Genomic DNA, 144,179 nt, shown 5'->3' with positions numbered 1-144,179 from the left:
TCTTCTTCCTCAACAGACTTCTTTCACTTAGATGCATCAATCAGTTTTCAGTATCCTTTCTGACACGAAATTCTGCAAGAATGATAAATCTACATTTCTGAATAGAAGAATGAGGTATTTGTAGCAATGATTAACCATTAGAGCATTGCCTACATCAGAAACATTAGAAACAATTAGAAATTAAAAGCAGCTGGAAGATCAGCCACAGCTAGAACAAGAACTGACATCCAGATAGATGAGATTTGGTAAACCTCAAGTTGTTCCTGCTGCTCTACTTGTAGAAAACAATGGAAAACTACAAACAGAAACAAATTTCCCAGAATTTCCTACTCTTACTGGGTAATTTCACAGTAACTATAAAGTCACCATCTGCCATGCTTACTCAGAGTTGGTTCAGATGGTGGAATAAAGGGTTTTGTTTAAAATTATTTCTAAGTAAAAGCTTGTTAAAACTGTCAGCTGTTTGTCTCCTTTTTCTTCCTATGTGACATTTTCCTCTTGAGGAACACCAGCTCCAACCTGGGTTAAAAAGCACGACTGACCTTGGCTTTTTTTGCACAAAAAAACGTGCAGACAAAGTCATATCCTAGCTCAGAGCATCACACAGTTCATCTCCTTATGGCTGAGATGTTTTCTCCCCTCAAAAGGCGGCCACATGCACACTGGGGATAGTCCTAGGTCCATCCCAGTCCCAGAGTAGTCCAAGGCATTGCTTTGGAGAACATTAGGTCCTGGGACAGCTCATGGGTCAGGACATGGATCAGTGGGGTCCATGGACAGGCAGAGCCATGGCTGTGACTGGGCAGTAGAGAAGAGCCATCATGGCATATGACATAGGCTCAGGACAAGGACTGATGGCCCCATTTTTGCATGGACACCTATAGCTATTTCTGTGGATTCTCACACCAGGACCAGGATTCAGTGATGAACCCTACTTGTACCTGAAGGGTAAAAAACACAGATATGTCATTAAGAGGGCAAGTCCGGTATTCTACAAGTTGACTCTATAGCCTTCATTGCTGTCTTTTCAGTAGCTGCTACAGGAGGTGCAGTTTACTGCTTCTAGATGGCAGGCATCCCTACAAAATCGGAATTATTTATGCCTTTTCTATCTTTTAGTCACTGCTAGAAGGCACATACAAAGAAGCCACATACAAACCCTATCGCTGTTCAAGGTTTTTATCAGGATGGTGAGAGAATTAATGCTTTGCTGGTAACCTATGAAACCCTATCTCTCTTTCGCATGTGTTAGCCAAGCCTTACACCTTCAAGCTACATAGACACCTTGCTTGCAGATTCTTCTTGCACACAGCTAAAGCTATTTGAGAAAAGTGACCCAAGGAAGGAAGGCTTAAACATACTCCTATATTTTCTACTGTGAACACAAAGCAGAAGTCTTCAGAACAAATGGACTCAAATCTTTTAAGGTTGAATGAAAGGTATTTCAAATGAGATTAAGAGAGTCACACAAGATGAAACCACAGATGTGGATAATGGATAATATATGTTGGATGCTTATCATACAGTTTGTCAGGAACTTAAGACCAAAATAGTAAACCCACCATCTCTCAGGATAGGTCTTTCAGCTGGAGAATCAGGGGAGAAATGTTTTTCCGACTAGTGTTCAGAGCTTTAAATACTAGCATTTGCACGACTTCTCTTTTCTATAGCTAAAAAAGATATTATCAGTCAGGCTTTCTTTCTACATTGCATCCATAAACTTTAAATATACAGCTACACAAAAGACTTAAGTCTTTCATCTCAACTGATTCCATCCCAATTTTTTATATATGAGCTCTTAGCTATTTCTAACTTCCATGGTTTTGGTAACTCGCATTGTGTTTCTCAGCAGTTTGCCAATTTTGCTAGTTTGACCCTTACTCTTACCACAAAAAACTTTCTTTAGAATGTCCTGATCAAGTTGGATTTTTTCTGGAAGGAAGTGCCCCACTTTTATTGTTTATTTCTAATATCATCGTAATCAACACTGAGCAGAAGTTTCCAGGCATTATGAAGAACAAGGTTCAAAACAGAAGGAGGGGGTGAAGTATTTTTGTCAAAATTACATCTTTTTACCATAGACCTCATTACCTCTAGGTGTTCTGAATACCAGTTGTCCAAAATGCTTTAATAATTAGCCAAATTCATTTAAAAAAGGTTCAGGAAAACTTTTGAATCAGATGATGTGCATGCAGTCCCACCAGCCCAAGTGCCCATCTTCTGGAAATCTGTAAATGGCAAACCGCCAGATGCTGGGAGAGACCATATAACAGAAGTGGCAAAACATACCTCTCTCTGTTTTGTTTTGTCCAGTCTTTCCTAAGCACTTGCTAGGACAGATGCACCATTGATCTGGCTTCTTGGTACAGCCACTTGCATGGTCTTGTATAGCAGGTTCTCTGTTTTATTTTGTGGATACAATGACCACAAAACTGTATTGAATGTTCTTACTGACACAACTGTGTTGCCATGCCTTAAGGCAAGCCTGTAGCTTGCATCTATGCCACTTTATTAAAAAATAATTGTGCCTCTTCCTTCTGCAGTAAATTCTGCCTGTGTTACAGCAGCGCTGAACCACATATTTTGAAGCCTTCTCTTCAATGCCTATGACATGCCAAGTGGCTGTGGTTATAAGTATTAGGAAATATGATCGGAAATAAATAATTATGTCTCTGAAAAGTCATGTCTTGTTTGATGCCTATTAGTTGAAGTCATGTTTTGCCGCTTCACTTCCTCCTAGGTTCCTCACTGTCTCATGTTTCAGACTCTCCTTAAAAAGCAGTATTTTTTACTATTGTTGGTTGGAACCAGTAGAAACTCTCTCATGTTTCAGATTCTCATAAAATGTAGCATTTTTATTTCTATTAGTTGAAACAGCCAGCATTTCTTTGAGGTTTGTACTCCTTCTAGGTTCCCTTGTGGTATTCCTCTTTTTGAAAAGCTCACGGCTCCTGCTGTCTTAGAAAAATTGGCACATTTCCTCAATGTGGTCTCTGTTCCCCTTTCAGGAAAAGTAATGAAGTCACCGAGTAAGATCGTACCTTTTGCCAATGACTGGTCTCCCACAGCTTGCCTATCAGCAGAAGTTACTGTGCTGTAAACACAGGTGTGAAATAACTTAATGGTAATTGTTTTACGTCTTTCCCTAGATGGGTGCTCTTAATGCACAATAAGAACATACTACGCTGATTTTTAAGCCAGGGTTTGGGTGTTATTCTGAATAGTTATCCTCCCCTAGCTACACCATAGCTTGTAGCTAACCTCAATGCCTGCAGATTGCTTTTTACAAGACATTTTCAGAATCAAAAATAGAGAACTGTAGGATTGCTTCAACATCTTAGGCTTGATACCTACAGCTTTTAGCATGCATGAGACATAATGGAGAGAAAATCAGGTAAGTATCTCAGAATAAGCAGAGTTACCCTCCTGCCTGACATTCTCTGGTATTTATGCATCAGGTTGAACTGGTGGAGGGAGCCAACATTAAAAGTAGGATATTACTGGTAGGTTTCAAGCATAATTTGTCAGAAAACTAAAATCTAAGTATGAGACAGTTCCTTCTACATTCTAATTGATACAGGTCTTTGTAAAAGTAACAAAAACAAGTAGTGAGATGAGTAAGCAAAGCTAAGATGGGTGGAGATGAGAAGACAAATTAGAAAAAATGGGCAGAAAAAAAAACATACGGCAGACTGTGATTTTTAAAGGGGACATGTAAGACTTGCAGAATTCACAGGATATACTGATCACATTTCCATTACACCAGCCAATGTTAAGATTTCAGTCTATGTTGGTTTCTTGGACCCTAACAGCTAATGCAGTAAACAGCATGAGAAGACACAAGGACACAGGAGGGAGAATAGGAGAAGAAAGGAAAAAGCAGTTCCAAGGCAAGGGATGAATGATAGCATCTAGGCCTCAATTGTGCAAAACCATTCTTCTACTGCTAAGGGAAGCTTCACTGAGTGGCTTCACTATTTTCTGTTAAAATGAAGCCAAATGATTCAGACAGGAGTTATATATGCAAAGACAATCAACAGGACAGTCACTAAAACGTATGCACCAATTACTTCCCTGACTAGTCATGGGAATGGAGGAATATTCCCCCTATTTTTTATGGGCAGCTGAACCAGATAATTAGCTGAAAAAAACCAAGATCAATTGATTGTCATCTGTATCGAGAGCAGATTGTAAATTTGAAATTGTGTGGGGTTTTTTTCCTTTCCACTCACCACTGCATTGCATCACAGTGAGTCATATGGTGTCTTTTTACCATGCTAATGCCAAGACATGCTGCAGCAAATCAGATGTGGTATGACAAACACAATGAAAAATGGTGCTCACACTTTTATATCTACCAAATCCCTAGCACAATTTTTAAGCCATGGGATGGCCTGCTCTGTCAAAGGTATTCAGCACTGAGTAAAACACGGCCCTGGATTTTATGTGTTTTTAAACAATGTCTCTAAGGGTCAGCTTTTGCAGACCATGACGCTGTTATGATTGCTGGCAGCACACCCCAGTAGTCACATTCAATGAACAGAGCGAGACAATGCTGAAACCTGAGCTCGGCACCCTGGAAGCCCTGTAAAATCAAAGCAGGAGACTACTCAGGCCAGGCAATGGAGTCCGCTGCCCAGGGATCTCGGGCTGGTTGGTTCTGTCGGATGAGTCCAGAAGCACAAGGCATTGATCTTTTTTAATTCTCTGCTTGATGCCCTGACCCACCTGAACGACCTTCCAAGGGACCTCCCTGCGTCTTTTCAGCCTACCACAGATATTTCTGAAGACTCTGTCCTCTGCTCCAGGTCTACAGCAACCTATGGAAAGGACTATGAAGAAATTAAGATAAAAAGATGTCGTAGTTTAACCCCAGACAGCAACTAAGTACCTGCAAGCTGCTTGCTCAATCCACCACCAGCGGGATGGGGAGGAGAATTTGAAAGAGGTAAAACCCATGGGCTGAGATGAGAACAGTTTAATAACTGAAATAAAATAAAGTACTATCATAGTAATAGTAATGGTAATGGTAATAGTAACAGTAATAGTATTGAAAAGGTAGATAACAAAAAGAAAAAGAATTAAAACCCAAGAAAGACAAGTCCTGCACATTACGGTTGCTGACCACCCACTGACTGATACCCAGCCAGTCCCCTGCATTGACTGGCCAGCCCTGGCGAGCCCCCCCAGTTTCTATACCGACCGGGACATTCTATGGTATGGAATGTCCCTTTGGTCATTTGGGGTCACCTGTCCTGGCTGTGTCCCCTCCCAGCTCGCAGAGCACGGGAAACTGAGAAAGTCCCTGACTCAGAGTGAGCACAGCTTAGCAACAGCTCCATCAGTGTGTTATCAGCACTGTTCTCATGCTGAATCCAAAGCGCAGCACTGCACCAGCTACTAGGAAGAAAAAATAACTCTGTCTGAGCTGCAACTGGGACACGTGAATCTAAGTGAGTCACAGTTGAAGCTTTATGAACATTTTGTTGTGGTATTTATAATTTTCTGTTGAAAATATCCTGCCAGGGTAACACGAACAGCCTCTTCAACGTCAGTAGTCCCCCACGTAAACCTATATGACCAAATATGAACTTTTGGCAAGTGCATGTTGTTGTCATGGAGAAGTGGTTTCATCCGGAATAAGCTGGGCTAAGACCAGGATCTGCTGATCTGTGAGGACAGGCTGATCTGACCTGTGGTCTCAACAGGGCCTCTGAATTCATGGTTTAGAAGCAGGCTTCTCACTCTCCTTCAGCGTCTTCAGCCTGTCCTGCTAGATCAATTTCAGTAAGCAGCATCTGGGTGGTCAAGCCCAGGTCAGTGGAGAGGGTCAAAGACAGCTGCTCGAAAGGAATGGCCAGCTTTAAATGGAAGTAACAAGGATACATCAGAACAGAGCCCTCATCTACAGCAGTGAAAAAGGTGTTATCTCTGAGAGAAGAACTGTTTTTGTGGAGTCAAAGAAACACAATTCCAGAGCCAACATGCTCCACACGGACAGTTCCACTCACCAGGCAGAGCTTTAGTTAAAAACTCTCTGGAGGAAAGAGCTCGGGAGTGAGATAAGCAGGTAAGAAAAGCTGTGGACACATCCTTCACTTGAGCAGACAAACAAAAATAATCACTGAATCATGAAAAAGTGACAGATTCCCAGCAGATACTTCTTGTACAAGATCCTTTCTTTCATATGTGGGACACACAGACAAGTCCACACAGGACTAGATCTGGGAAAGTATTCCAGCCAAGGTCTGAGCAAGTCTAAAATTGAGTGGGTTCAGGGGATACTACAGCTAACGGAAGAGAGAGGGTGGGAGATCACATTTTGGAGCAGCAGGGAAAACATATTTTTAAAAATCTGGTTTCAGCCTCATCTATTTTCTGACAGCAAATTTTGGCAGTCTTAAATGTGTTAGTTTGCATGGGTTTTATTTGCTCACTTGCATGTTATTTCATAATAAATTTTAGATATATATACATACATATATATATACAAGCAGGCTTTATTCTATAACTTAATAAACATATAGAGACACTTCCAAGTGATGTTAATCTACATTTATCTTATATTAAAATATTTTAACATACACACAACAGTGTCTGTCTTTTTCTCCCAGAAAACCCATAACAACCAATATACAAATTGCTTCTTATCAAAACATTTTTGGCACTAATGAGTTTAAAAGCTCTACCTATCCTTTGACTCTTCAACCACAAGATTTCTCAAAGTAAGAACTGTTTGCATAAAATAGTGAAAGGCACATCTGTTATTTATTTTCTTAAGAGTAAGCAGTCTTCAGAAAGAGGATATATATTATTCTGAACAGCTGTTGAAATGTTAAGGCTGCTTCAGCTTCTATGTATGAGCCAACTGCAACTTTAGATACACTGAAAATGTATTATAAAACTAGTTATTTTGTGATTGTATAGCAAAATAGGAAATCTGAACATATATTTAAAGACATTTATGCAGCTCTAGATTGACTAAATTGGCACTCCCTTTGACCTAGAACAAGTTCGTTTCTGTAAAAGGCTCCTTTATCATAAATTAAGTGAACTTTGAGTCAAAAGGTAAAAGAACTCTATTTTTGTGTATAAGATTTTCCAACATGGCCTTGAATGTTTCCAGGGATGGGGCATCTACCACCTCTCTGGGCAACCTGTGCCAGTGTTTCACCACCCTCGTAAAAGATTTCTTCCTTACATCTACCTGGTCCTACCTTCTTCTAGTTTAAAACCGCTATTAGTACCACCACAGCAAAGATATTTGGTGGCGTATTTTGTTTAGCTTAAACTGAAAGAAATCCACTTTCTGCACTCCAAGATTGCTCTTTAAGATGAGCCAAAGTGCAGCAATGGGGATGGCTAATTTAAATGAGGAAAGTGATTGATTCAGATTATAGCACCACTATTTCTTATATCCTGCCTGCTAACCTTAAGTCAAGTTGATACCAGGTACGACTTGGTACTTACTGTACAGACCAGTAAGTCAGAGGATTACATTCTAAGAGAAATTATTCATTCACATTTTAAGAATTGCTCCTTTCAACTTGTTCAGGTTACCTGTCAAACTATTAAGCATCTTCCCCAACTACATGCAATAACTATTTCTTTCTTCCCAAAGAATACCGGCCATAACCACACCTCATCCAAGTTTGTTAGATGATATCCCTGGAGTTAGCATCCTCACCCTTGGCATTCAGTCCACAAACCTGCTTCCCTACCCCAGTTTTACTGTATCTTTCATGGCCTTCTTTATTTTCTGGCAGACAACTGTCATCCTAAGAGAATTCTGTCCAGAATTATTTTTTTTTTTTCAAATGTAGGCAATTATATAGAATCCAAAAATTGTCTTCTTCTGCTTCCAAAAAGGCATCTTTGACAAGAGCAGATCTGTATAGCAGGCCTTGTAATTCACAATGCTGTCCTCATGAGCTTTGCTGGAAGTTACTGCGCATAAATTTAACTCAGATTTTGCCAGTGTCAGTTTTGACATCCATCCATCTATCCAAATTACTCCTTCTGGACAAATCTGTAAGTCTAACAAACAGACCCTGAACAACCTCAGTCCTAATCCTAACCTTAGCCCTACCAACCCATTTCTTGGACAGACTGGATCTGTTGGGTAAAGCCACACTTAAAACACTTTTACACTTGGTGTCCTGCTCATTCACTGGATTTTACTGCTCCCAGAACAGCAACAATGGAGAAAAAACTTTTCTGAACTACAGCCATCCTACTTTACAGATCTGCTTAAAGTACCAAAAAGTGTTATTGCCAGAAGTTAATAGACTGGACTAAACAGAAGTGGGGACACACCTCATTTTGCCCCTTCAGTTATGAAAGTTCTAACACCCAGCAAAGGACTGGAGAGGCAGATGTGGTAACATCCAAAACTGCTTCTGCTAAACAAGACAGTCCTTGAGCAAAGGCTGAGATTGGGTCTAGATCTGCAACTTAAGAGTAGTTGTAGCCATAATTAAAAAAAATTAAAAAATACAATGACATAAAAAAAAAATAGTACACTTATTTGATGTCTTCACTAGACAGGGGTAGGTCAGGCTACTCTATGGGCCCACATTCAAACTGGAAATATTACATTAGTGTTTAATAATCAGAATTAAAGTTGGGTTGCCAAGGATTGAGTTGACTTCCCAGCCGACTGGGGTTACTGTTTTGCCTAGACAGGATGGCCAGGCGGAGGTTTTGACAGGCAGTGCTCCTAGGGAACTGGCAAGGGTGGTGGCAAAACTGGCAGGCATCACTAGCTTAAAAGTGACAACTAAGCTTCAGGGTTCAAGGTGGCAATTTTTGGTAAGTCAGCAGACCACCTAGGGCTGGCAAATTTTAAGGCCGTGGTTGGTTTTGGGGTTGCCGGCAGGTGTCAGTGAGCTAAGAACAGCTTTTGTGTCAGAAGATGTTTGAGAGTGTATTTAGGATGCGGGCTGCCAGGGATGACACAGCACAGGTATCAGTGTCTGAGAAACCCACTTCAAACTATTAGCTGCAAAACAGCTACCACAGGTTTTTTTACTTACTTACCACATCTCCAAAACTGTGAGCTTCAAAATGGGGCAGATCCATACATTCCCTGCCATACAACTAATGGTAGCAGCATTAACAGCTAAGCGAGGTATATGACGAGTCTCTGGAGTTCAGTGAATGGAGAGAAGTTGGCTTTAAATATTCATAAAGATACTGAAGAAACACATTTTTAAAACTCTAGACTGGAATCTTTCCAGTCTGTCTGAACGTATCTTGTATTAAAACTGATGCAAAAGGTAAAAATGTGACTTGATAATAAAAATGAGGTAGCCTGAATGGGGCTGCGAATGTCAGGTCACAGCAGATTCCTGAAACACCCTTGTTGTGCTGCCTTGGCCGCTCACCTTGCTGTGCAGGTAATGGTCCTATCATAACTTCCTAGTCCTAACCAGCATGAACAGGCTGTGCTGAGAAATTAGAAATTTTCTACTATTAAAGCTGAACTCCAAATGGCTGGGAGTTACTCCAGTCCTTCCCCAGTTAACACTTGTTGACAACAGTGGAAGGGTTGCTCAGTTTCAGCTGTGGATGATCAGGTTTTGGTGCCTTGAGGTCAGACCCACTTGCAGTCACTGCGTCGATGGAGATTCTGGCTCGCAGCAGAATTTTCCATTAGCTAACACTGGTCTCAGCACTGGTCTTTGTTAATTCATCTGCTTCCAGGATAGGATCTTCCAGAAAGACAAAACAATCAGAATCAGGCCATCAGAATAAGCTTCAGGCTGTGGGAGAAGGATGCTGTAAGACTCTTCCCAACTGACAGTCTCTTACTTATTCTGTTGTTGTCACCTGTTACACACTTAAGGTATTTATTGTATCTTCCTGCTATTAAAAGTATCTTAAAATAATTGGATTGTTCATTTATTGTCTATTAAAAGGCATATGTCTCTTTGGGGGCAATGCCAGCTCAGAGATGTTGTTCACAGTAAGTGTGGCATTATGAGTGGGGCTTCAAAATAAGAACTGACTCCTCATACAGGAAAGCAGCACTTCTAACCTCAAGTGAAACTCATATTTCAATATTTTTTAGTCTCAGAGTGGCTCACTCAACTTGTGACTAGTATTGAATCATTCTCTGGTTTAAGGTTTGGGGGAACCTTTAACATAGGAAATGTGATCAAAGTTACACAGCAAATTTGATCCAAATTTATAAATATTTTCTATCAACCTGAACTAGAAAACCGTACTGAGTACTGAAAAAGCAGCAGTGAGAAATAAAAAAATTACTAACAAAGTCCTCTACATAATTGTCTTGCCAAGCAACAGCTCTTCTGAACCAAGAAGACAAGCATCACATGCTAGTACATGACAGTATTATTACTCCAACATATTAGGCTGAGAGTAACCAAGGCCTGAGAGTAGATTAAATTAAAAGTTCAGTAATGAGAGCCCTTGTAGATTATACACCAGGAAAGATCATGACACAATACAATGCACACTTCCACAGTGCAGTAACACAGAACCTTTCCCCTAGAAATATACTTCGACAGGAAACATAGGATTTTTTTAGTGGGCTCTGTATAGCAATTTCACATCAGTAGCTTGGAGCATATCAAACAATTGCCTGTATTACTTCCTTTTTAATGGAAATCTATCAAACCTAATGCATAATCTGGATACTTGCAAGACTGCTAACCTTTTGTCACTCTGAAGATTGTTTTTCCACTTGAAAAAGAGGTAAAACATCAGCAGTAGCTGCTGAAGCAACCACAGCAAGCTTGTATAAAAGTATTCTTAAAACCAAATATCAAGTCTTCCGTGGGGGTGGTTCACCACTTCCTTTGGCTGCCACACAGGAACTCATTTAGCAAAGAAGATAAAAACAAGAGCTAAGTGCAGAATAATTAGACACTAGAGATGGCTCTGGATCAGGATTTCTTGACATTGTGTATGGGAAACGACATTGTCAGTTGTTTGTGATGCCTATGTAAGATGCCCCACATTTTTTATTGTTAATTGTGGATATTTTTTTTCTCTGCAGTATGATTTTTGTTTTCTGATGTGCAATGACTATTTAGTTTCCACTGAAGTCTTGTACAAATTTCAGCAGAAAGATAGTATTTTAATAGAAGATCCCATGAATGGGAGCAAATCCCATAAATCTTTGCCTTATCTGCAAGAGACACATTTACAATTATTAATTCTCCAAAAAGCCCTTCATATTTGCATCACACCCAAGAAAATCATCAGAATTTAGAATACCAAGCATTAATAACTTCAGTATCTTTTCTTTTCTTTTCATATTAGTGAATTTCTACTTTGTGCTAGAAGTATACTTGAGGACCGTGGTTGAAGAGCCATTGAAACAGCATTTCATTTTAGGCAAGAACCAAAACATGTTTATCTTGAAGGAGCCTATGGTGGTTGTAGACTTCTTGATCCAGACACTCAGCCAAAATGAAAATTGGCTGGCTCTCTTAAAAAGAATACACAAATTAAAAAGAAAACAAAATTAATCCTCGCCCTTGAGATATAGAGGGTTGGAGAAATTGGTGGGCTAACGTAAGGGCCCGAATTCCTTTAAAATGACAAACCAAAACCCCAAGCTCAGCAAACAGTTTGTGCTCCACTGTTTTTCCGACTCCACTGGAGGTAAGGTAGAGCAAAGATGAGAGAAAATTTACAAAGAGTCCCCTGCAGCTGGAGAAAGTGAATTACTAGCTGCTTTGTTTAGGTCACAGTTCCACTGTAAAGTTAAAAGAATGACAGAGTTTGAACTAACCATGAACTCGTTCCAGCTCAGAGTGATCTGCGTGCTGCACAAGGATGTGTGGCAGCAGTAGGTACTGTCCATGCTAGGTGTGAGTGGCTGGGGAAGGAGCTGGAGTGAATTAATGACTGTCCTTGACTTGACTGCACTTGACTTTGCCAAGCAGCGGCTCAAAGACAGGAAAAGATCTGTGACTGCACCATTACCGTATACATGTGGCCCAGGATACTGCATTAAATGCAACAACACTTCCACAGGGAAACCACGGGGAAGAAGTGGGAAGTTCTTTTCAAGCCAGTTTATTTTGAAGACGTATTGAAAAGTCACCTGTAATGGTAGAAACCAGACCCCCAGGACAGAAAGGGAAGCCTGCTGCCCTTATTTCTATAGACAATGTTAAAAGTAAATGGAATGTGGATAGCAGTAGGTATGAAGCTGAAAGAACTTTGTTTCTGGGAGGTTTAGGGCAGTACCTAACCAAGAACAGTACTTAGTGTAATTCTCACCATACACATTGAGAAGATAATTTCAAAGGCTTAGAAACAATTTCCAATTCAGGAATTTTAAGAGATTTTTTTCTGAAATGAATTCTATGACCTGAAGGACAGGTATAAAGCTTTGGTTGGTAATGCAGGTAACCCTTCAACCCCATGCAGCTTTCATGCAAAATTGCTGCCCATTCAAACTTACAAACCGTTTTTATTTTAAATGTTATAATTTATCATTCTGCCAACTTCTGTTGCCTTCATGTATGCCCAAATCCAGTTTAGATACACATTCTTTGAAAAAAGAAAGGCACAAAGAAGTTATTATTTCAGGCACATTTCCAATGACCACAGCCTGCAAATAAACATTTAAAGGCACCCCAAGCCTCCACCACAACCATCCTAACAAGTGATATGCCCACATCAAAGTGGGTAGCTATGAACCAAAACCACACTAAATTTAACAGCTTTTGCATCTTAATGCAAGGGCAGTTGTGCTAACTCCTTACATCATTCCAAGACCATCTGCCTACTCAAATGAAAGTCTGCAAATCGTTATTGCCATCTGATGTCTGTATACTAGATGTCCTTCTCAAATATCATGTGTACAGCAGGTGCATTACAGTCAGGGGTGGAATGCACCATGCCAGGAACATCAGGTTCATATTCTTCTAAATCTGAACACTGCGAACACAGAAATTCCCAAAGCAACCTCCAACAATCTGTTTTGAAATGTAGGCAACTGAGCCATAAATTCCACAGTGTCCCACTAGAGATTATGTGATCTTTAATAGAATTAAACAGAGAACAACATTGACTTTTAGCATCAATGCCACATAAGAGGCCACCCTGTAATCATTGCATTTCCACCTTTAAATAAGTCACCAGAAAAGAAGGAAGATGGCTACAGGCCACCTTTAACACTGCTCCACTCTACAGGTTATGAAGGATCACAGAATAGCCGGGGTTGGAGGGGACCTCCAAGGATCACCTGGTCCCTTTTGTGGGAAAGGGAGCCTAAATGAGATTATCTAGCATGCTGTCCAAACACGTCTTGGAGACCTTGAGTGAAGGGGATTCTTCCACCTTTCCTCATTGGACAGGTTCTCTAGCCCTTTGACACATCGTAGCTTAGCTGTACAAATCTTTGAGAATTAAATGTAAGTAAACTGCCATCCTTCATTGCCTGCAAAATTACTGAGACAAGCTGGATGTACAACTTTGAAATTTTTGCTTTTCTCCTCAAAACATGTTTCCAGAATTGCTACCACATGGCCCTAGGGATTCTGTTCAGTGTACGGATGTTCACAGGCTCCAAATCTTCAGTGCAAATCCGTTGAGCAGTAATTTCTAACATAGGCACATCCTACCTACCAACTGGTAGTTTCAGAACAGCACAAGGGAAAATGAAGGAATGCATTTCAAAGCTGCGTGCAGAAAATAAAACATTCATGTCCCATTTAAAAAAAAAACAAAACAACAAAAACTAAGCAGATATTTGTGCATCCCTTGCAGATTACTTTGTTAATCCAGCTCATCACATGGGGGGTATCAATACTTACGTTAGCACGGCTGAGTCCACGTAAGTCTGAAAGTAAGTCCTACTACACAGATGAATTATAGCACTCAATCTAACATCAAAAACCACATCATTTCCAGCTTCTTTGTAAAGACTTTAACAGAACAACTTTTTCTTTTTCTTTTTCTTTTTCTTTTTCTTTTTTTTTTTTTTTTGTAGGGAGGCATCTTGTGAGGGAATTTGAATTCAAATATTTCCAAAAAAACCCTCAGAGCTGTCTATACTGAATTCAGATTTCAATTCTTAATCCCTTTTAAAGAATGCTTTGTAAATTGTGACAAGATAAGCTCTTTTCACCCACAAATTAAAAAGAAAAAAAAACCCAAAACTTTCTCAATGATTGCAATTTGTTGTAAGGGCAAGAAGTGAGGTTATGAATGTTTACATATACTTGTGAATGTATGTAACTTGAAAATTTCATTTTATTTGTAATTTACTGACAGAGCAAACAGCTATGCTTTTATTGGAGTAAGAAACATGGATATACAATGCTGCAATAATCTTTCATAGGTGATAGCTTTGTTAGTTCTCAGAGCAAATAAAAAGCATTTATAACTTTCCTTCTCTAAAGGCCATATTGACTTCACCCTCAGTATCAGCAAAAAGGACATAAAAAACAGGATAACAGAAAAATCTCTGGTTTTTTCCTAAGGCTTTCACAGGGCTCCAGACAGGGGACAAAAAAAAAAAAAAAAAAAAAAGATGAAAATACTACAAATCTAACATGTCCAGCTCCTTCAAGCAAGCGAAACTGCAGGTTCAGATTTGAAAATCTACAGGTTGCGTTAACAATAATTAACAGTATTTGCTGTTTGAGCAGCACTGTTCTGTGGTAGTTTGTTGAGATTATTCCACCTTACTATTTCTTGTTCCTGACTTGAAAATATGCTCAACATCAGCTCTTGTATTCACATGGATTTTTCCAATTAATATCCTGTATGCTTATTTTTCCTCCAACATTTCTGCCAATGGGAAAAGCAAACCCATTTTTGAAAACAGATATTTTCAGCATTTTTGTATGAGAACCATCTATAATAAACTAGTGCTGGTGTATGAAACCCTCACATTGTACATAGGGGGGTTGAAGTGGCTTTCAGGCCTTAGACTTATGTTTTTCTTCATTTTATAATGCCTTGAACACAAATTCTTCAAATTTCTTACATTCAACACTCAAACGTTCTTACCTTCCACTGAGCGGCCACAATACTGCTAGCTGAAATAAATTTAAGTATATAAAACATTCATAATGCCAAATCAGATGGGTTTTAACAGAAGCTTAAGATCTTTAGTTGTAAACCATCCCTAGGTCAGCAATCAGGATATTGTTATTATAACATCCTCCAACTCTGTCTTCAGCCACATGCTTACCCGGCACAAAATTTAAATTTGATTACATCATAAAGCTGTGATTTAACATGACGCTGAGTAAATTAGACCTTAACCTAAACTTTTCCCCTCTATGCTATTTGTATAGTGCTTGGGATGCATTTTTGTTTAGAGCTGTTCTGTTTAAGAGAGCACATTGCTTCTGGCTCAGCTTGAACCTCTCTAAGACAAGTAATTTCACAAGTATCCTCTTATAAAATTAATGAACTTGCAATTATTTCCACTCAAACAATAATAAGATAATTACTTCATATTTGAAGAAATACAGATTTGCTGAGAACGTCTTCCATAAAGAAATATTGCTGGCGGCTGCCCAACACAAACTCAATCGAAATGTTTTGGTTTAAAAAAAAAAAAAAATAAATCACAGTGCTAAAACTAAACATTGTATGGCTCTACATAGGCTTTCCTATTCTCCCCTCATGCGATCAGTTATTACTGGTTGGACTGGGTCTGGCAGGGATGGAGATCATGATCCTCACAGCTGCCCAGAAAGTGCCATGAGTTGGGTTTGTGGTTAGAACGGCACTGACCGCAGACCAGCGTCCTGCACAGCACTGCACAGCGCTGCACAGAAGGAAGGTAGCTAAAGAAAGACAGAGCTGTTACACTGCAAAGCATTAAGATGTGGGTGATAATGCCCATCCGTCAGCATCGTAGGTCTCCTGTTAAGAAGAATAACACCATGTTGGCTGCAGGGATTAATTTTTAGCTGGTGGCTGTTTGACTGAGCCAGGAATGTTTTCAGTGGCATCCCTAGAGGAGAAGTGTCACTCAGAGGAACCACTATAAAACCCAGATAATACCTGAGGTTAATAAATACACAGCTGAAGCCAAAGCCTGAAAGAAGATGATAGCTGAAATACTGAGGAAGGCAAAGAGAGCCTAAAGAAAGAACACTTCATTTTTGTGACTGCCTAATAACACTTAACAGTGAAGAAAATGCCCAAAAGGTCAGCCACCACCTGATGATCTTGCAGAATCTTTTTTTCCTAGCTGATTATGGCAGATAATCCCAAATGTCTTTCAAAGCAAAAAATACAATATGATAAATGTGCGGCTTGTTTTGGCATAGCTGCACTCAGTCAGGGAATTTAAATGCCAAGGTGTTACTTGCTGCCAGTCCCCGAAAACCAATGCTGTTGTAAATCTGTGCCAGGGTCTTGCCCCTGCTCTCTGCCTCTTCCTCTCACAGCTATTGAGGAAGGTGGGAAAACGACGACTTGCTGCCCAGCTGACAGGAACTAAAGAATATGCAGCCACATGAGTGTCCATTACATTCCATCCCAAGCCTTCATATGCTGTTTTGAAGACAGAACCCAAACCACAGAGAAGGGAGGAGCAGCGAGAGCTGCTGACTCCGGGCGCACTGCCGTTGTAAGCCTGGTGGGCGACCTTTGCGGGGAAACAGCTGATCAAGTGCCACAGAAACAAAGATCAGGATCTAAACCAAATACCCCACAGTCCTCATCCAGATAAACCTCTTGTAACATTGGTTCGGTTGAGAAGTAGGTGGTAAGTGACTGATAAACCAATTTTACAAAGAGCAGCATCACAGAGGAGAGAGAAGTTGGGTGTTTTTCATTACCACTCTTCTAATAGAGCCACTCTAGAAAATATTCCTGACACTTCTACGGAAAACAAAAATAGCACAGGGTTTACAGGACCAGCAGGTAATTATGAATCAGGAGACTTAAAAATAACAGATGTATTAGGCTAGTATCTGGTTCACCCAGGCTGAAGAAGCAAAGGGGAAATGAGTTCAAGGCAGTGTGTATGTACAAGGAAACAAAGTCAGACTACCAGTAAGTGTAAAATTAAAATACATTGAAAGGAGCAGATTACAATTCTACATTGTAGAAGACACCTGAACATGAGAGATGGAAACTAACAGTTTTACAAAATTATACCTAAGGCTGCATGTCATTCTTGGAGCAAACGAAGACAACTTAAGTTTAGAAGAAGATGAAGCAAATGAAGAAAATTGACTGCATTCCTGTGGGGATGTTAGCATCTGCTTCTTGTCTTTGATTCTTAAAATGTAGTATTTTCTGCTATCTTTACAAAATCAATGGGGGAAGGATGACCCGCTTTACATTTATTACTGGTTTCTTTGCTAAATGCAAAGAGCTGACTGTAATGCACCCAAGTCAGCTCCCCGGTGACTAACAGAGACACATGAGTTGATTCACCCTCACCCACAGGAATATTTTCTTGTTTGCTGGAAAATGACTTCTTAATGTTCAGGCAAGCTCACAATCCCCAAAACATGAAGTGTAAAAGACAAATTACCTTATGAAATGAAGCTTTTGCCAATCTTGTATAGTGAGTCCTAGTACCTGACATTGGCAATGAATCTATCTAGGTGGTAAACTGTGTCTCGCTGAAATCTGAAGGCAAGATCCAAAGCCTACTGAAGTCAATGAGCAGCTTTTCAGTAATTTCAGTAAGGTCTGCATCAGATTCTGGAAGGCTACAGTTGATGTATGGAGATGACCTATACTGCTTCAACAAATGTTATTTACAAGTTGTGTCAAAACCAGATTTAAATTCAGTCATTCATCTTGGATTACTGCAGAAAGTACATACCTTGAAACAAAATCTGAAACCCAGACCATTAATGGGAAGGCAAATGTAATACTGATGCTACTTTCTGTGCAGGCTAAGCACTTTGCTGGCTAACTTTCATTCACAGTTGTATTGCTTAGGTCTCTGCATTTTCTTGCAGCTAGAAAATGCTAATTCATACTTTTTTGGAAAAAAAAAAAAAAAAAAAAAAAAGTTGCTTTCTTTTTTTTCCTGTCATCAAAACATCATGCCTATAGGCAGTTCAGTGCCCCTGGAAGAAAATAAATAAAGTTCACATTAGATCAAAAGACAGATTTTATTTTTAACATCACTTCCATGTGGTCTTCAGGGAATGAGATAAAACACATTTGTCACTACATCGGTGAAAGGTCAGCTCCAACATGTAGCTCTACCAACTGGCAATCTGATTTGTACCAGCATGGTGAGTCTGAATGTGTCAAAAATAACTACAAACTCTCCTATGAGATTTTGTAAAGCTGGCATAAATGGCATGTCCATTCCAATGGACCTCACTATTAGCTATAGGCCCAAACCATTATCATTAAAATGCATCACAACCTGAGGATAAACTAGGTATTTTTTAAAGTTACTAAGAAATAGCTAGCACCTCTTGCCTCAAAACCTATGCCGCATCACCCAGCTGAAACCTGCTCTCAAGTTTTGGATGAACTTCTTTTTCCTTTTAACTGGATTTTGTTTCTTTACTGTGAACTCTGTCCCATATGGGACAATATTCAGGAGTGGGGATTCTCTGTGGCAATCACTGCAGCCGTATCCTGGTGGTCAGGCAACTTCTTCCTTCCAACACAGAAACAGCCCACTTCCACCCCCCCGTGAATGTGGGCAAGCACCCATGCGTGCTTCCCGGGACTTTCAGCAAAAGCCAAACACATCTTCCCGTATTTCCCAGAGTGCTGGGTTGTTGCCAGATATCTGTGTGGATGGCAAATTAGGCTACCAGCTGTCACCCTCCTGACCCGACTGCCACATTTTACTGCTTCGGGCAGCTGCTGTGGGAGCCGCCATCCCCAGCCTTCAGCAGCCAGACTCTCTGCCCGCGACAGAGAAATAATCCGAAGAGGGCTTTCCAGGATGTTGCTATAAAATGAAAAATGTGTTGTGATTCCCGGGAGTTTAAACAAGAATATATTAACTAGGAAGCTTATGGTAACATTGTAGGTGGTGGTAGTGGCACTGGTATAGTGTGTGGTATGAAAAAAAGCAAGAGACCTCAAAGAAAAGTCATGTGGTTAATTACAGGGCTACAATCCACTTAATTTATCCAAGTGAGACTTTCACCGTAATCTGTTCATCTGAGCAAATATGAGGTAGGAGAGAAATCTTCCACACAGCACACAATGGTATAACAAGACTCCATGGATGGAAATAGAAGGCAGAACCACAGTAAAAAAAAAACCAAAAAACAGTGAAGCCAGCCTAGCTGGAATTCTAGGCAACAGTAGGTGACACTTGGTTCACCTTGTTTTGGCTAGCCAGAAGCTGAATGTTTAGTTTAAATTAGGCTGGGTGCCCTGTATCAACAACAGATAACCTCCAAAGGGTGATTCACCTCTCTTCAGCATCTGTCTCCTGACACACTGGAAGTCCTTATGTACTTCCATGGATTATAGAATGCATTCAGCCGCAGTGGACGGCACACCTGTGATAAACGGCTACAGCTAAGTGAGGTGCATCCTACTCTATGTGTGTGCGTGTATATACATTATATATGCATACATAAAAGATACAGAATCATAGAACCATAGAATGGTTTGGGTTCAAGGGACCTTAAACAGCGCCTAGCTCCCACCCCCTGCCCCGGCTGGGGGCACCCCCCCCAGCCCAGGCTGCTCCCAGCCCCGTCCAGCCTGGCCTTGAGCCCTGCCAGGGATGGGGCACCCACAGCTGCTCTGGGCAGCCTGGGCCAGCGCCTCGCCACGGTAAAGAATTCCTTCCTAGTACCTAAATCTCCCCTCTTTCAGTTTATGCATGTATACATACAAGCATATGTACGTATATCATGATATATCATCAAGCCCAACCATATCTAATAGACCTCAAAGGGAGAGAGATTTGTTGAATCTAGGAATCTATTTCAGCAGCTTTCAGCAATGCAGTTCTTCCTGTGACAGAGCTCGTGTTTGAGTTTCTTGTAGATACGTGCAACCTTCACGCTAGTATCTGTTACTCTTCTCACTTCCTGTACATCAGCCATTCCAGACATTCCTAATGGAAAGCTGCTCTCTGTCCTCACCTGGCTTCAAAGGCAACCCGTTATAAGCATGACCCTGATTAGATCTGAAATGAGCTTGTTATGATCCACCTGTCTATCACTTATAAATCAAGAAGAAGAAATTCTGAGTCAATCAGGTGACATACCAATGCAAGAAAACAGGATCAGATTATTTTGGGAATATCTGAAGACTGAAGCAATATGTGCGTGTTGTTACTTCCATTTATTATGAAAATGAGGCAACTTTTCTAGACTATTCATATTTTCTTCTCTTTGAAACCAAGATCATCCTCTTTTAGTTCCCAACTGAACAAACCTCAGTGGAAAGGTGTCATGTGCAGGAGTGCTATGGGACTTTTACTTATAAGCCACTACTTAATTCATGACTTTGCTATTACTCTTTGTCTGCTTGAGTTTGTTCAAAGAAATCCATTTCATTAATAATAGAAAAATCTGTGTTGTTAGTATACTTCATTTTTATGCGGCAAAGTTCTTATGGTTGATGTCTCTCTGATGCCCTTTATGCAGCTGTTTCTATTTAAATACTTTACGTCATCGGAGCCCAAATGTACAGTGAATGCTGAAAGACTCATCAGCTTAAAACTTGCAAGAAGTTATTTGCTTCAGAGTGGCCAAAGTAACATTCCCATAAACTACCTGTGGGCAGCATCCAGGTTTTGTTCATCCCATATGCTACAACAGAATACCCACCTTTCATGCATATCTTACTTTATAATTTTTGTACAGAAGTATGCTCTCTGAGGCAAAGACCAAATATCATCATATATGTCTAGCAAACATAAGACTATAGATACTAATGTAATTGGATGAGAGATAAAAGAAGACTGTTGCAAAGAAAAGGATCAACAACAATAAACAGAGTTTGATTGCAGTTGCCATACCCATGCCAAACAATGAAGGACGCTTGCGCAGCAAACAATTCTCTACAAGGATAAATCACCTTCAAATGGAGAAAATGGCGCTATTTTAGTCTTGCAGTGTGACAGAACTGAGGTCAATCTGCTTGGTATGAGATATTGCACAAGGACAGCAAGAGGGGCAGTCCCACCTGGAAGAAATTCAGTACAAACAATCAGGACATGGACAGAGAATCAGAGATTTGAAGAGTCCAAAGTATCCTGGCAGATGAAGTGACTGAATGAAGGCCACAAAGCAGATAAACAAGGACACACTCACGTCTCCTTCCCATACACAGAGTTAATACTTTTTGTTGAGCTCATTTCATTTCAAATAGTAGTGCTGTATCATAGTCCTTTTACATTGGTTTCTGCATAAAAGACAGCAAGAGGGGAAGGAGACATCAAGAGTAGTACACATATGGGTATAATGCAATGCAGATGCTATAAGAGCTGTGAAAAAGCAAGCAAACAAAATAAAACAGTGCAGCAGCTCTGATATTCCAGGGTGGGGAAAATCTTCTGGGTCCTTTTCTTAGTGGAATCTCTTCAAGTAAAACAATATCTTTTAAAGCACAGGACCGTCCCAATCTTTATCCTCTTCCAGCCAATATCCTTAGTTATAAACATCCATTTCTCTGAGATCTACCTTGATCCTTATTTAGCAATTAAATGCTGCATATTATTGAGCCATGTATCGAATGGTCTGTGACAGGGTTAATTTATTACCTTGATTGTTAGGCTTAGATAAGAAAGCACAATTTTTTTTTTCCACCTGGGTGCACTTATTTTTTTTCCTCATTCTGAGTAGCTTTTTGAAGACCTAAAAATGAAACGGGCAAGTAATATTAATAAGAGCTAGGTTCTATGTCCTCAGTACATTTTTAAATAATAACCTGTTCTACCAGCCTTTTAATGCATATCAGCCCTTCCAGAGCACCGGTATATTTGAATACACTACAGATGCAAAATACTGTGTTTGTAAAAAAAAGAATACTAAAAGCACTGGTTACTGCACTTTTTTCATGTAGCCTGGGGACATATCTAATTGCTTTACGGTTTTCAGCTGTGGACTCAGAACACATGAAATATTGGCCAGGAGATGCTAACGATTACTGATGCCATGCATTCTAAAAGCTTGAAGTTTTATGTTAGTAAAGTATCTTTGTTCCATATCTCAAATCTGAACCAAAGCTCCAACTTTGCTGAGAGTAGTTTGTAAAAAACTGAAGGCATCTGATAGAATCTCAGGTGGCTGCCCAGCTCACTAGGATTTGAATAACAGCAGTAAAAGTTCCTTTCATCTGGGACAAAGAGAGAGATACCATCACTGAAGTTCATGAGAAAAAAAGGGGGGTCTCGTTAAGCTGCATGAGGCTACATACAGCCCTAGAATAACTAAACACAAAACCAGCAAAACTTCCAGGTTATTTAATACAAAGAAAAAGGGGAAACAGTATCTTCATTTCAGCATGGCACAAAGAACTTTATTTTCTTTGTTCTCCATGTAACTTTTCTCAGTTTCAGAAGCAATAATTAAACTGAGATACGACTCTCCAGGCTTTAAACGCTAACCCATTAGCTACAACAAAAAAATCTCAGATCAGTGGATAATTTTTTAAAAAGGACTAAATACAACCAGGTGCATGCTACTACTACAAATCTTGACCTGACAGTGGCAAGAAGGGGAACAATTCAACAAACTTAAAGACAAAAGGCTACATGAGAATTATTTTTGTTTATGTGGTATATTTGGTCCAATTAATAAAGCAGCTTTGTAGGGAAGGTTAAATATGGATGTCCAGTCTTCTAAACCTAAGACTTCACATTGCACCAATCGCTAATTTTGTATTTACTAAAATGTAAAACTAATGTTCCTTTGGCTTAAAAAAAACCCCAACAAAACAAAACAAAAAAACAAAAACAAGCCAACAACCAAAAAACAGCACTCAGCTAATTTCAGGGAGTTACTGCAAAGATTAGTTTTACCCAATATAATTAAATTCTATGCACGCTTTTTTTTTTTTTTTCTTCTCCCTGAATGCCATGCATAGAGATTCAAATATGCTTTCATTATGCAGCAGCTGTTATCAGCTCTTTGTCTGTGCTTTCATGACTGCTTTTGGTCTACTGTTTCTACATTTGAGGCTTGTGAGTAAAAGCATAAATGAAGAAATAAACAAGAGTTCAATGTTCATAAATGAGGCTCACTCACAAAGACAGGCGCTGGTCTATTTAACTCTTCTGGATTGTTCCTAGAAACTGTTTTGGGGGACATACACCTCTGAAAATTGCTTCCACTGCTTTTCAGCAAAGGGACCGCGTTTAAGCGGTTTAATGACCCCTTCAGTGATCCAAACAGTCTTCAGTTGCAAGAAAACAGCAGTGAGATTAACAATGAAATAAACAGCATACAAACAAAACCCCCAGAGTTACTAGGACATACATCCAGTCCTTCCTTCCCGCAATTCTGCAAATTTTTAAGAATGTAAAAACACACAGACAAGCTTAACTCCTTGAATTAAGGGATATGGTACTGTCGGTAGAGAAAGTGAGATGAGAAGCAGTGAATGCACCTTCGTGTATGGATAAACCTTTCCCCTGAATGAAGATCTAATACCTTGTGTGTTTCAAAATGAAATCATAATTTCACTGTTTAATGCAGTATACCACAGGATCTTTTGCTTTCAGGAGTCTTTTAAAATACAGGTACTTTGGAAAACTGAGCCTGCCTCCGCTTTCCTTCTCCCTCCTTTCAGTTCGGTTATTAAGGAGCAGACACGTGGCCAGGTAGAATATCGCTTTCCATCTGCCAGAAAAAGCTTTTTTATGCATAAAACAAACGCTACAAGATTATACAACTATTCCCAAGTAAGAACTATGGACTTGAAAACTCCAGAAACCTGGAAAATCATTCTCATATCTGAAATCTATCACTCCACCTTCCAGATCCTGACTCAAATTTCTCAATTTAGCTGCAGAATACCTGTCCCAAATCTGTAAACTGCATGCATGCTCACAGGGTATGCACCTCAGTGATGGCTGTCTCTAGTCACACTTCTTACACCTGTAGGCTACAACATTTTGTAACTACCTGCCCTTTTATGCTCTCAAAATTCTCCTCTTGTAATGTTACCTTGCACAGAAATTATGGCAATGTAATTACATTTACAGGAACTCTGTAATAACAAAGGGAAAGGAAACTTTTGACACCTCTTGACTGAAAGACCAGCAAATGTTTAAGTAAAAGGCAAGATAAGGATCAGATGTCAAGCAGTTAAGGTAGGTAAGAAAATGTAAGACACTTTCCTAGAAGAGGAAATTACATATCTAAATGCAAGGTTGGGCAGGAGGTTGTAGAGAGAGGGGATTCAAAGACTGCACTACTTGTTTTTTAATTGTGCGGGGCCTTTGGTATAAAAAGATAGCAAAGGCACTAAAAATGTAAGAGAAGGGAGAGAAGGGACACTGCAAGAAATTAAAAGAAGTTTGGTACTACTATCACTCCTGCCACTTTCAGGTTCTTTTTTTAAATTATTATTATTAGTAGTAGTAACAGTATTAGTTGTAAAGAAGTTTAACTAGTAGTGCCAGTTAAATCTATTTAACCTGAAATTATCCTCCTTGCTTTACTCAACAGATTTTTTTGCTTATTCAAGATTACTTTTGCTATTGCTATAGGCAACAGCCTCCCTCTGTCAAACTGTTGGACAAAAAACGTCAATTCCGCCACTGACATAAATCCAGTAAGTCAGATAAGAATACTGGGGAAAAAATATCGAGAACAAAAATCTACAATAAATCATTAAATACCACATTCTGCTTGAAAATTTTCTTCTTTCTTTTCCCCCACCCCCCTCAGTGACAGCAAGGGCAGAAAAAAATAAGAAGGCTGGTGTAGATAACTCACGTGGTAAGCAAACCACAAAAACAGCAACATGATGGAAATCACATTCTGAGACAGACCCTTAATGACTCAGATATTCTGAATTACTTTTCAAAAGGAAGTGGTTATTTCTGTGTGGGGGGAAAGGATATCAGCTGTCACATGACGCCACTATATTTGCACTCGGGGCTCTACTGAAGTCACCTATTATAGCCAAAAAAACACACGAGCTATTTACGCATTTCTCAAAATTGCCGTTGCAGCAGTGGGAGGACAGACCCTATACTTGTGTCACGCAGGCAGAACCTGGTTTTCAGTGTTTCCTTTCCACAGTGGGACTGCCAGAGTATAGATGGACAACAGACAGATCTTCCCATGGATGAGTAAGGAAGTGAGGTGCACGCCACCGACAGACGTGAGCTGTTGTACTCAACGTCAGTCAAGACACACTGCTAGCCAGTTTGGCTGTCCAGCATTCTATGTCTTTCTAAAGCCTCAGCAGTTGCATCAACCAGGAATTTGACACAACTGAGGATGTATCTTTCTCGTCCCTACCTAAATCCTCCTAAATCCTAAAATTAATCCTAATCTTAGTTCTCCTGCAAGAAAAAGTTATATTGAGAAAGTTCTACATTTAAAGGGGAAGTACTAAATTCCTATGATGAGAGAGGATTCTTCCCTCTAACTATTCATTGATTTAAATGAAAACAAGATCAATGGAAATAGCAATGGGACAGAGTTTACCTTCTTTAGTTGAACCTCCAGCCTTGTGGGCTTCAAGTGTTAGAGCTGATAGCTGTGATGTGGATGGAGGACCTGCTGAAGTCACTTTTGCACATAGATTTGGAGTACGAAAGTCATGCATTCATTCTCCATCATCTAGAGATGCACTGGACTGGGAAGGAAGACCATAGTAAGCTAACATTATTATAGAATTTTGTATGATAAAACCATCTTGCTTTAACCTCCAAGTCAAATGTCCAACCAGCCATTTATTATTGGCCTTGTGAGACTGTATTTTTATATGTGACTTCTTATAAGAACAGGTAATAACTCATTAATCAGTGCTTGTCCACTCTCAAGTCACATGAGTGGAGTTAGCATCTTCATAAATGATCTGTAGAGTGCATCCTCAATTTGCTGGTAACACAGAACTGGGAGGAGTGGCTGATACTGGGAGAAGTGGCATAGCCAGAGGGTCATGCTGTCATTCAGAGGGAACCTCAGCGGGCTGGAGAAATGGGCTGGCAGAGAGATCGTGCTGTTCAACAAGTGCAAAGTCCTGTACCTGGGAACAACAATCCATCCAGATGGAAAGCAGCGCAAGGACCTTGGGGGTCCTGGTGGACTAGAAGTTGAACATCAGCCAGCAACACGGTCTTGCAGCGAAGAAGGTGGATGATATCCTGGGCTGCATCAGGAGGAATGTTGCCAGAGCTGGAGGGACGTGAACTTTCCCCTCTACCCAGCACTAGTGAGGTCACACCTGGAGTCTGTTGTCCAGTTCCGGGCTCCCCAACACAAGAGAGGCATAGACATAGTAGAGAGAGTCCAGCAAAGGGCCACTAAGATGGTGAAGGGACCTGAAGCATCTCTCCTGAGGAAAGGTTGGGGGCTGGGACTGTTTAGCATGGAGAAGGCTTGGGGGCTGATCTTATCAATGTATATATATACCTGTGAGCAGGGTGCAAAGAGGATGGAGCCAGGCCCTTCTCATCCGTGCCCAGCGACAGGACCAGAGGCAAAAGGCACAAACTGGAACACAAGAGACTCCGACTGGGCATCAGGAAACACTCTTTTCACCATGAGGGCGACCGAGCACTGGCACAGGTTGCCCGGAGAGGTTGTGGAGTCCCCACCCTCAAAGATATTCAAAAGTCGTCCAGACATGGCCCTGGGCAACTTGTTTTGGGTGGCCTTGCTTGAACAGGGGACTTGGACAAGATGACCTCCAGAGGTCCCTTCCTACATCACCCATTCTGTGATTCTGTGAATGCATGTGACAAAGAACTCTAACACCCTGGATATGCTAATGAAGGACTATGCATGAGACATCTGCACACTGATGTAGATGAAAAAACACCAAAAACTAGTGACTACAATTAATTTCTTTGTATCATGTATGAAACATACAGCCAGAGGACAGTAAGGTTGTTAAAGTAAACACTCAAGAGTCATCAAATCACAGAATTAAGGTTATTGGTCCGAATTTTTTCTGTGTGAGTACATATATTATTCAGGCTGGGTTTTAAATACATCATACAGTTTCTTCCCCACTCTTTCTGGGATCTTATAGATTAAAATTATATTGAATTATTTTGCTCCAACTTGTAAAATCTGCTAGTAATATTTGGAACAAGGAAATTTAACCAATGAACAATTACAAATATATAGGTCAGCATACAAGAAATTGTAGAATTGGTCTTCTAAACAGAACAAGCATAACCTCCTAAAATGCTATAGCACTTGTTGAATTGTATTAACTTGCCAACTTTTTCCCTTTCTGCTTCATCTCCCAAGAACAGAAAAGAAGTGGGTTCTCTCTGTTTGCCACTAAAAGCATTGGGTTTTCCCTTGTGTTTTTTAAAAGCTGGGTATATTCCTCTCTCTTAACAGCTGCATTTGCTCTTCTGTGTAGGAATGGATATTTCAATCTGATATTGTGAAATAAAACTCAAGGTTAAAACACATACTTTGGAAAATAAATGTTATCCACATCATAAGAACTGAAAGAGGGAAGAGAGGACATTATTTCCCTTCCTTTTTGATTTTCCTTTAAAGAGCAACAAGATAGACCAAACCAAGCCCATGAAACACAAAAAGTGGAAAGAAAAATCACTATCTTGTTTGATAAGCAATCCGTTATTTTAAGGATGTGCCTGAACAAACCTCTCCCTAGAAAAACATAGTACTACAGAAAACTATAGTACTAGGTCTCACTGGGCAAATGGAACGGTAAATAATGACAATAATCCAGTGCTGTAGTAAATGTGAAGTATAAACAGATGAAAGGATAAAAGCTAGTCTTTAACCTGTGAATGTAAAACCCTTACAGTTACCTTTAAAACTGTGTGAATTAACGCCTGAGCACCAGTTGAAGACAAAACTTTTAGCATACCCTGAGTACAAAGAACACTAATTATCTCATCAGCAAAACATAGTGGCATTCTTCTGGAAGATAAGCATAATGAAACAAAAAAAACCACCAACTACTGAGGTTTTCAATGAAAAATAACACTTTTATTCAATGGTGTAAGCTGATAAATGAAGGCTACGTAGAACACCATCACAGCTTTGAGTTTTTACTCGAGAACTACAAAGCTGATTTAAAAGCATTCTCAAACAAAGGAATGACCTAATACAGTGGCTTCAGTGGCAGCTTCTTCTAAAACTCTAGGCGGACAGCATGGGATAAGGTTCTGTCAGACAAATGTCAGAAGGTCAGCAGAAAAAAGGTAGCTTTACATGGGTCTCTGCCAATTTTTAGCACGAGCCAACCTGCCTTCTAAAAAAGAGAGCTGCACGTGCCTCCCCCATTTTGTTCCTGGCTCAGTTGCAAGGTCATACACCCTGGGACAGAGGGGCTGTCGGCACAAGCAGACATCAGGACTTGATTCTGCACTTTCGGACAGTGCTGAGCTATACCACAGGCAGAGGCAGGTGGCTCGGCACTAACTCAGGTTTCTCAACGTGGCACCTCCGCTTTGCATGGGAGCTAGTTTCCTCAGCGGAGTTTCACTGCAGTAGAAGTACAAACACCCTGTGGGGCAGCTACATTAAAACCTGTTCATAGTATAGCCAAGATCTAAAGAGAAACAGGCACTGAACATTCCTCTTCCTTGAGTGCGGTGTGATTTTCCCTGGGCAAGCATGCTTAAAAGTACATTTCATGCATCTGTTACAATAAATATTAAATAATTTCAGCAATCTGATTTTTTCCCACTTTTCACATTGATTAAACACAAAATATTTTTTCTTTTATAGAACCAGAACTAAGTTTTAACTGCTAAACCCAGAAAATTATTTTGACATTAATCAGCCAAGATATATAAAATCAATTTTGTTTTGGTGCTATATAGTAGCATACAGATTTAAATCAGTTTATCCAGTCTCCCCTTTGCCCTCCTCAGTTATCTTCACTTTCTGTACTTTCTAATCCCCTGTGCTCAACATGTACTCCTTTATTCTTTCCAAATTTCTCTCAGCTCACCGAAATCTCAAAGTATTGAATACCTTATTTTTGTAGGCTACTATTAGAACTCCTGGCATCATTGTGAGGAATACCTGATGAATGGAGGGTTAATTCTTCTTCTTCTGAACTGGATAGTAAGATTCAAAAGGATCTCAATATTCTTCGAAGTAGTTTGTCCAAAACTCCAGGACGCTTGGGTTTCTTTCCTTTTCTGATAGATCTAAAACTACTGTTATTCAAGTCTTCTCACATACTGATTTTAGGGAATGCAACCTGCCTTTCGATACACATTTTGATAGACTTCACTGAATTCAGACATTTCACTGAATGGGATTTGAATCTTCTTACATGTTTTGCTATTCTATCGCAGTTCAGATATACTGTTATCCAATAAGTGACCACAGACATAATAGGTGTTTGCACTCAAAGAATTCATTTATTTAAGGAAAGATTTTGATACAGCAGTTCAGATGGAGCATTTGTACACTTTTTCTTTCAGACAGTATTTTGTTTTGTTTCAATCCCTGCTCTCACAGCCTCCTCTTCTTTAGCTTCTACGTAAATGTCAGCCAGTTCGACATGTGTGAAGAAATATTCATGGCATATTACCAAGCAGTTTGTATTCTGACACACTGATCTTAATTTTCAAAAAAAAACAACTGCATAACTACACATTCAGAGAGCATGAGTAATTGTGTAACACATTCTCTGTAACTATGAGCCAAATTATGGGTGGTGTTCACGACAGCAGACAGAACAGCATGTAGTGGATCAGATCGCATTTGAACACACAACTTTGAAACCAGCTTATGTAAAGGTGGGGCTGTTATACTATCTATATTGAGAGGAAATCTGCAAAGGTTGGAAATGTTTCCTAAGATACATAGAAGCTTTGACATTTCATTTCAGCCTGAGCCAGAATGAAAACCTGGCTTTTTCAAACTCTCTGAGAAAGAAAATGCAAGGAGAACAAGCTTGGGATTGATCAAACCCTTTTGTTGTGACAACATATTGTATTTATTATGCAATAGGAAAATCAAAACAGAACCAAACTATTTCAAATGAATACAAATATTTCTTACCAAAAGCAACAGAACTTCGAGCGTCAAATTCAAGGCAAATCAGTACCCATCCTCCCTTACAGCATAAAGACGTGAATGTTCTCCCAGAAGCTTTTAAAATGGTTCAGTATTGACCATTCATTTTGCTTAACTCTGATGTTCAGCTGAAGTGACTCTTTCAATCCAAATAGGTCTGTACTGGAATACTGTTAGCAGACATTGCTCCTTATCTGAATAGGTGTTAAGGAATGACACATCCCACCTGTATCTCTTAGATGGTCACCTTTCATCTTCCATCTCTATGAGTGGAGTGAAACACACAGTTCTAGAAAGAGATTCTAAACAAAGATTGCTTAGAATAGGTCAAAAAAGTTACTTCTTAAAAACGCTGAGACAGTCTAGAAACCTGTTTAAATGGAAACATCTATGGTTTAATCCCACATCAAGTATATGACTGGGGTGAGCTGTTTTCTCATAGCTGATCTAGCATTATCCCATATAAATTTCTTATACACCTTATCATGAATTTTGTCTTTTACCTTTGACACTGAATGGTGTATATGCAAAATGTGGTCACATTTAAAAGTGACAGAACTGGGTAAGGTAACACTATAATCTACTGGCTTGTGTGTGTGTCAGGTATTGTTTATGTCAGGGAAAGAACAGACTATTTGAAAAACAAGTCTCGAAAAGTGCAAGTAGCTTTAAAAAGTTATTATGCTCGTATCATTTTGTATTATATATATATATAATGTTTTAAATTCATATATTCCCATATACGGCATATTAATATCTGAGAAATATTATATATAGTATTATAAGAATTATAATTTGATCATTAAGTAATTTATACACTAAGCTCTAAATTAAGAGGAACAAAATTATTCTAAGAATTGCGCTATAGTTCTTCGACAGCAATCGCTTCTCCTGTTCTGGTAGAAATTATGTGGAATTACATGTGACCCAAGAAGATAACCGAAGATTGGGGTTTGTGCATGTTTTCCATACTTTGGAGAACCTGGAGAAACAGTTGAGGCTGGTGGTCTGTGCGTTATTTGAATCAGTTCGTTTGCACCCTGAAATAGCTTTACTGAATGTGTTGTGCATAAACCTGAAGCACTGATATTTCAGCAATTATGTGAATTCTGCTACATATTCAGCATTACACCAGATAATCCAGGGCGAAGAAATCTTAATACTCTATCCAACTGCATTACAGGCTGAGTGAAATTACTGTAATTGTCTATTTTTCAGTCTGACAATTGGTGAGAGATTACAGATATATATCAGATATGTCATTATAGGCAATTACACTATTAACTGAAGCAAAACTTCTATAGTATTCCTATGCAGTAAAAAGATAATTTTTTTTCCTTCCTTCTCTTTCTTTCTTTCTTTCTTTCTTTTTTCTTTCTTTCTTTCCTTTCTTTCTTTCTTCCTTTCTTTCTTTCTTCCTTTCTTTCTTTCTTCCTTTCTTTTTTTCTTCCTTTCTTTCTTCCTTTCTTTCTTTCTTCCTTTCTTCCTTTCTTTCTTTCTTCCTTTCTTTCTTCCTTTCTTTCCTTTCTTTCTTTCTTCCTTTCTTTCTTTCTTCCTTTCTTTCTTTCTTCCTTTCTTTCTTTCTTCCTTTCTTTTTTTCTTCCTTTCCTTTTTTCTTCCTTTCTTTCTTTCTTCCTTTCTTTTTTCTTTCTCATTTTTTCTTCATCTGATGGCCTTACCATAACTTGGAGGAATATTTATGAATGTGAGTATTAATGTCAGCATCTAACCTAGCTGGCCCAGTCAAAGCAAACAGCTGCTAGGAGTCACCTCTTCTACCTGCAGTGTTTTCCCCCTAAATACACATAAATGTCACGAGTGGATAGCTAGTGATGATGCCTTCTACCACATGCGTGGGAATATCTAGCACAATCTAGCCAGTAGTCCATTTATTCCATAACTGCATGTTAAATTCTAAACTCATTACAAAAAAAAACAATTTCCAGAAGACCTGTGTAAAATTTAACCCAGATAGGAAGCCAATGTGAGTCATTTATTGATGCAAAACTATTAGCACTCCATCCCTGGTCACTGCTGCTGCCCAACAGGTACTAACCCATTTGGCATGGACAGTTCTGCTTCTGTGGCTGTTGCAGTGGAGTGCCCCCACTAAAGAGGCAGTCTTCTGTCACAAGGCTTTCAACAACTTCTGTTCGACAAAAGTAATTTGCAAATATACAGTCCTCCAGTCATATTCATGCATTTAACAGAACCCACGCTCTATTTATAACCTACCTAAATCCTCACCTATACTAGGGTGTATTTATATAGAGTTCATATACACTAGGAGCTGCTCAGGAGTTTATATAGGAGCTCATATATAGTAAGGTGCATTCCTTCAATGTGTTCTAAAGTGTGATCACTTTTTTAAGTTCCGTTACCATTGTTGCAGGTGAGCCCAGAAGTCCTGTAAGCTGGAACTTCCAGGCATTCTCAGCTGTTCATTGCAATGGAAAAAGACTGGCTTGTTAGAAAAACTTGTGCTTTGGAAATAAATGGTGTTGGCATCCTTCCGCTATTCCGGAAGACTTTGCCTGTCCTCTAGTAGTAAGGCTGATGAAACTTTTTATCAGATTAGGAAAGAATTAACTGTCAGAAAAGGAGATGCAGGATGATAGAGGGGTATGCTCTTGGGAAACTGATGGGTAAACAGTCAGTGTAATCAGGAGTCTCAAGGCAGCAAGCAATACTTGCCTTGAATTACAAGCAAGTGCACGCTCAGTCCCACAGGACATCTGAGAAGCAAAGGAGAAAATTTTGCGGAGGTGTGGAGATGCTTTCTGTGGCAGTTCTCTCTTGGCCTGCCAGGGGCATGTCTATGTACCTGCTTTGAAAGATGAGCATGTTGTTTCATATTTTTTCACAGAGATACACTCCGATGGTCATTTATAGTATTTACGTTCTATAAAGATTTTCCGTAGTTCGCACACCTAAAGGCTGCTGTGACTGAAGCAGGATTACAGTGTGGAAAATGGTGGAAAGTGACCGTATGACCATATGGATCATGATCAGCACCAACAAGAGTATTTATCTGCTGTCAGCAGTACCCCTGCTCCTGCCCCCCGGTAATGTGGTTCTCACAGCTAACACCACCTGACGAGGGAAGCAGCCATTCATTCCCTGTGACCGAGAGGGGCATTATTTGTTCCCTTCCCTCATTGTCCGGCCCTGAAGGTCCCACGCCCCAAACAGACCCACCAAACCGATTTCTTCTCCCCTCCCTCAAGGTTCCTGGGTGCCAGAACTCCCCTCCTCACCGGTGCTGAGGCACCCGGCCAGCCCAGCGGCGGTGGTGGCCCTGGCACGGGAGTGGCAAGCGTAACAGCGCCGAGCACCGTCCGTAAAATCAAGCCATTACAAGTCCCAGGGGGGACCTTGGACCTGAACCGCTGCTGGGCAGTGAGACATGGGACCCCCATGGCCAGGGGCACCCCCAGTGTCCTCTGCTGTCTCGGGGACGGAGGCAGCGACTCGACCACCCTTCGAGTGATTTTCGAGTTTAGGTGGCGATGGCTATGCTGATGCAGCACAGCAAGTATTAATACCGGTCATGGTTTAATCCCTCTCATCTATTTCCCAGCTGAAACCAGGACAAGACCTCACCCAACCGGCAGAGGGTCCAGGTGATTAGAAATCATAAGTCACATTATGAATTCTGTATTACACTGCTTACAGATTGTGGAACAGTGATGCTGTGAAAAATTATTAAATTGCTTACTGCTTATGAAGTCTTTGTCTTTAATTAGGAATCGTTTAACTTGGACAGTGAGCTCAGGGAGCTCAAGGACAACTGTAATGTGCAGGTGGTGTTTGTCTTGAGCCCCCTGAACAAGCAAGATGTGGGCAGGACCATCCAGACAATAATACTGTGTGCAGCTATATCACCGCGGTGGCGTCTGGCCAGCGTCCCTGGAGTGTATGAACCTTACAAATCATAAGGTAGTGCACACCTGCACTTAGCCTAAACTCACATACACTAGGTGTGTAAACTATTTTTGTTTTTCACTGAGTATGAAGGTGGGCAAGCTCTGGGTCTGGGCCAGAAGCCTCAGCTATGGGTGGACGTGCCACGTAGGAATTTTCCCAGTTACTGAGAGACTTCTGGGACTGGCTGCAAAGGGGCTTCCCAGCCAAAGTGTGGGCCTGGATGATGTTAAGGTGGTAATTGGTGATGTCTCCTTCTCTTAGTTTCTCTAATGCTTTGCAGTAATGATTTGATGATTCACTTCTATTGCTCTTTTAACATTTTTTTAAATATTAAAAATATTTTATCATATTTTGTCATATATGTACAATATACAGCTATTTTACATATAGCCAGTACTCTTTCCTTTCATTATATTTCATGCTATTTTCCTTTATTATATTGTAATATAATAACCTGAAATTATTCTTATATTTGATTTGGAATTCGAGTTTGTCAATCAGCAAAACAATTGATTCTGCTTGTAGGTGGCCTGTGCCATTCTAATCATAAATTCTGTGCTATACTAATCATAATATTCTGCTAAGAAAATAAAAGCTTTAATTGCAACTACGATTTCATGCTGTCATCATTCTGCCAGAAATAACACATCTGTCCCCTCGGTGTTGGATGACACCTGCCCAGTATCTCCATCAACTGCCTCTGTCTCTGATTTTCTTGGCTACAAGGCTCCATTTTGTCACGGTAAGTGACATCCCTGCCAGCACTGTGGCTACTGAAATGTTTTCCTTCCCCATCTTTCTGTCCATTTCCTACTTCAGAAATATATTGAATTGCTGAGCCAACTTTCCACGTTCTCATAAGTTTTTGGTAGTTCTATTAGCCTTTTCTCTTACGCTGTTGCCTTTTTAAAACAAAATGAGACAGTGAGCAACAGTTAACATCAGTGCTTTTCAGGATCTGGACACTAAGGTGTTAGTCTGCTATATTAAATTTCCATAACAATAAAGACCCAGGAGAATATTAGTACAACTTCTGTCATCCCAGATCCTCTCCAGAATTCTTTGGGGTTTTTTGTTGGTTGGTTGGTTGGTGTTTTTTAATATTGGAGGTACATCACTTTCTACCTCTCTTTCTGTTTACTTAAAAAATATGCCGTGGATCCACCTATATCAGAGACATTGCCATTAGCAATATAAGACACATGTCACTACAGATGTGCTGTTCTTCATTTCAAATAAGGGAAACACAAGGGTGGCACAGGTCTTGTGGGTTATCTTTGAATTAAAAATAATGAGAGTATGGCACAGACTTAAGGGTTTTTGGTTTTTTTTTTAAGGCTGGTTTAATTAATCATTCTACACAACTCTTAATCATAGAATCATTGAATGTTTTGGGTCGGAAAGGACCTTGAAGATTTTCTGTTTCCAACCTCCTGCTATGGGCAGGGACACCTTCCACTGGACCAGGTTGCTCAAAGCCTGATCCAACTTTTTGAAGGATATTTTGATAACCCACACAATGAAACAGCAAAGGAAGCAAAGAACTCTTCATGTAGGCTAAGGAAGACATGACAAAAAATACAAGCAAAGATGCAAAAATAAAACTAAGAGGAACAATGGTTCCTGTCTCCCTTCTTCACCCTCCGTTGGCACTGACCAATGTGCTAACGGGTTGTGTGACACAGCTGAGCAACCCTCCTTCCAAGCATGGGTCTATCTGAGCCCTTCACACGAACTGCTGTCACCCAACAGAATGACAATGTTCCGGGCTGCTGGAAGGCATACTCACATACTTAGGAAAGGGAGATGGAGATAAGTGGTTCCTACAGCTATAATATGGCATTTTTTGTATCTAAAATATGATTCTTGTACCTCGTGGATGGCTTAAAGTTCATGTTACCATGACTGCTACTTTTCAACGAGATTCAGCAATTTAGGAGCTTAAACAGTTGGTAACTTATAAAATGCTCTGTGTGATACAACACCAATATGAAGTTATCATATTGCTGCAATACTTTTTTAGTAAGCTATAGAAACACAAGTAGGAATTTTTGTTGATCAAAATAGTCTAAATATGATGCTAATAAAAAGTAACTTACGAAGATTTTACCCACTGATATTTTTTTATGTTACAACAATTAACTGAAGTAATTCCTTCCATGATTCAAAACATGTATGTACAGCATAAGCAAAAAATAGTATCTACAGCATTCAATAGCCATAATTTCTAAGGCCATGTTTTCTAGCCTTGCTTTCCAAGAATACATGGTCATGTTGTACGGGTGTGTGAGAATGTCTGACGCCTTTAACAGCCTTTGAACGTAATCGCCCAGTGTTGACTTAGACTTTACCAGGACTCAGAAGTAATTATTTTCCACAAGTTTTAGGAAAATTAAGGTAAGGTGGAAACAATTCTAAAAGCCCCCTCTGCTCCTTCCACCCCAAGAGAAATGGCTCAAGCCTGCATGTGGCTTTCAATCAAATAGTCCACAAGCGGTTCACAACTATCTATGTCTTATGCTTTCTCCTTCTCAGGCAGCATTTAGAGAAGAAAAGAAGAGACGGTGATGACATGGGAAGATACAGAAGGCCCAGATTCACAGAAATGTGCAGCACAGATTCATAAGAAACTGCTGCTTATGGAATTGTTTGGTTGTTTTTAACTTTCTTTCTGGCACCCTACTTTCACTACAGCAACGCTTAGCATGTCATCCGAGACCTTGCTTCTCCACTGTCATGGTACTACCCTCAAATATGTCATATTTTCTGTACCTGATATGTAGGATTTCCTTTAACTTCTTCCTGGACTCTCATACAATCCATGATCTTAGCTTAGGTGAAGAGCTATGGTAAAGGTCTAAAACAGTGTATTTTCTAGCTATGCTGATATCAAAAACGGGATAGAAAAAGGCAGAATATGGCCAAACCCCAGCATTCAGACCAGGAGGTCATGTCAGGCATTCAGGTTGTCCAGGTACTCTATTCCCTGGGAAACAGAGGTGCTACCAGTAGGTGGATTGGCTGGTTAGGACAGTGAAGTGGTTGGAAAGGTGAGAAAGCAGAGCAGGAAGGCAAATGCAGAATTGCTAGAAAGTTTGGCACAGATGTAACTAAACAAATTTATGTCAATGCAAATTACTTTTCATTCCCACAAGAATAAATTCTCCAGAGGAAATTCAAGTTACAGAAATGTGAGTTATACTTAAGCTGCAAACTGGAACATCATGTGCACTGCTGTAAATGTCTCACATAGAGAAGCCCATAAATTTTCAATTAGCATCTGCTTTAACTTGAGGCACAGCACTGCCAGATATTTAAAGGCAAGACAGCTAAGGTCAGGAGGTAACCATAGGATGTGATCTGTCAGTCTGCAATTCCCCTGCTCATACACAAAAACTCAGACGCACAAATACTAAGGTGCATCCTTTGTCTGGGATGGGGGATACTTTGTTCTCTTGTGCAGACATAACATGAGCTAATCTGTAAACATTGAGCATTAGGCTCAAAATCCTACATAGATATGCACCAGCGAAGAAGACCCACTCCCACTGCCAGCTCTAATTCCATTTAGAAAGGTAACTTTAACCTTGTCTGAAATCTGCCAGCCTGACTGTAATCCTCCTGGAATTGCTGACCATCGTCTTGCATGAATTTAGCCAGAAGCCAGAAACCTTTATTCCCTAGAGAGATATTACCACTGATTTACTGCAGCTCTGTTGAAATAGGCTGGAGCTTGTCTGAGTCCAGGAGGAAAACCTCCTGCCCCTAACATTCCGTATCAAAGAGACAGTGAGTGTCCACTGCAAGCATTACTCACCACCACTAACCACCAAAGGCAGAGGTACCTTTAGTTCACAGCACTCTTTCAGTTGTAAGTTGCTTTCCTCAGAAAGCAAAGCCTCCTCTTCTTTTTGAAGTACTATTAAACTGCTTGCTCTTTTAATATTATGGACAGCAGAATATTCCATCATGTCACCTCTATGCTCCCCTGGTGCAGGGACTGGACGTGCTTATTCCTGGTGTATGCCAAGGCAGCTCCTTGTTTCACAAACTCCTTCTGACCATGTATGCTGCAATTTCTCATTATTTAGAGTAGATGGATACTAGTATTCAGCCTTCCGTAACTTTCTATTTACTCCTGTGCACTCCTGTTATAAATTCTATGCATATCCTGCTGTTTACATAGCAACATTTTCAAAACAGAGCCCAAACTCTGTATATTCTTATTATATACTCTGTGACTAACGTAATTGTTCTAAACAGTTCTGCCTTTCACTGTTCTACATACATACAAATCGAAAAATCAGTGTGTCATTCCTGATTATGAGGAAATGGATATCCTTGCAAATTGCTGTCAATGAAGGTAGCAAAGATATTCTTGGGAGCTGCAAAAGCTGCAAATGAACTAATTATATATCTCTTGAAAAATCGTAAGGTTATATCTAAACAGTGTGTATAAGTTGTCATTTAAATGTCAGGTGTAACTAATACTATTTATAATGGATAACTGCTGCTACTATGCCCTCATGTAGCAGATGCCATACATCAGATGCAACATTTGAACCTCCCATCGTCCTAACCAAGAGTGTCACACTGAAGCATATGTATCAGGCTTCTACCCCTTTTAAAGTAATTAGGTTCAGCAGCAATGCTACTGTCACCATTAGATCCTCAGCTATTTCTGACTTAAAATCAGACAGAACAGTGGGATGACGGCAAGTGATTTCTTGTTTAATACCTCTTTGATCCACAATTAGTTAAAATCAAGTAAATGAATAACTGTGTGATAACATTTAGGTTACTCTGGAATGAGTTATACCACACCTTAAATCTATGGACTACTTATGTTCCTATTCCTTGTAGTTTCTTACCTTGGAACAGATTTCCACGTCAATGACAGAAATTCAACTAGTTTAAACAAATTGCTTTCATACAAGCAAATACTACCATAAGCATATAATAAATAAATTATATAAATAGATATATTTATATATAGATAATAAAACAAACAATAAATAGAATAATAATGGAAAGAGCAATAAGTGTACTATTTGGAAAGTATACATTTAAATTAACATGTTACACTGTCAAGAGGTTTAGGAGCCTGGACAATCGTATTATACAAATCACAGCATTTCACCTATTTTCTTTTGCAAGTAGATTGATACAATCTGTCCCAAGTCCTTGTATCCTATAAGAAAAATAGCTAAGAATTGATTTTAGCCTGTTAGGTTTTAACATTTTGTTTCTTCTTTCTAACTGGGAAACATTTCTTAACAGAAAAATTCATCCTAGGACAGAGGACATATAGGAACTAACCTGTAACGAGCAGAACAGCAGAAGAACCTGAACTATCCCAGTGTAATACTTGAAGGAACTTGTTCCATGGAAGTATATACATAAGGAAATAGGAATCTTCATATACAGAATAGATACCTTAGATGTGTAAATATGACCTCAGACACAGTTACCAATTTTGCAAATATATTTTATTTGCCTCACATGCAAATACTGGTTTCTGTGCAGTCAGTAAGTGTGTATACAAATTTTGCTGGCACTGTGTGAGCAGCCGTTTTAAAAAACTACTGGCATTATGCAGATCTGATGTCCATGAAATTAGATCTAGCTACATCTTAGCTAAAGTCACATCTGCTACACAAAACAATGTTTCCTTTCCTGATCTCTGAGTTATCAATGACATCATTCATAAGCAGGTTAATCTAAAAATATAGGTCAAAAAGAGTTGACTATTATTTTATGGTAACTGGAAATACAAGTTAAATTTTAAAATTAAATTAGAAATATAATTTTAGACTAAAATAATTGCCATTTTTACTGTTTTAGGAGCTCCACTATACAAATATTCCTTGAAAAGACCAATATATAGCTATTTATTAGCTATATTACAGCTACATCTAGAAATAGTCTCTGTAAGTTTTACTCTTGAATTGTTCTATTAAGCAAGGACATAAAGTTCTGCTATCAATGCAGAATATGAGCCTGCTGACGAGACATGCATTGTAGCCTTTTGTTGATTTTTATAGGTTATGCATACAATTCCATCTACTGGAACACCTATTAGCTATATCTGACAGAAATATCCTTTATTTAAATACAAGATATAGGCAGGCGGCCTAAATTAAGTCATTGCAACTAATAACCACAAACTGAGGAACTATTTTATTGGAAGGAATGAGAATGATACGTTCCTCAGTAGTGTGATTAACTGTTTGTTTAAAAGTGTCAGGGTAAACAGCATGAAAAATCGCCTGAGGTTGAAATGAAAGACAGTCCTCCACGCAACAGCTACGATTATCCTGCACAGGCTGCATCATGGGTCTCAGAGGAAGTTCTGTAGGTATGACCAGTGTAATCACATTTTCCTGTTTGTTCATTCTTATCAGACTTTTTTCCTTTCCCTAGCTCCTGTAAAAGCACCTATATAAACATCCAAAGGATACCTAAACAGCTGCAAAAATACAGCAGTGTTTGTCAACGTGTAAATTTTTGTCCATCAACAGTCAGAGAGATGCTGCATAAACTTAAGGTCATTCATTCATCACTGAGAATTCTTATGGAAGTTAGCTATAATTAAGCAGAGAAAATTACTACATGCAAATTATTTTCAAATTCAAAATGGAGAAAAATGTTGTTTGTCCTGTGTAACTCAGTTTTTCATGTCTTCTTGTGGAAAAAATCTTAGTAACTAACAAATCAGCTTCCAAAAATGAGGATACTTTCTGTGTTCCTTAAAAAATAATTGTTCAGTATATCTTTAAATGGAGTCACCGAATACTTGCAGGCTCAGGAGAGAATCTGTATGTGCTTTATGTGAGGGCATAAGTTGTAAATATGGATAAGTATAAAAAGACAGGTTTCTCTTGCACTTAAAAACAAGTAATAATGCTTAAGCTTAAACTAAAATTAAAGGGCCTCAGTCTTATAGTAAGAGCATTCATGTAGCACTTGTTCCTATACTACTGAAGTTAAAGGGGTGTTTTGCTGTGGCCTTTCAGGGACATAAATTTCAGCTCTTAGAAAGGAGGAAAAATGCTGGTGCTGTTTAATTAACTATTATATACTAAAAAAGACAGCCAATCTGTCAGAGAAGGTACTGATAAGGACAAAGATATATGAAAAATCACATATGGAAAAATTACAAGTAGTTTTTCAAAGCAAAAAAATGTTCTCAGGTGTGCTTTTTTTTTTCAGTTTTTTTTCTTTCCTTATTTTTTTTTTTCTTTTCAGTTTTTCATTTTGATTTGACTCTTGCAACATTTCCTTTGGAAAAATAGATGATTTGCATGGCTGGTCTGTTTTCTGGGACCCGTGCCCACTCACACCCTTAAACTTGCTGCTCTATTTCAGGTAGAAGAACACGCATCTTGCCAGCTACAGCTGCCATGGAGTATTATATGAAAAGCACACTGCACTTGCCTCCTGTGTGCTAAGACAACATGCAAGCACCTCTGTGACTGAAGCCTCTTCACTGTATTTTCATCTACAACACACTTAAAATTTATAAATGGCAATTATCTAACAATAGCCTTCCACAGGAATACCAGATAAATAATACGCAGTTTGGGTTCCACTTACTGATCAGTTTCATACCGTCTCTAGAGTAGTTCTTGACTTTTCAGGTTTGTCTGTAAATTAAAACACAACACTGGCAATTACAATTTATTACCAATCCAGAGCTGCATAAGACCATATTGTACAGTACAATGCTCCCAGAACAAGCTGGCACGGGTGCACCTGGATTTGAATGTGCTGTTCCTGAAATAACAAGCCTGATCTCTGAAACATACTGCTTTGCCAATGTATTTTGCCAGATATGAGCTGAGAACAATGACAACTAGAAAATCTAAATGTGAGAACCAGTAAAATATCTATTATCTCTGATGATTTTTAAAACACCTGCTGCAGGAGGCTTATGTGAAGTGCTAGGGCAGAGTCTAAACTTAGCAGGTAAAATGGATCCAAAAGTCAAAGCACAGTGGCTTTTCTAAAAAGCAAAATCCCGCAACGTTGTAAAAAGCTATAGCAAGGGACATCAGTGAATATGCATTTTCTCAGACACATACAGAAATTTTAGAAAATGCCTGAGGAGAAAGACTTGGGGGTACTAGTTGACGAGAAGCTCAACATGACCCAGCAACAAGTGCTCACAGACCCCTAAACCAGCCATATCCTGGGCTGCATCAGAAGCAGCATGGCCAGCAGGTCAAGGGGGGGATCCTCCCCCTCTGCTCCGCTCTCATGAGACCCCCCTGCAGTACCGCCTTCAGCTCCAGGCGCCCAACACAGGAAGGGCATGGGCCTGTTGGAGCGAGTCCAGAGGAGGCCACGAAGATGACCAGAGGGCTGGAGCACCTCTCCTGTGCAGACAGGCTGAGAGAGCTGGGGTGGTTCAGCCTGGAGAAGAGAAGGCTCCAGGGAGACCTTACAGCACCTGCCAGCACCTAAAGGTGAAGCACCTAAAGGGAAGCTGGAGAGGGACTTTTTACAAAGGCAAGCAGTGACAGGACAAGGGGGGATGGCTGTAATCAGAAAGAGGGAGAGTTAGATGAGATATTAGGAAGAAATTCTCCCCTGTGAGGGCGGCGAGACGCTGGCCCAGGCTGCCCAGAGCAGCTGTGGGTGCCCCAGCCCTGGCAGGGCTCAAGGCCAGGCTGGACGGGGCTGGGAGCAGCCTGGGCTGGGGGGAGGGGGCCCTGCCTGGGGCAGGGGGGTGAGACTACAAGATCTTTAAGGTCCTTCCAACCCAAACCATTCCATGATTCCTCCCTGTGATGGTGGTGAGAGCATCTGTGGGTGCCCCATCCCTGCCAGTGCTTAAGGCCAGTCTGGATGGGGCTTGGAGCAACCTGTGCTGGTAGAAGGTGTCCCTGCCCATAGCAGGAGGGTGGAACAGGATGGTCTTTAAAGGTCCTTTCTAACCCAAACCATTCTAGGTGCTATAATTTTATTTGTCCACAGGAAAATACAGTAAGTAGAACAATCCGATTATTCTGATGCACTACTTCACTGGTCTTCCTTTACAGAATTTCTTTTTTTTTTTCTTCACTCTCTTACACTATGTGTACTTTTAAATAGTATTAGCCTTCACAGGCATGTTTTCACAGCACTTGGTTTAGGGTTTGTGGAAAAAAACCCTATTGTCTGCTTCATTGCTGTAGGTCTGAAAGAACAAAATAATACTGGGCACTGACTTACCAGGCAAAGGGCAGCAGCAAAGCTTCTGACTCTGCTAGTACAGGCCAAGGTCTGGCCAGAAGGTCGTGAAATGCCTTCAAACAGGGTGCTACTGGATGCCATTACTCCTGCTTAAAATGTTTGTTTCTGAATAATTCACTTGCTGATATACTGTATGACCTAAGATAAATATTCATTCAGATGAGTATCGTACGTTTCCATCAGTGTGTCACAAAGCACCATGTAAAATTTCAGGACAGCAAATGGTCTGAAACTAGCAATGTACCAACCTGAACAGTACAGTAAAAAAACCACACTATTTTTAAAATTTGTTGGTAATGTGGTAATAACTAAGGTAAAATGTATACTGACATCAATGTACTACACTCAAGAAATGGATTTTTTAAAGGTCAGCATTAAAACAATTTGTCTTTGATTAAACTAGCAGGCTGTGGACAACATTTGAACAGTACAGCTTAGAAACTGTACACTTTCTCAAGAAAACTTCAGCGCAACAGGTTCTGAGCAAATATGTCAAGGTGTACAAATAATAAAGGTAGGAGAAGTACTTCCAACAATATTTATGACTGGAACAACTGGGTTGAAGCATGGGCAGACTCAGATCAGCAAGGAACAAGGTTTGCCAGGAAGAAAGGATGTTGAGCCTCAGTGTTCTAACACATGGTTTCAGGTGCAAAGACATGTGCTGAGGCTGGGCATTGAAGTGTAACATCAACGTGTTTCTGAAAGGAAGAAGATATCTGGCGCGCACTGAGGGCTCATGAAAAGGGACTGAAATACAACACATCTATTTACACCAGCAGACCTGTGAAATATGCAAAATTAAAGGGGAAGAAAAAAAAGACTTCTTTTCCAGATGCAGCCTGAAGTGAAGTTAGACAAGCGAAAACCCATGCTTGTATGTAATGGTGCTGTTCTAAAATTGAAAAGAGAGAGTGAACAATTACAGGCAACTATACAAAAGCTTTGTAAGACATTTTGGAAGGCAGACAAAAGAAACAAAAAGAACAGTATCACACACTAATAAAAATTATTACCTCAAGGTGGTTGTTCACATTTATTTTTGCATCCACTTAAGAGACAAAAATAAAGGTACTGACCAGCAGTAATTTCTTAATGAATATTGAAAGTCATATACATGCTGACTCTTAAGATAGAATTTCTGTTAGTATCGGGATTATAGGTTTTTTATTTAGGGTAAATTCATCTCCAGCTTAAACATTGGCTTCAGAGGATATCAAATGACACAAGAACAGAGTGAGTAGGGACAAAAGGTTATGGAACAGTTTGGAGTTTGAGAGAGATTATTTCTCATGTGAAAAAAATGTTTTTGAAAATCAATAATAATCAGGAAGTCATTAAACAAAAATAACATTTGAAAACTGTCGGTCTTTTAAAACGAAGGGAAAGATTTTAAAAATAGCATATCATTAATGATCTATTCAGAGACTCAATACAGACAAAATATTCCATGCAAACAAAAGTTTCTAATTTGTACCATGAACATGGGAGAGCTGACAGCACAGACCCCAAATTAAATACACAGAAAGTGATGATGACTCTTCAATGATTACCTTATGACAACCAGTCTGGGAACATAGTCAGCTTTGTTCAATAAACACAAAAAGAAAGTATGAACATGATGGAAGTAAAGAATTAAAGTTACAGGAAATAAAAATACCTGTGCTCAAGTTATTGCCCAGACTGACCACTTTTCCACCTCCCTGGCAACACATGTGGCCTCCCATGGGGTTATAACAGCTATGCGGGTAGGAAGAATTAGCCCTCTGTAACTGTTAATGATATAGCCGTGGGAGTACCAGGGGGAGAACTGAATAGCTGGAGCATTCTGGTTTCTTCGTTACAGGAAGGCTGCTTTCTTGTCACTCCATCCTGCGACAGAAAGACCGAAAACTCCCCAAGTGCTATGTATTTTTGAGATAGGACAAAACTCTGGAAAAGTGGAAATATACTGCACTCAGTGTAGGGGAGAGAAGCGTGTTTTGTGCTGAAATACGGAGTGAAAGTTACATGGTGTTTGTAGCTATGATCTAAGCAACATCTACAAATAACTGAAACAATGTGTCGCTCACTTTATGTGGCTTTTCATCTGAATAAGCATTAATGTCCAACAGCTGTCAAATTAAAAAAAAAGCTAATTAATCCTCTGACACATCTGTGAAATAGCTTCTTATTTTACTGATGGAGAAAGTGTAACCTTGTTCAAATGACTTGCCCAAGGTCACGCAAATCAGTGGCAAACCCAGCCTGAAAACTCACATTCTTAACCACGTATTCAGCTGCCTTGAACATCTCACCACTGTCACCATTCTTATTGTATGTACTATTATGTTAGTCCCAACTGTCTATGAGTGGTATGGCACAAGTATCCTATATGAACCAGAGTCTCTGATTTAGTAATGTAGTTCAAAGGCCTCAATGCCACTGTAATTCACCGGCCACACCAGTGGAAGACATAGCTTCGCATCCCAAAGTCTGTTGTATCTAGAGCTAGGTATCTGCTAGGAACTAGATTTATCAAGGGCACCTGCTACTACTAATAAAATAATGGCAGTTATGGCTGCATTTACTCCACTGAAGTGCATCAAGCATCCCCGTGAACCTGCATGGGGTCTCAAGCCAGGTGGCACAGACCGGTGGGTGACTCCACACAGGAGCTGTCTCAGTCTCCAGCTGCCGGAAGGGTGCCTGCCCTGCCTCCACTGCCCAGCAGCACTGAGCTGGTGGTATGCTCGGAGGCACAGCAGAAAAGGTCGCTGCGCCCTGGGCTCTCTGGACAATCGTATTCAAGCACATTCAGTTTTATTTACAAGCACAGGCACAGACTGTGTTAGTCCTCCACAGGCAGAAACCTATGTTAAGAACTTTATGTACCATAAATCAATAAATGAGCCAGTACTTTTAACGGCAGCATTAACAAACACACAGCAATGTGCTTTTGTGTGTCAGACTCAGTATTGGCCTTTCTACAGATTGGTCTTTAAATCAGGTCAGAAAAACCATAACCTACCTGTGCTCTTGACATTTCAATACTAGACCAAGGGTAAGGGATACCAAACCCAACAGCCAGCAGAGAAGAAATCATAGATATTCCCAGATTCACCAGCCTGCAAATGGGCTTGAGGGAACACACAAATAGACTTTTCAGAGAAAGCTAGCCTGACACCATCCACATAGCAGGGATAAAGGACTAACTATCCCAGCATCATTTATACCGGGCATTTCAGAAAAAGACCTATTTGCTAATGCACAAGGAAGTACCAACAAATACAGCGTTACACTTGTTCCTTCATCCAAATACAGTCACGTAAATAAAGCCCCATGAAGGCTTATAACGGGAGCAGACTTGCAAGCCTTAAGAAAGAGGAAATACAGGGCGATATGCATTACCTGCAGCGCCAAGTGACCTGAGGCAGACAACTTTGCCTGCAAAGCGAGCAGAAATGGTGCATCCCAGGCAGAGATGCAAAGGCTCGGCTGATCTTACCAGGTCCCTTTTCTGTGGTTTCCTTGCCCATTTTAATGCTGCTCCCCTCAAACCTCCTGAAGGAGGTGTGCCACAGCCACATTACCCCCTTCTGCAGGAAATTCTCAGCACAGCTGTCCTTCCAGTCCCCCCACACCCGTACACATGCTGCTGCCCTGGAAGGCACTTAGAAAAGCCTGCCTCATAAAGGGAATCTTACAAATATTTACACTGCATTGCTATATTTAGGCATATCACTACTACAGCAGCAGCAAGGCTGTGTTAAAATCATTGTATTTATAAATCCATGAAGGAAAGCAAACAGCAGTCAATAGAAGCCCACACAGGCAGCTGGCTACAACATTATTTGAAATTATAATACTGAAACATGGTAATGCAAAAATCAAAGCTGGAAGAGATTTCTGTTGAAACTACGATTTCTTAAACAGAAAAATGGCACCGAATGAATGTGTTACAATGCCGTAAACCCAGGGCTAGAGCTAGCTCCTCCTTTCACTGCCACTGGGCACAAACCCAGCATAATTCCACAGATCTTAGTGGTGTAACTGGAAGCAAATTTTGCCTTTAGAAGGCAAGATATGAAACTTTGTTTCAGCAGATGAAAAGAGGTTGGCTGGAGAGCTGTGAAAGTGGGAGTAGTAGTTTGTTTTAGTGGCCTCAGGAAAAATTCACTTAATACTTTTGGGTAACGCAAAGCTTTGAAAACCTGAATGTTTAGATGCCTTCTGAGAACTCTTGAGAGACATGCAAGTGTCAACGTGCTGCTATTTGTCAGCCCTTCTAACACCGGGGGAAGAAGAGAAAAAAAAAAAAAAGAAAAAAGAAAGAAAAGCTACCTACATGTTGTATAGCCTGGTAATGTTTGTCACAGGGTGTCTTCTTGATGACTGAGGTACTTAATGTGCAAGGTGAAGCTGCTGTGCCAAGGAAACCCACTGAAGTTTGCAAAATTATCAATGATGAGGATAGGCTTGGGGGTGTGAGCGCTTGTGGCTTCAGTAAGAAGAGGGAAAAAAAAATGCAAATTCAGGAAAAAAAGTACAAATTCAGGAAGGGGCAGATACCTTTTTAGTAGCAATGGAGGCGCAACTCTTACAAGATAAAGGGTACCTAGCAGAGTGTAGGACACGACTTTTTATTCCGATGGCTGTAATACCCCGTTTCTGCAGTAACACGTAAAGGAAAGGGTCCTTTTCAAGCCGGCTACTGGGAGAAAACCGACCCCGGCCCGCAGCCGGGCACGCCAGGCCCAGAGGCGGTGGGACCCCTCCCCACCCTGCGGGTTGCTGCCCCCAGGCCCGGAGCGGGGTGGTCGTGCCGGGGCGGGGGTAGGGGGTCACCCCACCGAGTCCCGCTCCGGGAAGGCCCCACCTGAGGCGTAGGGTGGGCACCGCCCCCGCACAGCCCCTCCTCACGGCCGGGGCGCCCGCCCGCCCCCCCCCCCCCCCCCCACGTCCGCGCAGCACCTGCCGCCCGCGCCGCGTGGCCGCACTTCTTATTTCTCTCCCCCTCCCCCCGCCCCGCGGGCCGAGGGGGGTGTCCCTCACGCCCCCCCTCCCCTCCCCGCCGCCCACCCGCGCACGCGTGCGGGGCGGGGGGGTTGCGGCGCGCAGGCGCGGTGGGGCGCGCTCCGTCTGGCTGCCGCGCGCTCCCGGGCCGGCCGGCGGGAGGCGGGGTGAGAGCGCGGGGCCGCGGGAGCCGCTCCCCTGGCGGCCGGCGGGGGCCGAGGCAGCCGCGGCGGGGCCCTGCGGAGCTGCCCTGCGCGCCCAGCCCCCGCCCAGCCGGCTATTGTTCCCAGCCCGTCTCCGCCGGGGAAGTTTTGCCCGCGTCCCGGCTCCGCTCCCCGCCGGGGCGGGGCGGGGCGGGGGGGGTGGGGGGGGACTGGGGCCCCTTTGTCGCCACCTCCCCGGCGTGCGGCGGCGGCCGGCGGAGGGGGGCCGGCGGGGGGGGGAGGGGGGCGAGGCTCAACATGATGGCGGCCGAGGCCGGAGGTGAGGAGGGCGGTTCGGTTACCTCAGCCGGGACGGCGGGAGCCGCGGCCGGCGCGGAACCGGGACACCACCCCGCCGTGTGCCGGGCTAAGGGGCCGGGGCCGCAGGGCCCCTTCCCGACCGGTTCTGGTAGCCTGGGCGCCGGCCCCCCGGGCGGCCCGGCATTGTGCTCGGTGCTGGGGCACCTGGAGCTGGGCGCGGGGCCTGCCTCCCCGGTGGCCGCCGCCGCCACGGCGGCCGGCCCGGGGCAGGGACCGGAGGCGGCCCGGGCCGCCGATTCCGGTACCGCCGCCTTCCCCCCGCTGCCGCCGCCGCCGCCGCCGCCGCCCCCCTCGTCCGGGGGGCTGGGGACTGTGGACGAAGGCGACTCGCTGGATGGGCCGGAGTACGAAGAGGAGGAGGTGGCCATCCCGCTCAACGCGCCCCCCACCAACCAGTGAGTAGCCGCCGCCCCGCGGGGCCCGCCACACCCGGCCGCTCCCCCCCCACGCACCCCCGCAGCCTCCGCGGAGCGGGGCCGCCGCGCCCCCGCCTCACCCCGGCGAGGCGCGTGTGCGAGCTCCCGTGGAAGTCCCGCAGAAGTTTTGCGCCCCCCCGCCCCACCCGGTTCCGCTCCAGCAGGAAGGCTGCTCCGCCGGAGAGCGCCCGCGCCGGGAGCCCCGCTGCGGGGCCGGGGGCAGCCCCCTCGGCGGCCGCCGGGCAGCCCTGCCCTGTGCGGGGGGAGGGGGGCCGGGGGGGCGGCGGGCACCGGCCGCGGGGGCGCCAAGCCAAGCTGCCCGCCGTGGAAGGTGGTACCGGGGTCGGCTCCTGGGGACCAGCCGGGTTAGTTTTTTACAAGTTTTCGTAGCGATACTGCAGGCTGCCAGGAAGAGTGAGCTATTCCGGTTGTGGTTTAACTACCTGTTGGGGAGACTTTTCCAATCTCCGGTAGCGCTGTCGTCTTCTGTCTTAGAAGAGCAATTTTTTTTTTTTTTTTTCGAATAAAACCTAACAAAAATGCTGTCCACGGCATAATTCCCATCCCATGTCATCATTCTCCATTGCATTGCTTTATACTAAAGAAAACACAGTAATACTTCGCTTTTCCATTCCATACCCAAACATAGCTAAAGTGATGCACACGTGTTTGGCTTTTTCTTCAATTCAGGCAGCTGAAACATGGCTTTAAAATGAATTAAAAATCAGTCCTGTATTTTAAAGTGTTAGCAGAGAGGCAATCTTTATAAATAAAGTCTAACTGCTTTGCTGCTCAACCAAGGGGGGGGGGGAACCCCCAAAATCTGTAAACCTACTGTTAGGTTTTATTACTCTTATCCATCCATTAGGCTAATCGTGATTCCTGCAGTGCTTGGTAATAGAAAGAATCCTACACTAGAGGCACACCAGTTCTGTGTTTATATTGTGTGAAATATAAGATCAGATAATGTTATATAGAGTTCATGTACTTAGTGAGTACTCTAAACAGCCTTAAAGCCTGCAGTTTACGTAAAGCGCTCTCAAGCTTGTATGAGAACAGAAAATAGTCCTCAAGCATGTAAATGTATTCTCCCAAAAATCAAATTGCTTCAAAGGCTTTGATTGGTTTCATCGCTATCTAGAAATACGTTGTTTCTAAAGTTACAGTGAGTATAGTCAATAATTTAGGGTTTTGAGGTACAGGGTGGCAGATGTATTCAAGAGATAGGTCAGAAAGTTAATCTGAAAACCCATCTGAATTTGGGTTCTTTTTTACATTCTCTCATAATTCCACTGTCACAGAGTTCCCTTCTGTGCTATTTCGCTTCACTGCTTCCAAGGTTTCAGGAGCAACTGCCATTGTAAGGAGGACATAAAATGTAACATTATAGGATTTCTTTTAAATTAATCTCTCTAACCTTGACAGGTTTCCTAGTAATCCTTTATTCTTTCAATTTCTGGACTTGTGGAAATTTGTAAATGTTAAGGCCTTGTTTTGTGAAGGCAGTGTTTGAATGGTCTTAAACTTGCAGAATTTCCTAATGAGCTAGAAATAGGATTAGGCAGGTTTGACAAAGGATAAGGAGGGAAATAGAAGCACATAAAAGAGAAGCTACTCCTTCAGTGTTGCATGCCAAGCCAGTGAGGTACAGAATTCTGCTCTTCTGATTTTCTCTCTGAAAGATCAGACTGCTGCTTCTGCTGAGACCTGGCTGAGTTGCTCAGAGAACTGAGGAAAAAGCCAGAAAGCAAGCTTTGTAAGAAGTATTTTTGGAAAGTGGGGTACTTACTTGTGAATAATTACCTGTTTCATGCTGTCTAATTTCTACCATACCTAAATTCTGAGTGGATTTTACAGTCAGAACATTGTTTTGTAAGTCACGTGCAAGGGTGATGGTTAACTTTTCATGAAGGAAGATGTTAGATTTCTGACAAGGAGTACCAAGGAGTACATGCAAGGGAAGACTGCAGAGGCCCTGATTTTGTTTTGGTTGACAAGGTTACTTACCTGATTCAAACAAAGGGAACATCAAAGTTTTTGTAGGACCAGGGCGTAGCTCTGTAGTTAAATGTTCTTCTCTCGGAGATTCTTTAATACAGAAACATCCAAGAAATAAAATACGTTTAAAAAACTGATTTGGAAGTTCTTACCTCTCTATACTTAAGCTTTTTCTTTGTAATTTTATCCTTGGTGTGTGACTTTAACATAAAAGAAAGAATTAATATGGCTGGTTAAAATAATTAGAAGCCTTTTCCCCTTTTGTTTCTCATTTTATACAGCATCGGTTTTTACCATTTCAATTAAGTCATTTACATTGGCCATATGTCGGTAGTAAATTGTATCCTTTCAGTCCTGCTGTTTTATTCTGGAAGTGCCCTTTCTTTGCAGTCATACCATCTGCTTCTGCGGAGTTGAACTCTTGATTTATTACCAAAACCAAAGATCAATATTATCTATTCATCTTACATAAGGAAAGGTCCAATATAAGTATATAAGAGCAATAATTGAACTTCTAATTTAAATTTGTGATTAAATTTATCCAGTTGAATGTGATTACAAAACTGCTGTTCCATTTGTTTAAATATCACTGCCAGCTCCACCCTTTCCCACTTCCTCCTAATTCATTCATTTTTTATAGGAGGCATGCAGGGTTGGCTTGATGGGTAATTCCACAACTCTGTCAAATGGTTTTCTTTCTTTGTCTTAATTGCTTGTAGTATATTACGTGTACATCAGAAATTGAGAGTGCTTGTCACTTCGGGCCTTGCTTTATGTGATAGAAATTTACTATTCTCCTGTATAAGAATGAAAAGGAATTATTTCTTTCGTAATAGTAACGACTCACTAGGCTTCTTTGCCTTCCCATGGACATGCATCACATTTCAGGATTTACGGAATGGTTGGTTACTGACTCCAGACAAATATCTGGTAAAAGTTGCTGCAAGTGTTTCCAAGTTCATACTCCAATGTCAGATTAGGCTTTTAAGTATAGAATAAGATGAAGCTTTCTGCGTAAACTTAGACACTTTATCACTTTTTTGTCTCCTAACTTGTTTTGCCAATTAAAAAAAACCCAGAACAAACACAAAACAAAAAATTAGTGAGTTCCCGGTTTGCAAGTGTTAGGCCATAAAGATGTTGCAGACAAACACCTTTTTGTGTGTGTGTGTGTGTGTTTTAAACATGAATAAGTTTTGAAATAATGCATAGTTAACATTGTGGCTTTCACAGTAACTAACCTGAAGAGATGGGAAGTGAAGCAGATGCAAGTTCTGCACTTCCCATCAGGATGCTGTAAATATAGTTTGCTCAGGGTAGTCAGGATGTGTTTGTCTTAGCTAGCAAGCACCTAATACACTTTATTTCCTCTTCTCTTTTCCACATACCTAAGGAAGAGGGGAACTTGTCTTCTCATAGCCTGTTTTCTTTAACTTTCTAGCAGTGGGAGGTGATTGTTAGCATGTATCAGGTTCTCTGTATTCAAAAACTCAAAATCTCCGGGTAGGGTGCGTTTTTGTCTTTGATCTGGAGTGAAACTGACTTAAGGCTTGTCTGTTCTGTGTGTGTGTGTGTGTGGTTTTTCAGGAGCACAGCAGTAGCATGTTTATATAGTAGCTTAATGCTAGGTGGGAGGCACAGGATGCTAGAGAATAAAGTGGGCAACCCTGTGTTTGTGTTGGTCATTTTTTTCTGTGCTTTCTACCCCATTTGCAAAGCTTGCTGACAGGGGCTGAAACAGTGTAAGGAAATGGCTTCAAATTTAATGAATGAATGCTGTTTAACTTGGTTGTAACCAGCTGGATGTGGAATAGTTCAGTTGTTTATGTATTTGATTAAAAATCATATTTGAGACATTTATTATTGATCCTAGTATTGCATTAAGGTGGCAGAAGCAGTTCCAATATATTCCAGCAAAACTGTCATTTTCATATGGTGTTTTTTGAGCGTGTTTATCAGTTTGAAATGGAAATCAAAATCAAAAGTTGAAATCAAAAGCTATGAACCATACAAACCCAAATAGGCTGTCAAAATACTGTCTGGTTGAAATAGATCTTACCCAAAGCAGATATATTCTTACAGTCACTCTCGATGCCTGTTGAGGCAATGTAATAGTGAGAAAAGAGCTGAAGATAAAGAGATAGGTAGAGAAATATTAAATAAGCATGGATTGCATGAAAGTAGAACATTTTCCTACCTGAATGTAATGTGAAGTTTCTTCATGTGACTGTCAGAGGTGGTAGGTCCGGGGTTCTGCAGCAATTATTTCACTTACTCATGAAAAGGAATTTTTTCAGTTTGAATAATGGCTGAAGGCCCTTTTCCATACTGTTGAATGGATCTGTTGCACTGAAAACTGAGGGGAAATAATATTGGCATGTTCAGTTAGGTACTATATAAACAAAAAATTAAATGTAATGTGACTTGATTTTAAAATAGGCAGTTTCTTTTCTGTTCAGCAGTTAATATGGTTAGCAGGGAGACTTTTCTTTTTTAGATAATGGATTTTATTATTAATTCCTGTTCTCTGTGGAAGATGAACACCTTGTTTTTCTATAGCTGATGGGTAGTGTACTGGACAACATAGACCTGAATGTAAATCTGATTTTAGTTGTGGCCGAATGGGTGGTGGTAGAAGTGCTGTTCTTAATCGAATGGTTAAAAGTAGCAGAGCAAAATCATACCTAACCATATATGGGAAGCGAAGCAGTAAGTAAACGGACTGTGTTAGGTACATATATAAATGAAAGCTTCAGTTGAAGAAAACCAGAAGTGGAACAGCATTTGATGCCAGAAAAAGTTTGAGGAGGACTTTTCAGTAGTTCAGTCAATATTTCTAGTTAACATCAGATGATGTCATTTTGTTTAAACAGTGAATAGAGTCTCTTGACCTGCACTTTATCTAGTTTTTACTTTGTGTTGTATATTGACTCCCAGAACTTCAGTGTGGGATTTAAGCACTTCGTCTACTGGCCTGCCCTATTGAGAAGCATGAAACTGTGCCATACTTCCTTCACCTTTTCTTGTAATGTTTGTGGCCAGGGAGTGAGGAGAAACACTAAGTTTGCCAGTGAAGACATGGGTCTCTTCAGTGTAGGACCCCATCTGTTGATCCAGCCATATATTTCTAGGGCTCCTTATAGTACTTTTCCAGTTTCTCACATATCTTTTTCTCCTTTAACACCCCCACCCCCAAAATAATGGTATTTGCCTCACTGGTAGGCACAGTAGGAGGGAAGAGAAGGCATATTGTTTTAACATTGTCTTTGTGCTGCATATAAGTATTGCAGTAAAACAATTATTCATTCCTCTGTGTTCCTCCAGAGTATGGTCAGTACCAATAAAATGTGCTTGACAAGTTTTATATGCTTGTCCCGTTTTATGTACTTTTATGCAGGCAGTCTTTAGTACTTTTTTATTTTTATGTAAAATACCTGCTTTATCGCTCCAGAGCAGAAGACATTTCAGTTTTACATGAGTCTATCTTTAAATTGTATTTTGTGTTGAAGGTGATGGGGAGTAATCAGCGTGGATTTATGAGGGGGAAATTGTGCTTAACCAGCCTGACAGCCTTCTGCAGTGAGGTCATTGGCTCAGGAAGAAAGGGGGAGAGTTTACCTCAATTTTAGTAAGGCTTTTGACACAGTCTCCCATAGCCTTCTCATAGACAAGCTGACAGCGTACAGTTTAGATAAATGGACAGCGAGGCAGACTGAAAACCAGCTGAACGGCCAGGCCTCGAGGGTGGTGATCAGCAGCACAAAGTCCAGGTGGAGGCAAGTCGCTGGTGGTGTTCCTCAGGGTGTACCCAGGGGCCAGCCAGTACTGTTTAACATTTTGATTAACGACCTGGATGCTGGGACAGAGTGCACCCTTCCCAAGTTCACAGACAATGCAAGATTGAGAGGAGTGGCTAAAACACCAGGTGGCTGTGCTGCCATCCGGAGTGACCTGGACAGGCTGGAGAACTGGACTGCAAGGGATCTTGTGAAGTTCAACAATGGAAATTCAAAGCTCTGGCACAGGGGAGGAGTAACCCCAAGCGCCTGCTGGGGGCTGAGCAGCTGGAAAGCAACTCTGGGCATCCTACCGGACAGAGCCAGCAATACGCCCTCATGGCAAAGAAGGCTAACAGCGTCTTGGGCTGCACTGGGAGGAGCATTGCCAGCAGCTCGAGGGAGGTGGTCCTTCCCCTCAGCTCAGCACTGGTCAGATACATCTGGGGTGCTGTGTCCATTGCTGGACTCGCCAGCACAAGAGAGACATGGACTTGCTGAAGTGGGCCCGGTGCAGGGCCACCAAGATGAAGAAGGGTCTGGACCATCTGTCGGACAAGGGGCAGCTGAGACAGCTGGGACTATTCGGCGTGGAGAAGAGGAGGCTCGGGTGGGTCTTGTCTATATGTATAAATACCTAATGGGAGGGAATGAAAATCAGGGAGTCAGGCTATGCTCAGTGATGCCCAGTGACAGGGCAAGAGGCAATGGAAGCAAACTAAAAAACTTGAAATTCTACATGAAAAAAAAAGACGCCTTTTTTATGGTGGGGTGTGTGTGTGTGGAACAGTGACAATATTGCCTGGAGCGGTTGAGGACTCTCCATCATTGGAGATGTTGATTACCCAACTGAGCATGGCCCTTAGCAGCCAGCTGTAGCTGACCCTGCTTGAGTGGGGCGGCAGGGGGAAGGCTGAACTTAGATGATCCCCGTTGTTCACTTCCAGCTTAAATGAATCTGTATATGTATAAACATACTGTTTATAGTTGAGGATCAGTGTGTTGCGGGACCTATTTGCTGGAAATTGTTACTTGAGGTAGGCAGGAATAACATCAGAGACAGTAGCCAATAGGGAAGACTGAAGGAAGGTACAAGAAATTCTTAGGTTGGTAAACAGGATGTTTCATTATTTTCTATGTAGGCAGATATAATTTCTGCTGGAAAAGCTCAAGAATTTGCCTTTTTAACAAAAAGGAAAATTTTTAAAGTAGCTAACAGTGCTGTTTAAATATTTAGTGATTTTGCTTTAGAGATCTATCTTTTCCTTCTAAGAAATATTTTTATTACAATGTATGTAAACCAGTGTTGCTAAATGCTGCAGTCGTATTTCAGGAACAGACTGTCGAGGTCTCCAGGATGCTCATTTTACCCAGCCAGTGTTCTTGTATGTTAGCAGTCTGACTGTTATGATGATCAGTACATAAAAAAGTCATCTTTATCTTCAAATTTGGGTATTTTCAGCTGCTTCTCAGGCCAACTTCATACCAAATCAATTACTTTTGTTAGGGTTTCCTTTTTTGTTAAACTGAAGTAGTAATACTTGTTAATCTCAAGTGCTAATTGGTCTTTCATAAGTATACAGTTTCATCGGGGTTGGAATATACAGAATCATAGAACCATAAAATAGTCCAGGTTGGGAGGGACGTTGGAAGATCATCTGGCCCGACCTTTTGTTGGGAAAGGGAGTGCAGTGGAGATTATCTAGCAGCCTGTTCAATCGCATCTTGGAAACCTCCAGTGAGGTTTTCTCTGTCACTGAGGAGGCTGTTCCAGTGAGTGATGTTGCTGTAAAAAGCATTTAACTACTGCAATACCATGATGAGGTCCCCCTGAGCCCTCTCTTCTTCAGGGAGAAGACGCCTAACTCAATCTTTTCTCACAGGGGAGGTTCTCCAGCCCTTTGATCATCTCATGGCCATCCTCTGGTTCCTTTCCAGTCTGTCTGCATCTTTCTTGAATTGTGGGGAGCAGAACTGGACACTGTACTCCGTGCACAGCCTGACAGCTGGGTAGAGTGGGATGATCATGTCTCTGTCTCTGGTAGCAGCGCCCCTGTGGATGCAGCCCAGGGTCCGATTTGCCTCCCTCGCTGCAGCAACATGCTGCTGATTCGGGTTCATCTTGCTGGGGCTCCCAGGTCCCTCTCAGCAGGGCTGCTCCCCAGCCCCACACAGATTCCACCCAGCTGGGACTAGGCTCTTTGGTCACCCCAGGTGCAGGACCTTGCACTTGTCTTAACTGTTAAAATTCATACTGCTCTTGCTAGCCCACTCTTCCAGCCTGCTGAGGTCCCTCTGTAAGATGGCTCACCCTTCTGACGTGTCCACCTTGCCACCCAACTTGGTGTAAACAATCTTGTGGGGGAGTTTTCAATCCCATCATCCAGCTCATTTATGAAGATGTGGAACAGCATGGGGTCCAGTATTGGTCCCTGGGGGACCCCGTTTGTGAGAGGCTGCCAGCCTGAGTAACAAACCACTGATCACCACACTCCAAATGCAGCTGTGGGCCAGTTTCCTACCTGCCTTGTGGACCACCCATCCAGTATGTATCTTGCCAGGTAATGTTAGTGTTGAGATGTTAGCTGTGTGTAATTATATTTGAAGAAGTTGAGTATGTAACTACATTTAAAACATTACAGTGTTCTGTTAAGAATTACTGTCATTAGTTCAGCAGGGGTGGGCAGATTATTTTCTTATTAATATCTACTCAGAGATATTTGGGCAAAGGTTTCTTCTAGGAAATTCCCCTTGTAGAGTACACTGGTTTCTTTTCTGGAGTGGTTTCCAGAAACCACCTATGTTTAGCCAACCTTATCAAAGGTTGGAATAACATGGCAATTCTGTGTAGATTTGTGTAAGAGGTTTTTCTAAAATTTTGGTCTTTTTTTTTTTAACTTACGATTTTAAGTCCACCTCTTGCTTTCTGTAAAATTGCATGTATGTATGTAAGTGTTCACCTGCAAGTAGGAGATGCACAAAAGGATATTCTGTCTGTGTCTTACTCATTGGGTTTTGTATGGTTATTATAAATAAATTGCATCATCTTTTTCTATATATCAAATTTAAGAGTAACCATAAATCCATTCCATTTTTTATATTGCCATCTATTAGTAGAGTAACACTGGAGACATTACAGGATTCAACCTTGAATACTTGCTTAATGTGGAAGATTAAGGAATTGCTGGCATTACTGAGTTCAAAAACACCTTTTCCTCAGATTTTTGCTTGCATAGATTTTTGTGCTTTCTAAGCATCTGGGAAGAGATTTTTTTTTTTTTTTTTTGTTCTTTCTACTCCTTTGCAATAAAAGGGATGCTGGAGAAATATCTTTATTCCTCCAAAAGCAGGATATTACCGAACCTCTGTAGCAGTTGTCTTGTTCTATATTCAAGACTAGAAACAGGTTTTTTTTCTTAGTTGTCCACACAGTTCTCACACAACAAATCCAACAGCGTGATGTGAATTGTTCCTAGTGCATGTGGGAAGTACTGGACATCTTTTAATTCAAGCATTGTACCCATCTTTGATTTCTAGTGTATAACTGTCACGGTTTGTTGTTACAGAAGCAGTTGCTTATCCATGGCTGTGATGCAGCTCTCTAGAGAGGCATTCCAGCTTGAAGGGGAGGTGAGAGTGGAGCACAAAACAAAAATCTGTGCATCCTTAGAGATGGTGAGGTGCGAGGAGGGGGGGAAGGTGAGGGAGCCCATGTTACATTTAATGAGGTTAATGGCAGACAAGATGAATATCATCTTAGAAATGCCTTAATTATTGCCAAAGAGTGTCTGCTGATCTGTGTAGGAGTATTAACATTGTTTCTGTAGTAGTTACTTTCTAGTTCAAACAGAAAAAAGCCTATTTTTGACCCTGAGGGCACAAGTAGACAGCATTTAAAAATGGGAAGTTTCTTGCTAAAAACTTTAATGAGTTCCAGAATTCATTTCCTAAGCTGATCCTTCAGTAAGAAAATGCAAGCTGTTCCAAGAGCTATTTTTCAGCCAGTTTAGCTGTATTTCACCTGCTTATTGGTGGTTCTCACAAAAATGAGATAGGCACTCTTCAGTAAATGTATATCAGGTAGGATTGAAAGAAATCTTTTGGCTATGTTGGCTATTATGCTGTCGTCACATCTCTGTCTCCTTTAAAGCTTATGTCATTGTTTGTTACAGCAATTGAAACTTCTAGAACCTTTCTTTCCTTAGTGAAGTTATTTAAATGTATGCATTCTTGACTGTATGCTTATCTTGCTCTTTCATCTCTGCATAGTCTTTTTGTTAAGGTGTTAGGAGGTTTTTGGCTGATCTGTTTTGGTCTAGGCCAGAGCTGGTGTAGACTTTGCTGAAAGTGTTTTGACAGCATTTTTTGGAGGTGTGTGCAGGTCCCAAAGTTAACAGGTTGGCACAGCTGGTGTACTGAGGAGTGCCTGTGGTAGTGACTTTCCACATTAGTTGGCTGGCTCCTACTCTTGAAGTGCAGCATGGTTCAGTTTTCCACATGCTGTTTGTAAGGGGTTTTGGAACAGTCGAATGAGAAAAGCAGAATTATTCTTCATTACACTTACTTGGATGTGTTTAAACGCATTGTACTGCCTCTTAGAAAAAGGAATAGGGATATAAAAGAAATAAAACCCCCTCCTTCCCTTTTTCTAGTAGAGTACACAACAATTTCATGCACATTGGATGCAGAACACTTAACTTGGCTTCAAGTTTGTTCCAGCTCTTGTTTCATTATCTTAAAGGTGCATCCAGTATCATAGTTGATACATATTTGCAAAGAGCTTTTTCTGGCAGGAAGTTTTGTGATGTGGAGAACTGCAAGGAGGTGGTCAGAAATTGGTAACTACTGAACAGTAACTAACAAGACAGAAGAAGGATCTAAATTTAGTGAAGTCTCTGTGAAACTGACCTTGATTTAATCTCTACAAATAATGTACATGAAGGAAGTAATGCAGCCTTACAAATCTGACAGAGATGGGGCATAAAGTATTAAAAGGCAGAGTCAGCATAAAAATGGTAAAACTAAGAATGTCTTTTGAGGCTGAGAGAAACTGTAGGACTGAAATGAAACTTGAATGAAATAGAAGTCTTTAGATGGAAAGCTTGGGGGGGTGCTGGTTGGTGTTAACAGGTTAAGAAGAAACAAATAATAACAGGATACTTTGTTGTGGCTTTTTTTTCCCCTCTGTGTTCATGAAACTGTACTTGAGATTTCTGTGCGCCCTTTGAAATTGAGGATTTTCCCAGTTCAAGACAATCAGCTTTGCTCTCTTTCACTTCTAATAGGAACAGAGCTCACATAGTCTCAGGCGGTGGTAACACGAATCTGTAATGTGTGAAAGGTACTAAGGCAGTGACTGAATTGATGGGAGGGGAGCACTGACCGTGACTCCTAGAAGTTCTCTGTTTGCTTTATGGGTTTTGTTGAAGCAGCAGAGTATGGCTAACAAGAGCTTTGAGTGAAGTGGATGTGGCGTTTGACTCTTTTTTTTTTTTTTTTTTCCTGTGCACCATAGCTTTTTCTAGATGGAAATAGGGAGGTCTGCAGCTATTATCAACATCTACATTTTTGTTCTAGGTTGCTGAGAAACACTTTTACTCCCCTTCAGTACTTTCTCCTACATTCCCTCCTCCCAAACCTACTGTGTTCCTAAGTAAAAACTGCAGTATACTGTACCAGCAGAATCCTTCTATAGAACAACAAAGCTTTGTAATATTTGCTTTTCCCACATGAAAAAAGGAAATATGTAAATAAAAGGTTTTGGTTGAACAATGTGACATGCTTACACACACAATAGCAGCTGCCTCCTTCCAGATGGTACATTCACCATCTGCTACCTCTTTGTGAACAGCCCGTGCCTTGCATGGACCTTGCGGTGTGTCCCACGTTGGGGGCCAGAAGTCCTGTTACTGTACCATGAGCTTGCTGAAGCGATGCAGCGTAGTTGTGTTCCTGCCCACAGTAGAAATTGCTGGCTAGGCCTGATGAGGCTGGTGTGACTGTATGTCTGGTACGCAGCATCTTCCATGGAGCCAAGGAAAATCAAGGCGCTCTTGCTTGCAGGCCAGAGGTAGCAGCTCTAACTGCACTGCAACTCATTTAATGAGTTTTATGACTTGGCTTATGGCTGTCAGCCACATGACGTGGCTGTGGCTGTAGTGTAGGGGACCATTCTTCTGCACAGCTGTATGTCACTTGTGTGGATGTATGAGCTGTTTGTGGTGTTACTGTGTCTGCGTTCTGCTGTTTGCTGTAATTAAGATTGTGATACCATAGGGTTGGAGTTTTGAACGTGGTTTTGATTTAAACTGGCAGATGAGATAATATTCTTGTGTAGCTTCTGACTGCTTTGTGAAACATAGAACTCTATTATTGGTATTCTCTTAGAAGCAAAATAAAGAGCCGTTTTACAAGTTTGTTACAGCAGTTAAATGGGTGGTCATGGAACCAACCACCTAAATTGTGATCTATAGCTGGTAAGACATTTGTTTAACTACTCCATAACATTCTGTTGCAAGGATACTTGCATCTTCTCTTTTAATGCATTTCATAATAGCTATTGTATTGTCAGGGCACTAGCACTGATTCAGAATGTCATTTAATTATGTTTGCTCAAAACACTGTGAAAATGGTGGATTGTCTGCATTTTAAAAATTTGCAAAGTTAATGTTATAAATACAGAAGTGTTCCTAGGTCTGACTAGGCAAGCAAGCAGAGGTGACTGATGAGAAATGATAAGGATATTGTCTTTGGCAATGATAGAGGATATGTATCTAAGTTGTAGCGAGTTATGGTTTTGAGTGCATGCATTTGTTAAGTCACAGCCACAGGGACAATTTTATATTTACAAGCAGCTAGGCAGGCTTTTTTATTTCATACCTTCCTATCCAAAGCTTAACTCCTTTCATGAGACTCGTAGTGCACTGTAGGTAGGACTCCCTTTTATGTGTGTTCAGACACTGTATTTGATGTAAATCAAGAGGTCTGGTTAAGCATTGCTTCTGACTGTGACCACATTAAGCTTGCATCTGTTACGCCTGCAAAATGCTGAAGTTGTTACCTTGACCTATAAAACTTGAAATGGTGCACAGCTTCTGAAGAGAGAGAGGTGGTTTCTTCTGATACACTTTTTCAGAAACGCCAAACTCGGGCATCATAGAAATACCTGACTGAGGGTTAAAGCCAGAAGATCTGGGATTTATTTTATTTCAGAATTGATGATAGCCTGGTCCTGTCCTTCAGTATTCCGCATTCTTTATTCTCTGATGAAATTATGATGAGTAGGGCAGGTTCTGTAGTTTAGTTGTTCCTGTTGTACTTTTCTTTGAATAACATTGGATAGATCTTCCTTTATAAATGATAATACAGCATAAGAGATCTTAACATAACCCGTATGAATTTGTGCTCAGTATATTACCCAGTATTCACATCATAGATCTATATGGATGTATTTCAAAGGAAAAAAAATCCCACAACCTTTCAACAGAAGTATTTTTTTTTTAAATAATGCCACTTCTTAATTGTGCACTTGACATCCTTAAATCAGACTGAGTACAGCATTTTTGTAAAGTAGTCTTTACTATTTGCTGTCAAACTACTTGAAGATGATGACACAAGTGTATCTTCTTATAATAGTGAGACCAGGTGATAGCTGGATGAAATATAAGATGTGCACTTCTAACAATGAAGTCCTTCAACAGTGTTATACTGTATATTGCTTGAAAAAAGTGGTTCCAATGTTTGAAATAGTGCTTGAAAAAGTTTGGTCTAGTTACCAAACTGCTCTCTGGAAAAGCACAGTTATTTCTCAACAAGCATTTTGCATACTCTGATGATGTCTTAGAGTTTGTACTTAATTAAGTGTGTATCCTGTTTTTTAAAGATGCGTACTATCTGCAGGGGCTTCCTGAGGATACTACTTGAGCTGTTTTCTGCTGTCATTGCCCAATATTGACTGCTTTGCTGCCATTTGTATCTTCCTGTCGGTTGGTAGTTAAATTCGGTGTTGATACTTATTTCTGTATCTAGTGATACAGAGTAACTGTACATAGCACTAGTGCATAGTAAGCTGTAAAACTCAGTATTATTTTCTATCAGCTGTTAATATTTCAAGTATGTGCTCAGTGACACTGAATTTAATTGCACTTTGAAGTTAACTAGATACTTTTGTTTCAGAAAACAAATCTTTTCTGAAATGGTAGAGCAAATAATTTTTAACCCTGTTTATACTTTACCAGGTAATATACGTCTTCAATTAGGCTTGATATGAAACTCTTGAATGGGTGAGAATATAGCTATAGCTTGTTCAGCATTTAAGGAAGTGATCTCCAATATGTGGGATATGTGTGTGTCTGTGTGTATATATATATGTCTGTACACACACGCACACGAATATTTCGCTGTCACTGGCACAGAGGGTGTCCTCTTTGTTCAAAGCTTGTGATCTTAAAACTGAAGCACCAAAGTTTGTGTTGTTATTGCAAGAAATCCTGATCCCTTAACAGAAAAGTTGAATGGTTTGTTTGCAAGTAATTGGGTATTTTTGTTTTCCTAGTGTATTTTTTTCTCAGTAATTTGCATTCTTATTAACACTCTGACCTTCCCCATTTTGAGTTTGGCATTGCAATGCAGTGTGTCTCTCAATAGAGTTAAGATTATTTTTCTCAAGTGGGTGATAAATAGGAACAAATAAAAGCTTAGTGAACCTATTGTTAGTTTAAAATAGGCTTCATGGAATGTTGGTTTCAAAGAATTTCTTCATTAGGAAAGTTTCTTGGGTCTCTGGGGAGTTTCTTACTTTGTCAAAGTCGGCCTGTCCATAACAGCAAAGCCCAGTTGTGACATGTGCTGGGAATGAACGAACTCGGGTTTCAGCCATGCTGTGCACACTCACAAGCAGGATATTTCATCCTAGGTATGTCAAAATAGACGATCTTGATTTTGTTTCACTTCCTAAAGGATTATCCTGGTAGGGGTAGCGTGATACTCTTTTTTTGCATGCCATGTTTAAGCAGCAAGTTTCTGTCTGTGAGGCTGCCTTGCTCTGGAATGGGATGAGACAGGATCTTGCTAAAAGTGCTGTATGTTGTACAGACATAACAGGGCTTTTTCTGGTTTAACTTGTTTTGATCAGGATGAGGAAGAGAAGCAAAGGAGAGCTATACTAGCAAGCACACGGCTTTGCCAGGGTAAACAGTATCTGTGCTGGTGCTGCTTCTGCTGGTATACATGTTTATCAGTTTAGTCTGATTTTCATTCTGATAAAAGCTCTCAAAACTTTTGCTTCTAGTTCATAGAGAAGAAAAGCTTCTGGTCTAAAATGCTTCAGATTTTATCAACAGCCCGGTCTTTCTGGTTTTGGGTTGTTTGGGGTTTTTTTTGAACTGTAATCTGTGTAATTTTTGGTATGTGTGCATATATTCGCTCGGTCATTTACATATCTCTTCCAAATTGCATTTTTGTGACTCTTACAAGATGTGTGAACTATTAGAACTAAAAGGCAAATGGTGTGAAGAGGTAAAGGATTTAAATTGTCTAAAACAGTGGCTGTATGGGAGCTGATGTTTTCTCAAGTGTAGAAATCAAAGGTTGAAATAAGCACAGTTAGTTGATGGGTGTAGAGCTAATGAATTGTTACAGCATGTAGCTCTGGAACATGCTGTGGCTTTGTGAAGGTGATGAGAACAATGCTTGGCTTTCTATTGAATGGTGCACTCTGTTGCTGCCTTTTTTTCCTTTAAAACCTAATACTTGATCATTTGAAATAAAATGAGTGTTCTAACAAAAGCTGTGTAAATAAACAGAGGTAAGGTGAGTGAATGCTTCAATGGTAACAGTCTAACCTTTACTTTAGACTGAAGTGTTCCTTTGTCATATTGTTTTTAATTGATGGGATACCCATTGTGATTAGGAAAGAATGTTTTGGGGTTGGATGGTGGTCTGGTGGCTGCTGTCACTCCAATTCAGTGCAGGCTTTGCTACAGCAGTCTGTGTCAGCTGAGAAGCAGGTTGTTACAATTAACTTCTCAAGAACTGAAGTTCATGTAGGCTTAAAATCCAACAGTCTTCTGAGTCAGATCACTCACCTCTGTTTCTGTTTGTTTAAAATAGGCAAACTAGGAAGGATAGAAAAGCTGATGATACGTATAGACCTTCCGTCCCCTGGGGAGGTGGTTTGTTGGGAGAAGCAGAAAAATCATGCTGTCTTAGAAATACTGTTTATTGGAAATAAGTAAACTGGGAGGTTGAACATGTGAAGATGGGATAACTGAAACAAAGGTTAGGAGTTACATCAGTTTTGACTGAAAGCTTTTGTTAGTCTCATAGATCTATTCTGTGAGAATAAACAAAAACATTAAGTTGTAAGGATGCTCATTGTTACTTTCTTTCAGGTGGTATCATGGAAAACTCGACAGAACAATTGCGGAAGAACGTCTTAGACAAGCAGGAAAACCTGGGAGTTACCTTATTCGAGAGAGTGATCGGAGACCAGGTTCATTTGTGCTTTCATTCCTTAGTAAAACAAATGTCAATCATTTTAGGTGAGAATTAAATGATTTATTTTAAAATACTGTAATTATTTATTTTGGAGTTTAGAACATAATAGAGTACAAACAGAAAACAATCATCGTTTGACAGTTGAATATTTTTGACTTTATTTTTGCATGGTACAGCTTTTTACTTGTGTTTGTTTTAAAATATGCTGCTTAAAAATTACTTTCTAGGCTAAAGAACAGAAATGTGAGGAAACCAACAACATCTGGATAGAGAAGCCTGTCTAAAGTGGTTGTGAATAGACTTAAAGAAACATGCAGGTTTCATTGGTCAGTCAAGGAGATTGTTTTGAGTCTGTTCCATAGTAGCCATTGCAGCTCACAGGACATACTTAAAGTGCTAGTATATGTGGTTGCATCCTTAATGTTGAGTGGCACTGCCCCCCACCCCCCAGAAAAAAAAACCCCAAAACCAAAAAACAAACCAACACCAAAAAAACCCAAAAAACCCCAAAAAACTAAGAAGAAACAAAGAGATAATGTATTTAATAATCCGAAGGCTTGCTGGAAACAGCTTTCAGCGTGTATTAGAATTAGTTGTTCTAAATACAAACAGTTGTATCCAAAGTCATAACTAGGATTATTTTACCATTGCCAGACTGTGTACGTCAGTAAGTTCATTTGTTCTTATGTTGAATCAGATGTATTCTGAGAAGAGCTTGAAGGTTAATCAGCAAGTGGAGTGCTGCAGTGTAATGTTGATCTTTACAAAATAGGAGAGCAAATGTCTCTTCAGCAGTAAATGATATCTATGTCAGTTGTCTTGGTAGCAACAAACAAATTCAAAGCAAATTCTTCAACTTCTGAAAGTGAGAGTTATCCAGAATACCAACGTATGAGCCACTGCGTGCATGGTTTGCAAATGTAGGGACTTTTTGGTTGCATCTGATGTGTGATGATATGTGGTTGAGAGGTCCTGATCTCCCATTGACATGAAGGCATAATTGTTTTAAGTGCAGACAATATAGCACACAAATAGTATCTCATGTTTGCATCTTGCCACCTGAGCTATCAATTTCAGCTTCTCAGCTATACTGATACTTGTTTGGGAACTGGCTACTGTGTAGCAGTAACAGACAAGTAAATTGTGCTAATACTTGGGTTTCCAGTGCTGTTTTAGAGTCCTGGGTCAATTTTTAATAACTTCTCCTTTGAAGCCAGTATCGGACAATTGACTATTGGTTCATGCCTAGCATAAGTGTGTTTCTGGCATCTCAGGTAGAAAATAGTCTAATGATTTCTGATTTGCTAAGGAAAAGGTCCTTACGATATTTTCAAACCTTAAAGCATCTTTCATTCTGAGATCCATGGAACACATAGAGATAAATAACCAGAGGGAATTAATTTAAGTTAATAGTGTTTGTTCTTCAGAGACTGGACATGTTTACAGTTTCGTTCTTTGACTGCCAAATACATATTTTTGTTTGTGATTATATAGGCAACTGTTACACTCGAGAACATTGTCAACCTCAAGAATGGCAGCCCTGAATTCCAAGCAAATATAGGGACAGGTCTCCTATGTTCCACAAAGTAGAAATGCTGTTTCCACCAAAGCTTGATCTTTGCCAGTTGCAGCCTATCAGCAATGCCTGGAACTTCATTGCTAAAGATGTCCCTCATTTTTTGCATTAAACTTTCCTTAGATTTCTGTGCAACTGAAACCCCAGTGTTTTAGGTGAAAGTTTCTTAAGCTCTTTTAATTCTGTTGGTGCCTGTTGAAAGCTCCATACAGACATATGTGCTCATGCAGCATATCATTGATTTGTACCATATGAATCTGTCAAAATGAAGTCTTCTTTCACTGAAGTGTTACCTTTTTTGGTGAGCCAGTCATGCAAAAACTTTGAAGGAAAATATTTACCTTTTAATCTTCTCCTTCAGAATTTTCTTTGGTTACAAAAGTCTTTCTGTGTTTGCTAGCTCAATGTTCTGAAGAAAGGTTTCATTTAAGCTTGTTGAGGTAATAATCGGAAACACTAAATTTCATTTAGAACTTAATGTCTATGAAATGATTTACCAAGGAATCTTAAAAGAAAATATTCCAAAAGATTTAGCCTATGTCCTTAAAGTTTGTTTACCTTATTTACAAAAAATTGTTCACTGGCTACCCTTGCAGTGCTGTGTGCTTAAAAAATTCAATCTCTGAGGATTGATCTTTGTATGCATGTTACATCGCTGTTTGGGAGAAATAATTTAGTATGAAGAAATGACTGTGAAGGAAGACTTTTTGGGAGGAATGTATCAGAATAATGACCTGCTAAAGAAAAAGAGTAAAATTGGAAGAAACCAATAAATAGTGTCTTCATTTGGGATGAAGGATTAGTTTCTTGGCAATTAAATGGTTGGGGTTGTTAAATTCATATAAGCCTGTCAAGAAAGGTGTATATCTTGGATGATACAAGTAATAATGCTGTTGTGTCTGTTAGTGCATTATTTTAGTTTTTCAGGACACCCACAATTGCATTTTCCTGTTTTAATTTCATTTCATAGTTCTGACAAATGAACTTGCTTTTTTTGTGAATCAGCACTTCCTTTAGAGTCTTAAAATACTGCTGTATCATGCAATACATGTCTGCAGTTTTTAATGAAATATGTCATTAGCTAAGATGTAGTTACATATTTATAGAGAGCTTGTAATACTGCATTTTGCTGAATGTAGATACCGCTTTAAAAATTAAACATTATTCTAATTTACTTTTTCTTAAAAAAATGCCAATAAATAAATCAGTAGAAAAAGTTTTCTTTATATCAAGATTCTTATTTTTATTAACAGGATTATTGCCATGTGTGGAGACTATTACATTGGTGGACGTCGTTTTGCTTCACTCTCAGACCTAATCGGTTATTATAGTCATGTGTCCTGTTTGCTGAAAGGAGAAAAGCTCTTATTTCCAGTAGCACCTCCAGAGGCAAGTAGTAAAATTTTTAAATGTCATTTACTTGAATGTTAGTAACTTTAACCAGCAGTTTTCTTTGCAAAAAGGATTGCAGAAAGTTTCGTGTAGTTCTGCACAGGCTCAGCATATGTTGTAATATAAGGAATATAAAAATGCATTCTTACTGATACAAAGTAATAATTACAAAAAAATAATTATTGCTATGTGATAAAAATGTGTAATGAGAAAGCTGTATGTCAGGTGTTGCAGCTATCTCCAAATGTAGTAATAGCATTGTAAGTAATCATAGAATGTTTCAGGTTTGAAGGGACCTTAAAGACCCTTTAGTTCCCACCCCCCTGCCCCGGGCAGGGCCCCCTCCCCCCAGCCCAGGCTGCTCCCAGCCCCGTCCAGCCTGGCCCTGGGCGCTGCCAGGGCTGGGGCACCCACAGCTGCTCTGGGCAGCCTGGGCCAGCGTCTCGCCGCCCTCACAGGGGAGAATTTCTTCCTAATATCTCATCTAACTCTCCCTCTTTCTGATTACAGCCATCCCCCCTTGTCCTGTCACTGCTTGCCCTGGTAAAAAGTCCCTCTCCAGCTTCCCTTTAGGTGCTTCACCTTTAGGTGCTGGCAGGTGCTGTAAGGTCTCCCTGGAGCCTTCTCTTCTCCAGGCTGAACCACCCCAGCTCTCTCAGCCTGTCTGCACAGGAGAGGTGCTCCAGCCCTCTGGTCATCTTCGTGTCCCTCCTCTGGACTCGCTCCAACAGGCCCATGCCCTTCCTGTGTTGGGCGCCTGGAGCTGAAGGCGGTACTGCAGGGGGGTCTCATGAGAGCGGAGCAGAGGGGGAGGATCCCCCCCTTGACCTGCTGGCCATGCTGCTTTCGAGGCAGCCCGGGGTACAGCTGGCTTTTGGGGCTGCAAACACATTGTCTGGCCGTGTTGAGCTTCTCATCCACCAGCAGCCCAAGTCCTTCTCTACAGATCTGCTCTCAGTCCATCCTCTGCCCAGCCTGTATTGATACTGGGGGCTGCCCCGACCCACGTGCAGGACCTTGCACCTGGCCTTGCTGAACTTCACGAGGTTCGCACGCGCCCACCTCTCAAGCCTGCCCAGGTCCCTCTGGACAGCATCCCTTCCCTTCAGCCTGTCAGCCGCACCACATGGCTTGGTGTCATCAGCAAACTTGCTGCGGGTGCTCTAAATCTCACTGTCCATGTCCATAACAAAGATGTTAAACCACACCAGTCCCAGTACCAACCCCTGCGGAACCCCGCTTGTTACTGGTCTGCAGCTGGACGTTGAGCCTTTAACTGCAACTCTTTTGAGTGCAACCATCCAGCCAATTCCTTATGCAAGTAGTCCATCCATCAAATCTGTGTGTCTCCAGTTTAGAGAGAAGAATGGTATGTGAGACAGTGTCAAATGCTTTGCACAAGGCCAGGTGGATGTCATCAGTTGCTGAATGAAGTGGCATGAGTGAAAGAAGTGTGGTTATATTTGACATCTCACTGGATCTATGTTATCCTAACAGAAAATAAGTTGTTTGCTGAAGAATTATGATGTGCTTTTCTCTTGACAGATGAGTGGATTTAAATTGAGATGCTTGAAAGTATTTTTTGCATCCCTTAGTGTATTTCTCTAAGTACAGATATGCTTTTATAAGAACAAAAGATGTGATATTGCATGGCCCGTATTTTGCATTAAATAGGTACTCTGGGAATGTTTTAAAAAAATTTTGTGTGAGGTATGTCTTGTCGAAACTTCATACCCTGCTTTGATTCTATGGTGAAAGCATTACAGTCTCTATAGTGTATGCATTTGTAACCACGAGGAGTCTTCATAATAGCTACCTAAGCTATCTACATCTGTAAGAAATAACACTGTAACAGGATAAAACAGTGCTGAGGAAGTGACAGATTTTGGGGATGGGAGATTGCTTTTGGTGGCCACCACACTAGCCACATGGAGCTTGGCTACCTGCTGGCAGTGGATGGGCAAGGGGAAGGCTCCAGGCTGGAGTGATTGGAAAGTAGTCAGGTCTGCACTCTGAGATTGGTCCGGGATATAAACCAAAGTGCAGTGGGAAATTCACCTCAGAAGTGCACCTCTGATCGCAACACCCATATGTACTTGTCCCTCTCTGCTCCTGTGGGATGCTGCACAGTGCCATTACACATTACAGTTCATTGCTGGCACAGAATAGTAGAAAATGATTTCAGGATTTGCTTGAACAGAGGGAAATAGCATGCTTAGTCATTTTCTTGCCTGAGTGAATTTGACCAATGGATTAATTTAACGTGTGCAAAATGTGGGAAACATTGTGTGCTAGTTATAGTTTAACTTGTAGGATACTAATTACAAAACAGAGATAAACGAGAAAATGTGCAGTTCTTGGCTAGTAAAGAGCACCATTGTAATGTAACGCTTAGTGTTTTGTGATATTTTGCCTATCTAACAACAGTTTCAAAATATGCATCCTGGAGATAACCAAAGTTTCTGAAAATGGGGCTTCTTTCACATGCTCATCCTTAGAACAATATAAGTAATCAAAATGAAACAAAACACTGCATAATTCTGCCACCCCTAACAAAATCCCAAGCCTAAATAATGATGTTTCTGAATGTTAAACTTCTGGAAATTTCCACTGTAAATGGAAGAAAGTTTAAAAGTATATTTTTATGGGAATCATCTTACTAGCAATTCATTTTGAAGATGATAAATATACATTATCTGTTATGCTAGGAGATGAAACAAAGCGAGAGCTCTTGTAGCTAACTGTATGAATTATGTTTTTCTGGCTCTTCGTGGTTTTCATCTTTGAAAATTTAAAACTGGCAAGGGAGATGTAAATGACTGTTACCAGCCCTTTGCCTCAGAATAGCATAACACTGGGGAGAAGAATTCTACACTGCGAACAGGGGAAAGTACTAACTTTGCTCACTTTTCTTAAATTGTAGCCTGTGGAGGACAGAAGGAGAGTTCGAGCGATTCTACCTTACACCAAAGTGCCAGAAACTGATGAAATAAGGTACGTTTTAATAATAGTAGCAGTTGTGAAATTTTCAAGAGTATTTATAAATACTGATGATTGAAGTATGCATTCCTATGCAAATACTGCCCAGTTGCATCTTAACACAGGTTAAAGGATGATGCTTCTTTGGTTTTTGGTGGGTTTTTTGTGGAAATAGCAATAAGATTTTTATTCTCAGTATATTTGTTTGTATTAAGTATAAGGCAAGTTACATTAAGTTTATAGAAGTAAAATTAGTAGTATAGTTTGGGAGTATGTTTTATAAAGCCCAACATTTTTCTCCCAAGAGTGTAAGTCTGTGTATGGAAGAATTCAATGCAGAATGCCTCATGTGAATGTGTGAAATGAATATGCTAGGCTTTTTTCCCCTTAACTACCACAGAACTAACTAATGGCAGATAAACAGTTCAAGCCAAACCAATTCTAACCACTAGAAAGAGTATGTGAGCCTGGACTACTCGTAAATGGAAGAACAGTGTATTTAATGCCTGCTTTGAAATAAGAAAAAAGGAGCAATGTAAAAAAGCTTTGCCTTTATAATGTTCTAGTATTCATTTTCTTACCTGTGCTTGGAGACTTGATGACTATTTTTTCCAGGTTCTCTTCTCTGTCCACAAAATGGAGCAAAAATGCTTCTCTCTTCCCCTCTTACTACCTCCTTTTTTGAAAGAGTCTGTATTGAACAAATGATACTTTTCAATTTGTAATACCTCTTACTTTTTAAGATCTTAAAAAATTACTGAGTTGATAGAACGGTTTGGGTTGGAAGGGACCCCAAAGATCACCTCGTTCCAACTCCCCTGCCGTGGGCAGGAACACCTTCCACTAGACCAAGTTGCTCCAAGCCCCGTCCATATGTGTATGTATATATATGTGTGTATATATACACCATAATTTATAGTTCTTCGTGATAGAGCTGATGGAGGGTGCTCTTGCTGTATGTCACCCATTCTTAGGGTTTAGGTTCATTAGCAGCTGAATTTATTCTGTGTTTTCAATAATGGTTTGCTGTTTTTTGTCCTTTAATTCTTGCTGTTTGCTTTGTGCTTGAGTTAATGCCTTTTCTGTTAGTCTGATACTTAAATGAGAGAAATGTCATAGAAATTTGCTATGTAGCTTTGGACTCAAATAGTAGTTAATGACCTTCAATACTTTATTACTATTTCCTGTACCCTGATACATCATCAGACTTGATTGAGAAGTCTTGCTGTGCTATAGTGAAAGGTTTTCATGTGACCTGAGTTTGGGATAACACTTTAAGGAGTAACTTCTACAAGCCTTCCAGAAAGCAAACTCCCTTAGACATGTTAATGCTTCTTATTTATGCTTTTCTTGTAGCAAATTGCATAGCTTCTCTGGTAACTGTTCTGTACTCTCTTTGTAACACTTGGCTTCGTGTGTGGGAACATAAAGAATAGATAAGGCTTTCATTATATGAGATTAGTTTTTGATGAAAAGAGTATTATTTTCTTTTCATCTATTAATGGTATTATTAATTAATGGACTATTAATGGTATCTCTGGTTATTTTAATTGTGTTTAGTATTTGATCCCTCTTGAGAAAAGAACATTAGTATCTTTTAATATTGTTGTGGTGTTATTTTATATGTCCTTAGCACACTTCAAAGTTGACAGAAATGAACCCTGTGTTAGATGCTAAATGTAAATTAAAAGCATAAATACTTAGATAGTAGCTACTTAACTGAGGAAAATTATACATGATGTGCTTGTGTTATTCATACATTTTTCACAAACAGGTTTTCTCAAATATTTTGCAGCAATTTTACTTAAGAGTTCATTGTATTCATTAAACTTTGTATTACAATTGTATCCCTGATTTAAATCTTGCTGTAATCCTATTCAGTTTCCTTAAAGGAGACATGTTTATTGTCCATAATGAATTGGAAGATGGCTGGATGTGGGTTACAAACCTCCGGACAGATGAGCAAGGTCTTATTGTAGAAGACCTGGTAGAAGAAGTGGTAAGTAATTTTTATATTGTAATTTCTTAAATGAATAACATTCTGGGGGTAAAATAATATTGGAATAAACCAAAACTAATGACATTTAGTTGCCTGTTTTCTAGTTGTGTACTTTTCTAAACCTAGTAATTGGATCTCCTAATTTTGAAATAGTATAACAAACCTTTAAGCCTAATTCAGTATCAAAAAAAGTGCTTATTCACATATTGTCCAAAGAGAAGTACAAATGAATGGTACTCTAAACTTACTAGGCAGTTTCCTAAACTCAGCTGTCCTGGTGAAGAATCTGCTACGCATTTAATTTCATGTCTTTATATTTGCCATGAAACGTTCACAAACTGTACAGAATGTAATTTTGCCTTGTGGTAGATCTTTCTCTTAAGGATGAACTGTTATGAATGTATTGATGAGTTAGTTATACCTACAAGGGCTTGTGTGGGCTCAGGAATCTAACGAGATGACCTGCAGGTAATTCAGTTGTTTTAGGGGAACAGATGGTTTAATATACTTCAAAGGGAAAAAAAAAAATAATTCAACAAGCTCAGCATTGTTTTGGAGTCCAGTATTACCAAATATTTTTGATAGTGTTTTCCTGCAGAGTACGTCTGTTTTGCTAATAGCAGTGTTACCTGCAGATGTTACCTACAGATCCTCACAGATCTGTCAGGATATCAGTGCTAAATTGAAGTGGCAGTACTAGACTGTTGAACTGGAGACTAATACATCAGTGGTGAAGTTAACCTTAGGAAAGCTGGGATTTTAAAAAGATACTGCCTCTGAAGAAGGACTTGAAACATGACAGAAGCAATCCTCTGAAATAACATATTTTGGCTGAATTTCCACTTAGTAAACAAAGAGGAAAACTTCTTTTTATAGAGCTGCAATAAACCCCTTAGTTCAAAAATGTCTCAGACTACTTAATGTTTTTTCTACAGAAGGTCTTAACCCATGAAGTTTTATTTTTTTAAAAAAACTGAGCTGTACTCTTGTCATGCACTTAATATGTTAATTTTCTCATTAGGGAAGAGAAGAAGATCCACATGAAGGCAAAATGTAAGGATTTTTGTTTTGTTATTAAAAGCAATCATAACTGTTTGTATGGGGTTTCCCAGCTTTTGGGAAGGTGAACCAGAGAGATTTATTTTTTCATCTCGAGACTTTTTGACTGTACTAGCTGCTGAAGATGCATGGATAATTAACATGAAAGAGTCCTGTGATAGGAGGTATGCCTATTGTAATGGGTTTTGCAGTGTTGAAACCTTAGATGAGTGCCTGTATGATAATTTTCAGCCAAAATATGCACAATGGAGTATTTCTTGAAGATATTTTTTGCTTTCGAGGTAACTTTTTTTCAGATCTGCGCAACTCTAAATGCTGGAGAGAGAGCAAAGTACCATTACAAAACAGAGTGTGATAGAGCTTGTCTCTGTTAGCTTCATGTAAGAACTCCTAAGCTTTAAAGAGAAAACCAGAGGACTACAAGATTTGTTCTGTTTGCTTAAATACTTAAGAATTTTAAAATATTGAATACAATTTAGAATCAATGTAGTGGTATGTCAAGCTGCTGATATATTATTTTTAGTAGTAATGATGAGTGGCAAATGAAAGTTCCAAAAAATTTCTAGTAGCTTATTTCATCTGTCCTGTTTGTTTGCCATATTTGCACCTGCTGCCTGTTCTCTGTTGCCCAGTGTGTGGTGTCCAAGAGGCTGATGGGTGGAGAAGGTATTTCTTTATAGGAGAAAGAAAATCACTGGTGTATTTGTTGTTTGTTTACTGTTTGGTAGTGTTCTGCTAGACAAACGGTATGCCTTCAAATGTAGGATTTGTATTTACTCATTTGCAAAGTAGTTTGTAACAGATGCTTGGAGTTTTGATACTAGCTGTCCACAGTTATTTGTGCCACTCGAAAGGATCCTGGGGAGACTAGTGATTCCTTCGAACATCCCAGCAGCCAGAAATTGTACTCTAAAGGTAGTATAGAAAGAAAGTCAGAAGTAGAGCTCTTTTCTGATACATAAAAAGGCCATACTTTTTAGCTTTACTTTAAAGGTACAGAACAAGCTATTTAGTTGTAGCGTGTCAAGCTGTTCTGTATATAGTCCTAAGTATCAGGCTGAGACTGGACAGAGGCTGCTGAACTTTTTTAGGACACTACTCTGACACAGGACTCTGGGAAGGAACAAGGTGTGAGATCAAAGCAGTTAGTATTCAATAGCCTAACAAAGCTAGGTTTTACTTCCACAGCAAAATTCAGTTTGAGTTTTTCCGTAGCGTTTAACCTCCTTGTTTGAGCTTTGGATTTCATGATTCTAGTAAATTGCTGTAGGAGACTGACTTTAAATAATGCCTGTCAAATTATCTACCATTTAGACAATTTATTTTAATCTCTAAACACAGTTGTATTTGAACACCAACTCCAAGTTGTTGGGACATTTTTATTGAAATTAATGTATTTGTATACCTGTTGATGTTAGGTTTTTCGTGCTGTTGGTGGAACAGAATCATTAAGTAGCATAATCATTGATTATCTCATCTATATGTATTAGGTCTTTTTAAATAAAGATCAATTCATAGGTGCCAGAGCCTTGGATGTCACCACAGCCAAAAAAGAGAGCTGGTAGTCTTGCTTTCTAATTTTTCTCTTCATCTTTGTTAAGATGGTTCCATGGGAAGATCTCCAAACAAGAGGCTTACAATTTGCTGATGACAGGTATTTGTATTTCTGATTGAAATACAGTGGTAATATAATGGCACAAACTGATCCTATTCATATTAAACTGTGGCAAAACTTCCTTTTATGCGTGAACATACATGAGTGTCTTAATCTGACCAACCCCTATGGTTGTTAACTTGTTAGAATACTACATTGGAAGAAAATATGAGTATTGAGTATGTTCTCAAATACAGTCATTTTAATAATTTTTGGTTGAAGTAATTTTTTAATCAATGTGTAATAAATCATTTCAGTGATAGATACGTTCATCAAGATGCTGTGGAGAATATCCTTCTATATACTTAAAGGAAAATATAGTAACAAGCTTTTTTAGCCCTTTAAGAGAACAAATATTTCCTTAAATGAAGATTTGTGACCCATATTGTTGAACAGCATACTTCAAATGCTAGAAAAGAAATTGTGAATTTTTGAAAACGTGTCAAACTTTTTTTTTTTTTGTATGCTGTTGTAAAGAAGTGGCAAAGATGGGGCTAGGTTGCCAGCTACAGCTAAACCATTTTGCATTAATTTCGGCAGTTCAGTACTAGTTTATCTAGTTTGAGATAACTGTTGGAACTTACCTAATAGACTTTGTATTTCTTCAAGTGTGCAATTCTTGCTAATTTATGTGGGAATAGATTTGATAAGGTCTTACATATAATGCTAAGAAAAGTAACGCTGTTATGGTATCTTTTCAGTTGGTCAGGTGTGCAGTTTTCTGGTGAGGCCTTCAGATAATACACCTGGTGATTATTCACTTTATTTTCGGACCAGTGAAAATATTCAGCGTTTTAAAATATGTCCAACATCAAACAATCAGTTTATGATGGGAGGCAGATACTATAATAGGTAAGTTTTGATGGTAGAAGGAATTGTGCATGTTTTATACATGCGAGAAGAATTTGTGTAACTTGCTTCTGATAACTGTTTACTGCTATGATTTTAAGACTGTAGTTTTCTGAATGGTATACTAAACATTTTCCCGAAGTTGCTTAGTAGTTGTAACTGATCAAGTTCTTAAAGCTTGCAGCAGCCTAAGTGTGGCTTGTTGTCTTTGAAGTATTTGTTGTCCTTCAGCAAAGCAGTTTCTCCAGACTATTAATTGTGGATAGCATGGATCATGTGGATCGATAAATTGTGGATCTGTAATTAAGAGAATGCTCTGTTGTCTTGGAAGCTACTATTTGTATTCTTGTCTATTTGAAAAGGGAAAATAAAAATGTTAATTTGATCTAAGACGTTCAGTAGGGTTTTCGAATAACAGAAATGGGTATTTACAAGAAAGAGGGAAAAATACCTTCAATGTTGGAAAAAGTCATTAAATTGCGTTGTAATGTGTGCATGATACTTGGGTCAGAAGTACAGATGGCTTCATTTAGAATGACCAAACCTGGGATGCATTTGTTCTGTGAGTTGTACAAAAATACAGTAACTTCTGCAAAAATAATAAGAAATAGCAAGAGATATGTTTCCCCTTTTGTGGGAGAAGCTATCAACACGGCTTAATCCTTGATAATCTTGTTTTTAGAGTTGTTGTAGATGCAAGACTTCAGTTGTGAAAACTTGCCCCATCTTTTAACGGAGGCCGTTGCCTGCCTCACAAAATCAGCACTTTTCCAAACTTGCTCACCTAGAACCAGGGCATTCTTCATCCCAATAGAAAATTTGTCTCACTTCCAGCTTGGTTTCTGAGTGGGTAGAGATCCAGCAGCTGGTGTGTCTGAGAAAATGTTGAGGAGGTTTCCTAACTAAGACGTTCAGTGGACATTTTCATATGACTTCAAATGGATGATGGTGTGAGGTTAACAATTTGACCCTTATGAGCCTGTGCATATCCCGCACTCAGGCTGCTTGAATAGCTGCTACATTAGTCAGTCTGGCCTCCTGACATCCTCATTGAAAACCAGGCTAGCTGCCCTGTCAGCCTTTCATGAAGGTAAACGCTCTTTTGCCCACTCTCTGGTTACCTGGCTTATTAGGAGGATGGTAGGTTAGGAGCCCCCACTCTAGGTGATGTCAAATTAGTTAGGAAATTAGTGGAACTCTGATTATTCCTAAGTGGTTTTACAGCGTTATATAGTATACCTTCAGAAAGTTAATATAAAGTATGTTATTCAGATTATTTCAAAATGCAGCGTTGGATTCACTTGAGGCATGTATGTATATGAATAACATTTATCTGAAGAGTGTGGTGTTGAATAGAAAACAAGATTGTAACTTTAAATAGTGCTAAGTTATGACAAATTGCTTTTAGATTTTTTTTATATATATATTTTGGTACCACTGTATGGTACCTGAGATCTTCCTCAGTGCGAAGGAGAATATGCATTTAAAATGAAGCTTTAAAAGGCTTCATTTTTGTTGCATGTTTTGGAGAGTTACTGTTATACTCCTAGGCTCACATGCAGTCCAACTTAGTATGTGCTGCAGGCTGGTAAACGTCCTAGAAGTTCAAACACATAATGAAGTATGTAACAGAAGATAAGGCCTGAAAATGAAGATGCAAACTGCCCAAATTCTGTATAAGATCTACTGCAGAGGACAGTAAGTGAGGAACAGGAGAGAGGGAATAATGACTTTGTGGGCTTTTTAATTCTTAATAAATAGTTCATTTAACAGGGACACTGTGAGAGAAAAATCTTTAAATATGTGAAGACTGATGTGGTTTAATTGTAAGGAATAATCAGAAGTGGCTGAAAAACAACAAACAGGGCACTGAATCCGTAACAGAGATACAGAAAACAGAAGTTCATGCAAGATAATGAAACTATTTATAAGCATTTTTTGGTGGCAGAGTTTTGTCTTTGTGGCTTCTCTAAAAATGAAGTGTTTGCCTTTGAGGTGAAAATTTCAGATTTAAGAAGTGCTGCTTCTTGTTTAAATGGGTTTATTTGACAGTTTCTATTAACTGTAAGCTTTTTTTATATTAAGCTGTTTCCATAAATGTTCTCAAGGTATTTCCTTTGATATCTGTTGCTAGAATTAGGATCTTTAAAATTATTGTCCTTTGTAGTACAAAGTAGTATTTTTAATGTTTTTCTACAGTTTTTAAAATTGTAATTGGGGTAAAAGATAAAATGAAAGCAATCTGCTCTTTGGTTGCAGAGTATTGATTACAGTTATAGTGTCAATAAATTGTAGACCAAGATTTTTCCATAGAAAAGTAAGAAGGTGAAGAATAGTAAAGGAACAAAAAATGGAGGAAGTTTGGTTTATTTCGCCAACATTTTGAATACTCAGAAATGGGACTGGAATCACAATAACCTCTATAAGCAACAGTATGTCTGCATGTATTGCAGAAGAGTTTATTCTCGGTGATCATGGGCAAGGAGGTCCTGGGTACAACTCAGGAATCTCATATTCTATGTCGTGTAGGATGACTTATTTTTTCCACCAAACCTGTTCCTTTTGCATGTGCTTCCACCACTCTGTATGTAAATTACTTTAAAACTTCTGTTGATGGGTATGACCAACAGGCTGAGTTTGAAGTGTGTCATATTTTGTTGTTTCATTCTTTTGTATCAGCTCTGCAAGGCAACTTACCTCTAGTCTTATAGTTGTCCACTTGAGGGTCCAAATACATAGTACCTGTATTGCACACATATTGGAGGAATTATTTTGACTATTGAAGGAGTATTTTCCCATGGACTTCAGTGAAGCATTTAACTTCCGCGATCTTTGTTTATTCTGTGGGTAACAAATTACTCCATTAATCACCTTTCTGCATTTTAATGGAAAAATTTGCGAAACTTTCTTGGTGGCTGTATGAAGTCTGGTTGGGGTGGAGTTGTGTTTTATTTACAGCAGCCAGTATGGTGCCATGATTCAGATTTACAGCTAAAACAGTGTCAATAACACAGCATTTGTTATTGACACAAGAGCATTTGGCTTTTGCGGAGAGGTGTTTGCACAGTGTTGCCTGCACAGTGTTGAGGATTTCCCTGGATTCCAGAGAACCAAACTGACCAAAGAGACATGCTCAGCAATAAAAACTGGAGGGTGATGTTTTGTCTTCCAAGGTGGCTCTCAGCGAGATGGTCTCAGTCTCCTGTGAGAGGTGGTAACTGATTGCTTTTGCATCAGTGGTGTGCTGCCTAGCCCCTGCCCTTCACTTATTAAATTGTCGTTACCTTGGCCCATGAGCTTTGTCATATTTGCTTTTACTATTTTCACCCCTCCATAGGCCTTTCCACAACCCCCTCTTCCTCCCCCTTTTCTTGAGCTGTTACTGTTGAGCATGACATCATGTGGCAGGGAATATCCCTTTGGCCAGTTCAGGCCAGCTGTCCTGCCATGTCTGCGCCCAGCTCCTTGCCCACCCATCTCCTGCTTGCAGGGTGGGTGCAGGGGAAGCAGAGTGGGGAAGAAGGAAAACCTTAACACTGCAAGTATGGCTCAGCCGCAGACAAAATAGTGGTGTGCTGCTGATGCAGGGTTTCAGTCACACATCTAAAATGTAGCACTGCATGGGCTGCTATGAAGGAAATCAACTCTGTCCCAGGCAGACCTTGTATAGTCGTGAATTCAGTATCTGTGTCATGAGATTTCAGTCCAGAGGTGTGCACTTGGCTTTTACTATGAGGGTGATTGAACACTGGAACAGGTTACCCAGGAAGGTATGGCGTCTCCATCCTTGGAGATGCTCAGGATGTGGCTGATGAAGGGCCAGAGCAACCAGCCATTTTTGACCCTGCTTTGAGCTGAGGGCTCGGACTAGGTGGTCTCCAGAAGTGTCCTCTGTGCTCAACCGTTCTGTGAATAACTTCTGTATGTTCTCACGGTGTTTTTCTGTAAGATAGCATTTATTAACGTTTCAGTTCTGACTTTAAAACATGATAGGAAAAGCATACCAGTCCATTCTGCTGTTCTTTTCTTTTCTCTATCTGCCTTCTTTCCAAAAGTCAACTTACGTAACAGGTAGCATTCAAAAAACCCTGTAAATCGAGGGGTTCTACTTTATTTCTAGTGATTCTATGTCAAAGGAGAGGATAAGAAACCTTGGCCCAATAGTTTATGGAATCAACAAGCTTTCACATTATCTTGAAATTGAGAGACAGCACAATTTGAAAAAGTTGCTAGGCAGTTGGAAGATAATTTTGTTTCAACCAGTAGATGGGCCAAACAACATGAGTTTAATGTTAATTCTTTATCTTCGTATTTTAACAGTATATAGAATGATGTTGCTTAGTTCTGCCTTCCGGATTCTTTGTTATTTGAATTATCAGCTGTTGGAATAACTCTTGATTCACTCTTCAGCTGTTAAAAAAAAATTATACTGCTCATTGTGGTGAGATCCTTTTAAAATTATCCAAGTAGCTGAGACCTGAGGAACTTAACAAGCCCCGTGCTAAGCATTTTTAAATTACTGAAGTGAATGTAATGTAGTATTGAGATACATCTTTATTTCCATATATCAAACAGTTTAACTTTTTTTTTAACATACGTTCCTTGATGCATTTTGTGTAAGCAGGATTTTTGTTGCTGTCAGACATTGAAGGCGGCTGTGATTCATTTTCCTGTCCCCTAGATAAGCTTTGTGGTCAGTCTGTTTCATCCTTGATGTTAGATAGCTATGCATGTTAGATAACCGATGATTTGCAGATTCACATTCTGTCCGGATATACCTTGTGTCTTCCATTTTGCAACATTCAGTTTGTTTAGGCATTTGAGCTGAGGTAGTGGTAAGGCAGTATATTCAAGTGACCATCCGAATTGAGTTCACTTGTGGGAAGAGAGGGCTGCAGAGCCAAGCCCCCAGTTGCTTCATCAAGGCATAAAGTCCTAGCCTACCAGGACAGGGACTCTTTAACTACAAAACAAGTTTTCAGATACAACTGAGTTTATTCTTCAATCTGTTTTACAAAATTGTAAGAAACTAGGCAACTGCTCCTTATATTGAGGAACTAGCTTCTGCTGGCATTTTTAGTCAATGAAGGAGGAGAGGAGACATCAACAGTCAAAGTATTCTTGATTTGATGAGTGAGAAAAATTATATAATGCTGTTTTACTTATTACAAGATGTTGGCAGTAACTATTCAACATGCAGAATGGAATGACTGAGTCATTGTTTTCTGTAGCGTGGCAAAGTTTAAATTTTTATGCAGAAGACGGCATATGCAGATTGCATCTCTGTAAAAATTGAAATAAATATTTGATTTATGTAGTACCAAAAGAGAACATGTTATTCTACATATCTGAAAAACAAAGATGGTTGTGGAAAGATTATTTCCTTATGCATACATGAGTTCATAGCTTTTAGAATGAGAGAGAGAAAAGTGAACAAAGGTGTCTTGCTATGGCTTTATTTGTAGGGTTTTGAAACTGGTTTTACAGTGTTAGATGTTTTTCCTGTGTTGGACACAACTGTATCCAATTGTAAGGTCAAAGATTTCATTGCTGTATGCCTTGTTGATTATCTGTACACACACAGATAACTGTGCATGAAGTGAGAAGATAAGCTCAGTATATTTTTGTTTTCTACTAAAGTAGTTCTTTTTTTTAGGTGGGTATTTTGCATACAAATGATTAATTTCTGTTGATGTTTGTTTTGATGTTCTTTATTAGTGTAAATTTTCGTACCTGCAAAGATAAGTCAGAGCAACTCTAATGCCTCGAATTTCAGCTTCAATCTGTCACTACTTTTCTCCTGAGCCTTCCAAACACAGTTATATTTTGAATCTGGTGATCTGAATGAATGCTTCCCTGTAGAGTGCTACTGTTTGAGTGTTTAATTTAACAGGATAGCTCAGTGATTTCTAAGTATAATCTGTATAAGCTCTTCTGCAAACCTTTTCTGTTTTCTGTTCCTGTCCTCCTAGAAGTAAATTGCTCCACACATGTGGTTTCTCTCCCATTCTCCTTCCCTAGTTACTCTAGGACTTTGGAAGTTATTACCAATGAAATAGCAATTTTCAGCCTGGTTGGAGAGCTGGTAATGCACATGTGCTACTTGAATGTGGAAAAAGCGGTGTCCTCATCTGGCATTTTAAGTAACTAATTAAAATATTTTGTGGAGTTTAGAGTTAATACATTCTGAATACAGTTTTGTGAACTTTCTTGACTTCGTATATTAGTAAATTCTCATTGCTACAAATGGGATTATGATGTTTAACACTTGATTTTATTAAAACTTTGTGAGAAAGTTTTCTGTGGTTGTATGAAAAAGCAGATTCTCAAACAGAGGAAAAACTAACCTGTTTAACGTTTGAATCCTCCTTTTCTTATTGGAACAGTATCGCTGACATCATTGAGCACTATAGAAAAGAACAGATTGTTGAAGGATATTACCTTAAAGATCCTGTTCCAATGCAGGTAAGATTTCTTCTCTGAGCATTTGTGGTTGAAGACACAGACCTAATCATCATCAAATCAATTTAGGAATGAATTACCGCAGAGATGCCAACGGTAGTTAAACAGCATCATCTCCAATTTTAATGTTTTCATCTTGTTTCTTTTGTTTTATCCTCAAATGCATTCAGTTACCAAGGGTTGGCTTATAGTCAAACAGTAAATGTGGTAAGCTCCGTCTGTCCTCTGGGGGTGTTCCTCGTCTGCTGTGTGCCCCTAGCTTTGGTCTCATGCGCAACCATGCTGTGCCTTAGTTCCATTTTAGGAGGAACCAGTCTGCCCTCCTGTCTTCTCTGTCTGCGCTTTTTCTGCTGCCAGAGGAAACCTGTATGCACAGAAAAGCTTCAGGGCTGATCGCAGGGCTTTTCTGGAGTGCTCTTCCTTCATAGCAGAAGCTCATCCTATGAGACCACCAGTAATAAGCACACCACATCATCCACCTTTGCATAAACTTATAGCATATATAAACATAAAGCATTCATGTATATTTGGTTCCCCCTCTGTTCCCAAACTTTATTGTTTCAATGGTTAGAAATTTGCCCTTAATTTCCTCCTTAAGTGTTACGGTCAATTCATACTCCTTTGTGAGATCTGTGGTGTTAATACAAGAACATTTCTTGTATTCTCCCTTCGTCAGCTCACTGAGCTAAGCATACCAAAGCTGATTCTGTCCATTTGTAATGTTCTCAAGCTGCCACCAACTTTCATGTGAGCTTGCCTTTCTTGAATGTGGTGGACCAGGTCAGAGGGAATTACCCATGCCATGGTACTTTACACTTTCTCTCTGGAAAATACTTGACAGAAATATCCTAGAATAGGTGTCATTTTCTGTGGTGGGTTGACCCTGGTGAGCAGCAAAGGACCCACATCTTTGGTTGCTCATCCCATCTCCTGCAGGATGGGGACAAGAGCAAAAAAACCCTCCTGGGTTGAAATAAGAACAGTTTAATAAGCAAAGGAAAGAGTAATGGAGGTGATGCAAAAGCAGTCACTCACTACCTCCCACAAGCAGGCTGATGCCCAGCCAGTCTTTGAGCAGTGGTCACCTAGGAAGGCACCCTTCCCCACCCAGTTTTATTGGTGATAATGATGGTTACATGATGTGGCAGGGAATATCCCTTTGATCAGTTGGTGTCAGCTGTCCCAGCTGTGTCTGCTGCCAGCATCTTGTCCACCCAAGCCATCTTGCAGAGGAGGGGGCAGAGGGGGAAGTGGAGAAGGTCTTGAGGCTGTGCAAGCACTGATCAGCAAGAGCAAAACCACTGGTGTGTTACCAAGGCTGTTTTAGTCACAAAACCAAAACACAGTACTACAGGGGTATTGTCATAGCCACATTACACCGTAGCTCAGTCCTGCGAATGAATGAGCTGTTCAAGTTTCTCATTTTCTGTTCTCTGTAAGTGTCAACAGGTGTAACTTATGTTGTACTGGTAGACTTATACCTTGTTACTCTGATCTTTCCTGTACTGCTAATTGTGTTGTGTCATCAGTGCTTCCCAGTTGTTTGCTGCTGTTAACTCGTGCTCTGTAATGTGGTCGGGTCAAAAAGCAAATATGAATCCTGAAACTGCACCTTGAAAATCTTCACTATAACTTTCCTTTTGCTCCATCATTCCTCTTGAATTATGGCAGTAATTGTCTTCATTTTTGGTTTTTGCAATGCACTTACAGTTCCTGTAGTAGTAATCTTCTCTGCATTGACTAATTTTCCATGTGAGACTACTTCAGATTCTTTTAAATTATTCACATATATTTGTAAGTATCTTTGCTTAAAGATTTAGTGGTCAGTGGTGCAATTTTTGTTCAGCTTTGTGTTACTTCCTTTCCACATACTACCATGCTCTATGTTTTTGAGGGAAAAGAAATTCAGAAGCCTTGAATAATTTTAGGGTCAGTCTGATTGACTTCCTGGGTCTAATACAAAATCTACTATACAATAATTGTCACTGGAGCTGTTGTTTTGGGCACTGTCCCTCGCATAGCTATGTTATGGAGATTATCTTGAACTCGTAAACATCTGGGTGTTGCTTCCATTGTAGATCCTGTAATTCCTGTTAGTTTTACTGAAGTATTTTTCATCTTGCTTTTTTCATGATGTTCAAAATCATAATTCTTGTAGATACATGGGCAGCAAAAAAATATTTAGTGTGAGCCAGTTCATATGTCGCTTTTCATCTCTGTTCTCATTGTTCGACAGTCTTGCTTTTCATATTTTCTTACGGCTAAAGAACTTTTGCTGATCAGCTTACTCGGTAAGGTCAAACTTGGCTTGGTTTTTGGCCATGCTCATTTGTTTTTTGCATTTCCAGTTCCTACAATTTTGTGTGAATTTATCCTTTTTCTCTTTCCTGTTTCTGGTTTCTTCTCTGGTTTTGAGTTCTACTCAGGACATGTGAGTTCTAATGAGATTAATGAGGGACTGTGCAACTTTGACTGAGTCAGTGTTAATTGTGATCTGCACTGTTCTTGTTGCTTCAGAGCTTATCCATGATTACTTATCCCAAAAGCTTTGGTAGAAGACAGTTAGAAGCTAGATCTGTAAAGACTTGCATAAATTTAACAGAAATCACGTTGAAAGATGCTGCTTTTTATTTAATATGAAAAAGACACAATGTTACTTTGTAGAAGTTGATCTGTATTGAAATCTTTTTTCTGCTATCATAATTCTGGAAATAGGAAAATAGTTACATTACATTTTAATATTATATGAAAAATTATGTTGCTTTATTAACATGCATGAGAGAACAAGAGTAGTGACTTGGTGGCAATCAATATGATGATCATAGATGCAGCTTCATAGTGTGTAATTTTTAATGGCAATTTCTGAGCTTAAAATATGTTTTTCTTATTTATTTACCAGCACCAAGAACAAGTGCTTAATGATACAGTGGATGGAAAGGAAATCTACAATACAATTCGTCGGAAAACAAAGGATGCTTTTTATAAAAATATTGTCAAAAAAGGTTATCTTCTGAAAAAAAGTGAGTTATGTTTACTTTTATGACATCTTTTTAAAAATAATAATAAATCAACTATTGAACATAGCATCATAGAATATGTGATGTTGGAAGGGATCCATAAGGCTCCTTGGGTCCAACTTGTGCTCCTTGCAGGACTAACTAAACCATATGACAAAGCGTGTCATCCAGCAGCTCCTTAAACTCTGACAGGGTTGGTGCTGTGACCACCTCCCTGGGGAGACTCTTCCAGTGGCCAGCCGCCTTTCCTTAACACCCAGCCTGAACTTCCTCTAACGCAGCTTCATTCCGTTTCCTCCTGTCCTGTTGCTGGTCACCAGGGAGAGATCATCAGTAGTTTCTGCCCCACTGCCCACCTTGAGGAAGGTGTAGATTCTGATGAGGTCATCCCTCAGCCTTCTCCAAGCTGAACATGCATACTTAGCAAGTTTAGTATAGTAATAGTACTAGAAAGGACAAAATTGAAGGATCTAAAAAGTGTGTGAAGAGTATGAAAGATGTCTTTCCTTAAGTAGTAGATGTATAGAACAACATAATATGTAAAATTACATGCAGTGTGAAAATGTTGATTGGCAGTTGTTCTGAAAAAAATCAGAGTATGGCCCAAAACTAGGCAACCTTGTCAAAGGTAGCATTCAACCTCATTAAATGAAGTATGTGTTCGTAAAAAGTGTTTCTATTTAATATGGAACTCACTAAATTCTAGCTGAACAGAGTAGGTTAGAGAGAACTAGAATAATAAATCCGCATTCACTGACTGCTTGACTCATCTCAATATAACCCTAAGGAATTGTCATTGAATAAGTCTTCGAAGTTCTGAGGAAGGAGAAAAACTTTCAGTAATAAAATTTCTGCAAATGACAGAGACCATACTAGAAGCATAAGATACAGATAGTAATCTGGATAGTGACCAAAAGAGAGAAGGAAGATTTGATTTTTACATATAGCCAAATACAAAAGAGACATTAAAAAAACCTAAACCACCCAAAACTGTAGACCCTCTGAACAGAACAGGGCAAGTATCTCTTCTATTGAGAAGTCAGATTCTGAGAGAAGGTGTAGAGTGAGGAATCAAATGAGAATGAATTGAAAACCTTTAGCTAGAAGAGACAATGAGATACTTTAAATGTGCAGGCTGGAGTACTGAGTAGGTGCAGAGAGGTGCACGTAGCTGCATATGGGAAAAATGCAGTAAAATGACTCTTCCGTCTAGGAGTCAGAGTGTAAGAAGTGGATGTTAACATTTGTCTCTTCAAAACAGTGCTCATTTATTGAGGCCCATGGTGGATTTAAGATTATCAAAGTACAAAATTAAGGCTGAAAGCTTTTTCTAAATGCATTAATTAGTTGCAGAAAGTTCCTAATCCATTGTAGTTCAGAGAACATTTTCTCTGGAACAAGTGGAACCACTTAGATTCTTAGACATGGTTGTGTTTGGGGCATGGCTGTGGTTGAAGTTTGCATATAACTTAATCCCATTTCTGTTCTTCAGCCATGCTGTTTTAAGATACTGTATGCAATCTGTTAAACATTGGTCAGAGTTTAGGATTAACTTTCTTATCTCAAGAATCTAATTTTTACTTAAAATCGTAATAAATGGGATCCACAGCATCGTTATTTGCAAACTGTCTAGATACAATCTTAAAACTGTCAGGAACTCACCGTCCAGGCAGCTCATATGCACTTGCTTAGTCCTGTTGAAATCTGTGAAAATGTTTAGAGAACGGTTTGCAACTCTACCTGTATCTGTGAAGAGGGTCTGATTTTAGCCACATGTTGCATAAAATTGAGTGTGTGTACTGATATTATAACGTAGGTGTGATTACTTGTACATTGTACTTCTGTTTGCAATTTCACAAAAACTTGACTGCCCTCTTTTGTTTTCTTCATTTACAAAATTTACACTTTCTTTTAAACAGTATTGTAACTTTTTGCTTGACTCTTCTACAGGTAAAGGAAAGAGATGGAAAAACTTGTACTTTATATTAGAGGGAAACGATGCCCAGCTTATTTATTTTGAAAGTGAAAAACGAGCCACAAAACCCAAAGGACTAATAGACCTTAGTGTGTGTTCTGTCTACGGAGTGCATGACAGTTTGTTTGGCAGGTAGGACACTGGCTTTTAATTCTCATACGTGCAGCAGGAGAGTTGACTGCTGGTTTGAGACATGTGCAAGACACCGGCAATATGTCACTAGTGAATGCCTGGCTTGCATTGTGGCTCTTGGTTCATACCAAGAGTCTGTAGTTGGTGTGAATCGCAAGAAGCATATTTAGACAGATGTAGCTGATGAATAGTAATCTGTTTAGCCATGGCAACTCGATTGCTAGCAACTGTACATAACTTGCAGTCAGAAATTTTAGACTGTAGTATCAAAGTTTTATTGTGAAATAGGAACCGATGATGGTTTGAGCTTTTTTGCATTGTCATTCTTGAATATTCAGTGCATTAATTGTTCCATCTTTCATTTTACAGGTATTAGAGATTATGAACTGAGGGGCTTAATCCTTTTGAACCAAGGATTGGCAAGATAAAGAATTTTGTCAATTCCAAAAGATGTACTTTCTTTTGTTAGGGATTTGAAAAATAACTTGGTTAGATGGAGTCTGTAAATGCTTTTCTGTTTAAGAACAAGTACCTTTGTTAGATGAGACCAACTTAGTAGTAAACTAGTTCATATGAGTTAACATCCTCAGAAATTGGTTTTGCACAGTTGCTGTATTCAGAGAATTTTCACATCAAATCTCATTTACTGTAATATTTTGATGTTCAAAATATGCCAGCTGGAAGGGATGCAGTTATCAGCAAATTATTTGAGAATCAGAAGTCTTTCAGATATTACTGGTAATTAACATGAAAAGAGTTTACATGTTTGTTCATTGGTAGTTAAAAAAAAACAACCTCCACTGTCCTGTATTGTAATGTCTTATAGAAGAAATAAGTACACATACTCCTGCAAGTGTTAGTGAATTGAAGTTCCAGTTATCTCATGGATCTTAATATTTATTAAAAAATTACAGATAGTCCACTTTTTATGAAAAAAATTCAAGACAAATGCTTAACATTACTGGCATTTCTTAAGCTGCAAAGATGGATGCTTTTGTTTGATCTGTGGGATTCTTTTAATAATTTTGAAATAATCAGTTAAACTAATAGAATGAGGAGCATAGATAGAGTACTGGAACAGCAATGAAAAAAATTACTGGAATATTCCTTATGTAAGCTGGCAATTATGCAGGAAGCTTTAGCGTATATTGTAAACAAGGAACATTTTGATTAACAGCAACTAGAAACAGCTTTTAAATGCACTGTGCTGTGAGTTAGTGTAGTTGGACAGTAAGTGGGTACTAAAGGTGGGTAGGAGGACTTGCGTGGTTGCACAGCTTTGGAAGCTGTTACTGAAGAACTGTAGCTGAGACAGTTCCTCCTGCATTTTAATTAGCTGGTAAAAACTGCCTTTCTCAGAAGTACAGTGAAGTCTGTAGCTTTGCATGGTTCTTTGGTGGCAATGATTTAATTAGCCCCAGACCTGGCTACTTCCTGCTTTCCCCCACCCTTCTGCAGCACGGCCACAGAGTGCCGTGTCAGCATTTCTCCAGGCAGTGAAATAGATGGGGGAACTGAAGACTGAAACTCCTTTGCAAATGAAGTACGATCTTTCACATGGTGCTGGTTTTGGGACAGCGAAACTTCCTTGAGCACAGTGTTGGAAAGTCATGAGTAAAGTGTGCACTTTAAATAGCTTGTAATTTAACAAAGCAAAATATTATTTTTTTTGTTGACTTCTTGGCAAATGAGTGAAGGTACACAAAATGGCAAAGACACAATAATTGTATTTAAGGCTCTAGAAGTTTGTGTCACATACATTCAGTGATTACTATGTGATCCAGTACACATTTTATTAGTCGCAAGAGCCATGGGAAATGTTCAGATAGGGGATTCCTTATGTTAATATTGTTTCCTGAAAGAACAAATCCTTAATGTATGATTAATTGCTTGGGAACTAATGCTGAACCTCTGCTGCTTCTAAAGTCTCTAGGACTGGTCCTCATTGACAAGTCTGCCGTTACCAGATAGCTCTTTTGCCATGACTGTAAGTCAGCATACATGCCTGTTCAGGTACAGACCATTCTAAAAGTTTATCATTATTCTGAAATGAACTAGCTGGAGCGAAGTGTGGTTTTCTTCAAATGATGTAATACATTCAACCCAAAATGCAGTTTTGAAGGACCTGAGAAATCTAGTTGGAGTTCTTCCTCTTTCCGTGTCTGACGATGCTACATGTATACAAACAAAAATTGATGCAATGTTTAATGCTCGTGAAAGACAAACAGCAGGAATGCAAGTCCAGTGTAAACTTGGTTTGGGACAGATCAATGAGTGAAGGTGTCCGTTAATATTACAAAGATTAATTAAACTGACGTTTTCTGTTTTGTTTATTTTTAAGGCCAAACTGTTTTCAGATAGTAGTTCAGCACTTTAGTGAAGAGCATTACATCTTTTACTTTGCAGGCGAAACTCCAGAACAAGCACAGGTGAGAGCTTTTGTTGGTAAATATAATGTAAGAAGTAGTTTCTTGTCTTGTGATGTTTAATGATACTACCCTTCTGAAACGGGAAGCAAGTGTGTCACAAATAGTGGCTATCTCTACATTAGTAGGTGTTATAATGAAGTAGTAGCAGATCTCTAAGGGGAACGCAGATCCTGTGTTAACTGCACTTGGATGTTCTTTGGACGAGTTCCAGGCAGGTCCCATGGACTGAACGTCTATTATTTTCCATTATATGTTTCTGGAGAACTTTTTTTTTTTTTGACCTAGTTCAATTCAGAAGAATAATTTACTCGCCAGGACTTTTCCATGTTATAAACCAGAGCATGGTAAGTGGGAGTTTTCCTTTAAAGGCATATTCCTGGTATGAACGAAGATGCTAATGCACGTGTGTGTGCCCAGTGACCAAAATGTATTGAACTGCCTTTTGCAGTTATTTGTACTGTCTATAAATTTGTGGTTGTTCATAGTCTTGCACTCTGATTGTACATGAAAAGTAAGGTTTTCTCTTTTTAGTTGGTACCCTTTAGTTACTAGATCTCTAGTGGTTATGTTTGCTGATTGAGAATGGTAGGAGAGGAGCCTAAACTCTGAAATTCATTCACTGGCAGGAGAGCATATCATATAAAAAATGTCCTTATTTATTAAGTTTACAGCTCTGGAAGTCCACAGCTCTGAGATATACCAGTTGTATCAGAAGTTTTGCATTTGATTTCATTTGAATGGAATTAAAGCTGTTTAGAGCACTCATAACAGACTGCTATTCACCAGAGCATGAAGGCTGTATAAATTTGGTATTCTGTTTGTGCTGTATGTAAAGGAAACCACAGATTTTCCTGTTAAATTAATACAGATTTATTAGAGTTGCTGAGATGATATCAGAGTGATGTAGTAGCATTTGTCACACAACTTCTAATGTACCGCCTTTGAGAAGCAGTGTGCTGAATAGTAATTGAGAATTATATGTTAATTTCCACATTTACTACTTCCTGTACATTAATTTTTGTCACATCTGCAATGTCTTTTGTGTTCTACAAATTAAAAGAATTAAGAGTGTGTAGAAGACAATATCCTGGCTTGTTCCCTGAACATTTGGTATAATCTGCTTTTGGTTTTGATCTGCTTAACAGGCGTTCACTGTGTTTATACAGAATACAGGGTGATTGGTTTTGTTGGTTTTGGGGTTTTTGGGGGGGGGGGGGTTTGAGTATGGTTTTGGCCCAGGAAAGTTTATAGATATTTCTCTTTTGAGAAAGTTCCGCTTTCTTTACTCTGTAACATTTCATAAAATAATAATTTTCTTTTTATATGAATACCCTCTTATAACGTGGTACATAAATACCAAAGCAGCGCCATCCTGCTGTTGTCTTTATGGTTTGTACCAAACAAAAGCAAATATAAAATGTAGCCTTACGTGCTTGTGTCACTGTGCTTACTGTGACACATTGCTCATTCTTGCTGCTGTAAGCTCTGGCATTTAAGGGGAAAGGTTTTCCTGCTATGAGTATAGAGGCGTATTTAGCATCCAGGAAATATTTTTGTTAGAGTGTTTAGGAGGCATTTGTTTCTTTGATAGCTACTCCTGAGAATAAGGAAACAAGCTGTTGAAACTTAGTGATGCATAGTTGAAAGCTTTTCCTTCTGTGGAAGGTTTTGAAAGCTGAAACCCGAGCTGCAAAGTAGTCTAGCTGAAAATAGCTGCAGTACCTGTTCCTGTATTTTTTAAATGTGGAGGATACTGTGAAGGGTAAGATGGAAAGAGTGTTGTGGTTTTTCTAATGACATTGTTAAACTTTATTTTGAGAATAATGACAGATCTTTGAGATACAGATATAAGAAGACTGTTGGTCAAAACCTGAATTTTGCGCTTTGCAAGAGCTACACAAAATTCAGTGGTTGGGAGACAAAAACTAGAGCATGCGGCTATAACATGTCTTACGCCTTGCAAAGGCCCTTTGCAAAGTTCCTCTGTTAGCAACTGTCTCATGCTTCAGTGACTTTTTCAGAAGTGGCCTGGAGAGTTGGCCTCTTAGCAGCATATTTGTTTTTTAAAAAAATACACACAAGGTTCTACAGTCACTTTGATGTTAGACAACCTGTTTGTTTCCTTGATAATAATGGAATCTATCCATCCACTCTGCTGTATGCATTTGTGAGCAGACGAAGTGGGGAGTGTTGGATATATGCTGTATTTCTCTGTTTATGTTTTAGTTTTTGTTTGAGGTGTGCATAATATTGTGACTGTGGTGCAGAAGTACTGGAGAGAATCACCACAACAGTTTGGCTTGTAAACTGTAATTTTGTCAGAAGCAAACAAGTTTTGCTTCATTTTATATACCATTTGTAATTTCATGTAATATTACTAGACTGGAAAATTGGTAAAGGTCACACTGCATATCCATTAGTAATGCTTGTTGTTTCTAAAGGAGAAAATGATCCAGATTTGTAAATCCTTTATTAGGTTTTTGCACAGTAAAGTAAGAACTTTGCTTTAATATTGAAACTTGCATACTTTGGAATTACAGAAAACTTAAGTTTTGCCAAGGTAGAGTGAAAACTTCAGATACTCTTTTTTAGATATGTCTCTTCCACTGAAAGATGCTGTATCTGACTTTGTATTGTTACACTGTTGTGTGTCCTTCTCTCTTAGGACTGGATGAAAGCTCTGCAGATGTTTTGCAGTTTAAGAAAAACCAGTCCAGGAACATCAAATAAACGTCTACGTCAGGTGAAGCTGATATTATGGGGTTGGTGGTGCACATGGAGGAGTTTTTTGTCTACTCTTTGCAAAACGATACTGATAAATCTTAGAATTCTCCTTTCAACAGCAGTAAATCCTGCATATACTTACTCTCCGTTTTGGAGTTATGCAGTATCCTTGCAAAACCAACCAGAATGACTCACACTTTGTTGTATCATCTACATATATAAAACCCAGAATGGCTTTAGGCAATCTGCTTGCGCTTTGCGAGGTATTATTTTCTGACTGCATTTGAGTGAAGTTGTAAAGAAGTCAGCATTTGGATTGTCTTAGCTTTTTAAAACTTAGGCCATACAGGAAGCTTTAAAAATTTGACAAACTTAAATGACGTGTAAACAAAATACTCATTCAACTAATACTTATTTTCAGTAACAAATACATGCTGAACCATGCTTGTGGCTTAATTTTGCTTGGCCCGTTGAAAGTGCTGTGTTTGCCAGAATTTCCTCATAGGTAGAGGATAGATAGTCATAAATGACTAAGTCTGTAATGATTGGAGAATAAGGGAAATACTTCAAGAATTCCTGTTCTTTTTGAATGTTAAGAACATGGTGTTTTAACAGACAGGTGAAAAGGGAATTAATTGGGATGTTTTTCAGGACACAATTGTTCCGTAGCAAACATTAAAGATGTTTCGATACTTCTAAATAAATGAACTAAATTAGGTGCATTCACAAATAAAGTGGCAGGTGGAATTGGGAGCTTCAAGCTGCAAAAGCAAAGGAAAAAGTGATGATCTGAAATAATTTTTTACTTCAAAATGCAAAGAAAATGCTCATCTGCATAAAAAAATAGACTGTAATGTGTTGCACAAGGGAATTTTACTTAATCTGTTAGTAAGGTACCAAATACGCCATTGTATTTGGAATTGTTAAAAACCTTTTATTTGAGGTGCCAGTCTTAGATATCAATAAAATTTTCTGTGTGTAGAAAAGTTAGTATTTGCAAATTCTAATGCCTCAAAGATAATTTTAAAAGCTGACAAGATGCCTTAAAAACATGGGGCATTTGCTTTCAGTAATTGAGTTACTCTGTCACTAGTGCCTCTTAAAATGTTGTTGCATTACTTCTGTTCCTTGCTCTCCTTACTAGGAAATTTTAGTTTTACTCAGTGTTCATATATTAACATTAAGCCTCTGCACTGAGAATAAAAATTAATTCATTTGTGTGTTTTGTATTTCTATTTTAGCAACAAAAAGTAAATTTTGTGTTTGTTTTTTTTTTTAGGTCAGCAGTCTTATTTTGCATGTAGAAGAAGCTCATACACTCCCAGTAAAACATTTTACTAATCCGTATTGTAACATCTACCTGAACAGTGTCCAGGTAGCAAAAACACACATCAGGGAAGGGCAGAACCCTGTGTGGTCAGAAGAGTTTGTCTTTGAGTAAGTCTTAATCTTCTTGAGTTACTGCATTTCACTGCTAAGTTGCATTGCATTCAAGATTCTTAACACTGTGTGCTATTTTGCATATGCTTTTTAAAAATACAGTATGTGTGTTTATACAGCAGCAACTTTTCAGCCAAATTGTGCATGGGCAGAATATTTTGTAGACACCTAAATATCTTTGTTAATGTGCCTTTGGCTGATGATGGGAACTCGGGATTGATATGATTTTAGAATAAGCTTAAATGCCAGACAAATATAGTATTAACTGAGGCTTTCTGTCTTTTCTCCTAGTGATCTTTCATCTGATATTAATAGATTTGAGATAAGTCTTAGTAACAAAACAAAGAAAAGTAAAGATCCAGATATATGTAAGTATTTTTCTGTAAAAGGTACTTGTATGTTGCAGCAGTGGATACTTTGTGTGGTTTTCATTACTCTTGTCAAACCTTATCACAAGAGAATTAAGTCTGGGTTTGTGCTCACCGTAATGCTGTGTTTGTGTGTTTTGGGTGTCTGGTACTGGCTTTCCATTAATGTTTTTATAATGAGAACCTGCATATTTATTACTGATAAATTGCACAGTAATCCAGTCTTTTGTATCTGATGGCTTTTTTAGCTCTGCTCTAGAATAGCCATTGTATTCTACTATGACTGTGCTTACCAAAAAACAGGAGGAAAGAGAAGCTGTCATTATTAGTCTGCTCTATAAAATACTAAGTTTCACAGAGTTTTAAGTCTGATTGCATGGAATTGCTGGTTTTTTGTTGCTTTGAGTGAGAAAGATGAAAGGTGTAGTACTTTAATTATTTAAAGGAAATAATTAAAAAATAAATCTTGGGAGGTCTTTGGACAAAATTTGCCTTGTTTTCTTTCTGGTTTATCTCATCTTTCTGTTTTCCTTGTACCACTCTTGGGCTTTAACTTGAAGTTACCTCAGTATCACCTTGAATGGGAAAGGATCCATAGTTTCTTCTGCCTTTTACAGAAGTTCTTAAGAATTTGTTTTCCTCGTGTTACCCAGACAGCTGCTTCTTCAACTGTGGTTTTGTTTCTGTTCCAGCAAATGAACAGGAAGCTGGTAAAATCTATCAGCTTTCTAGAAAAGAAAGGGTTTGAAGAATATAGCTTTTAGAAAAACTTAAAAAACTTGAAATTATTTTTTTATTACTATTTGTTAATTTTGTTCTCTTCCCACACAGTGTGTTTTTAGTTTTTTTTTCCTTATATTTAAGGCATCTTGTTTCCCACTGTTACTTGTTCTGGAGCAACTTCAGCCCTCTGCCGCCTCTTTGCTGCCTGCAGGGCAGGATACCGTCCCTGCCCCCTTCAAATTTATTCAAAGGTTTTTTTTTCTTTTCCATTGTGTTTAGAGCTGACTGTTCCAAAGCCTGTCAGAGTAGTTAGAATCTATTGCAGTTGTTTTCAGTTTGCATAGATTGTGTTACTGGCCTGTTACGTTATACCTCAGTGCTAATTTCTTGATTTTCCATATTTTTTGATCGGTAGGGAAACTTTGACCAAAGTAGAGGAATTACTACTGATTTTGAATGCGCTTGCAGGACCTAATTCAGTTTCAAGCCTGTTCCTCCTTCCTCTGACTAGAAAACTTCCTATGTAGCAGGAGCAAAACCCAATACATTCCCTCTGACAGACAAGAAGGCTCTAACTGCAGTTGTGACCATGTTCTTGCACTTTTTATTCACTTGATGTGGAAAGCTCATTATCTATCCTACACCAAAGCTCTAGTTAGTAAAAGAATCTTTAAAAGGGTAATTCTTGAATGAGGTACTTCAGTAACTTCTTTTAAAGTGTTTTTGTAGTTCCTTCCGCTCTGTCCAGCTTAAGGAGGTTGTGTTGTCTCTAGATGCATCCAGCTGATAGGAGGTGACATAAGGTTTCCTTTTCTAGGTCAGGAGCAGGACTGGCTGAGTTTCTTGATTGCAATTAGGTACACTCTTACAGCATAAGCCAACAGTCCTTTCCTTTTGCGATAAGGGTTAGACTAAGTCAAGGCAAATGAACACATGTCTCACAGCCCCAGCCCTATGAAATGTATGAATTGCAGGGATACCTATGTGCTGCATCACCTCAATACCTTTTGAATTCTTCAGAAGAGGATTGGTTCCTTTCCTGGACATCCTCCTTTTCAGCCACAGCTGTTAAATGTGGACTGCTGGGGAGTGGGAGTCAGGTGAAGCTGGAATTACTCATCTTCCCTGTTGGGTTAAGTCAGCTTTTCTGCTTGCTTTTCCTGCTATGTAGTGCAGATTGAAGCCCAAAACTCTGTTATTGGTCTCACTGCTTTATCTCTTTCATCATAGCACTGGTTAAATACCAAAACAATATCGGCATGAAGGCTGTTTTTCCAGTATTTTAAAATATACACTGACGTTTCAAGTCCTTGTCTTTGAACTTTGCCTATTATGAGTATTCCATAATCATTTTAGTATTGTTGTTTTTACGAACTATTTCCAATAGTGGAAATTACGCTAAACAGTTTACTGTCAATTCTGTTTAGATTTTTGGTTCTCCAACTATGAATTGCATAAGGTTTTATTCAAATAAATACATATAAAATGGCTTGATAAAAATAAAGCCCTGGAATGTATTAGTAGACTTCACCTGCTGCTACTGCAGACTGGGGTGCTTAGGTATGTTTAGACAGTTGAATTAGTAAATCTTGTGGGACAATACCCCACACAATGTTGAACTGGAGTGGAAGTTGTGGTTTGGTTTTGCACCATGATAGTCGGTCAATTTCAAATTAGTTCATATTAAAAAAAGAAGCATTTTTATAATGGAGGCGGCCACCTCATACAGGCAGGTGCACATGGCAAAGTAATAGCCGATGTCGTTCCTTTCAGGCACAGTTATTTGCAGTAGTGCCAAGGCTTGGGTTTTGGAACTGATAGCTGTTATTATAGGAGGATGGGTTGTACTAACATGGCAGTGACTTGGGGCTGCAAAAGGCAGGATTTCGTATGTCCATGTATTTAACAATTTCCTTCTCAAGATTTAAAATATTTTGTATTCTTAAACAATTTGATTAGGGGTTTTTTGATGGCTCTGTTTTGTTCTGGCGGGGTTACACAAAGGCTTCATAGTAAATTCGGGTTCATCTCCGGTCTGAGAACTGGAGCAAAGCTAAGTTTGAACCATTTTTCACTTTGATTCCCATATTATAATTACTAACAGTCAAAATATAATCTTGATTATGCACAAAGTTTCCTTAGCAAATAAACCATTAAGAAACCTCTGTCTGACATTTTGTATGCTAATGTTCATCATGTAAAATACTGTGATTCTTTTTGGATCAAGGTCATTGACAAGAGAATTCTTACCTGTGTCTAGAGAGAAGCAACTATTGTTTTGATTAGTTTCTGTATGTTTATTTTTCTTTCAAAATGTGCTAGATTGCAAAATGTAAATATCCTGTATTTTTCAACTATAGTGGTCTCTTACTGAAGGTAGCTACTAATTCAGTGTAACCTGCTAAATGGAAAAAAATATTGTTCCTTTGAAGTTATTGAATATAAATTATGGTAGCAACTGTTCTGCAGTCCTTGTACTGGACTGTACAAGGAAAAATTAAATCATCAGTTTATTCTTGATTCTAAATTTCATTCATCAGTTCTCTCTCTAAGATAAAGGTGCCTTACATGTGCAAGCAAAATAAGCAAAACACATTGCTTAGTTGTGGGTACAGGAGCTTTAATGCTGGGGAGAAATATCCTGGGAAGGTCAATTGATTACCTGGTCTGAAGACATATTCCCATCCACACTGATGACAAGTAGCAGGTGGTAATGAGTTGTTATTCACACTACATGACTAATTTGAATGTGTTAGCTTATAGCAGTTTATCAACCCCAAGGAATATGAAATAGGCAACAGAAATGTCCTGAAGTGAGCATTATAAATGTGATGCTTTTCTATTCCAGTATCAAATGATATTCTGCTCTGTGTCGCAACACTGGGGCAATGGGAAGTCTACTGGAACTGTTGACAGTTTATGCAAAGCAGTATGCTGTATGGTGCATATTTGCAGAAATGTGGAGAAAACTACCAAAAACACCAAAAAACCAAACCCAAACCCCTTGCTTTTGCTGTGTTAGGGGTGTTTTTTAATATGAGGAACTTAAAAGCAGATGTCACTGAGAGGCATGGAAGGAGTGTGTGTGTTTGAAAGATCCCGACTGGCAGAGTAAATGTGAAACTGCAACCATGGACCCCTCTTGGAGCACGGTGGGTGCTTCACAGCCACAGTGTTGTGTCTGCAAGTGCCTGGGCCCTTTCTGTGTGAAATAACTCTGTTCAGGAGTGTGTCCACCTGCTGCAGATGGGCCTGTGCTCCCACTGCTGCAGCTTGCTGCACAGCTGCTGGGCCAGGCTTCAGCTGCAGCCCAGGTTGCTGCTTGACAATTTCAAGGTGCCCACACCACTGAAAGGTGAATTAATGATCTGGCCATCCTTGAGTTGACTTTCATCATTATCTAGGCAGCAAGTTGCTTGGAAATACATTTTTACATAATGTGTATAAACTGTTACAGCCTTAACCTGGAAGTCAGCATAAAATAAATACATCTGGCAGTATAGCAACACTGTAATAATAAATATTAAGAAGTAACAAAGTGGGCAAGGAGCAGGCCTGATGGTGCTATCAGCCTAAGGCTGGAAAGAAGACAGTGAATTCTGAACACTTAATCTGTTTCTAGTCTCTGACTGCTACATGGATTTGCAGAGGAGCACTTTTTTACTCACTGCTTGGGTGTTACAAAGAAAACTGTGTCAATATCCATGTGGCATTTTTGTATGTGTATATATGCGTTCTTTACAGAATGCTTTATATTTCTTCAGTTTACGGAGTTTGTTAAACCATTGAACAGATCATCTGTCAATACATTGATAGCAAAACCCTTGGTTATTCTTTAATACTCTTTCGCTGAAACGAGATGACGTGCCAAAAATAATGCTTTTTATTCAATAGTAGCACCGTTTTTCTGGAGATAACATACTTGAACAATGCTCTTTTTTTTCCTTAAGTGTTTATGCGTTGCCAATTAAGCCGATTACAAAAAGGACATGCAACAGATGAGTGGTTTCAGCTCAGTTCCCATGTACCATTAAAGGGTATTGAGCCAGGATCTTTGCGTGTTCGAGCACGATATTCTATGGAGAAGATCATGCCAGAAGAGGAGTACAATGAGTTTAAAGAGGTATGACGTTGTTTAACTTGCCTTGATATATCTGTTAAAAACTAGTTTTGTTGGTTGTTTGAGGTAGATCTCAGTAACACTGGTTGACATCGTTAAGCAATATTTATAATTATGTCCACATATCACTACAGATGTATGATAGCAGTTTTTCCCGAGCTTTTATGTGTTAGGAGAAGCTTCTGAATATTTCAAATTTCTGTTTCTTTCAGCTTATACTTCAGAAAGAACTTCATGTGGTCTATGCCTTATCACATGTTTGTGGACAGGATAGAACACTGTTGGCTGGTATTTTATTGAAGATTTTTCTTCATGAGAAGCTTGAGTCCTTGTTGTTACGAACACTAAATGACAGGGAGATAAGCATGGAAGGTACTGCGCTAAAATACACTAAAGTTTACTGGAACTCTGGGCAGGTGGCGGGGAAGGGGCTCCAGCACCATCTTTGGTTTTGTCCTCCTTTAGGTACAACATATATCAAAGTGTAAATACAGCACATTTTTCTTCACTTCTTGTTGTCTCCTTTTCTCAGCTTTTCAATTTACTGTTTTTTTTTTCAGATGAAGCTACTACTTTGTTTCGTGCCACCACTTTAGCAAGTACACTTATGGAGCAGTATATGAAAGCCACAGCAACAAGTTTTGTTCACCATGCACTGAAAGACTCTATATTAAAAATAATGGAGAGCAAGCAGTCCTGTGAGGTGATAACCTTGAACTATGTTTTTAAACATTTTGGTTTGTTGACACAATTACCTGCTGGTTGGTATGTTTTATGTTTGCCTGAAATAATTGCTTCAGAGGTATTTATTAATCTCTCGGAACTAAAATGAATTTATGTAAGAAATACAGGAACTGAATTGATTGAAGGGTTTTTTATTGTTATTTTGGCTTTGAACAATGTTAATATTAGATCTTCTAAAGTTTTTTATTTAAAGTTTCTTTAAATTATCTATTTATTGTTCAGCAATTGTAGGCTGTGCTTTAGGAGTTACTGCATGTCCTAGCCTAAGTAAGTAAACTCTAGTGGCTGGGGTTTTTTACTGGTTTTTTTTTTACTAGCTTTTTTACCAGTAAATTCTAGTAAACTCAAGATACCGTAGAGGTCAATGTCTGAACTTCAGTTTGAATTTAAAAATTCCTGATATTAAACGATTGCTATTGATCCTGAAACTGTTTCTAAAATTACCCTCCTAACTTCTTTCTTTCATTTTAACTGCGCAAAGTATAGGGAGTCCTCAGAAATTTGGATTGAGAGAGACAAAAAGGTCATGCAGATGGGATAGTGGTAAATATCTGAGCTGTTAAAAGCCAAGCCTATTAGAACTTAAAACAGTTGCTTCTTCACTTTTCCTCACTTGCCATTGAAACAGGCTTGTGAGTTGTAGAATATACTTGTACAGCAGCACAATATTTAATGTACTCTGCAGTAGTATTTGCTGTGTAGTATTATGAATTTATATATGTAGTTCTAGTTAGGAAGAGAAGCCTAATGTTTTTCTCTTTTTGTTGTAGTTAAATCCCTCAAAGTTAGAAAAAAATGAAGATGTAAACACTAATTTGGCGCATCTACTCAGTATACTTTCAGAATTGGTGGAGAAAATATTCATGGCTGCAGAGATACTGCCTCCGTAAGTTTGCACTTCTCTGTTCAGACTTGTATTTGAAAACTCCTATTTGTATGAATTACCTGTCACTTTAAAATGATGTTCTTATTGGTTCATCTTCGGCTAATCAGTTATAATTTAGGGTATTACGGTTGCTGTATGCATACAGAGGAATATAGATGGGAAAAAACCCCCACTTTTTAGGAATTAATAGTGCTTTTTGCAAAAGTCTCTGGCTAGCCCACGTGCCTTTCTTTGAAGAAGTTACTAGACCCAAGAGCTCAGGGAAAGAAGAATAATAAAAATAACCAAGCTTATATTTCCGCAAAAGGGTAGAAGGCAGTATTAGTTAGCAGGCAATTTTATATGTTTCAGTTCGTTACAAATTCTTTCCAGTCCTCCTTCTCTGAGAAAGGGGTGGAATTATTAACAGCATATTAAAAATACAGGAGGGTAGGAGTAGAATGACACTGTGCTATGATTGCTTCTGTCTGCTAGGAAAATGTAGCAGTTAAATTTTTTCCCCCTTTTTTTAATTGCTATAACAACTTACTTTCATAGCTCAGATTTGAAACCATCTAATAAAAAACGGATAGTACTAACAGATTTTTTTCACTGTATCATTGGTTTTTTTAATTATAAAATAACCTCAATTTTGAGATGGCAGAGTACACAAATGTTTTTTGTGTTAGTGCTGGTAAGGTTAGCTTTAAAAGTCGCACTCCTTTTAAATATATGATGCAGCTCTCAACGTTTTTTGAAATGCACCATAATTCTCCCATTTTTTAACGGGAGAGGACTATTGGTGGGTTGCTTAACTTTTAAACACCTAACCCTCATATATGGAAAGAATAGTTATTTTTCTCCTCTTAACTAAACAGTAAATAATAAAATCAAACCATCAAAATTGCCTTTTTTTAAAAAAAGGAAATACTACTTAAAGAGCTATAAAACACTTAATGCACATCTGAATAATCACTACATTGCATATAGAATTGTGTATTAGTGAATGTTTCCTTGCCACATATAAATTTACTTTTTAATAGAAGTTTAGAAATTTACTTTCTTAACTCATAAATTAACTCTTAGTTAAAGCTAATGTAAAGCTTATGTCTAAATTATAAATGTAGAATTTATAATAATTCTGTATCGAGTAGGGGGTTCTTCTAAATCCTTTCTGACTTTTTGATTCTGTAAGTTCAATAGAATGAGTAATTAGCCATTATTTTTGCAGGACATTGAGGTATATTTATGGGTGCCTACAGAAGTCTGTTCAAAACAAGTGGCCAGCTAATACCACCATGAGAACCAGAGTTGTTAGGTAAGTTACTTGTCACTTTACTCTGAAAATAGTCTTTTCAAGTCTTGTTAAAGACTCACTTCAGTGTGTTTATGTTTCTTCCAGTGACAAAACTGTATAGAATTTACATAGGTTACTGCAGTATTTAAGGTATTTACAATGCTGAGGCATGATATCCCAGTTAAGGATTATGAGCCTGCTAGATTCTTCATCATGTGCTTAGAGCCTTGCTCAGAATAAGATGGTGTAGTATAGAGGTCAGTATAGCTGTACTTAATAGTTTTAACTTCGAATTTACTTGCATTTTGTCAAGTTTTACAAACTAGTTTGAAATAGCAATTTCCTTTTTCATGCTGGGAAAGCAAAACTTCTCTCAAAGCAATAGTTGCCCTTGTGGTACCTGTAGAGAACACTGACCTCTGAAGATCATGTTCCCTGTCATACGCCAACTGGGAGGACTGTGCCTTATCCGGGGACTCTTATGTGAGTGTGTCAATTGCTGGAGAAATCTTACATGGTTTAAGATGCCCTTTAAAATGCAGACCCAACATGGTAAGGAGTCTAATGCCTCTTCATAAAGACAATTGGACTGTTAGGTTTCACTGAGGTGCTGGCTGCATTGGGATATGTAGTTCTCTGCATCAGAAACTGATGGAACCAGAAACTCCTTGGTTGCCGGTGAGAAGGCATCCTGGTGACTGGTATTGGGCTGCTGGTTCTGATCATTCTGAATCAACACTGTGTTGGTTTCCAAAAACACATAATTCTGTGTTGTCCCTGTTTTGTTTCATTTCTCTGCTCCAGCCCAGTCATGTCAAAACATTTTGGAGCTCTTCTAAAAACGTTGCAGGAGGTTACTGAAACTGGCTCCTCTGAACTTGCACCAGCCACAAAAACACCAGTGAACATTCCTAAACCAACACAGTGCACAAGTTCTTCCTGTAACACTGCCCATTGCCAGTGTGGGCCAGACAAAAAATCTTTGACAAAGATGTGGCCACATGTTTCCTTTTTTTATGATGCCTGGTAGTCATGATCTCCTGGGGTTAATCTCCCACGGAGGGAGTCTTTCAGAGGAGGATTTGTCTTCGGCTTGTCTTTGTCATTGTGACACCAGAGCCTTATGTCATCCTCGGTACCATGCAGGGGCATTGCCTGCGAATGGAGGCTGTGCTTGCTGCAGAGCCCCTCTCGCTATGAGGGGCTGTACACCACGGGAAGGCTGTAGAGCTCAGCAGTGAATACCGCATCTCTGTCTGTTCCTCCCCAGCTCCAGAGAGAACTGTGTGGCTTTCCTTAGCGGACACAGCTTGCATCCAGGCTTTTCCAGAAGTCCCCACTGGATGCTGTGAATATTGGATGCCTTGTGATGTTAGTCTTCACCTGTGGCTAGTAGTGATTTCTTTCCGAAGCACAGAGCTTCACAGCCTTCAGTGATGTTTGTTATCTTTTTTTTGCAGTTTTTAATGCCCAAGAGTGATTATAAATATTCAGAGGCAGATGGCAGGGTTTTAGATGCCTGATATCTTCCCTACTGTATCAGTCAGAACGTGCTGCCATTTCTCTCTGGTTGTAAAACCCCCACGGAGACAGACTCATTCTTAATTTAGGTGGCTTGACCAGGATAAGAAGCACCAGATCTTCTATATCAGCAAAGGCCATGCTAGATTAATACCTAATTGTCCTTCATCTTCGGGCGTTTTACAGGAGGAGTTGGTATATATGCCATGATTTCAAAATTGGCTACTTCCTCATACTCTTAAATTCACACCATAGAAAATATTTTAGCCTCACATATGTCCAAGAAGTGTTGCCATACCATCCAATAATTCATGGTTATTGGAGAAGTAATAAATATCTAAACCAGTATATATTAGGTGTCTCGGACATATGAAAGGTATGTTAATCTCACTACTGTGAATGTCATTTTGGAGTAATATAGACATTACCATCACTGTGTACTTATCAACTCGTGTAAATATATATGTATTTTTTATATATATAAAACCAATAATATATATTATTAACAACACAAGAGGTAATGGCCTCTTCCTTTTGATAAGTGGTCAGGCTTTGGTATTGCTGTCACGAAAACCATTCTGCTGGTTGTATCGAAGCACTCTGAACAAAAATAAAGATGATTTAGATTACTTTAGTTGGTCCATATGTCACCTCATTGTATAGCAATTAGCTGGAATTGAGGTTAACTTGAGGTGGATGTTTCTTACTTCTGCTATTAACAGAAGGTTAGATTTTTCTCATGCTACTAAAGACTATTCTGGGTTTCTGTTGAATGAGTTCCTAGTTCTGCAGTCAAAGCAGAGTGCTTTTTCCAGCTTTCTAGATGTCAGCAGTTATGTCATGGAGGAAAGTAGCAGATCCCTTACTACTATCCTACTGCAGCGTACTGTCATAAGGATATGGATCAGCTTAAGCTGAACTAAGCCTGTGTTGCTGCCAAAAAAGAAGTTGCCTTTCCCACCCGCTCCTATGCTCCTTATATTGTTTGGGGGAAACAGGTGGCTACAGGATGGGTGTCTTGCAGTAGCAGGCAATGGAAAAAAAATTTGGAAGGTCAGAGACCAGGGGCAGCTCCTTTTTGAGGCCAGTGTGGTCTGAGATTTGCTTCGGTGTGACTTTACAATTAAGTTCTTCCAAAATGGTTTCAACAGTACGCCTTAACTGGGAAATCAAGATGCCTATTCTTTCAGCTTTTATCATAGTTGAGGATCACAGAATGATATTCTGAAGTTGTTACCATACTCACAGAGTGCAGGCTGGTTGGTTCATGTCTGTCTCAAAAAGATTCCACACTAACTTGAATCCTTAAAGACTACACAGTTTTACACCAATTCTGCAATTTTATTGAACAAAACACAATCTTCTTCTCATTTCAGTGGCTTTGTTTTTCTTCGTCTGATTTGTCCTGCTATCCTGAACCCAAGGATGTTTAATATCATCTCAGGTGACTATGTGCTTCAGATTGAATTCATACTTCATACAGTAGTAGGCCTGAAGTTACTGTAATATGAACGCTGTGTCCAAAGGCATGTTATCCACATCACTTGACTGACTTCTCCATAAGGCAGCCAACGTGTGCTTTTCACCCTCAAAGGCTAGGTTGTGGTTATCTCCAATGTAATTTTAAAGTCCAGAAAAACTTGCACTGTGGTATTTAATAACAAAATTTTGAGTTGAAGGCTAGCAATGTGGAATATATTCTAGCAGTGTGAAAAATGCAAGCGTGTGGTCTTCAGATGTCACTTTGAATACAATGCAATGCCGAAGTTAAGGGCTGAAATTCAATGGTATCTCTTAAATGAACAAGACTTCTACAGAGCTTGGAATACATGTGCGCACCTAGAAAATGTGGCTTGTTTGAACATCCTGCTTAGCTTCCAGCCTTTGGAGAAGGTTTGACTTCAGCTCATTAAATACAGTCAATCTCAAATAAGGAATATTAAAGATGAAGGGTGGGTGGCATTTAGAAGGGGTGGGTTGTGCAGACCTGAGATGGCAATCTTGGTTGATATATATATATATTGGCCATATATAGAAGAGTTCCCATGGGCTTGCTGAAGTGAATGTTGTCACCTCATGAAGTCCCACCCTGTTTTTTGCTGTTCTTTTGGCAGAGTGTGTCTATAGCAGTTAACTAAAACAGCAGCAGGGAACATTGCAAGAGCAGGATTGCACAGCTGCTGTGCCAGCCTGTGGCTCAGTGCTGGCTGGTATCAGCGTTCTCCCAAACAGCTCGTAGGGTTGACTGGGGTGGTGGCCCACACCAGGGACCACATCTGACATGCTGATGGTGTGGGGCTTTCCTGTTGTGAAGCTTTAATGGTGAGGGCAGGCGTTACCCCGTGGCAGTTGCCTTAAGCACCTAGAAATGTTTGTTTGTGGGCATTTTGAAGTTAACTTCTGTGGGAGGAAGAAAGGAAAGAAGTAAATTACTGAAAATTCTATTACTAAACTTAAAATATTTGGACATCTGAGTTGCTTAGTTTTAAACATTTGCAAATTTTATACTTCATCTTAGTTTTCTGGGGGTTTTTTCTCAGCAAAGATCACCCCAAGCTAGAGGGCACTTGGTTTGCAGTAGCCATTGCTCTTCCTCCTTCCCTCTCTAGCAGATTCTTGATATTCCCCACACCCCCAAGTAAAATGCTGATTTGGAAATAGAAGAAATCAGAAATCTGATTCAGAATAGCTTTTTCTTTATTCATAGGCAGTGTTTAATAAAGACAAAGTAGCATGTTTTCTATTGTCTCTCTTTAGGCTGTACTAAATTAGAAGGGCTGTATCCAAGTTCCTCTCTCTCACCCAGTAATGACTTCCATACGTGCTTTGGAGAAAGCATTTGTGAAACATGGCCTAGTACACAGTGATTCTTTAGGATTTTATTATCTTCAGGTAATTTGCAAGTTAGGTACCTTTTGATGGGTTGCACTGTGTCTGCAGGTGTAAAAAGTTACCTATGCATTTGAGTAACCCCTTTCTTTTAAGCATGTCCGTTAAAAGTCCTGCTTATGTACGTCCAGCTAATATTCTTGACTGCTGGTAAGGTAAACTTACTGACTGCACATAGGTCTTTTAGAGCTGTTAAAAAATAAATGGATGAGGCAGTCCTTTTGGAGCAAAGCTTCCAATGTACCTTCTTCGCATAACAGGGGAAAAAAAGTATTCTGAAGGCTGTGTGTGTAGGTATGCCTCAGTATCAGCAGCAATCCTACCACCTCAACAACTGTGATGGAAAAACACCTCGTTGTTTCAAAAGTGAAATCCTTTGTTTCAAGCATACTTGAAGTTTTTTAAGACAATTAACTTCCTTAATCAGTTCTCCTAACCCAAAATTCCAGATTCCAAAGCTAGTAATGTTTTCCAGCTTTGCTGCTTCAAAGGCTTGTATTGAGGCAAACACTAGATACAATGCACGACTGACATAAGTTGCATAGCTCTAGCTATGCAAGAAAAATTACAACTTACTTTTCAGTGGATTTTGGAGGGGGAGGGGAAGAAAGAATAAGAAAAGATGCAGGTAGACAATGAAGAGCATATAGCATTCTTACAAAGAACTAGAACGTTTAGAGATTATATAATAACCATGTCAATTTTGGAACACCTCAAACCTGACTTTCAACCAGGCTGTTTAGTGTAACTGGAGGGAAAAAGAATTTTGTAAGGTGCTACTGGGTAGTATCTCTTGTTGGAAAAAGTTTTAACTAAGTGGTTAATGTAAAGTGTTAAGTGTCATGTTAACTACAGCAAGTGACTATAATTTCATGGAAATACAAGCCATGATTTCGTGTAATGTTTACTCTGTTTTTCTGATGCCAGTAACTCAAAGTATAATTTGTGTAACTTGTCAGAGCCCACTTACGTGGAGGTGTACACAAATAATGAAAAAGATAAACTTGTGATTTATTTATAAGGTGAATATTTTTTTTATTCTAACAACAAGTAATCCTCCTTTCAACAAAATTGTTTCATTTTTGTGAAAAAGGTTCTTTACCTAATTCTTACTAATATCACTTTATTTTGCATATTTTTTTCTGTATGCAACTACTATAGAAAATCAGACATTCATGTTAATATGTTTTTGTGGACAGTACTAAAGCAACATGTTTCACTTCACCAAGTGACACCTTCCACATATGATTGTGTTATAACATTAAAAATACTTTATTCCATGAAAAAATAACGAAGAGCGTTACTTTCAGGTGACTGCTGTTAGTTTCACATGGAACGGCCAGTAACTCTGCTTTGCATTCCTGACAGATTCTCCTTCCCCCACTGCTGCAAGAACACTGACGCTGGTCGCCAAGTCTGTGCAGAATTTAGCAAATCTGGTTGAATTTGGAGCTAAGGTGAATATCATTTTACACACAGAGAACAGCCTAGAACTATGCTTCCAGTACATTTCAGTGTTCCTTCCTGTGTAATAGATGCAAAAATCTGTTGCTATTTTGTCATGCAAAGCCTGACACATCACCTGTTTGTCCTTATTAGGAAGGAGGCAGTTTTGTATGTCCTCCTTATTTAGAGCTGAACAGGGTGTTGATCTGAACTAGAGCAGTAGTATAAAGTCTGGTCAAATTGTGAAGAGGAGCCATAATAGTTTGAGAGGCAGTGATTTAGAAACTCACATTAACAACTTGGTACATCCCATAAACGTTTTGAATCTGGTAGTAGGAACAGATTCAAGTGGTCTGTTCAAATAATTGATGAACAAATGGTCATGCCAGTAGGTATTACGGAGTGTGATGCAACTATACATTGATGCTATGAGAACACAAACTCAGCAGGCTTTTGTTCCAAAGGCAACAGTGGAAGTATGTGGAGCATTCTTTTTTCTGTTTGCAGCAGCAAAGGTAGCAGTCATACTCCAGTATTTCCTGTGTTAGAGGGGAGAAGTGGAAGAGGAAAGGCAGGCAGCCATCCCACCACAACAAAAGTGTCTGTGATGGTAAAACGGGCACACCTTCTTTTGAAATATTCATCAAAAAGACAAATGAGAATTTCTAGAGCAGGAATCTGTGATGGGAAAGAATCAGAGGGATAAATACTCTGCCTTAAATAGATGATGGGAGCTTTTTTTTTGTTTTCTTCATTTCCATTGATTATTTGATGTCAAAGGGGAGGCACCTTTCAGTAATAATTGGTATGCTTGTGTACACAACCGTGAAATGCATTCCACATAACGTTTTCTGTCTATGTATAGTAATTAACTTTCAGACATGAGACTACTCAGGCCTAAATTCCCAGCGTGGTATAGATATCCGATACTGAAATAAATGAAGAATTGCCAGCCTCTGACTCTTCCCCCTCCCTTATTTTCACCCTGCATTTACTTACTCCTTAGATGGGTGTTTTCTGTGGTAGGGCACTTCAAAGCACTTCTCCTATTTGTACTCACTTTCATATTGTTAGATGTAATTAATGTTGTAAATCAAGCGTACATATAGCACTAAAAAGCCCCAGCTTTCAGTAAAGTCTCAGTTCCCAAGCCAAAACATGGTTGAAAAATAAACCTGTTGACTTAAGCATAATGAAAGCGACTTCAGCCTGGCATTATAAAAGTTAGTTCTTTGACACACGTAACTTGGAACGTAAGCAGTAATGAAGTAACAAGAATGAGGGCACTTATTCCTGATCATGCCTTTGAAAGCAGAGCATTTGCTCATTGCAGCTAGGTATTGAGAGACATTCCATCTTAATGCAAATTCATGCCAGTTCGCATGTATTAGAAAATTTCTGAATCTGAAATTCTTCTGAATATAAGTACCGCCAAATTCTGTACTCTTTTGACTGGCTGCACAGCAGAGATGAGAAATTCACTTGAAAAAATAAAATCACTCCAGATGACATACTTGTTTTGCAATGTCATTTGTTTGACTACAGTGTGTTGACTTCAGATATCTTGACAATGTTTAGTCAAGACAAATTATCTTGACAATGATTTGTTCTAATGAATGCTTTTAAAAATTACTAGGAGCCGTATATGGAAGGGGTAAATCCATTCATCAAGAGCAACAAACATCGCATGATCATGTTCTTGGATGAACTTGGGGTAAGCAGTTTAAAAAAAAAAAAATCTTTGCTGGAAGTTATGTAGCTACATTATAAATGAAAATTCTTTACACTTTTATTCACTAGCTCAAAAATGGACCAGCTGCCATGCCATTTTAAATGCTTGTAACTGAATAAATTTTTCTAATGCATGTTTAGAAACTGCAGATTGCTGGCCTGTCATATGAAATTAAAACCATCAAATGTCATCTTACAGTTCATTAATTTAGTGCTTCTGTAGATGTGAGAGGCTCAATTAGATTTTCTAGCTGTGAGGATCAGAAATTTTGGCAAAAAATACAAATATTAAAAAACATGTTTTAAAAAAAATTCTTATATGTACTTTGTCATACGGTTTTGACCAGAAATTGAAGTATTTTTTTTGCTTTAAAAAATATCAGGTTGAATTTGTTAGGTGTTGCCAAATGTGTCACTGCATGCGTTCAAGATGTTCTAGTTTGAAAGTGAACTGCATTTGCTGTATTTTTGTAACTGTTTTGTGTATGATTGATATAACAGGAATTAGGTCCTTGTGTTATATGTGTATTTTTAAACCAATAATGCATTTTAAAAAACAAGATAAAAAAAGTGCTAAGCTTCCTGAATTGGTCTCTCAAAAGTGACCTAGAAAACATCTCAGAATATTTTGATAAGATATAAAACTGAGTGTGGCATTTGGGTAGGTTGCCGTATGTTACCTTTTTCTGGTTAAGTTGCAACTTCCATGTGTTAGGGCATGTCAGTTTTCTTTAGATGACAGATTTTGTGTGAGAACTCTGAAGACTGTTGGTTTGAAAATAACTGTTGGATTAATCTACTGTTCTAATGACAGAATTACTGGTTTATGACCAGTTACTTGATAGTTACAGATTTTGCTGATTTTTGGTTGCTGCTGTTCTCTCATTTAGACTGGGAAAAAAGCACCTAATGGATGGTTCCCCCTCATTTAGGGGAAAGTTACCTTAGAACCATCATAGAATGGTTTGGGTTTGAAGGGACCTTAAAGACCCTTTGGTTCCCACCCCCCTGCCCCGGGCAGGGCCCCCTCCCCCCAGCCCAGGCTGCTCCCAGCCCCGTCCAGCCTGGCCTTGAGCCCTGCCAGGGCTGGGGCACCCACAGCTGCTCTGGGCAGCCTGGGCCAGCGCCTCGCCGCCCTCACAGGGGAGAATTTCTTCCTAATATCTCATCTAACTCTCCCTCTTTCTGATTACAGCCATCCCCCCTTGTCCTGTCACTGCTTGCCCTGGTAAAAAGTCCCTCTCCAGCTTCCCTTTAGGTGCTTCACCTTTAGGTGCTGGCAGGTGCTGTAAGGTCTCCCTGGAGCCTTCTCTTCTCCAGGCTGAACCACCCCAGCTCTCTCAGCCTGTCTGCACAGGAGAGGTGCTCCAGCCCTCTGGTCATCTTCGTGTCCCTCCTCTGGACTCGCTCCAACAGGCCCATGCCCTTCCTGTGTTGGGCGCCTGGAGCTGAAGGCGGTACTGCAGGGGGGTCTCATGAGAGCGGAGCAGAGGGGGAGGATCCCCCCCTTGACCTGCTGGCCATGCTGCTTTCGAGGCAGCCCGGGGTACAGCTGGCTTTTGGGGCTGCAAACACATTGTCTGGCCGTGTTGAGCTTCTCATCCACCAGCAGCCCAAGTCCTTCTCTACAGATCTGCTCTCAGTCCATCCTCTGCCCAGCCTGTATTGATACTGGGGGCTGCCCCGACCCACGTGCAGGACCTTGCACCTGGCCTTGCTGAACTTCACGAGGTTCGCACGCGCCCACCTCTCAAGCCTGCCCAGGTCCCTCTGGACAGCATCCCTTCCCTTCAGCCTGTCAGCCGCACCACACGGCTTGGTGTCATCAGCAAACTTGCTGCGGGTGCTCTAAATCTCACTGTCCATGTCGCCAACAAAGTCATTATACAGCTCTGGTCCCAGTGTGGACCCCTGAGGAACGCCACTCGTCACCGGTCTCCAGTTGGGACATTGAGCCATTGACTACAACACTTTGAGTGCAACCATCCAGCCAATTCCTTATCCACGGAGTGGTCCCTCCATCAAATCCACGTCTCTCCAGTTCAGAGACAAGGATGTCACGTGGGACAGTGTCAAATGCTCTGCATGAGTCCAGGTCGATGACAGCGGTTGCTCTTCCCTCATATGTCGACACTGTAACCCCATCACAGAATGCCACCAAATTCACCAGGCACGACTTGCCCTTAGTGAAGCCATGCTGGCTGCCACCAGTCACCTCCTTATTTTCCATGTGCCTTTGCACAGTTTCCAGGAGGATCTGCTCCATGATTTTGCCGGGCACAGAGTTGAGACTGACTGTCCTGTAGTTCCCCAGGTCTTCCTTATTTGCCTTGTTAACAAGGGGGGTTATGTTTCCCCCCTTCCAGTCAGTGGGAATGTCACTGGATTGCCACAGCTTCTCAAATGTGACGCATAGTGGCTTAGCCACTTCATCCACCACTTCTCTCAGGACCTGCAGATGCACCTCATCAGGTCCCATGGACGTGTGCCCCTTCAGGTTCCTTAGATGCTCTCAGACCTGATCTTCCCCTGTAGCAGGTGGTTCTTTGTTCTCCCAGTCCCTGCCTTTGCCTTCTGTGACCTGGGCGGTGCGGCTGGAGCACTTGTCAGTGAAAACTGAGGCAAAAAACCCCTCATGGAGAACCTCAGCCTCCCCCGCGGCCTGGGTAACCACGTCTCCCGTTCCCTTTGGAAGAGGGCCCACCTTTTCCCCGTCTTCCTGTTATCTCTGGTGTACATATGGAATCTTTTCTTGTTGCCCTTGACGTTCCTGGCCAGATTTAACTCTATGAGGGCTTTAGCTTTCCTAACCTGATCCTTGGCTGCTCAGGACATTTCTCTGTATTCCTCCCAGGCTACTTGTCCTTGCTTCTACCCCCATGGGCTTCCTTTTTGTGTGTGAGTTTGTCCAGGAGCATCTTGTCCATCCATGGAGGGCTCCTGGCATTTTTGCCTGACTTCCTCTTTCTTGGGATGCATGGCTGCTGAGCTTGGAGGAGGTGATCCTTGGATATTTTCCAGGGGGTTTTGGGTGCCTTTTCCCTCCAGGGCTCTACCCCATGGCACTCTACCAAGCAGACCCCTGAAGAAGCCACTGTCTGCTCTCCTGAAGGCCAGGGCAGCAAGCTTGCCCCCTCCTCACTTCCCTAAGGGTCTTCAACTCCACCACTTCACAGTCACTGCAGCCCAGGCTGCCCTTGAGCTTGACGTTCCCCACCATCCCCTCAGTGTTGGTCAGACCAAAGTCCAGCATGGCACCTCGCCTTGTTGGTTCCTCTGTCACTTGGAGAAGGAATTGATTGGTCACTCATTCCAGGAACCTCCCAGATTGCCTGTGCCCTGCTGTGTTGTCCCTTCAAGAGATGTCAGGGTGGTTGAAGTCCCTGGTGAGGACCAAGGCTTGTGAGCATGGGGTGGCTCCTATCTGTCTATAGAGGGCTTCATCCGCTCGGCCTTCCTGGTCAGGTGGCCTGTAACAGGCCCCCACTGCAATGTCACCTGTCCCTGCCCTCCCTGTAATCCTGACCCGTGAGCTCTTGCCGGGCTCCTCATCCCTGCCCAGCCGGAGCTCCATGCACTCCGGCTGGTCACTGACACAGCGGGTGACACCCTCTCCTTGTCTGCCCTGCCTGTCCTTCCTAAAGAGCCTGTATCCTTCCATTCCAGCTCTCCAGGCACTGGAGCCATCCCACCATGTCTCCGTGACACCAGTCAGATCATATGAGTGTCTATGCAGTAATTTTCTGGTGAGCTGAATGGTAGTGTAGCAATGCCAGATCTCCTAGTAAGAACCCTTCTAGCAGGAGCAGAGATTGCAGTATGCTCATAAAATGCATGTTTGTGGAGAGGAGGAAATGCATAACTCGTAACAAAAAGATGGACTGGAGACTTAGCTGGGAAGAGTAAAGTTGCAGAGACTTGGCTGGAAAGACTAGAAACTGGTATGGAACAACTGTGTTGGCAGAGCTGTAGAGGTACAATTTGTCTTCCTGCATGCATGGGTACTCAGCATCCTAAATCCACTCTCATCTTCTCTGTTGAAGAATGTTCCTGAGCTTCCAGACACTACAGAGCACTCTAGAACTGACCTTTCTCGTGATCTGGCAGCCTTGCATGAGATATGTGTGGCACACTCGGACGAGCTCCGGACGCTCAGTAATGAGCGAGGTGTAATGCAGGTAAGCAACACGGGTTAGCAGACAAATCACAGGTGCAGGCAGTATGTCTTCGAGTTACTCCTCAGTGTCAGGCTTCTTTCGTAGTATTTCTGGCTAGCAGTATGACTGATGAGCATGTTAAAATATGTGCATTTCACCAGGTTGTTTATCTGTAAAGGTAAATACTTGGTCCATAGTTTTGTTTCTTCATGCAACAAAACTAAAGAGTTTTTTTTAAAGTTTCCGGATGAGTTTCTAGAGGAAGGCTAGAAGTGCAAAGTTACTGTCTCCTGACAGGCACTCTGGGTCATTAGTTTTAGGATCTTGGGTGTTTTTTCGGTTGAGAACTAAATTTACTTTGGTTAGCTTTCTGTTGATACCTCATTTCTGTCTCATAATTTGGCAGTGTATTTCTAAACAACCACAGCAAACTTTTCTAGCAGACCACGGCAGCGTGTTTGCAGTACGCTTCCTTACCTCCACGTTCAGCTACAAAGCAAAGAGATCCGTGAGCAGAGAGGCAAAGTTTGTAACGCTGTTTTAGAATTCCCTTTTGAAGGCAGCATCTTATTGACTAGGGAATTGGCTGTTTCCTTCCCCCACCCCCCACCCCCCCCAATGTATTTAAATTACCTCACAGCAGTCTGATGGGTTAATGCTGAAAATGTTTCCCAAGCCAGACTGTTCTGTTCCCAGTAGCTAATGTGTGGTTTTCCTGACTCCCCTTTCTACAGCATGTTCTTAAGAAGCTTTTGGCTATTACTGAACTGCTTCAACAAAAACAAAATCAGTATTCAGTGTCTAACAACATCAGGTAGCAGCCCTCTACCTGAATTCTGCATGGATCCAGCATGCCCAACTTGGAGACTCACACCAGTATCACTTTCTTCTTGCTCTTGCCAAAAATAGCACACCCTGTCACGTTCCCAGTGATGTGTGAACTATGCAAAAAGAAAACAAAGATTCTGTTGGTGAATGATTGTACCAGCAGCTTTTTAAGCTATCTGTGCAGGACATTTGCACTTTTTTCCACTTGGAAACAGTTTTCACAACCTCTGAGCCTTGGTGTACAGTTCACCTTCCGCAAAGAAAATGCTGTGACTGTGTCTTGGACTTTGAAAATTACTTTCAGCACCTCTTGATTGCCAAAGTTTTGCTGTCTTGTTGGAAAAGAATGATCAACCGACATGAAAAGAAATGTATTGTTTTGACAGCCACATATAACTGGATAACGTTTCTTACTGTAATTTCTGACTGGTTACAATAATTACGACTTTTGACTGTTTCAACAACTTTAACTTGTATTTACAGTTTCCAGAATTTGATGTTATGGTAGGAACAATCTTTACTGTACACTTTTTATACCATGCTGTTTCTCTTGCTGGAATCATGTTGAAAGAGAATACGCAGAGTGGGTCTTTGTCAGCTTTATTTTTTGATGTGCCACTGATTCAGTCTGAATAGTTCTTCCATCAAGAACTGTATATCCAGATAAATCACAATGCTTTTGTAAAATGTTTACAACAGTAAATAATTTGAATTCAGTAAATTTATTGATCCTTGTATCAGACATGCATGCATTCATTAAACCATTTTATAAAATAGGTATTGGTTGGTCTTTTGTGTACTGTAAGTCTAGCTGAAACATTATTTTTATAAGTTTTTGAAATAAATCAAGATGCAGATCAACTCTTAATGGAAACTGGCTAACTTTGGCCGCTGTGGAAATTTTGCACAGCGTCTACACACATGATATACTTGGCAGTGTTCATGCGATGTCACTTTTTTAGGATGAATCCTCAGAACAGCATTACCTTGTCCATGTGCTTTTATTCGTATGCATCTCTCATGGGGTGAGAAGGTAGATGCTGAAAAATGTCATGGAGGGAGGGATGCATTTCACTCGTAAGAGAGAAGTAGTACAATACTTCACAAAGTAGTGGGTTAAATTTCAGTGGTAAATGTGACAGCGGCTTAACAAGATTCGTTGGCAAGGTACACTTCATTATTTACTACGTAGAGGACAGGGACAGAGAAGGCTGTCAGGGAGACCCTCCCCTTGAGTCATGAGGCTCAGAGAGGACCCCCGTGTTCTACAGTCCTCAGAGGGGAGTTCAGGTGCAGCTGGATCCAGACTTAGTCCCAGACTTGGACAGTGATTTATGTCTAAAGAACTACATATGCACAATCAATCCTTTATACCGCTGAGCTAAGATTTCAGAGTTTCAGCGCTCTTACCTGGTAAGTGAATTGGGAGTATCTGATGTGATAAGGATTTTCTCAACCTCAAAAAGTAACCTTGAGAGGCATCCGTACTCAAGGGAAGATCCTGTGTGCAGCCCACTGCCATGGCAGGAGAGCTTCACGGGCCCTGGGCTGTCCGCTGTTTATGGAGTAAATGCCAGCTGTACTCAGGCTAGCACACGCTCAGCTAGCCCTTAGTGGCTGAGCAGGATTTACGGCCCTTGCCTGTTGTGGCATTACCCCTCTCTCCAGAGTCCACCTTCAGCCAGGTGCAGCCATCTCGACTGTCACTGATGGCTTAAGCAGAAAAAGAGTAGGGGACAATGCACAGCCACAAACTGTTAAACAAAATTAAAACATGCAGTTCATTCAGAGGGAATTTCAGCATCACCATTTGCCCTTTTTCTAGGCAGCGATCTAATGAAAAGTAAAAGATGCTGTGATTCACTGACAAGACTAACAAGAATCACTAAGTAACCATGCAGTACAAACACAGTTGTTACACCATTAGAACAACTGACCTGTGTCTCTTGTCTTTTGAGAACTGCTCTTTTCCATTCACTGTCACGCTGGATCGTACAGACTCTGTCTTTGGGTCTGTGCTGCGCTGCCCTGGTCTCTCTCTTGCAGGAGGGTGCCCAGTGCTGTAGCATCGAGAGCTGCCACGTGTCACAAGTGCTACACTGAGCAGGCAGGCCTCATACAGCCTACTGCCAACACACCTGCTCGCAAGATCTTGGTACTACTGACTTCTTTTTTAGATTGTCCCCTAAAAGCACTGCCTGCGCTAGTGCTGTCAAGCCTATATTAAACTGCATCTCAGAGGAAAAGGTCATTAATTTTTTTTCTGCCCTGTTTAGTTCCCTGTGTACCACTAGGTCATGCAAGTCACAGTCCCACCTTATAACCTTTTTGTGTGTGACAAGCTACTGCTGCATGCTCTTACAGCTTCCAACCAGGTCAGAACCTAAGTACACAACTTACACTCTGTTGTCACACTTCTTTCACTTGGTTACGAAGGTGGTGTTTGAAAGCGTCAGGCTTTCCAGAGTGAAATGGTGACAGCTGCTTTTCTTCCCTGACTAGTCAGCCGCTGACCCTGCTACAGAAGGATTTGTCAAGAACAAGAGTGGTTACAGTGGGTTATTGGGTAATTTAGCTGGCTGTAGGTAATACTTGGGTAAATCGCCTGACAAATCTGTTCTCCAATTACATACAAAACGCACTGATGAGAACGAAACCACAAAACTTCTAAAATTACATTTAGGTGTGCGTACTGTAGAACTAATATTATAAAACTGTTTATGAAGAGGAAAGAGACTTTGCTCTAGGTTTGGAAGACATCTAACTACTTGGGAAGACGTAAAAAGTACTCTTCTCCGTTGCTGCCAGGTAAGTTAGTCACAGCACCCTAATCTGAAATCACAGCTGCAGAGTAAGTCACGAAGGTGTGATTATTGCTTTCCATATTGTAAAATATGTTGCTGCAGCCTCTCGGTACGCTTGGGAAGAGCTTCCCAAACGCACCCAGTGTTACAGGCAAGGCTGTATTCACTTAGCTGCTTCGATGACAAGCTTGGGAAGAGAGGAGCACATCCTGCTCTACAGCATGTACGGGGCCATGAGCAGATCTGTCTCCTGCTTGCATTTATCCCGTTCACTAAAAGCCCAGTTTGACACTACCTACCGCCATGCTGTAACCCTACACTTGCAGCTCAAAAATGTTCCTGAACCAAATCTCTTTCCTGAGTGACAGATTTCTTAAAGCAAACATTTCCTTAATGATGCTTGACCTTTAATGGAACTATAATTATTTTAGCATAGTCAAATGCTTTATTAGGAAGATCAACGTGACAGAATAAATATCGCATGACACACACAGTAAGGCACCTGGGGCAGACAGGTTTACACTTGACACCGAACAGTAGTTTCTGCAGCAGTGGGATCCCATCTTTCTTCAACGTCACACTGACTCTGCAAGTTCATCATCAGTCCACTCCTCCTAACGGGAAAAAAGCAGCGCCTTGAGCAGTGTAAAAACCTGAGTGTGCTTTACAACAAGGTGGGCCAGGCAAGATGTACCTGTGGGCACACGGTGCTACCGCACGTGCTGTCACAGTAACTCCTACTACAAGCACCAGTTAAAGAGAATCTGCACAACACATAGCAGACACGGTTCAGAGATGGGAGAAGTCGGTAACAGACTTACTTGAAATTTTTATTTATTTATTTTTTTAACTGATTTTTAAGATAGTGCTTGTCCACCTTACTTTACTTGACAGGTGAGCACTTCTGCCAGGACACCTGACCGTCCTTATGCTGCAGACTCCATTCCACTTCTGACAACCAGGTAGCAACTGTCACTCCTGGTTAACTTAAAAGGCTGGCCCAAACCAGAAATGAGAACTCATGCAAGGCCTATGCAGGAATCACTTGACAGAATGCACGTTTGTTATGTTCCCCTTCAGACTCTCATAACGTGCCTGACCTAAGATGGCCAAGAACTGCTGATCAGCATGTAAAGGTATTTCCCTTCCTTAGAGTCCCCATGATCTGGACTTGCTTCCACTGCTAAACGTCAGCACAGGTAAAGGAATTCGTTTAAGCACACCTTAGTCTGTTGTGAGACTCCAATTAAGTTTTGATTCCTGGGTTCATTTAAAATGTTTCTTACGTGCCACTCCCAAGCAGTATTATCCAGCATGCTCAGTGTCTTGAATAAAACAGTTATCGCTTAATATCAAGTAAATGTATCAAAGGGAAGATTTCATTTTAGCTAATCCCAGAATGCAGGATTGAAAGCCTCCTGGGACCAAGCCCTACTTTTTGCTTCTGGAAACATGCCACACTGCTTACCACCACCCTCCCCTGCCAAACCCACACCAAAAAAAGCTATGTTCTTTATGGTCAGGATTTACTACCTAATAGAAGTATTCCATGAACAGAAGAATAGAACAAAAAAATATCTTAACTAGTAATGAGTAAGCCCTTTAACCTTGAAGCTAGGTATCCATGTCATGGAGACCCAGCCATCTCAGCAGCCTCTTTTCAGCACCTGGTTGAGGTTTAGCGCATGATTCTTCATTATGCACAGATTTCCACAAAAACCCATATTGCAACCCTTTACTAATACCTTGCACTTTTTATGGCTTCATCACTTTGGCAGCTGAGTCATCCTCACTCAACCACTACTCTGTGTGTTTCTTTATCATTTCAAATTTATAAGCTCTCTGTATCTGTTACGGCCTTGCTGTCAATGTCAACTTCAGCTGTAAACCATTAGATCAAGAAACAGAATCTTACAAATAGATTAGAACCGACTGTGCACTTGTATACTACAGCCTCATTACTTACAGATATACATATTGTTAGTATCAGCTGACTACAGGATTACTGAAGTCTCAAGGTTTGAGCAGTACTCACATACGATCAGCTTTCAAAAAGCTGGGCACACTTTCTCCTTTATGCCCTGGCTAGCTCAGATCTGCTATTGCCTGCAATACTCAGAAATTAAACTGTTTTATATAAATATATTTTTAATACATATAATTTATATACATGCAATATAATTATATATTTAATAATATATAGTATGACAATATATACATTCTATATTATATATGCATAAATTAATTTTCATATATGTATATAATGTATTTTAATACAAACTATTTTATATCCCAAGTACAAACCCTTGGGAGTTCAGAGTTTCAGGAGCTGTTCAAACCATGCAAGAGTTTATCCTGAAATGCTGTACGCTGTGTGAATTTATCCAATCAGTTCATTCCTTTGGAACAGCATGGCAAATAGAAATTGAAAATGCAAAAATTAAAACTGCCTCAAACCGCGGCGTAACTAGAATAAGACCCCTTTCAAATTAAACTGGGGTAGGGAAGAAAGGAGTCTCCAGAGCTTAGTTGGAGCTGTTCTCTAAGTCATTTTGTGAGAAAGTGGAAAGTTATTAAAGTGCTAGCTTTACAGAGCTGCCAGTTTCAATATGCTTTCCGAGACTGGCATTTGAAGTAAACACTACTCAAAGTTTGTACAGCATTAGAATAGTTATTAAATATGCCTGAGGTTCCACATTTCATTAGAATATACTTTCAGTTCTGATTTTATTACAGTCTTACTCAATTTTTTAGATTCTAATTTGACATTATAGCATCAACCTACTATAGCAATTTTTAATATCAAGAGTCCTTGAATGATAAAAAAAAACCCTACACATCCTGCACTTTAAGATTTTGACAGACAACTCTCTTCAGCTGTTCACAAGTTTTTCTAAATGCCATACTTAAAGTGTCTTAGACTACATCAGGATGGTACAATGTCTTCATATCAAAAGAAGTCCAGTTAAAAAGGGTTCTTCACAAAGCTATTTCCTCCACCAGAATGTATTCTCTACAACTTCCAGTCAATGCCACAAATGAAAGCTCTCAAAGGTGTTCAGATTAGATCTGAACGGTTACTTTAATGCCGTTTTCATTTGTTGAGTCACCCTCCTCTGCCCATCTCCACTTGGTCTTGCAACCTGAAGTACTAGCTACCCATCTGTAATCTATGCAAGCCCTGTTAGCAAATGGGCTGAAGTAGAAGTTTACTCCAGCAGCTGACTTCTGCTTTGTGCAAGAAGCCAAATGAAGTAAATGAAAACAGTTTCAGAAACACTGGCTGACAGAAAAACCACCACATAAAACTTGCGTGAAAAAAGCCTGCATGAGTATATTTCAGCATAGTCATTTATTTAATCCAGTTCTGAGGAACAAGTTTCCACCTAGCCAGGATTTCTCAAGTGTTAAGTTTCTGGCCTTCCAAATCCTCCTTTCATCACAATATTCCAAGTATCAATCTACAGCTATTTCCCCTCACTGGCATCATGGAGTTTCACATGCTGGAGTACTAAGCTTGATGCTGTTTTATGGTTGATCTGTGGTTTGTCAGAAGATTTTCAAAGCACAGAAAACAGCAGGAAGGATGGTCTGTGTGTTCTTCCCCCTCCTCACAAAAGACTGCACTGTTTAAGAACACTCCCAAGTGCAGGCTAGTATGAATTCTGGCTCATTTTTTTAAAAAGCTGAAGAAGATTCTGTCTGAGCCATACATAAAAAGAGAATTAACGATGCAGGAAGTTGGTCTCAGTAGCTGCGTCCCCTTTGTCTGGGCAGTTGGAGTGGAAAGCACAAGTACTTGTACAATAGGTTTACTGACCTCATCCGTTCTGCATTTCTTCGTGACATGGTCATCATCTTCACAACCTTTCCTCTTCTTCCTATACCCCAACCAGAAACAAAGTAAAACGTTTAGGTATTTTCAGAAGTTGGAATCTCCTTATTCAGCCACAAGATTAGATTATGGACACATGTGCCACGCTGAAGCCTCAACAAGCAGCTTGCTAGAAGATCACAGTGGGTACACTAAAGTGAAAAGGGCAGAAAATAAAAATCAGGAAGTCCTCTGCCATCCAGCCAAGCCTTATGAAAACATTAACCCTTTACACAATTCTTTTAATTGTGAATTTAAAGCTCTTGGTTCTCATTACATATAACATCAAGTGGCCAGACCTTAGAACCTCACCCAGGATTCCAGCTCTCTTGTTACAAAATCATCAGTATTACAGCTTGCAGTGCAAATCAGCACAAAAGAATGTATTTACATATTATTGAAAGCTCTACCTTGAGTCTCGGTCCTCAGCTTCCACCAGACACTCACAAAGGAAGCATGTGAACAGACATCATTGTAGGTACATTTGGATGTTTTCGTTTTCAATCACTCATACAGATCAGAGGAAATTAGTGTTTCTACAGCAATAAAAAAGGCAGAAGTTGAACACATCAAAGACTGAGTACCTACTTACGGGTTTGTATTAAGTGAAAGCTCCGAGCTGTGGCACTTCTCTAATTTCTGTTTCAGAACAGCAACCTCTTCAGGCCTTGGTAGTTCATATTTCTTTATGAGATTTTTCATGCCTGCAGTGGCAACAACACAGCTCTAAGCACATTAAATATTTTCAGCTCTACCTTGTATCATGTTTGCATGGCAGGGTTTTGGTAGCGGCGGGGCTACAGGGGTCGCTTCTGTGAGAAGCTGCCAGAAGGTTCCCCGTGCCGGATGGCGGCAATGCCAGCCAGCTCCAACATGGACCCACAGCTGGCCAGGGCTGAGCCCATCAGCAGCAGTGGTAGCGCCTCTGGGGTAGTATAGTTAAGAAGGGGGGGAAAAATCTGCTGTACAACAACAGCTGGAGAGAGGAGTGAGACCCTGTGAGAGCAGTGGCCCTGCAGCCCCCCCGGGCAGGGCAGGGCAGGGCAGAGCAGGGCAGGGCAGGGCCAGGCCGGATGGGCTCCCGGCCTGGAGCAGAGACTCCCTGGCAGCCCCCCAGGGCCAGGCAGGCTGTGCTCCCCGCCCAGGGAGGCCGGCACATTGGTGTGTTTAAGGTTTGGGTTTATCTCTCCCTGCCCTGCCCTAATGTGGCTGCTAACAAAGGAACCCGGGGGTTATATTGTCCCTGTCCTGCCCAGCCGAGGAGGGCAGGGATGGAGCAGCAGCACCGGGCACCTGGGCTACTGCCAGGGCCAGCCCACCACAGCTGTGAACTAAACTTGCCTATCAGTCAGTACTACAGCTACCATTCCTGCTCATCCCTCACAGTTAAGTTTGATCCAACAGTTTACTCTGCCCTCCCTCACTGTAACAGCAACACAGTATACATTTTCAAGCAGCTTCTACCAGGGGGAAAAAAAAGCCAACAACCTACACCAAAAAAATCAGAATGGTACACAGAGAAAAAAAAAAAAAAAGAAATCTAAGTTTTGAAGTCCACACCTCTGAAAGGTTTGAAAGCATTGTATCTAGTTTTCAAACAGACTCAAAACACACTAGAAAGCAATCAAAAGCAACATGCAACCTACTGCAAACAGCTGAGACAACTTACCAAGTAAAATACTTTTATTTGTCAAAGGAAGCATTAGACATTCAAAGTATGAACTCCTCCCAAACTGCTTGCTTACAAAACTTCCCAGCCCACATAGCACTCAAAACTTTAAAGGCTCAAAGATTACGTGTCTAAAACTTAAGTATCAACTTACATCCAAGAATTAATTCTAAATAACAAGGTACCACAGAAGCCGAGCACAGAACACTACACTGAAACAAGTTGTTAGCATTGTTGATCCTGGATTTCCTCAAGGTAAATTGTAATACTGTACAGTTTGTATTATTCTGCTAACAAGGTTCAAAATGCACAGGTATTTTTTGCATTCAGCATTGTAGCTCAGTCTTAAAAAAAGGGAAGATTGGTTGAAGTCTTGTTAAAAATGCAAATTAAATTTACACCTACCCTGGCAAAAACAAGAGTTTTTCCTCTACCACCAGTTCTCTGTAAAACTAGTCATTTACAGATGCTTCAAAATTTCCTTCCAGCCTTCATATGTTTACAAAAAGAGTGGCCTTTGGACTAAAGCTACTTTCCAGAATAATGCAAGTGAAGAATAATTATCCCAGCATTCCTTTTGCATCTCAGCAATGGAAACCTGAAGACTGGATATGTTAACAGGAGGAGAAAGGGAACAGCATCTTAAGTTTAATCAATGCAATTTAAATTGAATTTGTAGACCCTGGTGACTTGTATGGTGTAGTCACTACTAGCCAAAAGACTGCAATATTAATGCTACCACTCTCCCATTTTAAATGCATGCATTAGCTTAAACCATTAAATAACTGATTACTTACTGGAAATTTCATATTCCAGCCTTTTTATTTAATTTAAAAAAAGGTAATAATCAGTGTACTACATCCCCCATTATCTTAACTAAACCATGCTAGAATTTTTTATATTTTTATATATATATATTTCTAACACAAGAAAACTAAACATCTTTTGAAACATCTCCAGAGCTACAAAACAGAAGTGAAGTATAAATCCTGACATATCGCTTAACATAATCATTTCTCTTAGAGAAGGTACCCTCTGGTGGTAGAAGTAGCTTTGTGCAGGCTTTTGCCTGAAGCTGTAATTTTCGCAACAGAGTGACTGAAAACAGTCATTTCACCCTGACTTACAAAAGCTATTACCTAGTTCCCAAAATAGATTTCTCACTTTTGGGTCAGCTCCTAGCATTTAATTGACTATAACTCTTATGTTCTGAGAAGCATCAGGCCCTTTGCCTTTTAATTTCATGTGTTCCTGTCACAGGAAAGTCTCAATGTTTTCTCCCACTGCATCAACATGCTAGGTAGTTCATTCTACTGCCCATGTTTTACTTACTTATGCATGCCCTGAGGTGAAGAAAAGTACTCGAAAACACACTTTCTGCATAAAGCTTTTGCTGTTTGGAAAAAGCTCTTTTTCCTCCTTTAGAAATACTGTTTGTCATACTTTTCCAATGTTTACTTACATTTCACATCATCTAGTAGCTTGGCTAAGGATGTTCTGTTCTCTTTCAGCATAAGACTTTCTGTTAAGTAACTACAAAGAAACATGGAAGAATAAGTTCTAAAAGTGTCCTAATTATTGTGGCAGCTAACATTAATTATAAAGTTCTAGCAGATGTAAATAATAAATAATACACATTTCATTAACTAGACTTTTGTAAGTAACATTTTGGTTGTGTGTTATCAAGTCATAAAAAGGCACCTCTGTCACTTGAAACATTCTTCTTCTGTAAGAACGTGACATAAAGTACATAGCCACATAAAGAACCAAATTCTGCAACACTGCAGAATTAAACATTTGTGAGTAAGCCTCACTGAGTTAGCCCAACTTAAGTTTAAGATTCTGTGAAGTGTCATACTAACATCACACTATTACACAGTATAACTCCTGGAAAAGCAGATACTGCAGAAGAGTAGTCTTCAGACAGGTAAGACAGCAAAGCTTGCAAGATGAGACTGCTTCTTTTGGCAGCTGAAAGCAAATCCTAAATACCATCCTGTAAGAGTCTGTGGGTCCCTTCCTCTTCCTTCAGAGATTCAAACTTCCTTTTACTAAGAACATAAATATATATACACACCATGTGGGTAAAAACCTCCACACACACACAAAGCAATACTTACTATAATGCACAACCACCAAGTTTTATCCCTTCCCTGGAAGTGCACTTTAGGATAAATGATGTGTTAAGTTCAAACTTACTGCACAGACTCACACAGCTGCATCAGCTGCAGCTCCCACAGTGAGACACCAGCCACCCTGAAGCTGACAGCTGCTGTTAGCATCACTGCTCTTGCACAGTTAAACTTAAGACTATTATTTAACCTTGTGCTGATACCAGAACTGAAGGTTAATTTGCAGCCACCTATGAGCCAGAGTACGGTGGCACCTGTCTTTTTTCCTGAAGCTCTAACTTGTTTAAGACACGCTGACATGATGGGAGCAACAGGTTTTCCAATCCTTCCATGTTCCACCCCACCTCTGCAAGTCCACCTACCCACAGGTCCACAAGACCCAAGATTCTCTCATGTCCAGCAGATCAAAGTCACGCAAAAAAAGCAGGTGACAAGTTTATAGTAGCAGTAGGATGCAGACAGGTGGCAAAGACTTGACTTCTTCATGAGTATGCAAAGAGAAGGTTCGCATACCTCGATTCACATGCCATCTACAAATTATTCTAGTTCTTTTCACAAGCATGCTTTTCTGAATGTTGGCAACAAGTGGTACAGAATATAGATTCAGGAGTGAGATCAACAAGTTTCAAGTTATAGTAAGCACCTGAATGTTTTTACACTATTCTGAGAGGTCAGCAAACCTTGTAAAGGATACTCACATACTTGCTCTTTTAGAACAAGAGAGATATGAGATTTATTTAGAGTAGGTGGAAGGAAAGTTCCTGTAAAAAGAACTCTGCTTTTCACATCAGCCCTTGTGCCTGACATGACACTAGATAAAAAATGCGCACACAGAGCATCAGGCAATTAAAACACTCCAGAATACAGCTACTTAGAGCAACTACCTCAGCTGTCTTCCTGAAGGAAAAAAAAATAAGATGGTTTGTCCTCAGAAAGAACCAAACCAAACCATGTGTTTCAGCAATGACATCGAAGTATTTGATAATGCATTCGCAAACACCAGTGGCTAGAACACAGAAAGGAAGAAGGGACTATTTAAAACAGCACCTTACCATTAGTCTGTTTCCATGGAAACTGAACAGTTGTACCAGCCAAACAGAGCACTTAGTTTCCACATGTCTAGTAGCTGTCAATTCAGTGTAATTTCATTTCACACTGTAAGCTTAGAAAACTTCAAAATCCTGCTTTTTTCCCTTGAAGTGATTCTTGAGGCATTCCATACTCTCGGTTTCTATTGTATTTCTACTTTCTTCACTTTAATCTTCAAGAGGAGTCTGAAAATCCTATGCTGTTCTAATAAGGACAACGTCATCAGTTTGACTTTTTTTTTTTTCCCTTTTTCCAAAGCAATCTTTGGAATTGGTTCCAAACTGGACACCAAACACCAACTAACTGCATTTATCGCCTGCTTCTTGAAAATGGAGAATAAATAAGTAACAGCACCACTTCAGTTTTGAAACATACTTGAAGAACATACCAGAGTGTTAACAAACAATAAATACTTTCACTAGTTCAGAATGTCTAGAACAAAATAGTTTTACACAAGAGGCAAATAAAACTGTTTAAATCATACCTATAACAAAAAAGAAAAGACTACCTTTCCATATTAATTCCTGCTCTTGAACCACTAGATAGTACGGCAGCGAGAGCTATCTGTGAGGGAGCAAAAAGCAGATACGCATCTGTCAGAGCCACTCGATTGAGGAAGTCATCAGCTGTTTTCCTCAAAACTTCAGGATTCTCCAGCATTGGATAGCGAGTCTAAAAAGTAAGTATTTAGGAAAGTAAGCAGCTGTTCTTTGTCTTCTGGTTTGTAAGCTAAGAACACATAATTCAACAATTAAAGCTAAAAAGTGGCAGGCCATCTACTTATTTCAAAAATAATCTAAAGCTCTTAAAGACCACCGCTAAACCAATCTCCTTTGTCACTTTAGAAAGTAGATCTTTCCAGATCACAGATATGAAGGGAAATAAAACTTTTGTAACACAATCCATGACAGAATTGCATCATGTTAGTATACGGACCATGTAGCATATAAAACAACACTACCTTCAAATCGATTAGAAATCCCTCAAATGGCCTGTATGGATTGTGGACGATAAGATGGAAGTTCAGTTGCTGAATAAGCAGTAGTTCATATTCCAGTATTTGTTCAAGAGCTTTTTCCTGGCCCGGAGGGCTTTCTCGAAGGTTACCAACAAACTGTGCACTGGACACATTAAATTCATCTACTTTACAGGCCAAAAATGCACATGTTAACCTAGAGAAAAAGCAAACAATTGACATATGCAGCATCCATCTGTTTATCAACAGTTCTGTTCACAAAGTTTGTATCTTAAAAACAGCATGTTCTGAACACAGCAAACTTCCAAATGGAAAATGAAAGAGACCAGACTTCCTCTTTATTCATATTTAAGCTCTCAGATTTACTTCCGCATTTTTTCTGGTCTTTACAGATACAATGGTTATATCTCCAATGTTCCACTTGACAGAATAACTCAAGATGCATTGATAACTCACATTATTATCCGAGGATGATACTCCATCACTGAGTTATTGAGGTAAAAGCGTTTGAAATACATGCAAGCTGTTCCCTAAATTAAAAAAAAAAAAGGGATGGAAAAGTAAGTATAGAAGCAAAAACAGATTAAGAAAAAATAAAATCACAAAATCACAAAACAGAACAGATAAGTTTGAACACACACTACAGACACACAGGATACAGTAAGGCACCAAGATGTACACAGTCCCCATGTCATTAATTAATTCAAAGTCTAATACACTGATGCCTGCAAGAGCCTTAAAAATTAGCAGCTTGGTTATCTTTTCCTCCATATTTAGACATAGTTAGGAAGACAATGCTCAAAAAGCCTACAATATCTTCAGGAGAAAAATCTGACATTTAAAAGAAATTTAAAAACCAAAGACTGAAAAAATTACCCTGAAAATCACAAGTCATCCCAGCCAAGCCATCTGACCTTTTGGATCAGTAAAATTCCCAATATATTTAACATTTATGCTTCTCTCTGAGTGTAGAGGTACTGCAGTCAATGCTAGATTTCCAAGCTGATCTGAACGCTATCGGCATGAAAGCATGTCTTCTAAAACCATTACTTGGTGAGACTGATCCAGCACACATACTCTACAAGGGCCACTTAGGAAATTTAAGGTCTGGCTCCACAGAGCATGTAATGGCAGCCTACTGCTATGTTTCAAACACATCTTCACACAAGACGCTCTTCACCTCAGTCATATGCCGCACCTGCCAGAAGAAGTGAGAACTGATTGGGGATGATACAGATTATACATCTTAACAGCTAGGTGACAAAGGCACAATTCCCTGCTTTAGCTGTTTGGTTGCTGTCCTTCCTCTTCTGAAATGCACTCGTCTGTGTTCAAGGTAAGTAGGTTCAACAATTATTTTTTTTTTTCCCCCCTTTGTGGGTTAGTTTACTGCCAGTTCTTGAACCAGTTTGCTTTGTGGTCAGGCAAGCACCAATGCTGGAGAAACAACTGGATCACCGCTCAACTTTGAGAATACCTCCTTTAGCTGCAGTGAGATCATTTTATTTTATCGTCAATCCAAACATCATTACGTTTGTTTCTACTCTTTGCTTAAAGGAGAGGAAAGCAAGCAGTTGCGACTCGTGGGGAGAGGAGAGCAAGCAATTGCGAGTCATCCACAGATGCCTAATGAAGTCGAGAAGTAAGTCTGGTTTTGAAACGGCTGCACACTGCCCAGGTGACCGAAAGGCATAAAAAGCAGCATGAAATACAGCACTGGAAAACGAGAGATATCCGTGCTCTCAAGAACAAGCTAAGCAATGCGCAAGCGAAGAAACCTGAGACACGGAGGGCAGGGGCTGGGGAGAGGGGTGTGTGCACTGCCTGCAGCCCCGCTAGTCCCCAGGCCGCAGGCCGTGAGGGGAGGGCGGCCACCCAGCGCAGGCCCCGCCGCTTACCACCACCGATCTGGGCATGGCAGGCTTGAAGACGGCGCAGAAGTCCAGCAACCTCTTTTCGTAGTACTTGCATATCGCCAGCTCCTCGTGGGGCTCCAGCAGGGCAGGGTCGGTCTGCTGGACCTTGAGGGGACCAAAACCGCGGCTGACACAGAGGCTGCGCCCCGGCAACGCCGCAACGCCGCTCCCCCGCCAGGTCCTTCCCTCAGCGGCGCGGGCAGCGCCGGCCGAGAGGAGGCCGCACCCCCCCGCCCCGCACCTTCCCGCTCGCCACCGCTTTGCTGCGAAACTTGCGGTTGGCCTCCGCCCGGCACCGCGCCAGCTCCTCCTCGCTGCGGAAGGTCCAGTGCCGCCACTGCGTGCTGCTGTGGTACATGGTGGTGATCCTGGCAGCGGCGGTGGCAACAACTCTCCGTCGTCCGCGTTTTACGGCAGCCTGTTTTACGGCAGCCCGCTTTACGGCAGCGCGCGGGGCGTGGCGGGAAGGGGTGAGGCGCTGGCGCTGCCGCAGGCCGCGGGGCGCTGTGGTGGGCCGGGCTGAAGGGAGCGGGCCCTGCGGGAGGGGACGGGAAAGGCCCCGGCCGGCCTTGGGGGCAGGGAACAGCGGGGATGGGGCAGAGCGAGATACTTCTGGGTGGCGCTGGGGCAGCTTGCGAAGCACCTCACAAAACCAACAGCAGTCTACTACTGTTCTGTCATTGGATCTTTTAATGGAATAAAAAACGCTTGTACAAGTGAGGGAACTGGGATCAGGCCCAGAGGGGCCACTTACTTGGTGGATTATGTTAGAGTGCAGTAAGCCCTGACAGTGAGGAATACTTTTTCTTGTGGTAATTGCAAGAGGACTTGTTGCAAGCTCTGCGTGGCATGAAGAGCCAGAAACCCTAGCACCATAGTGCCAGCAAAGACAAAACATCTGCTCCTCTTACACTGTGTGTCTGTAATGACCTTCTGGGGAGTGCCTTGGCCTCGTGTGCCCATGGATGGTGCAGAGGTTATAGCTCACAGTGGTCCTACTTCATCCTGTTACAATAATGCGTGGCTGTCATATGCAGCTTCGCATTTTTTCAAGCTTTTTACAAATAGCATGCAGCATGCTGACATCAAAAAAGAAATTCACTGTTCAGTTCCTATCCACAAAGCTATGAAACCATGCAATTTATCAACATCAAATAATAATACTGTTAGAAAAAAAAGGAATCCTTGATATTACAGCAAATGAAATCAATCTTGGTGAGTCTTCAAAAAACATGTGAGAAGAAATAATCCTCTAGCAGTTCGTCTAGTCTGTACTGCTATCTCATGTCAGGGTTGATTTCATTATTGTTAACCATATCCCGTAAGCTGATACGTGGTTTCCATTAACATCTCTGTGAAGGTGATTTAACAACTTGTCTGCGGTAGCTTGTCCCATAGCTTCACCGATTGTATGGTTCTCTCCAGTACCTTGCATATTTTCCCTGTTGCTGCTTTACTTTTTGGTAGCTATTCAGCTTCTTTTATATAGGGAGGCCAATGGCATTAACATTTGGGTATTGACACTTGAGTTTCTATTCACTTTCTTTTCCTAGACTGTACACACCCACTCGTCAGAACTTTCTTTACACTGGTCTTGCCTTACAAACCTTTTGCCGTTCTTATGTCTTAGGATTTTTTTCACTATTGTTTAAAAGAGAAAGTTAAAAAATGAGTTACAAAATTACTATGGTTTTGGCCACACATTCTGCTCTTGCTACAGTGCGGGTTGAGTCCAGCTAACAGCCGAATGGCCACACAGCCACTCACTATCCTCTTGCAAGATGGAGAGAAAATAAAAGGAAGGCAAGAAGGCTCATGGATTTAAATAATGACAGATTAACAGCAAAAGCAAAAGCTGCACATAGGAATAAAGCAAAAAAATTTAATTTTCTCACCCTTCCCATTGGCAGCCTACTGACTGCAGAGGGTGTACCGGGAGTCTTGCAGAAGATGTTGTATTTGAGGAGCTGGTAATACTGGACAGGCCATGTCTGCTCCACTGGGTGTTGTACAAAAGGCTTGAAATCCTTTATGTTAGCATGAGTAGCCACTGCATAGGAGTCTGCTGGAGTACCCTGAGCTGGCCCACGCTGTGCACTGCTGGGTGTTAATGACAGAGATAACACCCCAGCCCATCAGGAGAAGATTGTGACTGTTACACAAAATAGAGAGGCACCACGGTGTGGGAGGGAGGAGGAACCTCTCCACACACAGAATCTGCACAGCATGCTGCAGGAGAATCCGTCTAGGATCTGTCCAAAGCTGCACAAACTCAGGGTTCCCAGTGGCTGAAGAGACATTAAGATTTAATCACTATTTGCATACTCTTTTTTTTTTCCTCTATCTTATATAAAATAGCTATTTTATTAAGCTGTTAATGGTTGTACCTTTCCTGTGGAGATGCAGAAAGAACCCTGACCTGTCTCTCTCTACCCTGCTCCCTCCAGGTGCAGAACAGCATTGAGGGGGAGGACGGGGCTGAGGGGAAGGAGAGACAGCCCAGATGCTCTGAGAGCACTACCCAGCATGAGCCAAGACACTGATGAGTACCGACACTTTTAGTTGTAAATGCAAAACACAGTGTCATACGGGCTGCTGTGAGGAAAGTGAACTTCACCCCAGCCAGACACAGCGTGTACAGATAGGATGATCTAGAGCTGAGATTAGAAATTAAAAATTCAAGTCTATCTGAAAAGTTCCTTAAGGAATAATAAGAACCATGGCAAAAAGCATGTAATAAGCTTTTGCAGAATAGCAACATTCACTTTTTCAGTTTTAGCTACATAAACCTGCAGGTTCATACTTCTCCCTTTGCTTCTTCAATAGTCTCTTGATCCCCCAAATAATCCATGTTTTATTCCCCCATATAATACCCAATCAAGTTATGGAAGCAGCATTTCATAGCCTATGTGCTTTAGCAACCAAATTTTAGACATTACTGCATTTGTATTTGAAGTATGTGAGACACGTATGTTAAGCACATGTGGATGTTCACAGGGTTGGTAGTTAAAATGGTTTCTTGTGGTCTGAAATGTCAAAAGTCCTTTTTGGAAACTACATAGGAGATTATTTTATTGTCTACATAGTCTTCTTTGCCTTAAATTACAGCAATTGAACATCTCTATTTTGAAATCAGAACAAATCTCATTTTCAAGAACCATAGGTACCAAAAATACCAAAACAGGTACACCTTTTTATTGTGCATCTAATCATAACACTTCCATAGCAAATTAGACAATCATAGTAATCGAGCAATCAAAATAACCAGCATATGCCATTTCACATCATCACTGTTAGTGTAAAAGATGTAAGAATAGGAATAACAATTTCTGAAAAGGAAAAGTGCAGTAAAGAGGATAAAGCAGATTATTTTTTTTAATCTCCACTGATTTTAAATCTTTCACTTTTCAGAATTTGTACTTCAAAGGGGTATGTTTTTAAGTTTTAAGGGTACCCAACAACTATTGCTTTTATTGATTTTAGTTCTACATTGACTTTAGCAGGTATCCTGCATTATAAGTGATTCTAAAATTTAGGCTGGAAGTGGAGAAAGGCAGATTTACGTAACACATTTGAAAATGTAATCATAAAATACTCAGCCGAACTTTTGGCAAGTCCATTCACCAAGCCATGTACAAAACCAAGAATTTACTGTTTCTAGTGCTGTGGTTTGACTGTAGCACTTTTCACAACCTTTTTACCTACAACACAATTTTAATATACTCAATTCACAATTGAAGAAGTTAATGAAAAGTAGAAATTATGTAGTGTGGTTTTTGTGCAACAAAATCTGAAAAGAATGGTATAGAATACACTAGTAAAGGGCAGAGTAGGTATAAAATAATTTGTTACTAAAATCAGAAAGATAACCATGACAATTAAAATTTTTTTGGGAAACTGAAGTCTAAAGTTTTAAAACACAGTAATTTAATGATGAAACTGTGTTGGGCAAAGTATCCATAGGCAGCCATGAAATTGGAGATACGGTCTGAATTTTCCTAAGTAGCTGTATGAGTAATTGGTTACTCTATTCAGGCAAATGTAAACACTTGCAGTCTACCTTTTATTCCGGTTTCAAACATCATGTGCAGGGATATTTGTTCAGAGTTATGCAAGTAGTGAGATAACAGAGGAAACCTTGTGAGATAATAAATGTTATCCAATTGCCTAGGCATTTGAGAATGTGCTTGGCGATTTCTCAGAAAAAATTACCTGAAAGTCTGAATAATGTCCACCACCTACATATTATAAACAAAGCATAATTTACCTGCTTGTATTAACATGTGCCACAGAGGTATTCCTCCCAATGTAAGTGTCTGAGTGGGGCTGCAGTCAGCTTTAAGAACAAAGTTTCTCCTACATCCATTTTTCGAAAGGCAGGAGTTCCCATGAGGACAATTCTGGTGAGAAGTGTGTGATGGGAGGTAAAGGTTCTGATGATGCTTGCCTGGGGAGCGTGCTGTGGTTTGATGTTAGGGTAGGCTCATCAGTATGATAGAACTTGTTGAGCAAATATATGTATTTGCTTTATATAGTAAGAGACCCAAAGAGCTCTCGCAGTGCTTCCCCTTTGAGGAACAGGTTTCCCCAAGGCTCAGAACTCAGTTGTATGGCAAGGAGAAGCACTGACTTCTGTGGGAGGAAATTTAGGAAGGCAACCAATGGTAATCCTGAGGTCAATACAAGACACACTGGCATCCCTAGGACAGTATCTCTTCCTCTGGCCTCTTGCTTCTGGTTCCTGGGAGCTTTCACCCTTCCAAGCAGCCATGGGCTGAGTTCAATCACGTTTTCACCTGCAAGATTTTCCAATGGCTCCCTACGCCACCGGTTCTCTAGGGAGGTTCATGCTCACCAGCCAAGTCTGCCAGGAATTTTTGTCTGTGATGTCCTTTTTTGCCAGAAGGGAGATGAGGTTGGATGAGCCTTATGACATGGGACTCTCATATAAAAACAGCTGGTAGCTTTCCAGAATCACAAAAATGTTCTGCCCTTGTTACGTACCAGAAATAAGTGAGTAGCCCACTATTTACATTCAGAATAAAGCTCCCATTGTCTTCAGTGTGAGCCAGCTGGGTTCTTACTGTCTCTTTGTAACACATTGTCTCACGTAGAGCATAAGGGTCTTGCAACCAGCCACTGCACATTTTTCCAATCTTCATTGCTATTGGATTCACATGTAGCTATGCTGTTATTGGTATTGTTGTTATGGTAGATACGGCCTTAACAGGAGGCAACACAAACGTATTTCTTTTTGGGACGATAGGGAAGGTTTTTGTACAAAGGAAGCATCATCAAGGTGCGCAGCCTTGTTCAGCTTAGTCCAAGGTGTCCTTCAGATTGGCGCCCCTACTAGCCTGAGCAAACCTAAGTTCTGCAATGTTTTTATGATGGCCATAGCTGCTGTAAATGTTCTTTTTTTCTGTGTTGGGTGATACAGAGAACCTAGATCTGTTGGAACAGCTAAAGGTGACTGAGCAGGGCTGACAAGCACTACATACACCACCTAAGAACAGAAAGACACCTAAAGCCCAGTGGCTTGCCCTGTAGAGTTTAGTCTTCAAAATAAATTCAGAAAACCTTTCAACTTGTTGTTGGTAGTGTCCTTTTAAAAAAATATGGGAGGAAGGGGATTGTGAACACAGCCCTTCAATTCAGTTGTAAGCTTTATTTACATAATGCATGTACAAAGATCATTACCATAGAGTCTTCTAAAAGAGTTTGAGTATCTGTAGCCATAGGGAAAGTCCCATATTAATTTTTTACAAAGCGCATCACCATGTGGATGAGTTTTTAAAACCATCATGTTTTTTTAAAACCACGCCATCCTCATCAGTATGAGCTTTTAAAAGCTGTTCTAAAGGTAGTTCCTTTTTATGGTGATGCAGGAGAGAGAAACAGTGTGTATGGGGTTTGTGTGGCAAGGTTTTGGTAGGGGGTGAGGGCTACAAGGGTGGCTTCTTTGGGAAGCTGCTAGACGCTTCTCCCATGACTGATGGAGCCCATGCCAGCTGGTTCCAACACGGACACACTGCTGGCCAAGGCCAAGTCCCTCAGCAATGGTGGTAGCACCTTTGGGATAATGTGTTTAAGAAGGGGAAAAAATCTGCTGTACAACAGCAGCTGGAGAGAGGAGTGAGACCCTGCGAGGGCAGCGGCCCTGCAGCCCCCCGGGCAGGGCAAGGGAGGCCGGAGGGGCTCCCGGCGCCGGAGCAGAGACCCCCTGGCAGCCCGTGGGAAGCCCTCTGCCAGGCAGGCTGTGCCCCGGCCCAGGGAGGTCCCCACCTGGAGCAGATCCCCCACGATGGAGGAGGGGAAGAGAGTGAGGGGGAGGGGCGGCAAAGACAGCGTGTGATGGACTGACTGCAGCCCCATTCCCTGTCCTGCGCCACTGGGTGGGAGGACGGAGAGAATTCAGGGAAGAAGTTGGGCCGGGAAGAAGTGAGGTGTGGGGGAAGGTGGTTTTGAGGTCTGGTTTTATTTCTTATTATCTTACTCTATTTCATTGGTAATAAATTAATTTTCATGAGTCAAGTCTGGTTAGCCTGTGACAGTAATTGCTGAGCGATCTCCCTGTCCTGATCTTGACCCATGAGCCTTTCATTGTATTTTCTCTGCCCTGCCCAGCTGAGGAGGGCAGGGGTGGAGCAGCTGTGGTGGGCAACCCACCACACAGTGATATCCAGAAGCTGTGGAGAGCGGATGCTGCAGTTCTCTGTAAGGCGATGCCTATCCCATTTTCCACAGGTCCCTCCACAAGCCTTCAATGCAGCCATATCTGATATACTGTGGGGGCTTAGATGTACAGTCAGGCAGTGTCTGTCCATTAATTAATTTAGTCCTGACCAGTGGGTGTGTAGAGGTTTGCCCATTAATGCCCATGATAGAAACTAATTGCCTGCTAGGTGGAGGCTATCCTTTGTAAGTGTCACCAATCAATAGCTGGGCTCCTTTGAGTGTGGGGAAAGTTCCGAAGTAGCAACCCTTTAGCTGTGACCTTCGTCTCGGTTTCTTTGCCTAAAATTTAGTTTCTCCGTTCAAAGCATACCATATGTGCAACACCATGAGAAGTAGTGAAACTTAAACCTGAAAAGTTATCCAGAATTATGTTCCTGTCAGCTTACATGAAGGAAAAATTAAAGTTTCCTGAAGTACTTTCAGACAGACCAGTAATTAGGAATTAGGAACGAGGACCGGTTTTGCTGAATCACCATATTACATGGGGCATGTCATTTATCTTCAGTTTTCCCATATTCCTGTTAATGCTGATGCTAATAACCTTCTTTGGTTTTCTTTTTAACAACTTTAAATTAAAAGTCCTGTACAATGGCCTCTGAATGTTAAAGAACTATGCTGTTACTCTAGGTACTCTGAAGGACATACAAACAGTACTTACTATTCTGTGCTTTCACAGTAATAAACCAAAGATAGGAAAAATGAGGGAAAATCTATGTCACATGTATTCTAAAACTATGGAGGAGCGCAGAGGACCTGCATTTCACCAATTAATACAGAAAAATTTATTAAGGATTATGTATGTGAGTCGTGAAAAAAAAGCAAGCCTGTGAGTTAATGATAAAATTATTGGCCTAAGTTTTTGAAAATAGTTTATTTAAATATTTATATTGTGGAAGAATTGGAATTTTGGGAAGCAACTGACAAGGAAAATTGTCTTCAGATACAGAAATTTTCAGGCTGTTGTCACTGAATGTCATTTCCTCATCACAGGTTTTTTACAGGTACCTCAGTTTTTTTGAATCCAAGGGCTGCTAGTTCTGTTTTCATTCAGCTCAAAGGCCCAAATCCTAGTAAGTTTAGAGAGCTATAGTTCATTTTTCCCATAATTCAGCTGAATATAAGGATAACTAATTATTAGTATTATAATTGTTGTTGTTGTTGTTATTATGCCTAATTCCAGATACTAACCAGCCTGAAAACATAGTGGTGATTACATTCAAAGAAAGAGTTGATGGTGTTGATGGCCCTGGAGAGCTTTAAAAGCCTTAGAGGGGAAAACACATCAAGGTATTACCACATGTTTTTAATATTTGCTATAATTAATGCCACTGAGAATTTGTCAGTAGTCCAAAATCTAATGTTTGAAATACTATGTTTTAGTCCTCATTTTGTTCAATATATAAATATAATACCATAGGGACTTCACTTTGCAGTGCTTGAGTCACAATTGTCCTAATTCTGAAACTAATTAAAATCAGATTCTTACCTTTCTTGCTTATACTAAGTAATACTTTATTTTTTATTTGGTGTCACTGATATCAGTGAGATTATTTTGTCAAATGAGTGCTATTCAGTATTAGCAAAATGTACTGGTCATTCAAATGAGTACAAAAAGATGTACGTATATACCTATAATATATTGAATATGCAATACAGGGACATAAACCTTAGGATTCTCAGCAAAAGCATACTTCATGTGAGTGAAAAAGGACTAGAAACAACAGTTTGGAATTCCTGACCTTTACATTTTAAAATAGTAAGGAAAACCTTTTGCATTTAATAATATACAACTTCAAAAGCACATTAAGTGTATGGTCTAAAAGAAATCACAAATCAGGGAGGCAAAACTTAAATATGCTGAGGCAGAGATGTTTGGCTATCCTTAAATTAAGGACATCATGCTCATTCAGCACAGAGGGCTGAATTCCTTCCAGGCAATCAGAATTGCATGCTCCTTTTGGTACTGTGCAGGGTATCTGTTTAAGTCAGTGGAAGATTTGCCTGAAGACCAAGAGCCGAAGCCAGCTTTTACAGAGGAGAGTGGTTATTTTTGCCATTCTTCACTGGCATGTCCTAAATTATTCACAGAGAAAGTTCTGTGGCTTCCACCCTTGTTTCTTGCTTTTCCTTTCCTATTTCTCCCTTCTCCTTCCTGACCTTGCCTTGATGTTCTTGACCATTCTTTTTAATTTCTTGTCAACTCAATTCTTACCACCCACTTCACTCCCAATATGTCACCTCATGTGAATATAATCAAATTATTGATACTGATACTGAAAAATCATCACTGGATTTCTGGACTGGTGGTATCCTGAAGTGAAGAAGAAAACAAGGATGTTGACTTCCAGGTCATTCACTGGAACTGCCTTCATATTCAGAAAGCTCTCTTGTGGCATATTTGCAAAGATTTCTTTGCAACCAAGTGTGCTTGAAACCTAATTTAAAAGTGAGAGCACTTAGACGTTGCAGAAAAAGCAAATGTCTCAGAGGCCACAAAACACAGGACAAGTTAGGCAACTTCCAGCCTAGGTGATGTGTGTTGAACAACTCTGGTTTAGGTTTTTCAGCATTTCAAACACTGTTTAAGGTTTATGATCATGTAAAGCCAAGATAGTGTTTGGGTCAGCGATTTGGTGTTTAGGTAGCACAGGCAGATACTGCTTTTGTAAAGAAAACTGAGCTACAACACAAGATCCAGGTCCAGACCTGAATTGTACCAGAAGGTAGTGCTCAGACTTGGGGTTTTGGTTCACTTTAACATAAAGGAAAAAAGTTATTGCAAAGGTGAGATTTGATGTGAACTCCCCTAAATTTCAGGGTTATTTGCTGCTGGAGTTCTTTCTGTGACCTTATTTCTATGTTGTTACATATATATATATATATATATATATATATGTATATATAAAATTTGCTATGGTATTGCACAGTGATTGGAAAGGATAAAGATAGGTTGCTTTTAGTAAAGATCTGTCAGTTCTGTTGACCCTGTAGGTACAGCCTGCAGAGATCCATGAGCTCTCTTTCTAAGGCTTAAAAATACTGATAATAAGATTACTTATGTGATTACTTTATGTGCTTTTAGCCATGGCATTCTAAGAAGCCTTAACCCGTGAGCACCACGTATCTGGAAGTGCGGTGTGCCAATCTCATCCTTTTCCCCATGCTTGTGCCATGTTGTGGTGTTGCCTCTTGTTAAGCCAGTGGTAGTGGGAAGCCAGACAGATGTGCTGCCTGCAAGGATTTCAGAGGATGTAGTTACCCTGGCAACAATGGCCACATGGAAGAAAGACTACTTCTGCGTTCATCATGTGAGTTTTTGCCCTCTGATCTAAATGTCACAGATAGCAGAGTTGGATGCTATGCATCTGATTCTGAATCTTAAGTACCTGATGGAATTACAGCAAGTCACAGGAGCCTGAAGAATCTGAAAATTGACAAATGGCTCTTAGACCTTAATATTATTAGTAAGAAGTTTTCTTTTTCCTATGCTTTTATAATATTGTTGAGACAAATTGGACTGAGGAGACAAGGTTGAGACTTTGTTATCTCTTCCAGAGATCATGACAGTGACGTGACCAGGAGCAATTATTGTAGAGGAATGCAATTCTTTATATCTTTAAATAAATGAAATAAAATTACATAGAGATGAGAAACTTCTCAATGCCAACAGTGAACCTAGGAGAACTGAAACTCCTTTCTTACATACATACAGTTAATAGAGTTTGGCAGTTTGTATTTTATATTTTGTGATATTTACTCCATTTACATTGTTCCTTATTACCCATATCATCTGTATGATGTGTAGGAACTGCATAATGTTTATTCATGGCTGTCTTCATGAATGAAAATAAACTCTAAATTATTTTTCCATACTTGTGGTTTTCTAGCTCATCTTACCTAGAATACTTTACTGAGAGACAAAGCCTGACCTGTCCTGCATAGTTACTTGAAAGACTGGGTAGTAAAGATTCCCATTTTCTGTACTACTTTTAGAAATGTGCTGTGTTACTTGTTTACTTGCCTTGCTCTCTCCTTCCTCCTCCTCTCACGTTCCTTTATTAAAGGGCATGCAAGGAAGAGAGGAGGTGAAATGACTGTCTTTCTACACCACCCCTTCATTGGATATAACACACTTACCAACCATCTGTTTTGGTGGGTTTTTGTTGGGTTTGTTTGTTGTTTTTTTTTCCCTACTGAAGATGGAGAAAGGGGACTAGAAAATAAGATTTGTAAAATTCACAACAAAAAATGAAGAGATTTGCTCACACCAGCAGCTCGTGGTCTGGTCTGTGAAATACCAGGGATCAAATAACTTTTCCTATTCCCCATCTTTGCTGTAAGTATATTTTAAGTGTGATGTTCTCCCTGTTTGGCTTGTTCACAGTGCTAGAAGAGAGAACAACATTCTGAGCAATGGATGGTGCACCATGTTGTCTGCATTGCCAAGCCAGCATTTCCTGTACACCTTATCATCTGTAACATTCTGAAAGTTGTTTTTTACTGGACTTAAGAAAGTAGCTCTTCACAGAGTTAAGTGTTGTATAAATGGGTTTAGCTGTTTTTTTCTTCCATTTAACTTCTTTATTGCATTAAATTTGGCAAGGAAACATTTTCTTCTTTCTTGTTTGTAGGATATGCTGAAATGAAGGAATGGATTCCCTGTTAAACTAAAGTGCCTGAAATAACTATAACATCAGGGAATCTCATGAAGGCTAGGAAATGCTTTTGTAGCTTCTTTGTAAAGATACAAAGAAAATGAAGGAGGGATTTGAGAAATAGAGGCACCAAAATTTTCAGGTGAATTGGATGATATGAAACCTCATATATAAAGTACTGTTCTGTCCCTTCCGTCAAAATACAGTTAAATTAAGCCCATTGGGAAGCAATTTTCTGAGGGCTAAATAACTACCAGCTGCACATATAAGGTTTCGTGACCTCATAACAACTGACCTGAGAACATAGGAGGTTGCAAGAAATGGTATCAATCTTCCTTCTTGTTACTCAGAAGCAACTTCCATGCTGGAAGTGGGCTTGGAATGCAGAGATGGGGTGCCTGCCTTATGGACATGCCTTTGCAAATCTTGAAATTTCACTGTGCTCCTCATGTTTGCTGTCACCTTTTGTACTGCCAAGCTTTTCTTTGTGAACAAAGAGGAGTAGGGATTGCAGGGGCAAGCAGAGCAGAGGGCTTCAGCAGCCTGGACCCTGACACAGCCTGAGAACACTCAGGTTGCAGTGAATATTATGGAATAAATACTCCTCAAACTAGACTTTTCATGGGAAAGAAGTCCTTACCTTTCCAACAGACTGATTGAGAAGAAACATTATTAGAAGTACAAATGTTTCCCAAGAGGACTTAAAATTTTCTTTTGGCTTTGGAGAAAGAGATAAGTTGGCTGTGACTTTCCATGTTTGAATGGCCTTGAGTTGCTAGCACAGCATTCTGATACAGTGGATGTTAGTTTCTTAAGTATTCTTTTCTTCCTGACATTAAATACTCAACAGTTTCAGCATTATTTCTACAAAAACATCTAACAGATTCCGTATGTTCAGAAAAGACGGTGTCGAATTAGTTGTCCTATTTGTTCTAGAACATATGCCCTAACATGTGGGATAGGGATTCCTTGTGATGTGCGGGAAAGCAGCTCGCCACTTGGAATTGACTGTGTTCACTCCTGGTTTATTGTTAAACCAGGAACAAAGACATTATTTCAATTATCACAATGATGATTTGTGATCAAAAAAAGTAATAACACCTCAGTGGGGTTGAGTAGGCTTCCATAACGTCTGTTCTGCATCTTGTATGCTCCAGGAATTTCACGTGGATGACGTAGTACGTGTACAAATACTACATTTGCAGAAAACTGCAGCCTGGGACACTCTGCAAGTGCATTGGAAAAGAGGATTAGGTTTAAAGTGATTTTGAGAAAATTTTGTGAAAGTGCAAAATATGGTTATGCAGGATCAGCTTCACAAATCTAAGATGCAAAGCATCTGGCTAGTTACCCCTTTGGTGAGTATAGCTATCCCTTGGAAAAGCTGAATGTGAACCAATGTCAGGCTGCTGCAAATGGGCATGTCATTATTAAAGTTATTTTTCCCCTCTGACTAGTATAGGCAAGGCTGGACCTGTTCCCCATTTGGGGCACTTCCGATAAAAAAGTATGGTCTGCTTTAAGAGTCTAAAAGAAAGAAACAAGAAAAGCTGGACATTCAGATAGCCTTGTAAAGAAGGGAGTTGTCTGAACTAAACAGAAAAGTACGAGGAGAAAAAGTGCGAGGATCTTCTTCCTCACCCTTAGCCCACAGTTTGTCAAGCTCAACATTTTTGGTGTCCCATAAGACAGACTTTGTGTTTCTCAGGTGTATGCAAATACACATTCTTTTCACTGAGCTCAGTTAAAATTTCCTTTGACTGGAACTGTATGTTCTGGTAAACACCTTATGATTGCTCTGGGTAAGGGCATTAACACCTCCTTATCCATGCTAGAACTTTTCCTGATACGTATGTAGATTTGTTTCGTCTTGTTTGCTTGTTTGTTTGTTTGTTTTGTCATGGTTTCATTGTGTCACAGTCACCTGGTGATCAACAAAGGCCTCAAGTGTTGTTCCTGGACTGTGCTTTCACCTCTTGTCATTTTCAATGTGGACTCAAAATTCCTGGCACAAATTCTGGGTAACAGCTAGACACATGGCTTTGTATTTCAAGGTATTGAATGCCATCCTTTTCCTCTTATTCTCTCTCCCAGGGTCACCTGGTTATTCCTGTATGACATTCTGACCCTTTTCAATCTCAATGATGCAATGTCATCCAGCTTACGTGCTAGGTTAAGAAACTTCATTTTCTCAGGCAAATCTTGCTTTCCAAGAGATGTTAAAGAACATGTAAGGTGGAATCCCATTCTGGACCATCTTTTTAAAAATCCTCTCTTGATTCCCCCCATTGTCTATGAAGGGATGTTAAATCACTCTGATTCTTATGCTGAATGATGTGAACATCCCTCTTGAAGCTCTAAACCTGCATCCTTATCAAGTGTGCTTGACATGCTCTGATTTTTTTGTGACAAGATCACTAATGGAAATATTAGAAAATATCAGCCCTAAGGAAGTCCACTAATA

The 144,179-nt window shown here is 40.2% G+C and overlaps 2 protein-coding genes across 4 annotated transcripts; one reads left to right on the top strand and one right to left on the bottom strand.

The window, feature by feature from the left end:
* Window positions 1–48,706: 48,706 nt before the first annotated feature.
* On the top strand, window positions 48,707–116,638 carry RASA1 (RAS p21 protein activator 1). The gene is made up of 25 exons (XM_055698580.1): window positions 48,707–49,194; window positions 65,381–65,530; window positions 68,316–68,451; window positions 71,378–71,448; window positions 73,315–73,432; window positions 74,454–74,485; window positions 76,093–76,145; window positions 76,847–76,997; window positions 83,381–83,459; window positions 86,356–86,476; window positions 88,424–88,580; window positions 90,922–91,009; window positions 93,675–93,752; window positions 95,013–95,170; window positions 95,465–95,541; window positions 100,215–100,387; window positions 100,597–100,756; window positions 100,945–101,087; window positions 101,899–102,014; window positions 103,225–103,311; window positions 106,188–106,255; window positions 109,069–109,157; window positions 110,783–110,860; window positions 114,921–115,055; window positions 115,769–116,638. Exons 1-25 carry the CDS (start codon window positions 48,737–48,739, stop codon window positions 115,850–115,852), a joined length of 3,060 nt encoding a protein of 1,019 aa, XP_055554555.1. The 5' UTR covers window positions 48,707–48,736; the 3' UTR covers window positions 115,853–116,638.
* A 2,450-nt stretch (window positions 116,639–119,088) lies between these two features.
* On the bottom strand, window positions 119,089–130,741 carry CCNH (cyclin H). Of its 3 annotated transcripts, none has more exons than XR_008730173.1 (9): window positions 130,564–130,741; window positions 130,305–130,427; window positions 128,863–128,936; window positions 128,392–128,602; window positions 127,939–128,102; window positions 125,672–125,742; window positions 123,129–123,244; window positions 122,487–122,547; window positions 119,089–119,280 (listed from the first exon to the last, which is right to left on the bottom strand). XR_008730173.1 is itself a non-coding variant. In XM_005436719.4 (9 exons), the coding sequence occupies exons 1-9, from the start codon at window positions 130,678–130,680 to the stop codon at window positions 119,242–119,244; spliced, it is 972 nt and encodes a 323-aa protein (XP_005436776.3). In that variant the 5' UTR covers window positions 130,681–130,741; the 3' UTR covers window positions 119,089–119,241. The 3 variants fall into 3 exon arrangements, 2 of the variants coding, with proteins under 2 accessions (XP_005436776.3, XP_055554556.1); XM_005436719.4 differs by having other exon boundaries at window positions 123,133–123,244; XM_055698581.1 differs by having other exon boundaries at window positions 123,133–123,244; window positions 127,939–127,994.
* Between the last annotated feature and the right edge of the window lie 13,438 nt (window positions 130,742–144,179).

Source organism: Falco cherrug, chromosome Z, assembly GCF_023634085.1.
Source record: "Falco cherrug isolate bFalChe1 chromosome Z, bFalChe1.pri, whole genome shotgun sequence".
In the NCBI taxonomy this organism is placed as follows: Eukaryota; Metazoa; Chordata; class Aves; order Falconiformes; family Falconidae; genus Falco; species Falco cherrug.
This window is presented reverse-complemented; position numbering and strand designations above follow the sequence as displayed.

Coding starts and splice junctions, on each gene's coding strand:
- CCNH (XM_005436719.4), bottom strand. CDS start 130,680: ATGTACCACAGCAGCACGCAGTGGCGGCACTGGACCTTCCGCAGCGAG. Junction 128,103..128,391: donor GATTTCTAATCGATTTGAAG/GTAGTGTTGTTT, acceptor CTTACTTTTTAG/ACTCGCTATCCAATGCTGGA. Junction 122,548..123,132: donor CTTTCACTTAATACAAACCC/GTAAGTAGGTAC, acceptor GTTGGGGTATAG/GAAGAAGAGGAAAGGTTGTG.
- RASA1 (XM_055698580.1), top strand. CDS start 48,737: ATGATGGCGGCCGAGGCCGGAGGTGAGGAGGGCGGTTCGGTTACCTCA. Junction 93,753..95,012: donor CAAATAAACGTCTACGTCAG/GTGAAGCTGATA, acceptor TTTTTTTTTTAG/GTCAGCAGTCTTATTTTGCA. Junction 95,171..95,464: donor TCAGAAGAGTTTGTCTTTGA/GTAAGTCTTAAT, acceptor CTTTTCTCCTAG/TGATCTTTCATCTGATATTA.